Source organism: Salvelinus namaycush, chromosome 15 (assembly GCF_016432855.1).
Source record: "Salvelinus namaycush isolate Seneca chromosome 15, SaNama_1.0, whole genome shotgun sequence".
NCBI lineage: Eukaryota > Metazoa > Chordata > Actinopteri > Salmoniformes > Salmonidae > Salvelinus > Salvelinus namaycush.
In genome coordinates this window covers 20,416,791-20,527,113 of record NC_052321.1, presented here as the reverse complement: position 1 = coordinate 20,527,113, position 110,323 = coordinate 20,416,791, and the positions used below count along the sequence as shown (strand labels likewise).

General features: G+C 42.5%; 2 protein-coding genes and 1 pseudogene across 4 annotated transcripts; 2 read left to right on the top strand and 1 right to left on the bottom strand.

The window, feature by feature from the left end:
- Positions 1–8,736: 8,736 nt before the first annotated feature.
- Positions 8,737–15,792, bottom strand: LOC120059981 (annotated as a pseudogene).
- A 2,838-nt stretch (positions 15,793–18,630) lies between these two features.
- LOC120060287 (adenylyltransferase and sulfurtransferase MOCS3-like) lies at positions 18,631–24,477 on the top strand. The gene is made up of 13 exons (XM_039009474.1): positions 18,631–18,818; positions 19,146–19,278; positions 19,351–19,443; positions 19,700–19,820; positions 20,490–20,564; positions 20,745–20,862; positions 21,012–21,120; positions 21,204–21,266; positions 21,565–21,728; positions 22,104–22,151; positions 22,696–22,792; positions 23,003–23,110; positions 23,792–24,477. Exons 1-13 carry the CDS (start codon positions 18,729–18,731, stop codon positions 23,947–23,949), a joined length of 1,377 nt encoding a protein of 458 aa, XP_038865402.1. The 5' UTR covers positions 18,631–18,728; the 3' UTR covers positions 23,950–24,477.
- Positions 24,478–25,068: 591 nt separating this feature from the next.
- Positions 25,069–94,091, top strand: LOC120060285 (serine/threonine-protein kinase D3-like). Of its 3 annotated transcripts, none has more exons than XM_039009473.1 (18): positions 25,069–25,443; positions 26,018–26,781; positions 63,851–63,989; positions 71,214–71,345; positions 73,632–73,795; positions 74,620–74,809; positions 74,927–75,004; positions 75,105–75,285; positions 75,521–75,722; positions 78,151–78,427; positions 80,107–80,162; positions 80,573–80,645; positions 81,944–82,050; positions 89,903–90,064; positions 90,782–90,880; positions 90,985–91,252; positions 91,831–91,916; positions 92,066–94,091. In XM_039009473.1, exons 2-18 carry the CDS (start codon positions 26,473–26,475, stop codon positions 92,237–92,239), a joined length of 2,697 nt encoding a protein of 898 aa, XP_038865401.1. In that variant the 5' UTR covers positions 25,069–25,443; positions 26,018–26,472; the 3' UTR covers positions 92,240–94,091. The 3 variants fall into 3 exon arrangements, with proteins under 3 accessions (XP_038865401.1, XP_038865400.1, XP_038865399.1); XM_039009472.1 differs by having other exon boundaries at positions 25,069–25,454; XM_039009471.1 differs by having other exon boundaries at positions 25,069–26,781.
- The last annotated feature ends 16,232 nt before the right edge of the window (positions 94,092–110,323 follow it).

The window sequence follows — 110,323 nt, the reverse complement described above, 5'->3', positions numbered from 1 at the left end:
AATACTGGAAACCACAATCAGTACTATGCTACTATTACCTCTGCTTTTTCTCCTCCTCCCTGGTTGAACATGCTGCTCTTTATGCCCCCTAAACTGAACGACAGGGCCAATCCACTTCCCTCAGGTTACCCACATGAAAAAATACTATAGTGTACTATGATATAACTACTATAGTATTATATGTTTTTGCAGACTTTGCTGTAGTATTCACTGTAGCGTTTTTGCAGACTTAAGTTAACTATAGTTTAAATACTGTAGTGAAAGAAAACCGTACTATGGGGCAGCAGGTAGCCTAGTGGTTAAGTGTTGGGCCAGTAACCGAAAAGTTACTGGTTAAAATCTCCAAGCTGAATAAGTGAAACATCTGGAGATGTGCCCCTGAGCAAGACACTAATTGCTCTGGATAAGAGGATAAGCTAAATGATGTAGATAATGGTTTGTTTTTGCAGATTGTAGTATTTACTGTGGCGTTTAGGTAGGGCTGGAGTCTGTACAGATAGTTCAGTGCTTCTGCTCTTTTACATAACTTGTAGGGAGCATAATACAGTACATGCTGTACACTTGGCATGTAGGTTTTTCATTCATGGGTGGCGCAAATTGGGATATGGGGGATGGGAATAGTGGAGTATATGCAAATTAAATACTGTAGCATTACTATAGTAAAAAAACTGTAGTGTTTTTGTGGACTGTAGTGTTTTGGACATTACTGTAGCATTTACTCGTGTTTTTTTTCAGATAATACTGTTGTATTTACTAAAGTATTCTACAGTGTACTACAAAATTCTGTAGTAAGTACTACACAATTGAGGGATACTACAGTGTGTAGTATACTATTCTACAGTATACTATAGTTTACCACATAATTCTATAGTAAGTACTATAGTGTTCTAGAGTAAACTGTAGTATTTTTTTAATGAAGGGTAACCCCACCACCCACCACAAATACAGCTTCAACTCTTCAACAGGAATAATTCATGTAAATTAAGAAGGCTAGGCTATAATGACAGGGCCTAGAGTGACATGGTGCGTGTCAATGCTCTTCCCTCAAGTTAGAGGGAAAGAACAAAGGGCTGGATCAAATAGATTTAGACACAGTCTTCTGATCAATCACCTGCACAACGTACCATAAAATGCTTCCAGTCTATCACTAGGAGATACAGAATTCCAGAGACAGGATTTTGGAGGAATTTGAACGGTTATGCAGATCTAGTCTGGTGTCTTGACCTGTTCGACTGTGACTACATTTTTAAATGTTTTTATTTATTATTATTTTTTATTTATTTCACCTTTATTTAAGTCAGTTGAGAACAAGTTCTCATTTACAACTGCGACCTGGCCAAGATAAAGCAAAGCAGTGTGACACAAACAACAACAGAGGTACACATGGAATAAACAAACGTACATTCAATAACAAAATAGAAAAGTCTATATACAGTGTGTGCAAATGGCGTAAGGAGGTAAGGCAATAAATAGGCGATAGTAGCGAAGTAATTACAATTTAGCAAGTTAATACTGGGAGTGATAGATGTGCAGATGATGATGTGCAAGTAGAAATACTGGAAATACTGGTGTGCAAAAGAGCAAAAAGTAAATAAAACAATATGGGGATGAGGTGGGTATTTGGATGGGCTACTTACAGGTGGGCTGTGCACAGCTGCAGCGATCAGTAAGCTGCACAGATAGCAAATGCTTAAAGTTAGTGAGGGAGATATAAGTCTCCAACTTCAGCGATTTTTGAAATTCGTTCCAGTCATTGGCAGCAGGGAATTGGAAGGAAAGGCGGCCAAAGTAGGTGTTGATTTGGTGATGACCAGTGAGATATACCTGTTGGAGCGCGTGCTACGGTGGGTGTTGTTATGGTGACCAGTGAGCTGAGATAAGGCGGAGCTTTACCTAGCAGAGACTTATAGATGACCAGTGGTTCTGGCGACGAATATGTAGCGAGGGCCAGCCGACGAGAGCATACAGGTCGCAGTGGTGGGTGGTATATGGAGCTTTGGTGACAAAACGGATGGCACTGTGATAGACTGCATCCAGTTTGCTGAGTAGAGTGTTGGAGGCTATTTTGTAAATGACATCGCCGAAGTCGAGGATCGGTAGGATAGTCAGTTTTACCAGGGTATGTTTGGCAGTGTGAGTGAAGGGGCTTTGTTGCGAAATAGGAAGCTGATTCTAGATTTAATTTTGGATTGGAGATGTTTAATGTGAGTCTGGAAGGAGAGTTTACAGTCTAGCCAGACACCTAGGTATTTGTAGTTGTCCACATATTCTATGTCAGAACCGTCCAGAGTAGTGATGCTAGTCGGGCAGGCGGGTGCGGGCAGCGATCGGTTGAAGAGCATGCATTAAGTTTTACTAGCGTTTAAGAGCAGTTGGAGGCCACGGAAGGAGTGTTGTATGGCATTGAAGCTCGTTTGGAGGTTTGTAAACACAGTGTCCAAAGAAGGGCCAGATGTATACAGAATGGTGTCGTCTGCGTAGAGATGGATCAAGGAATCACCCGCAGCAAGAGCGACATCGTTGATATATACAGAGAAAAGAATCGGCCTGAGAATTGAACCCTGTGGTACCCCCATAGAGACTGCCAGAGGTCCCCCATAGAGACTGCCAGAGATCCCCCATAGAGACTGCCAGAGGTCCGGACAACAGGCCCTCCGATTAGACACACTGAACTCTATCTGAGAAGTAGTTGGTGAACCAGGCGAGGCAGTCATTTAAGAAACCAAGGCTGTTGAGTCTGCCGATAAGAATACGGCGATTGACAGAGTCGAAAGCCTTGGCCAGGTCAATGGACACAGCTGTACAGTACTGTCTTTTATCGATGACGGTTATGATATTGTTTAGTATCTTGAGCGTGGCTGAGGTGCACCCGTGACCAGCTCGGAAACCGGATTGCACAACGGAGAATGTACGGTGGAATTCGAAATGGTCAGTGATCTGTTTGTTAACTTGGCTTTTGAAGACTTTAGAAAGGCAGGGCAGGATGGATATAGGTCTGTAACAGTTTGGGTCTAGAGTGTCACCCCCTTTGAAGAGGGGGATGACTGCGGCACCTTTCCAATCTTTAGGAATATCGGACGATGCGAAGAGAGGTTGAACAGACTGGTAATAGGGGTTGCAACAATGGTAGCGGATAATTTTAGAAAGCGATGGTCCAGATTGTCTAGCCCAGCTGATTTGTACGGGTTCAGGTTTTGCAGCTCTTTCAGAACATCTGGTATCTGGATTTGGGTGACGGAGAAGCTGGGGAGGCTTGGGCAAGTAGCTGCAAGGCAAGTAGCTGCAGGGGATGCGGAGCAGTTGGCCCGTGGTTGGGGTAGCCAGGAGGAAAGCATGGCCAGCCGTAGAGAAATGCTTATTGAAATTCTCGATTATTGTGGATTTATCGGTGGTAACAGTGTTTCCTAGCTTCAGTGCGGTGGGCAGCTGGGAGGAGGTGCTCTTATTCTCCATGGACTTTACAGTGTCCCAAAACTTTTGGAGTTAGAGCTACAGGATGCAAATTTCTGTTTGAAAAAGCTAGCCTTTGTTTTCCTAACTGACTGCGTGTATTGGTTCCTGACTTCCTTGAGAAGTTGCATATTGCGGGGACTATTCGATGCTAGTGCAGTCCGCCACAGGATGTTTTTGTGCTGGTCGAGGGCAATCAGGTCTGGAGTGAACCAAGGGCTATATCTGTTCTTAGTTCTACATTTTTTGAAAGGGGCATGCTGATTTAAGATGGTGAGGAAATTACTTTTAAAGAACGACCAGGCATCCTCTACTGACGGGATGAGGTCAATATCCTTCCAGGATACCCGGGCGAGGTCGATTAGAAAGGCCTGCTCGCAGAAGTATTTTAGGGAGCGTTTGACAGTGATGAGGGGTGGTCTGACCGCGGAACCATTGCGGATGCAGGCAATGAGGCAGTGATCGCTGAGATCCTGATTGAAAACAGCAGAGGTGTATTTGGAGGGCAAGTTGGTCAGGATAATATCTATGAGGGTGCCCATGTTTACAGATTAGGGTTGTACCTGGTGGGTTCATTGATCATTTGTGTGAGATTGAGGGCATCTAGTTTAGATTGTAGGACTGCCGGGGTGTTAAGCATATCCCAGTTTAGGTCACCTAACAGAACAAACCTTGAAGATAGATAGGGGGCAATCAATTCACATATGGTGTCCAGGGCACAGCTGGGAGCTGAGGGAGGTTTATAACAGGCGGCGACAGTGAGAGACTTATTTCTGGAGAGATTCATTTTTAAAATTAGAAGCTCGAACTGTTTGGGCATAGACCTGGAAAGTATGACAGAACTTTGCAGGCTAACTCATCCCCTTTCGGCAGTTCTATCTTGACGGAAAATGTTGTAATTGGGGATGGAAATCTCAGAATGTTTGGTGGGATACCTAAGCCAGGATTCAGACACGGCAAGGACATCAGGGTTGGCGGAGTGTGCTAAAGCAGTGAGTAAAACAACCTTAGGGAGGAAGCTTCTGATGTTAACATGCATGAAACCAAGGCTTTTACAGTTACAGAAGACTTGTAGACTTACCTGTCATGGAGTTTCCTGTTTGATCAGTGGGCTAACAAGGATTTGAGAGGGGCAAATACAAAGAAAATATGACAAAATGGCAACCAGAAAAATTATCCTGAAGTGCGTATAGTTCCCTGTGCCTAACCCCACCACAAACAGAGCTTCAACTCTTCAACAACTGTAGGAATAATTCAGTAGGTATCGTTCAAAATAACAAGGCTAAATTGGGCTGTGATGAGTATGCGGATCAAGGAAGTCATCACTCACATCACTGTATGCCAGTTCAATTTGTGCACATCACACACACAGGTTAAACAAAGGCATTGTGGCGTATAACTTGCTGAGACATGATGGGAACAATTAGTGTGTGAGAAAACACAGGCACGAATCCCCCAGGGAGGCCAAGGAGAGAGAGTTCTGTAATATCACAGGAATATGATGAAGATCAAGAGATGCTGAAGAAGAGAGAACTCTTCATATGAGGCATCTGGGGCTCTGCACGAGTAGTAGCTCAAGTCAAAGCAAATTATATTCATCACATGCTTGTAAACAACAGGTGTAGAATAACAGGGAAATGCTTACTTTACCGGCCCTTCCCAACAATGCAGAGAGAAAAATAGTAAAATAATAGCAAAATCACACGAGGAATAAATACACAATGAGTAACGATAACTTGGCTATATACATTGGGTACTAGTACTGAGTTGATGTGTAGGGGTATGAGGTAAATGAAGTAGATATGTACATATAGGTAGCGGTAAAGTAACGAGGCAACAGGATAGATAAGAAACAGTTGCAGCAGTGTATGTGATGAGTCAAAATAGTTAGTGCAAAAAGGGTGAATGCAGATAGTCCGGGTAGCTATTTGGTTAACTACACTGAACAAAAATATAAACGTAAAGTGTTGGTCCCAAGTCTCATGAGCTGAAATAAAAGATCCCAAAAATGTTCCATATGCACAAAAAGCTTATTTCTATCAAATGTGCATCCCTGTTAGTGAGAATTTCTCCTTTGCCCAGATAATCCATCCACCTGACAGGTGTGGCATATCAAGAAGCTGATTAAACAGCATGATCATTACACAGGTGCACCTTGTGCTGGGGATAATAAAAGGCCACTCTAAAATGTGCAGTTTTGTCACTCAACACAATGCCACACGTCTCTAGTTTTGAGGGAGAGTTCAATTGGCATGCTGACTGCAGGAATGTCCACCAGAGCTGTTTCCAGATAAATTAATGTTAATTTCTCTACCATAACCCACCTCCAACATCGTTTTAGAGAGTTGGTCAGTATGTCCAAACAGCCTCACAACCGCAAACCACGTGTATGGTGTTGTGTGGGTGAGCAGTTTGCTGATATCAACGTTGTGAACAGAGTGCCCCATGATAGCGGTGGGGTAATGGTATGGCAGGCATAAGCATTTTAGAGATGGCAACTTGAATGCACAGAGATACCATGACGAGATCCTGAGGCCCATTGTCGTGCCATTCATTCACCGCCATCACCTCATGTTTCAGCATGATAATGCACTGCCTTATTCCCGCAAAGCACAGGCCACCTATGTTCACTGCTCTAACCCGCTGTCACACAAACAATGCCAACAGCTTTTCTTTCACTTGACGTCAAAAATACCGGCAACAACTACCAAAGTAAAAAACAAGATCTTCAAAGGTAAACAGTGCGTGAGGAGAGGTGTTATTTTTTTGGGATCAACATTTATTTCAGACTCAAATAAAGGTGTACATATTTGCAGTGTGTATTATCCCAAGACCAGCATCAATCAATGAAACAAATTTATTTATAAAGCCCTTTTTACATCAGCAGATACAGAGACCTAACCTAAAACCCCAAACAGCAAGCAATGCAGATGTAGAACATCAAAACGTAGCTAACATTGTCATAAAAACACAGCAGGCTTTTCACCTTATATTTCTATGTAACCTTGCAGGATATAAGGAGAACATAAAGATGATATATTAACAATACAAATATACATATTATGTAATGACCTCTGCAAGTTTTTCTATACTAATATGAACTGGACAGTGTACGGTCATGTACATTCAGACACAGATAGCAAGGCCACAGCAGATCTTTGTGTGATCGTATAGAATTACAAAGCTTCTGGGAATGACGTCAGGCTCTGCACGTTAATGCACCAACATGAGCCACTGTCTCCTGCCACAGCTCTTCCAAACCCTCCTCCAATTAATATTGAATTGATCTCCATCCCTCTGGAAAGCAAGGAATTGTCCTCTCTGTTACTGTGTATTATCAGCTTGGATAATCAGATAGAAGGCAGGCAGTAATGTACCAGTATAAACAACAGAAATAACACAATAGCAAGTCATACGCCACTACTTTAAAAATATACAGTTGAAGTCGGAAGTTTACATACACTTAGGTTGGAGTCATTAAAACTCGTTTTCAACCACTCCACAAATTTCTTGTTAACAAACTATAGTTTTGGCAAGTCGGCTAGGACATCTACTTTGTGCATGACACAAGTAATTTTCCAACAATTGTTTACAGACAGATTATTTAACTTACAATTCACTGTATCACAATTCCAGTAGGTCAGAAGTTTACATACACTAAGTTGACTGTGCCTTTAAACAGCTTGGAAAATTCCAGAAAATTATGTCATGGCTTTAGAAGCTTCTGATAGGCTAATTAATTTACATAATTTGAGTCAATTGGAGGTGTACCTGTGGATGTATTTCAAGGCCTACCTTCAAACTCAGTGCCTCTTGCTTGACATCATGGGGAAATCAAAAGAAATCAGCCAAAATCTCAGAAAAAAATTTGTAAATCTCCACAAGTCTGGTTCATCCTTGGGAGCAATTTCCAAATGCCTGAAGGCACCACGTTCATCTGTACAAACAATAGTACGCAAGTATAAACACCATGGGACCACGCAGCCGTCATACCACTCAGGAAGGAGACGTGTTCTGTCTCCTAGAGATCAATGTACTTTGGTGTGAAAAGTGCAAATCAATCCCAGAACAACAGCAAAGGACCTTGTGAAAATGCTGGAGGAAACAGGTATAAAAGTATCTATATCCACAGTAAAACGAGTCCTATATCAACATAACCTGAAAGGCCGCTCAGCAAAGAAGAAGCCACTGCTTCAAAACCGCCATAAAAAAGCCAGACTATGGTTTGCAACTACACATGGGGAAGTTTTAAAGCTTGGTCGCAAATGGGTCTTCCAAATGGACGTTGACCCCAAGCATACTTCCAAAGTTGTGGCAAAATGGCTTAAGGACAACACAGTCAAGGTATTGGAGTGGCCATCACAAAGCCCTGACCTCAAACTTATCGAAAATTTGTGGGCAGAACTGAAAAAGCATGTGAGCAAGGAGGCCTACAAACCTGACTCAGTTACCCCAGCTCTGTCAGGAGGAATGGGCCAAAATTCACCCAACTTATTGTGGGAAGCTTGTGGAAGGCTACCCGAAACGTTTTAAGTTAAACAATTTAAAGGCAATGCTACCAAATACTAATTGAGTGTACGTAAACTTCTGACCCACTGGGAATGTGATGAAAGAAATAAAAGCTGAAAGAAATCATTCTCTCTACTATTATTCTGACATTTCACATTTTTAAAATAAAGTGGGGAACCTAACTGACCTAAGACAGGGATATTTTACTAGGATTAAATGTCAGGAATTGTGAAAAAATTTGTTTAAATGTATTTGGCTAAGGTGTATGTAAACTTCTGACTTGAACTGTATATTTAACCAGGCAATCAGTTAAGAACAAATTCTTATTTTACAATGACGGCCTACCCAATTCAAACCCTCCCCTAACCCGGACGACGCTTGGCCAATTGTGTGCCGCCCTATGGGACTACCGATCACGGCCGGTTGTGATACAGCCCGGGATCGACCCAGGGTCTGTAGTGACACCTCTAGTGCTGAGATGTAGTGCCTTAGACCGCTGAGTCACTTGGGAGCCCCAATGTTTATCTTGTTAGTCTATCTGCATGTCTATCTTTTCTTCCTTTGGGCTAGTGGGGCACAGGCATAGCTCCTCAGAAAGAGAAGGGGATGTGGGGACATAAAGAGAGACCTGTGGAAGCAGACACACAGAAGATCCTGTGTGGTAGTCTGGAGGCTAGGGACAGAGCATCGATAGGGCTTTGTGTGTGTGTGTGTGTGTGTGTGTGTGTGTGTGTGTGTGTGTGTGTGTGTGTGTGTGTGTGTGTGTGTGTGTGTGTGTGTGTGTGTGTGTGTGTGTGTGTGTGTGTGTGTGTTGGCCCTGGCTGTGAAGACAGGGTGCTGAAAGGAGGGTGTGAGAGCGAGGAGAGCTCCGTGGATAGGGATCTTATGATAGCTGCCCTGCTTTCCACAGGATCCCACTTCACTGGGCTTGGTATTTTCATCGTTTTGGGATTTTAGGAGGATTGCAAATGTTTATCCAAATGTAGACATTACTAAACAACATCAAGAATGTTTACCTTTACACAGCTTCATGTTTCCAAAACAACAGACACATCCTAAACCCTGTCATACTTGATGTGTGTAGAGAGAGCTGTGGTCCCACTAGAACCAGACAAGCCCTGACATTTAGGGGGCGCTTTGGGGGTTCAGGGATTGAGGCTTTATATTGAGGTACTCCAGCACAAACACCTGCAGGATCTTGTTGAGGTTCTCGATGGTGGAGCGGTCCAGGTTCTGCTCGTTGTCATCAAATGTGTGCCACACAGAGGGGAAGGGGGTGGGGATGAGATAAAGGATGTGCACACCTGAGATGAAACCACAATACAAAGTTCATTTGTACACTACAGAACACATCCAAGCCGGTGTCAGACCCAGTGTGTTGTGTGATAGTTTACCTCTGTTGAGGAATGGCATGTGGTCATCCTGCACCGGACCCACAGGCATACCAGGCCAGAAGTAATGTCATTTGGATGGTCCTTCAGCTGGCCAATGTGATGCAAACGACGCTCTGAAAAGAGAGGGAACATTCAAGACAGACGGACAGACGGACGGACGGACGGACGGACGGACGGACGGACGGACAGACAGACAGACAGACAGACAGGCAGAGTTTGTGAGCTCTCACCAATGTTCTGCATTCTGGTGACCAACCGGGCAGTGTTGGGGAACTGGTTGCCAAAGCGAGGGCTAGGGCCTCCAATCAGGTCTAAGAGCACAAACAGGTCATGGAGGAGAGGGAGAAAGAAGGGAAGAAGAAGAGGAGAAGAGGAAGAAATAGGATCCCCTTAGGTCAGTGTGTGAGAGGGTCCACCAGCCAGGTCTCATGGGAAAGTAACTCTCCACAGCCTGGAGATAACTCCCTAAAAGCCCACTGCCTGGAAGCTTTGAGGTTAAGGATGACATCATGTGTTCTTCCGTGTGTTACATTAGCACCATGCCCAATGCATGGCTCCTCTCTAAAACACACACATACCTCACTGCAGGACTATGAGCCTCTCAGAGATAGTCTCCTTTATCTCTCTTCCCTGATAGAAAATGTCTATTTGTTTAAACAACAGTAGTACTATATCTCCATAGCTTGGATATAGCTCGGATACAGAATAACACATCTTACATTTATTTGAGATATTGTTATTGTAGATGACATGATGAAGGTTCAAATATATCCCACGACTCACACCTCCTTAATGGTTGCTTGTCAAGGCTGTAAGATATGTTTATAAATCAAACATATGAGTCTTAAGATAGATTTTAAGATAGCCCGTCCCTGCTGCACTGCAACAAGGTGAATCTTAGGTCCTGATAAGCACTGAATTGGCTGAATTGGCTGAATTTGTGCTTGGGTGTTTAAATATGTGCCTGTAATGCCTGACATACAATGCAGCTCGTTGGTGTCTGTGGCTCCAGGTGGGTGTGCTGTGTTCTCCATCTCCTGAGCTGATGGGAGCCGTACAGGGAGTCTGTAGCGGTCCACTGGAACAGAGCCTCCTCACCATCAAAGAACAATAGCTGGAGAGACAGGTTGGGATTGGATTCCTGAGAGAGAATGAGAGCGAGAGAGTGAGAGAGAGAGTGAAACGGAGAGAAAAAGAAGGGGGGGTGAAAAATATGTATTACACACAGTACTTTGGGAACTACTGGTGTGAACTTTTAACTTTGCTGCCACCTATTGGTTTAAACAAAACACTGCTATATGAAGAAATCAGTATTCATGGTGGCCTTAGGCACTATCTGCACAGTCAGATAAACATGTACCCTGGCCAGGCCATATGGCAGTCCCTGTTACTCGGGACCCATCCCCTCAGACTGAGGTCAGCTGACCCATGGAGAAGGGCAGCAGAGACAGCAATGTGAGGGGGCTCTGTGACTGACTGCTAAGTGAATTCCATCTCTTTTCTTTTCTCAACATCCTGCAATTCTTTGTTGATCTTGGCTACAGCTGCGTAAAAACTTTGAGTGGGTTTTACAAACTTTTCTGATTTAATATTGCTCAGAAAACTATTCTACATTATATAAATTATTCTACAGACTAAAGTGGACATATGAGAAAATTCTCAACCTTTCCCCACCTTTAGAGTCTTTAGCTCGTGGTCCAGAGCCTGTACAAGCTCCAGCATCATGGCACAGGGCACAACTGAGTCCGTGGCACCCAGGAACTCACGCCCATGCAACTGGGGAGGGTAGTACTTGGAGTCATAGTGGCACGCCAGCACCAGACGGCGCTTGGCGGAGGGGTTGAGGGTAGCAATGATGTTGTTGAAAGTTACGGGACCGTAAGGGGTGTGTGACTCAAACGTGTCCTCCTTAACATCCCAGCCTGCCCTCAGAGAACCCAGAGTGCTCTTGATGTGCTATTGGGAGACACACGTTGCACAATTAAATAGACAAAGCATTGGGAAACACTTATCAGACGTCATCCTGGTAACTGACTGATAAAAACGGACTAAAACCCCTCTCCTACATTGATTGACTAGTCTAATCATCTCTATGATGTTATAAGTAGACCACACACAGCCGATTGTTCATGCCATGGGGATACCGACCTCATGCACTGCCAGGCTACCTGTAGAGTTGGGGTACCGTGACACTTGCAGAGGCCTGAGGTCCCTCTGCCACATCTGGTTCAAGTCTGTGTGTGACAAGACCCTGGTGATGTCACTGGAGCTGAGGGTGCTGGGCTTGTGGCCAATCTAGGCAGAAAAGACGAGAGGAGACGAGAGGGACAAGATAAGACAAGAGAATCAGAATTATGGCTGCTTTTCTGATATCCATGAGGATCAGCCTGTGGGTTTCCTTACCAGCTGTTATAGTTGAGAGAAGCCCTGGCAGAGACTCTGTCATTGAAAAAAGGCATCACAAATGCAATAAATCTCCTCATTAATCGCAGTTAATTCAACCAAGGAGGTAGATTAGTTTAAACATTTGACGTTTTAGTAGACGCTCTTATCCAGAGCGACTTACAGGAGCAATTAAACCAGCAACCTTTCGGTTACTGGCCCAACGCTCTTAACCGCTAGGCTTCAACCTTTCACAAAGCTATCAATATAGACATCCATACAGGGAAACTAATACCATTGCTAATCATTACCATCTTGTTCCAATATCTACAGTGTGTAGAAGGAAATATACAGTTTAGAAACTGTGAAAGAACATTGTGCTACAGTTGCAACGTGCAGACCTTCAAAGTAGAAAAGGGAAATCTCCTCTAGTGATACATTCAAATTGAGGAACAGGCAGGAAATACACATGATGCATAGATCATCACGGTCTCTTAATACTGTAGCTTTGTGGGATATCTATCAGTACATGATGTACTGTAGGATTCCAAACTCTCGGTTCATTTGCCATTATGAATTGCTACAATATGTTACTTTGATGTCTGTTGTTTACAACACCTTGCTATATGATCATCTGTATATTCTGTCTGGCTGATGTGCATCAAGACAAGCTACACATCATCCGACAGGGTTACCCAATCATCAAATCAAAGACTATAGTTGGTCCTGTATGGCTCAGTTGATAGAGCATGGCGCTTGCAAAGCCAGGGTTATGAGTTTGATTCCCACGGGGACCAGTATGAAAGAGAAGGTATACACTCACTACTGTAAATTACTTCAATGTAATATAGGAGATAATAAGGGAGAAAACAAACAGGTCCTGAATCTGTCTATAACAAACTCAGCTTAAATATCATTCTGGAAAGACACACATGGACATTAAATAGGGTATTGATCGTATTCCACTGACCCAGATCGTTTTCCTTTGGTCTCTAAGTTCACCTGCCTCTTGTGCAGTGATCATCTGTTGTCCTGGTAACCGGGACTGAGTGCCAGCACAGTGATAAAAAAGATGGTGAATGAGAGAATAACAGCACCCTTCCCCTGTAGCCTACACTGTGCTCTGAAGATCAGTAGCTCTATATTGTTTCAGGGTATAATTGGCATGTGGTGATCTGGCTGAGGAGATGATTATGATTCTCGTGTGGATTCTCTGGGACTTGACCTGAAAGGTCAACATCAATATGAACAGAGCATGGTTTTTCTTCTCTCTCCATTCAGCAGCCTCCATTACATTTACATGTTAGTCATTTAGCAGACACTATTATCCAGAGCGACTTACGGGAGCAATTAGGGTTAAGTGCCTTGCTCAAGAGCACATCAACATATTTTTCACCTAGTCAGCTCAGGGATTCGAACCAGCAACTTTTTGGTTACTGTCCCAACCTCTTAACCGCTAGGCTACCTGCTGCCCTTTACAGAAGGTAATAACACAGTGGGCTAATAACATAGTAACGCATGGGCTATTAACCAACGCAATAGAGTAGTAAACTGGTTATGATCACAGAGACTTAAAACCAATACTGTGGGGATCTTGTATTAGAATATCTATTTCCTAGATATACGCTGCAGTGAATGGGCTCACACCATGGGTCACACATGAGGTTGGTGGCACCTTAATTGGGGAAGACGGGCTCATGGTAATGGCTGCAGGGGAATTGATTCTATGTGTTCGATGCTATTCCATTTGCTCCGTTCCAGACATTATTATGAGCCATCCTCCCCTCAGCAGCCTCCTGTGGTAAAAGGGGTTTGACTTAAGATCTATAAATATCAAGATCTGCAATTGGTGGATCAATGATGATGACTGTGCTGCCATAGCAATGAGACAAAGAGAAGAGAGGATGAACAACATGGGACCTGCATGGCCAAGCGCCTTGCATCACAAAGAAATTACACAACATCTACACTCTTAGAAAATAAGGTGCTATCTAGAACCTAAAATGGTTATTCGGCTGTCTCCATAGGAGAACCCTTTGAATTACCTTTTTGGTTCCAGGTAGAACCCCTTTGGGTTCCATGACGAAACCTGCCACAGAGGGTTCTACATGGAACCCAAAAGGCTTCTACCTGAAACGCAAAAGGCCTCTACCTGGAACCTAAAAGGGTTATCCTATGGGGACAGCCGAAAAACCCTTTAGGAACCCTTTTTTCTAAGAGTTTATTGCAAGTGAACAGCTAATAAAATACCATTTGAGATTAGAGTTGTAAAAACAGACTGTGCTTTATTGTTACTTTGCTAGGATTATACTATTTTACGTAGCTAGGCTACAACCCCACTTTGAAAATAAATGGCTTGCAATATTATGAATTTGTCACGTTCCTGACCTGTTGTCGGTTATTTTTGTATGTGTTTAGTTGGTCAGGGCGTGAGTTGGGGTGGGCATTCTATGGTTTGTGTTTCTATGTTTAGGCCATTGGTAATTAGCCTTATATGGTTCTCAATCAGAGACAGGTGTTTGTCGTTTCCTCTGATTGGGAACCATATAAAGGTAGGGTGTTCACACTGTTTGTTTGTGGGTGGTTGTCTTCCGTGTCTGTATTGTATGTTCGTACCACACGGGACTGTAGCGTTTTGTTTGTAGTCTATTCCTGTTCGTGAGTTCTTCGTGTTATATGTAAGTTCTCTATTTCAGGTCTGTCTTCGTTCGTTTTGTTATTTTGTAATTATTCCAAGTGTTTCGTGTTCGTCTTCGTGGTTGAATAAATTCATTATGTTCTCAAAACCCGCTGCATTTTGGTCTGATCCCTACTCCTCCTCTTCGGACGAAGAGGAGGAGAACAAGCGTTACAGAACCACCCACCACCGAAGGATCAAGCAGCGGGTTAACGGACAGCAGCAGGTGTACAAGGAGGAATGGACATGGGAGGAAATCCTAGACGGAGAAGGACCCTGGGCAGAACCAGAGGAGTGTCGCCGCCCCAAAGCGGAGCTGGAGGCAGCGAAAGCGGAGAGGCGGCGATATGAGGAGGCAGCACGGAAACAAGGCTGGAAGCCCGCAAGTCAAACCCAAAAATTTCTTGGGGGGGGGGGGGGGGGGGGCTCTCGGGGTATATAGTTGGGTCAGTCAGGGGACTTGAGCCAACTCCTCCTGCTTTACATAAGGAGCCGGTGAGGGCGGATTTGGAGGTGAGTAACGCAGAGACAGTAAAGGAGCTAATGGAGAAATTGAAGGAGAAAGATATGAGGGATGTACTGGTTTGGTGCATGAGGCACGGCATCCGTCCGAATGAACGTATTGGTGAGTTAATGTCACTGGGAACAGCTCTCCATACTCGTCCTGAGGTGCGTGCTAGCCGTCTGGTTAAGACAGTGCCTACACCACGCACCAAGCCTCCTGTGCGTCTCCAGAGTCCTGTGCGTCCTGTTACTGCTCCCCGCACTAGCCCTGAGATACGTGTTCCCAGCCCAATACCACCAGTGCTGGCACCACGCACCAAGCCTCCTGTGCGTCTTCAGAGCCCTGGTTCTCCTCCATGCACTCTCCCTGGGGTGCGTGTCTCCAGCCTAGTACCACCAGTGCTGGCACCACGCACCAAGCCTCATGTGCGTCTCCAGAGCCCTGTACGCACTGTTCCTTCTCCCCGTACTCGCCATGATGTGCGTGCCCTCAGCCCGGTACCACCAGTGCCGGTATCAGGCACCAGGCCTATAGTACGCCTTGAGAGTCCAGTGTGCCCTGTTGTTGTTCCCCGCACTAGCCTGAAGGTGCGTGTCCTTAGCCCGGTGCCTCCAGTTCCGGCACCACGCACCAGGCCTACAGTGCGTCTCAGCCGGCCAGAGTCTGCCGTCTGCCCAACGGCGCCTGAACTGCCCGTCTGCCCAACGGCGCCTGAACTGCCCGTCTGCCCAACGGCGCCTGAACTGCCCGTCTGCCCAACGGCGCCTGAACTGCCCGTCTGCCCAACGGCGCCTGAACTGCCCGTCTGCCCAACGGTGCCTGAACTGCCCGTCTGCCCAACGCCGCCTGACCTGTTCGTCTGCAAAGCGCCGCATGAACTGCCCGTCTGTACTGAGCCTGCAAAGCCGCCCGTCTGTACTGAGCCTGCAAAGCCGCCCGTCTGCCATGAGCCTTCAGAGCCGCCCGTCTGCCATGAGCCTTCAGAGCCGTCCGCCAGACAGGAGCCGCTAGAGCCTTCCGCCAGACAGGATCAGCCAGAGCCTTCCGCCAGACAGGATCAGCCAGAGCCTTCCGCCAGACAGGATCAGCCAGAGCCTTCCGCCAGACAGGATCAGCCAGAGCCTTCCGCCAGACAGGATCAGCCAGAGCCTTCCGCCAGACAGGATCAGCCAGATCCGTCAGCCAGCCATGAGCAGCCAGATCCGTCAGCCAGCCATGAGCAGCCAGATCCGTCAGCCAGCCATGAGCAGCCAGATCCGTCAGCCAGCCATGAGCAGCCAGATCCGTCAGCCAGCCATGAGCAGCCAGATCCGTCAGCCAGCCATGAGCAGCCAGATCCGTCAGCCAGCCATGAGCAGCCCGATCCGTCAGCCAGCCATGAGCAGCCCGATCCGTCAGCCAGCCATGAGCAGCCCGATCCGTCAGCCAGCCATGAGCAGCCCGATCCGTCAGCCAGCCATGAGCAGCAAGATCCGTCAGCCAGCCATGAGCAGCAAGAGCCCGCCGGCCAGGATCCGCCAGAGCCCGCCGGCCAGGATCCGCCAGAGTCGCCTTCCAGTCATGAGTCGCCTTCCAGTCATGAGTCGCCTTCCAGTCATGAGTCGCCTTCCAGTCATGAGTCGCCTTCCAGTCATGAGTCGCCCTCCAGTCATGAGTCGCCCTCCAGTCATGAGTCGCCCTCCAGTCATGAGTCGCCCTCCAGTCATGAGTCGCCCTCCAGTCATGAGTCGCCCTCCAGTCATGAGTCGCCCTCCAGTCATGAGTCGCCCTCCAGTCATGAGTCGCCCTCCAGTCATGAGTCGCCCTCCAGTCATGAGCCGCCCTCCAGTCATGAGCCGCCCTCCAGTCATGAGCCGCCCTCCAGTCATGAGCTGCCCTCCAGTCATGAGCTGCCCTCCAGTCATGAGCTGCCCCTCTGTCCTGAGCTGCCCCTCTGTCCTGAGCTGCCCCTCTGTCCTGAGCTGCCCCTCTGTCCTGAGCTGCCCCTCTGTCCTGAGCTGCCCCTCTGTCCTGAGCTGCCCCTCTGTCCTGAGCTGCCCCTCTGTCCTGAGCTGCCCCTCTGTCCTGAGCTACCTCTCTGTCCTGAGCTATCTAGGGGGGACCGGTGTGAAGGTTCCTAGACCAGGGTTGGGGGCGAGGATCGCCACTCGGAGGACGCTAAGGAGGGGGACAAAGACAATGATGGAGTGGTGTCCTCGTCCTGCGCCGGAGCCGCCACCGCGGACAGATGCCCACCCAGACCCTCCCCTTGAGTTTTAGGGGTGCGCCCGGAGTTCGCACCTTGAGGGGGGGGTTCTGTCATGTTCCTGACCTGTTGTCGGTTATTTTTGTATGTGTTTAGTTGGTCAGGGCGTGAGTTGGGGTGGGCATTCTATGTTTTGTGTTTCTATGTTTAGGCCATTGGTAATTAGCCTTATATGGTTCTCAATCAGAGACAGGTGTTTGTCGTTTCCTCTGATTGGGAACCATATAAAGGTAGGGTGTTCACACTGTTTGTTTGTGGGTGGTTGTCTTCCGTGTCTGTATTGTATGTTCGTACCACACGGGACTGTAGCGTTTTGTTTGTAGTCTATTCCTGTTCGTGAGTTCTTCGTGTTATATGTAAGTTCTCTATTTCAGGTCTGTCTTCGTTCGTTTTGTTATTTTGTAATTATTCCAAGTGTTTCGTGTTCGTCTTCGTGGTTGAATAAATTCATTATGTTCTCAAAACCCGCTGCATTTTGGTCTGATCCCTACTCCTCCTCTTCGGACGAAGAGGAGGAGAACAAGCGTTACAGAATTATAAATATGAAATGTCAATATGTGTAAAATATTCTAGATACTGCCTGTGTGTTTATCTCATTGCTCATCTATCTATTCATTGCATTTTTCCCCTTGGGAATTTTGCCCAGGCAGCCCAGCAATCTTGTTACAATAGAAAAATAACATTTTTTATTAATTTAAGCTATAACAATCACACATGCAATAGAAAACGGTAATCTAGAAAATGAAAACTGGTAACTTAAAAAAAAAAAAAAAAGCAACAAGAACATGCTCACATAATCATTGAACAATATAATGTAGTGTTTTTATAGCCTGCCTTCTCTTGTGTCCATGGGATGTGTGCCTTCTGTCCATTGATATTATCAACAAATGTTGCACAAATTCCTACTACATAAAACAAATGCATAAACGGACTGGGGCGACGTTCAACCATCGCCGCGGTTTCTCTCACTGAACATTCCCGAGGCTCTCCTCCGTGTAATCTACAGTGCGTCACTCTTTTTATTTATCCCAAGGGGCCAGAGAGAGCAGATGGTCTATTTATGAATTATTGGTTTGTAAAATGTTCCCTTTGGTTTAATGTTAGATTTTTTTAATGAAGGCTTCAATTCAATTTATGATTTTACTGATTATAACATTTGAACAAAGCTTGCATCTCTAAATGTATCTGCATTTTAGGTATGGCAATCATGTAATAAAAGTAAACTAATGTCAGTAAAAATGTAAGTATAGCCTTTCAAAGTGATTTCAAAACTTACATTTCCCATTTTTAAATTACCTTAGCGGCTTATAGACCTACTAGTAAAGTAATCAAACTGTGGGAACGAAACTGCGCAGTGACAGCAGCGCATGTAGTGCCTTGATCAACCCGCTAGATTCAACCTGGCGCTGGAACGCACCTCCAATTGGCACGTGGTCACGTGGGCCTCTTCTGTAGACCAGGAAGTACCGAGTGCTACAAATCCCCACAAACATCACTGAAACTGTAACAGCCAGCAACGTTGTGACAGTTTTCTATATCGCACGTGTTTTCTATTGTATTGTAACAATGACGGAAGAGGTTTCCTGCTTGAAGGCACGGCTTAAGGAGAAAGAAAAAGAGATAGTTGCATTGAAGAATAAACTGGCATTAGAAAAGGTAGGCCTATGACTCTTTTTAGCCTTTACATTGAATATCAAGAGGTAGCTGTAGCCTCGTGCTTGCAGTGGCTGTTTAGCAGCAGCGCACGTTATAATGTAGCTATATGATTCAGAGTTTGAGCAACGATGCTTTGGTATGAGCAGTGAGGAAGACCTCTTTAGTTTTGAGTCAACAAGAGGAGATTTGGATGGATAGATTCGCGAGGCTAACTAGCCTACAAATCAATTGACTTTATATCCCTTGACATGTTATATTTGGTTATTGTCTAAAATAATAACAACTTTAACGTATTCTGAACCACCACCATTTCTCCACTGAAATCAGAACCGTTTGATAGATCTGCAGCTGCAGGAGAAAGTGACAACACTTCCACCTCTGAAACTCAAGGCAGCCCTGTCCAATGAAGACATCATGCGCTACAGCAGACAGCTTATACTGCCAGAGTTTGGTGTACAAGGTAATAATGGCAGCTTTCACCCAATCTCTGATTGAGTTAAACACTATTGAACCCATCATTTGATCTCTGCAGGTCAGCTAAACCTCTCCCAAACATCAGTGCTGGTTGTGGGGTGTGGAGGACTAGGCTGTCCCCTGGCACAGTATCTAGCTGCAGCAGGAATCGGTAGGTAACAATGTGGGGAAAGAGAATTTCAGTAAGTTATACCCTCAGTAATGGTCAATGATTCATATGCTGTACATCCAAATAGATGAACCACTCCCTTGAATCAATACAAATCAATAAAGCATTTGAGGATGGCATAACTTCACAAAGTATTAGGTAGGCCTACTACATGTAATAGACCTGTGAACCTTTAGGGATATGCAATACTTATGTGTGTGTACACTGTTATAACGTGTCCATCCCTCTATAACCCCAGGGCGTGTGGGTCTTCTGGACTATGACGAGGTGGAACTGAGTAACCTGCACAGACAGGTGCTCCATGGAGAAGACAGCCAGGGCCAGGCCAAGGCCCAGTCTGCTGCCCATGCTGTCAGAAGGTACAGGAGGCTACTGGGGCCTGCACAGGCTGATATATGGACTGTAATCATGCCAGTCACTGGCATGTAGGCCTACCATAAGTTGGTGCATTCACTGCCATCTCACTACATTGTCACAGGTTGTATTACACTGTTGTTTTGACTGTCCACGAATACTGAACTATCTTTCTCTGTTTATTTATTTTCGAAAGCACTTATTCTGGTCTTTCACTCACTGATGCTGCAGTACTGTGATGAATTTCCACAGCATAGCTATAGCCACTTGGTGGTGCCATTTACTCAAACAGCAATAGCTTGCTTTCAGATAACTGTATAGATATAGTCACCACTCTTATTTGTTAGTGTACATACAGTACATTAATGGCATTGCAATTGAATGTTAAAGTCCTGCTCTCGTTTTCACCTCATTTAACATCTGATTTACTTAAAAGGCACATCTCAATAAGTGATCCAGATGTCTCATGACATGGCAGAAGTGGGGGTATTCATACGTGGGAAATCCTTTTTTCAACAGGAAAAGTAAAACAAATCACTGGTCTTTAAGGTTTTGGCATTCAGAGAAAAAGAGAATTAGCGAGCCTATATTTTGTGCAGTAATTCTTGCTCTCCAAAATAAGTATGAGGGGTTGAATGTGAATGGCCTTGTCTGTCCTTTTTATGTGTCTACAGGCTGAACTCCACAGTAGAATGCATTCCCTACCACCTCCAGCTGTCTCCAGAAAATGCCTTACAGCTCATCCAACAGTATCCACCCTCTCAGTCTTGTGCCTTCTATTATCTTCCAGGGGGTAAAGAAGAGGTTTTACTGTTTGTCATAAAGGATTTCCATGTCATCAAACCCAAGAGTCAAACATTTACCATAACACTGACTTTTTGAGGGAAGAAAATCACTGCATTTTTACTCCTTGACATTATCCACCTCATGTACGACATTGTGGCTGACTGTTCGGACAACGTTCCCACCCGGTATCTGGTGAATGATGCCTGTGTCCTCAGTGGCAAGCCCCTAGTATCTGCCAGTGCCCTGAAAATGGAGGGCCAGGTAAGGATGTAGTTACATTTTAGTCTCTATATTTAAGTCCCCACATGCTAACTGGATTTACATCAATGTCTGACAAATGACTGACTAGTAAATGGAATATATTTATTGGTTCTCCTTTGTGCAAAGTAACCCCTCTTGTCTGTGTCTAGCTGACAGTGTATAACTACCGTGGAGGCCCCTGCTACAGGTGCCTGTACCCAAAGCCTCCACCCCCAGAGATGGTGACCAACTGTTCTGACGGAGGGATCTTAGGAGTAGGTGAGTCCTCTTCTAATTTGTGTCTTCACTGTTAGGTAGAGAGAGGAATTGATTGTTGATGTTTCACTCTTTTTTTCCCTCAGTGCCAGGGATCATGGGATGCTTCCAAGCGTTGGAGGTCCTGAAGATCGCCTCAGGACAGGGCTGTATCCTTCCCAGTGAAAGCTCCCTGACTCACTCCACTGCCCCACTGCTTAGCTACTGTACAATGAAACAACACTTTCTGCGTAGTCATGGTGCTGACTAGATGAACTAAAGCCTGAATGAGTTAGTGTAGCATGGGAAGGAAGGGGTGTTTTTCTTCATGCCCATCTGATAACACGTGACTAAAAGAGGAAATTCTGTCAAATTTCAGGACCTTTGAGGTTTGTTTCTGAATATACAAAGAACATTGTGATGTTTGTCAAGTCAGACAGGAGCCTTTTCCTTGACCGAGTGTGACAGCTTCCTGTGGCCAACAGCTGTTGATGTTTGACGCCCAGGATGCCAAGTTCCGGTCCATCAGGCTGCGGTCCAAGCAGGCCAGCTGTGCTGTGTGTGGAGAGAACCCCACTGTCACACACCTTGTGGACTATGAGAAGTTCTGTGGGTCTGCTGCCACAGATAAGGTCAGGGGTCACTGAGAAGAGGGCCAAGTGGGCAAACATCTTGCATATTGAGTTGCAATTTAATACAGTTCAAGGGGTTAAGTTACCATTTTAAAGTAAGAGGAGGTGGTATGTCCCAATCTAAAATGACCAGAGTGAGTGTCATCACTACACCTTTGACGGCTTAGAACTACACGTAGCACATGGAATGTTGTGCCAGGAAAATGTGTTAATTATCCATCATTTAGATACATAGCAGAGATATGCACTGTATGTCAAAAGGAGTTTTCTGTACTTAGCTCAACTAAAAAAAATATTTTCCATCAATTATAGGACCATTTTAGTTTCAATGTTTGCTTTGAATATTTACCTAATATTTTCTGGGTTTTCTTTCAGTGTCGAAGACTAAACCTTCTCTCCAAAGACCAGAGGGTAACAGTGCAGGTAGAGTATAGTTGATTACTTTCTGTTTTATAATTATGATTACACTTGATTTTCTGTGATTCGTGTGCATTCATAAACCCAGATTAAATCTAAAAGCTGACCCAACCCTAAATGGGAAATGACTAAAACTCGAATGTACGTTTTTCTACGGAAAATAACAATGTATTTGTTTGTTGGCACTGACAGAAATGGTGGTGGTTTAGGAGTTGTTTGGGGTTCTGCTAAATTACAGTTTTCAAAAGAATTGAGCCATTAAGATGAAGATCATGATTGATTAGGCCTAAAATAGAGATTATTTAAGGCATGGAGTCGGAAACAGTTTTATTTCCTATAATTGAAATAATGTGACAAAGTTAAACTTACTCCACCCTACTCCACTCAAAGAAGGCAGCCAGTTGTGTCATGCATATCTTTGTGTCATCTCACAAAATACCAGCAACTTTAATTCAGATGTGGCAGACCTTTTAAACACTACACTGTCTAACAAAGTGAGCGTTGTAGGTGACCACTGACAACCATTGTAATTTCTCTTTTCTATTGCCAGGAGTATAAATCTATAGTGGACAACACAGCTGCTCATCTCCTGCTGGATGTTCGCCCTCTAGTGGAGGTGGATATATGTCACCTTCCCACCTCCCTCAGTATCTTTATGCTGGCTGAATGCCCTCCTGTCATTGTACTCCACTAGCTATATAGTTACCATTTTCAAGATATGGAGTTAGTGAGGAGGATATAAATACTGCTATTAATGACGTCAGTCATCCCTGTGCTTTCATAAGTGTTCTGAGCTGCGTTAATTAATTGTACTCAATTCAATGGTAAAATGTTTAATTTCCTTATATCATTGCTAGACATTCCTCTATCCAGTTTAGAGGACAGGAAAAGTGAACATATCCGAGTGCTGAAGGAGAGAATTGGCAGAGTGAAAGAGCAGATGTCGAATGAATCCCAGGTCCCAGGTAATATGACTGACAATAAGTCTTCATCTAGCTACACAGGTCACAACACACAGTGGCTCTTCAGTAGCTAGCTAGGTGTATGGAGCAGCCCCATATTCACTGAACAAAAAAGGGGTAAGTTGAGTGCTAATTAAGTCTGTGTAGACTTGTCCTGTGAGAGTATTCACCTATTTTGGACAGCCAATGATGGGAGGTGGAGTTGCTAGGTAATTATTTTTCCAACACAAAAATATACCGTCATCGTGAACAGCTGGCCTCTTTTTATTGAATAGTCATCATGGTCTTTTTTTCTGCAGTGTATTTCAAGCAAGCCTGTGTATATTTTGTTATTATCTATTTTAATTGGTAATTCTGGGAACGACAGTGTAAACAGTCAACACAGACCTTTAGTTGAACTAGTACACCTGACACCCTTGAAAGTTTCAAATCGATTCAGGTTTCAAGAGTGAAAGAAGGGACCTGAGTTTACAAGTCATATGTCCATAACACATCCAATAGTGAATTAGAATACCATCCCATAACTCTGCTTCTAGCTGAGCATCATACAAGGAATATTTCTTGCCCATTTTATATATTCAACTCACCTAGTCTCACGTAGTCAACCAGACGTGGTAATCTTGTGAGATGCCAGGAAATTGAAGCTACCCATCAATTTGATCTGTTTGTGTTTCCATACTGCAGTATATGTGATCTGTAAGCTGGGTAATGACTCCCAGAAGGCAGTTCAGGTCTTGGAGAAGATGTCAGGCTCTGAAGTGGACTTTGTCACTGTTAAAGACATCTGTGGAGGGCTGATGGCCTGGGCCCAGAAGATAGACCCCTCTTTCCCACAGTATTGACTCAACGTCACAGGTTCTGCACTGTGGATTCATGACTTTGTTAATAAACATGTTCATAAATGTCATCATAGCGACCATTTTTCTACCTTGTTTTATGTATGCTGGTTGCATTGGACATGGCAAATATGACTGACAGATTAAATTGCAGTTACATCTTAAAGGTGAAAAGTGAAAGAAATAGTCACATATCTGCTGTTCATGTTTTCTGGATTGTATTATATATATATATATATATATATAATATATATATATATAATAAAACCTTGTTCCAGATTGTAGAATTTGTATAACCCCAATTCATTGTGAAGGGGATGCAGGGTAGTGTGTGTGTGTGTATATATGTTACTTCATTATGAATTTTTAGTTATTCGGGAACATTGATAAAAGTTAACGAATGTGTTATTGTGGAGTTATTACACATCTATTGTCACTTTCTGACCTTAGTTCTTTTGTATTTTCTTTGTTTTAGTATGGTCAGGGTGTGAGTTGGGTGGGTTATCTATGTTTTGTGTTTCTATGTGGGGTTTTTCGTTTGGCCTGATATGGTTCTCAATCAGAGGCAGGTGTTAGTCATTGTCTCTGATTGGGAACCATATTTAGGTAGCCTGTTTTCTGTTGTGTTTTGTGGGTGGTTGTCTTCCGTGTCTGTGTGTTTCACGTTACGGGACTGTTTCGGTTTTCATTTTGTTTCACTTTGTTAGTTTTGCATTTTGTGTATTCATTCTCATTAAAAGACATTATGGATACGTACCACGCGGCGCATTGGTCCGACATTTCTTACTCCTCGTCAGATGAGGAGGACGAATTCCGTTACATCTATACATTCATAATGTGTTGCCAGTTCCATATTTGGACATGAAACAATAAGTAGCTGATTGATGCATGTCACCATCCTCTCCAAAACAATATTAGAAGCAACACTGCGACAGTGTAAAGAATGATGACATGTTTCTCCTTTGTCGGCAACTTATTTTCAGAACTGAACCAATCGAGGTCGTGTAACTTGTTTTTTTCCTGCATCAGCCCGAATAACGGAAAAGATGTAGATGAAAGAGGCATGCGCAATGTAAAGTGAACCTTTTAGAGACGCCATTGCGTTTGTGAGATTGTAGTTAGAATATTTCTCTTCGCCGATGGAAACCCAATAAAGCAAATAGGTGATCGAACTCCAAGCCCCAGGAACCTTTCTCCTGTTTTTTTTCTGTCAGAATAGGGGGAGAAGTCACAGCTGGGACGATAATAAAATGCACATGAATTTACTATCTGGCAACAACGAATAGACTACAAGAGAAAGTTTCAAAAAGCGGAGAACTCGGTAATGTGAGTCTTAGCGCGCGTTTAAACATTTGTACAAATGCATGTGGTTACATTGTTGCGCATTTGTATGATTTAACGATAAGGCAACTTGAATCTTCGTTTTCTTCGATTGTTGGAGTTTTTGGAGAAGTTTTTGCTGTCCACTGTCCATGGATCCAATGTTGCCTTTTTCAGAAGGTGAAGATAATGTAGGTCTATGTTGTTTTAGACATGTATATACGATTGGAATAGTTAATTCATAGTGACTAATATTTCAAGAAGCTTTCACTGCAAAACCAGGTGTTGTATAACTTGTTTGGTTGGCGTTCGTGGACATGTCGTTTTCTGCCAGCAGTTCAATCGAAAGCGGGAGGATGTTGAGAAGCCTTGATTCCAGATGTTGGTTCTGCATGAGAATAGATAAACAGATAACATGCCCTAATGTATGGTTCTAAAACGCGATGCATTGTTTGTAGTTGCGCACCTACATTGTAAGTGTTGCTAACAATATAATCGAAGTTTAAAATTAGGTCAATTATTTAATTTGTTTATTGTATGCAAACCTTAGCCCACAATGTTTATTTCCCGTAAATTGCAGCTCGTATTGTTATTGCATAGCCTTCTCAGCTTTGACGTCATGATTTGTTTTGCTGAATTTGTTCAGTTAGGTTGAATAATGTAAAATTACGACTTTTATAGCCTACTTCCATTTCCACAAATCCCAAACATATTATATTCTACCATTACATTTACTGCATCTGTTTTGTGATAGGTTTTCTGTGGTCAGGGCAGATTTCTGACTCCAGTACTGTGAGGGGACACCATTCAAGAACATGACGTTTGGAATGGTGACCGCCTCTTGCAGTGAGCGTTGGGGAATCGATCTACCACGTCCAGAGCATCCACAGTACATACTGCACACATCTCTTGCCTTGAAGAGTGAGCGGAGGCCATTTAGTGCAATCAATAGGCTTTGCCCATGAATTGATTGCCAGGTATCGGTCTGAGAAGTCAATGGGGAGGAAAGTTTGACTATTGCTGTTGACTAACACTGCTCATGATACTTTGAAGACCTTGCATTTCATGTCTCCTAGAATGAGTATTGAGTGTTTCTTCAACGTAGTGTCTGTGCTTAGTGTTTCAGTGGTGCCTCATTTAACAAGGCATCACTGACAGTTCCATTACTTTACATTTTGCATCATCATCTCTGCCATTGGAAGAAACCCAATGTCTGCCTGCAGCAGCTCAGCTCCTCCGTCCTTTCCTAAAGCCTACCTCCACTCACAACTCCCAGTCCTGCCTCCGACCCCCTCACCATCGCCAAGCCCCCCAGCACCCCTCTACAGCCGCCTGTCCAACGGGAGTCACAGAAGTCACACTCACAGCGCTCCCAGCCCAACCAACTCCCGCAGCTCTTTCCATGGAGTGTCCTTTCTCCTCCAGATTGGCCTGACCAGAGAGATGGTGAACCTGGAGAACCATGACCTGTCGCTGTCTGCTGTCAAAGACCTGGTCTGCTCTATAGTCGACCAAAAGGTAATTACACAACCCTTACTTGTTTTAACACGTGACCTACTGCAGCTAATGCATAATGACAGAGTGAAAAATTGTTGACTTATACGGATATTTATAGAATGAAATGCAATCGATAGGCCTGAGCAAGAGAAAGCAAAGTCACTGTAAATTCTAAAAACTTAGTTGTCTTTTTGTGGCTCAATTTCAAGTTTCAAGAAAGTTTGGAAAGTCTTCCATCAAGCATACTGCTAAGTAAATCAGGGGCATATTTCCTTAACACTGCTCTTTGGAATGTTGTTCTGTATTCTTTGCTGTGGTTGCAAGTTGAAAGAACACATTTTAAATGAACAGTGAGACAGTTATATTGCAGACAGTGTTGCCCTGCAATGCATAGCATCTGTGGTTTGCCATTTCTGTGCCATACTCCTCTGTTTACGCTTTGTTTTTGTGAAGCAGACATGTGTGTCTCGTGCACAGAGTAAGTTTTATGTACCGCAGCAGCATGCTCGGCAGCAGTGAAGCCTCTCCGGTTGCCGTGCACGATCTAGTAGCATAGCTATTTACATTGTGGTGTACTCTCACTGGAGACACTAACACTGAACCAGTCAGTGGTTTATTCCTCTCAGTCATCCATGATGTAATGTTCAAGCCAGGTTATTTTCCATGACAATGGTGGCTCTTAGTAATGACTTTGGGTTATGGCCCCTGCATAAGACAAGTCTTTGAACATATAGGCTGTATCAACAAACAGTGGTTGCCCATGTACCACTGACTAGAAAGAGGGAAAATCAAGGGTAAACCAATGGAACCAAAGGTAGTTTGCTGATTCCATTTGTTTGGAGTGGCCTTGGCTCAGAATACAGATTTCAGATTCACATTCAGATGTTCCTATCCAACTGATACCATACATTAGACTGCTTATTAGACCATGACCGTTTATATATGTATATATATATATATATATATATATATATTACAGTACCAGTCAAAAGTTTGGACACCTACTCATTCCAGGGTTTTTCTTTAGTTTGACTATTTTCTACACTGTAGAATAATAGTGAAGACATCAAAACTATGAAATAACAAATATGGAATCATGTAGTAACCAAAAAAGTGTTAAACAAATTAAAATATGTTATATTTGAGATTCTTCAAATATACACCCTTTGCCTTGATGACAGCTTTGCACTCTCTTGACATTCTTTCAACCAGCTTCATCAGGTAGTCACCTGGAATGCATTTCAATTAACAAGTGCGCCTTATTAAAAGTTAATTTGTGGAATTTCTTTCCTTTTTAATGCGTTTGAGCCAGTTAGTTGTGTTGTGACAAGGTAGGGGTGTATACAGAAGATAGCCCTATTTGGTAAAAGACCAAATCCATATTATGTCAAGAACAGCTCAAATAAGCAATGAGAAACAACAGTCCATCATTACTTTAAGACATGAAGATCAGTCAATACGGAAAATTTCAAGAACTTTGAAAGTTTCTTCAAGTGCAGTCGCAAAACCATCAAGTGCTATGATGAAGCTGGCACTTATGAGGACCGCCACAGGAAAGGAAGACCCAGAGTTACCTCTGCTGCAGAGGGTAAGTTCATTAGATTTAACAGTCTCAGAAATTGCAGCCCAAATAAATGCTTCACAGAGTTCAAGTAACAGACACATCTCAACATCAACTGTTCAGAGGAGACTGCATGAGTCAGGCCTTCATGGTCGAATTGCTGCAAAGAAACCGCTACTAAAGGACACCAATAATAATAAGAGACTTGCTTGGTCCAGGAAACACGAGCAATTAACATTTGACCAGTGTAAATCTATCCTTTGGTCTGTTGAGTCCAAATTTGAGATGTCTGGTTGCAACCGCCGTGTCTTTGTGAGACACAGAGTAGGTGAACGGATGATGCCAGGAGTGTGCAAAGCTGTCAAGGCAAAGGGTGGCTACTTTGAAGAATCTCAAATATAAAATATATTTTATTTGTTTAACACTTTTTTGGTTACTACATGATTTCATATGTGTTATTTCATAGTTTTGATGTCTTCACTATTATTCTACAATGTAGAAAATAGTTAAAAAATAAAGAGAAACCCTTGAATGAGTAGGTGTTTCCAAACTTTTGACTGGTACTATATATATTTTTAATTGACTTTTTTAACCCTTATTTTACCAGGTATGTTGAATGAGGACACATTCTCATTTACAGCAACAACCTGGGGAATAGTTAGAGTGGATGGCTAGTCAGCTTATAAAACATACCATTTGTTCTAAGGTCATGTATGGTATAAGTCTTACTCACTCTTTTGATATTTGTTACTCAATGACATTTTGTGCTTTTCTCTCTCCATTTTGTGTGTTTGGATTCCTATCTGATGGATGGGGCCCTGCTGTTCTTATATGTGGATGTTCTTATCACAGACACCTGTGTTAATGAAATGGCATTCACACATTCACCTATTGTATTATCGTCTTACACCCATAACGAAGATTACTCTATTTGTGTCTGTAGTTAATCGGAGACTAAGTGAGTGAGAGATGAGATTATAGAACTCATTCCATCAGGTCTAATGGGTAAAGAAAATGAAGGGGTGGAGTCACAGGGATCAGGTATTTTGGAGAAATGGGGGCATGAGGGTTGTAGTTAGAAAGAGGAGGTAAAAGGTGATATTTTTCTCTGTGCTTCCTAGCTGCCCATACAGTCACATTTATAGATACTTTGTTTACTTCACACCTCCCCTTACTCGTCACCTCTAGAATGCAAATACTCTGTAACCTTTTCCTCTCCAGAGATTCATTGTTCTCAGAAAATGGAGCCGCTTTGAGCTACAGATGTAGGATCTTCATTTGATCACTCTGTTGCATGAGAATTTTCCTGCAATGCGGGAAATGTAAAACTTGTAGTGTATTTGAGGTTTAAAACGGCTTCTGAAGCTTGTAATTTCCACATTGAAATTTCAGACTTGATTTTCCCTTATGAAAAATGTATCAACTGCTGCAAAATGTCAGTTTAATTGTAATTCACATAATAATTCACATTTCCTTTTCCCGCTGTAGCAAACTGGCTCCAATTAAGATTCTGCATTGAGCTGACACGTCCCATTCAGTACACCTGAGCTAGCTGGTCATCGCTATCTTATTCTTATCCGTATTTTTTTTAAACTGCATTGTTTGTTAGGGACTCGTAAGTAAGCATTTCACTCTACACCTGTTGTATTCGGCGCATGTGACTAATAAAATTTGATTTGATAAAATTTGATTTGATAAAATTTGATTTGATAAAAGGAACATACTGAGAACCATTCAACATTGCTAAAGCCCATATAACCACCAGTGCTAATTGTACAACTAAGTGGAAATTGAATGAATCATTGAGTGTCTCGCTTATGTTCTGTAACGGAATGTAGTTTACATTCACATTCCCCCAGGCCAGTGTAATGTTGTTGTTGTTTATGGGTTTTGATGATACTCACTAACTAGTTCTAGGGATTTCTGGTCTGCAGAGCAGAACATCTGATTACTGCTGATATTTGCATAGATCTGGTAATGTATTGGCAAGTTTGCAAAGGTTTGTTACAAGAGCTAAAGAAAAAGGTCATAAATACGATATGAAGAAAATGCTTTAAAAAATCAAAACTATCTGTTTGCATTAACCTTAAAGGTGTTATTACTTTAAAATATGCTGCTTACATTAAAATCCGCTAAATAGGCACTGTACTTTGTGTTACCCATCAACAAGATGGCGCCGACAGACATGGCAGCTCTGTTTCTGGCTCCTAAGAAACTTTACAGTATACTGTATCAGTCAAAAGTTTGGACACACCTAATCATTCCAGGGTTTTTCTTTAGTTTTACTGTTTTCTAATCTACATTGTAGAATAATAGTGAAGTTATCAAAACTATTAAATATCACATATGGAATCATGTAGTAATAGAAAAAAGTGTTCAACAAATCAAAATGTATTTTATATTTGAGATTGTTCAAATTAGCCACCCTTTGCCTTGATGACAGCTTTGCATACTCTTGGCATTCTCTCAACCAGCTTCATGAGGTAGTCACCTGGAATGCATTTCAATTAACAGGTGTGCCTTGTTAAAAGTCAATTTGTGGAATTTCTTTCCTTCTTAATGCGTTTAAGCCAATCAGTTCTATTGTGACAAGGTAGGGTTGGTATACAGAAGATAGCCCCATTTTGTAAAAGACCAAGTCCACATTATGGCAAGAGCAGCTCAAATATGCAAAGTGAAACGACAGTCCATCATTACTTTTAAAACATGAAGGTTAGTCAATCCGGAACATTTCAAGAACTTTGAAAGTTTCTTCAAGTGCAGTGACAAAAACCATCAAGCGCTATGATGAAACTGGCTCTCATGAGGACCGCCACAGGAAAGGAAGAGCTAGAGTTACCTCTGCTGCAGAGGATAAGTTCATTAGAGTTACCAGCCTCACAAATTACAGCCTAAAAAAATGCTTCACAGAGTTCAAGTAACAGACACATCTCAACATCAACTGTTCAGAGGAGACTGCATGAATCAGGCCTTCATGGTCGAATTGCTGCAAAGAAACCACTTCTAAAGGACACCAATAAGAAGAAGAGACTTGCTTGGGCCAAGAAACACGAGCAATGGGCATTAGACCGATAGAAATATGTCCTTTGGTCTGATGAGTCCAAATTTGAGATGTTTGGTTCCAACCGCAGTATCTTTGTGAGACGCAGAGTAGGTGAACGGATGATCTCCGCATGTGTGGTTCCCACCGTCAAGCATGGAGGAGGAGGTGTGATGGTGTGGGGGTGCTTTGCTGGTGACACTGTCTGGGATTTATTTAGAATTCAAGGCACACTTAACCAGCATGACTACCACAACATTCTGCAGTGATACACCATCCCATCTTGTTTGCAGTTAGTGGGACTATCATTTGTTTTTCAACAGGACAATGACCCAAAACACACGTCCAGGCTGTGTAAGGGCTATTTGACCAAGAAGGAGAGTAATGGAGTGCTGCATCCGATGACCTGGCCTCCACAATCACCCGACATCAACCCATTTGAGATGGTTTGGGATGAGTTGGACCACAAAATGAAGGGAAAGCAGCCAACAAGTGCTCAGCATATGTGGGACTCCTTCAAGACTGTTGGAAAAGCATTCCAGGTGACTACCTCATGAAGCTGGTTGAGAGAATGCAAAGCTGTCATCAAGGCAAAGGGTGGCTTCTTTGAAGAATCTAAAATCTAAAATATATTTTGATTTGTTCAAACACTTTCTTGGTTACTACATGATTCCATGTGTGTTATTTCATAGTTCTGATGTCTTCACTATTATTCTATAATGTAGAAAATAGTAAAATAAAGAGAAACCCTTGAATGAGTAGGTGTGTCCAAGCTTTTGACTGGTACTGTATATATATTTATACTCTGAAATTGCTCGTACTAAAATATATACACCACCGTTCAAAAGTTTGGGGTCCCTTAGAAATGTCCTTGTTCATTAAAATAACATCAAATTGATCAGAAATACAGTGTATACATTGTTAATGTTGTAAACGACTACCATAGCTGGAAACGGCAGATTTTTCTTATGGAATATCTACATAGGTGTACAGAGGCCCATTATCAGCAACCATCACTCCTGTGTTCCAATGGCACATTGTGTTAGCTAATCAAAATGTATCATTTTAAAAGGTTAATTGATCATTAGAAAACCCTTTTGCAATTGTTAGCACAGCTGAAAACTGTTGTGCTAATTAAAAAAGCATTAAAACTGGCCTTCTTTAACTGGCAGCTTCATTAAAAAGTACCTGCAAAACACCAGTCTCAACGTCAACAGTGAAGAGGCGACCCCGGGATGCTGGCCTTCTATTAACATCTACGGAACCGGTGTCCCTAAACCGGGACAGTTGTTGCTTAATATGCGGAAATGTAACTTGAATGACGTTGTAAACAACAGCCAATTCCGGGACATAGACATGTTGTATATGGGCAGAGAGTTTATATTCTTGTTAATCTAACTGCAGTGTCCAATTTACAGTAGCTATTAGAGCAAAAAAAGACCATGCTATCGTTTGTCACTTGCTTCTGATGCCAAGCAGGGTTGGTCCTGGTTGGTCCCAGGATGGGAGACTAGATGCTGCTGGAAGTGGTGTTGGAGGGCTAGTAGGAGGCACTCTTTCCTCTGGTCTAATACAATATCCCAATGCCCCAGGGCAGGGATTTTGGACATTGCCCTGTGTAGGTGCTGTCTTTTGGATAGGACGTTAAACGGGTGTCCTGACTCTCTGTGGTCACTAAAGATCCCATGGCTCTTATCATAAGAGTAGGGGTGTTAACCCCGGTGTCCTGGCTAAATTCCCAATCTGGCATTCATACCATGTTTGTATTATCTTTTACCAGATCTATATATATTACCAGATCTTATATTCTCCTACATTCATTTCACATTTCCACAAACTTAAAAGTGTTCACTTTCAAATGATATCAAGAATATGCATATCCTTGCTTCAGGTACTGAGCTACAGGCAGTTAGATTACTGACGGTCTGAAAGGTATGAAGTTGAACCCATGATTTCAGTGTCACCGGGGAGCGGACAGGGAAAGTGTTTTATGTTCTAATATCTCAGTAGATAGAGTCTTGACAGAACTGTGCCCCACTGAGGGACAGTTTAATGGATAGGTGATCCACCAGTAAGTCACTGAGCCAGGCAACAAACATGGAGCAACATCAGTCAGGAGTATACACTGTCGGAGAAGTTGATTTCCTTCAAATTTATAAAAACAGATTAGTATTAGACTTTAATTTGCTTTGTCCTTGGCCTAGTCCTAGATTGACAATGTCGTTGCTCTCCCTTGTTTCCACTGAATACACACATTGACTTGCGTTGTTAACTTTACAGATGCGTATACTCAGCATTGACCATTTATCTCTTGGCTGAACCCTCATTTTGAATCAGACTAGTTAGAGAATGCAATCAGTTATAATAGCTGTGTATTCTATGGACTCCATGCAGCTCATTTATCATCCAACTGACTGCCAAACCACAGGGCCCCCATGGGATGTGCAATGAAGTTGCCCTTATTCACTGATCCAAGGTCTGTTTTGGCTCTCTATGGTTAAGATAGGTAACCGACCGTTAAGGGAACTTTTACAATACCTCGTAATGATTAAGATTGACCTTGGGATAACCTGATCCTAGAGCTTATCGTAGATTATAACTTCTTCCTGAAGCCCTCTGCATAGCTGTTGCCCTCTCTGCTCCACTTCAGTCAATGAGATGATGGGGGTGCTGACCCTTTTTGAGAGTATCATCAGTTGGCGTGAGAGCACCACCCCTCACCCACTCAGACCATGCTCCTCTGGGACTGTGAGGAGACACAGCAGAGGGAGTGAGTGACATGACCCACTCTGAGGGGCACCAGGGGGCCCAGGCTTGGCTCTCTATCTGTGACTGCCTGCCACCAGACTCTGGGTCTGTCTCCCTGGCCCTGGCTATTTGGTTGGAGTGTCTGGGGGTGATGAATGCGGGGATAAACAGCGATAGTGTCCGCTTGTGGAGCCGCTTCCTGTTTGGTGTCGCTCAAGTCCTCTCGTGCAGCCAGAGAGGGAGCAACCACGGAACAAAGGTTCACGACTCCCTGAGAATGACTTGTCTCCAGCAGCCTGCCAGGCCAGCCAACAAGCATTCCTCCGCTTCCCATTCAGGCATACTTGGAGGATGATGTGATGTTGTTGGGATGGGATGCCATGAAATTAAAATATTTTCAGCTATAGCACTGGGTTTTTGTATCACTTCTGCCAAATTGTAGAGGATTGTGTAATGGTTATGGCATGCTCGACATAGCTTAATATCCTATGTTTATAGTGTGCTTGACATGCCTTAATATCCTATAACTGCAGGATTAAATAACAGGTGGGGGTGTTTGGAGGCGAAGGTTGGGAAACGTTGCCTCGTCAGTTGAAACGTTGAAAGTGTTGGATGTAAAATGGAGGGTTTACAGTGTACCTTGGCCTTCAAGTTATCGGTCCTCTCTAACTGTCAGAGGGGATGATTAAGCTTGCAAAGAGGAAGGACATTTTAAGTCCTTTTGGCAAAGGCAATGGAAAAAAAATACAACTTTTCCTCAAAAGGCAGTTTTATGAACATCTCTACCTTACCCATAGGATATTCCTCCTCTGTTCTGAACATATTCGCTACAGCTGGAAATACTGTACTGTGAAATGTTGCTGTCTCGCACAGTACACACTTGCTTTCCTACTGGTTTGTTAGTGCAGTACAGTAACTCCCAGTTTCTGGTTGAGAGTAGCACAGCTGCTTGTGTAATTATCTGAACAAAGCCCTTTTGAGAAGCAAACACTCCATGAGTCAAGTTTTATTTATTAACCTTTATTTAACTAGGTAAGTCAGTTAAGAACAAATTCTTATTTACAATGATGGACTACCCCGGCCAACCCCTAACCCGGATGATGCTGGGCCAATTGTGTGCCGCCCTATGGGACTCCCAATCACAGCCGGTTGTGAGACAGCCTGGAATTGAACCAGGTTCTGTAGTGACGCCTCTAGCCCTGAGATGCAGTGCCTTAGACCGCAGCGCCACTCAGGAGCACCCAAGTTGAACAACATAAAACAGCATAGTGAAAACAGTAGGATTTGGGTAATATTGAACCTTTGAGTAATAGCAAGCTGCTCTCGATATAGTTTGCTGTAAAAAAACAACAACAACCAGACAACACAATAACCGATTATAATCAAGGGATTTGCACAGCCTTGATGTATGGAACAGTACACACCCTAGTGTTGTAGTTTGATTTGCCACGTACAACATTTGTTTGGGATGATTTACACTCAACAAAAATATAAACGCTACATGCAACAATTTCAAAGATTTTACTAAGTTACAGTTCATATAAGGGCTCCCGAGTGGCGCAGCGGTCTAAGGCACTGCATCTCAGGGCTAGAGGCGTCACTACAGAACCTGGTTCAATTCCAGGCTGTCTCACAACCGGCTGTGATTGGGAGTCCCATAGGGCGGCGCACAATTGTTCCAGCATCGTCCGGGTTAGGGTTTGGCAGGGGTAGGCCGGCATTGTAAATGAGAATTTGCTCTTAACTGACTTGCCTAGTTAAATAAAGGTTCAATAAAAAATGAATGAATAAGGAAACCAGTCAATTGAAGTAAATTAATTAGGCCCTAATCTATGGATTTAACATGACTGGGAATACAGATATGCATCTGTTGGTCACAGATACCTTTAAAAAAAGGTAGGGGTGGGGATCAGAAAACCAGTCAGTGTCTGGTGTGACCACCATTTGCCTCATGCAGCGTGACACATCTCCTTCGCATAGAGTTGATCAGGCGGTTGATTGTGGCCTGTGGATTGTTGTCCCACTCCTCTTCAATGGCTGTGCGAAGTTGCTGGATATTGGTGGGAACTAGAAGATGCTTTCGTATAGATCGATCCAGAGCATCCAAACATGCTCAATGGGTGACATGTCTGGTGAGTATGCAGGCCATGGAAGAACTGGGACATTTTCAGCTTCCAGGAATTTTGTACAGGTCCTTGCAACATTGGGCCGTGCATTATCACGCTAAAACATGAGGTGATGGCGGCGGATGAATGGCATGACAATGTGCCTCAGGATCTCGTCACAGTATCTCTGTTCATTCAAATTGCCATCGATAAAATGCAATTGTGTTCGTTGTCCGTAGCTGTTGCCTGCCCATACCATAACCCCACCGCCACCATGGGGCACTCTGTTCACAACGTTGACATCAGCAAACCGCTTGTCCACACGACCGAGATTCATCCGTGAAGAGCACACTTCTCCAATGTGCCGGTGGTCATCGAAGGTGAGCATTTGCCCACTGAAGTCAGTTACGACTTCAGGTGAAGATGCAGGATGTGGAGGTCCTGGGCTGGCATAGTTACATGTGGTCTGCGGTTGTGAGGCCGGTTGGACATACTTCCAAATTCTCTCAAACGACGTTGGAGGCCACTAATGATAGAGAAATTAACATAAAATTATCTGGCAACAGCTCTGGTAGACATGCCTGCAGTCAGCATGCCAATTGCACACTCCCTCAAAACATGAGACATCTGTGACATTGTGTTGTGTGACAAAACTGCATATTTTAGAGTGGCCTTTTATTGTCCCCAGCACAAGGTGTACCTGTGTAATAATCATGCTGTTTAATCAACTTCTTGATATGCCTCACCTGTCAGGTGGATGGATCATCTTGGCAAAGGAGAAATGCTCAACATTTTTGAGAAATTAGCTTTTTGTGCATATGGAACAATTCTGGGATATTTTATTTCAGCTCATGAAACATGGAACCAACACTTTACATGTTGCGTTTATATTTTTAGTACCTCATTAGCTTATGACACTTAAGTCGCACAACGCACACTCATATTGTTATGTACTATACTGTACTGTGTACTCTATAGCTGTTGTGGTTAAAGACAGTGTGGTGCTTAACGTAAGTATGGTGGTCAGAATGAGTGGCACATCATTAAACGTCAGAGGGATGTACAATGTGAAACCGTGCAGACATGTTCTTCTATAGCTAAGCTAACACCTAATATTGACCACATATTCGATTAAGGATTAAAGGATTTGTCCGAGTGACAGGAGCAGAACTGCTTTCTGCTTAGTAACACAGTTTCTCTGCTTTATCATTCTCCTGTTAGGGTCATATGGAGGAGAGATGTCAACATGGTCAATTGTTGCCAAGGTAATAGAGGCCTGTGTAAATCCCAGAGAGAGAGAGGGAGAGACAGAGAGGTGAACTCAGAACATGGGTAAAAGAAAAGGGGTAAAACAGAAAGAGAGAGAGTGCAGATGGAAACTGGAGAGTGCTCCTCTCCCAATGGCCAAAACTAACTGGAACTCACAGGAAATAAATCACGTCCACCCTCTCCCCCGTAGTCCTGAACTGCTCAGCCCAGCTCTGCTTAGCACACATCTGCATGTTCCTATGGAACAACCAGATTTCATCTTGAGGATGGTTGGGCTCAGCTATGTGTTATATACATGGGGCAAGCCACTTCCTGGAAATCACATTCGGCAGCTTCTCAGAAAATAAAATTCACATTTGAGTCAACCTTCACATTTCAGTCAACCTGTCAGTGTTGTAAGTTAGGGGAATTGCTTCTGGATGGAGACTGATTTTAGGGTTCATTTTATCAGCTTAAATGTTTATTTCAATTTAAAATATTTTTAGGCTAGTGCAGACTAAATGATGGTTATATATGAATGCTGCAACTGAGGGATACCTGTATCACCAAAAGCCTTCACTTATGTCTGGGAAAAACCATGTTGTGCAAGCAATCTATCAATTTGTCCAGTCCTGAGTCATTTGCAAAAGAAGAGAGGAAGGGAGAAAAAACCCTCTATAGTAAAGTGAACTGAGTCATTTCTCTAGTCTCCATCTCCCCAAATGCAGTGGCATGGTAGAGCAGAACACTCACCCACAGCAGTCACGAATGACAGACTGGGGCAGCATGACTGGTGAAGAGAGGTCCTCCCTTGGGAGAGAGGGGAGGATGGCTAGGCAGGCAGGCCTGCATTGGTGCCTGGTTTGTGGCCTGCTATTTGCCCACTGGTGCCCTGCTGTGTGGTAGGAGCCAGACCCAGCCATGGAATTCACAGATGTCCTTCACCATCCTCTGACTGTACTCTGTCTGTACAATGGTAGCTAGTGATAAAATATTTCTCTAGTCCCCAAAGTCGGGGTTCAAACGGTGATTATAATAAATACGCATGTCTATAGATTTTCAAGCACTTACTGTACAGCACGGTTATTATAGTTTTGTTTTTCTATTCGTTTTTATTTCTATTCGTTTTTACATTTTCATTTGAAATTCAGTTTAGTTTCAGTTAGTTTTCCAGACCTGATTTGCTAGGTTTTTTTAGTTGAAGTTTTAGTTTTTAGTTTTTATTTGATTGAAAACGCCATTTTTGCCCAATGTTTAGAAAAAAGGATAGAACTGAACTTAATTCATAATAGTTTTTATTTTATTTAGTTTTGGAGTCAAAGATAGTTTTAGTTTTTCAAACGGTTTTGTTAATTATTTTATTTCCGTGTACCCCCCAAAAAATCACGGTTAGTTTTGATTTTAATTTCAGTTTTAGTTTACTATAATAACCTTGCTGTAAAGTAATCATCCTCAAACTACCTTATATTTATAATTGTGCTGATCTATTCCTTTAGTACAGCTAATGTGAAATTATTGGGGACAGATATAGAATGAGAAATTAAAGTAACGTCCCCTCATAAATTTTATACCGGTGTTAAGTATATTCCTGTTTATAGAAGGATGTCACATTTCCCTCATTGATTTGTCTGAAGGCTGCTCACTCAGTCTTGGAGTTACAGGATACTTCCCCTTCTGCACGGACAGGCATTCCACCTTGTCTGCACTCTCTAGCCTGGCCACCTCAGCAGCACACTTAATGGATTAAAGCCATCACCAATGCTGAGGGCACTTGCAGGTTGGTCCATTGCCAAGTTCACTCCTTTTCATGTCCACAGAGAGAGAGGAGTCAGGAGTCGGCCCTAGGTAGGTTAAGTTGTCGTGTCTCTTTACAGTTAAACCATCATTTACTGGTCTCGGCAGAAGAATGGAGGTCAGTGTCCACAGATGTCATGGAGACACTGTAACAATGGGGGAACTGTTGGTGCTCAGAAACAATATGATCGATCCCAGAGGGGGTGGGGGCAAGTTGGAAATGCTGCACTCTGAGGTGTTTTCCTTTCCTGTTTGTCAGATCAGTGAGTGATCTACCAGGCAGATAACAAGGTGGCAGAGGAAGTGCAACAGGGCCTCGATACCAGGCAGCACTAAACCCATAACCCATTGAGAACATAAAGGACATGTATGACACTTTAATGGTGACATTGAGCAACAATAGACATGATCTGATCTCACAGAGGTTTAAAAAGCAAATGAAACCAAAAAAATAATGTCTTTCAACATCTCTGATCCTGTGTGTGTTTAACTTATGTTGTGTTTACTTTTGTCTCGACCACAAGTGATCTAGCCAGTCAGTCAGTCAGTTGGCTTGATCTGTCACAATGTCTCCACAGCCTGTATGCTCTTAACTAAAGTCCCTCTCCAGAGCCTCTCCCTGTTTCCACAGCAGGCTCTGTTTTCTCCTGCTCCTCAATCAGCTGCCTGCGGTTAGTGGAAGAGTACAGTGTGTTCAGTGGCTTATTTAGTCGTCTGTGTGGCTCTGGCTCTGTCCAAATGGATTTTCTGTCCACTGCAGTTGCTTTTATTCCTGTCTGTCTCTGTGAATGAAAGTGATCATGAACAAAATAGATTTTTACAAAATGTTGACCATTTTACTCACGTCTGCATGTATTCTGTGTTTTGTTTAGACTCCTGTTTTTTTTTCAGCATTTAAACTGATAAACAGTGAAGATGGTCAGAATAACCCTTTGATATGGAGTTATGGTCACCTCGTCTCCTGTCATACCCTAACAGAGCACAGAGATAAGCTATGGATCACCGTCAATATAATTTTGCCTAAAGAAAAATCTTCATACGATTATTTACACTGTGTTCAGAATCAGATCCACCTGGCCGGCACTAGCCCCCTGTCATCCCCAGAGAGGTCAGAGTGTTCATAGTATATCTTCAAGGCTCACTGGGCTGCAGAAGCATCACCATGGGTCCATAACTCGGAGCTCAGGGCCTAGCAGAGCTGCTTAGATCACACTGCTCTCTTCCTCTCTTCCTGAGAGGGCTCAGATCCTGTGACTCAGCCTTCCTCCTCTCCTCTCCTCCTCCCAGACCCCGGACACACTCACTCGCTCATACACTCACGAGACGACCAGGGGAAGGGAGCCAGTCTCTCTCTGTCATCTGTAAAGAATGGACCGTAGCTCTCAGCTCTCAGAAAGCTCTCGTTAAAGACTCGTTAAGGAGCTGGCCACCAAGTAGTGACTATCTCCTCTCCACTGAGGACTGGACTGGAGCACTTGTTGCTCTTGAGGCAACATCAAATTGTATTAGTCACACACATGTTTAGCAGATGTTATTGCGAGTGTAGCGAAATGCTTGTGCTTCTAGTTCCGATAATATCTAACAAGTAATCTAACAATTCCACAACAACTACCTAATACACACAAATCTAAGTAAAGGGATGGAATAAGAATATATACATAGAAATATATGGAGGAGCGATGACCGGGCAGCATAGGCAAGATGCAATAGATGGTATAAAATACAGTATATACATATGGGATGAATAATGCAAGATATGTAAACATTAAAGTGGCATTATTAAAGTGACTAGTGATCTATTTATTAATGTGGCCAATGATTTCAAGTCTGAATGTAGGCAGCAGCCTCTCTGTGTTAGTGACGGCTGTTTAACAGTCTGATGGCCTTGAGATGGAAGCTATTTTTCAGTCTCTCTGAATATTCCCCAAAATGTGCAAGCCTAGGTGGAGGTGATATGATCCTTGACAAGTCTCTCAAAGCACTTCATGATGACAGAAGTGAGTGCCATGGTATCGATAGTCATTTAGTTCAGTTACCTTTGCCTTCTTGGGTACAGGAACAATGGTGGCCATCTTGAAGCATGTGGGGATAGCAGACTGGGATAGGGAGAGATTGAATATGTCCGTAAACATACCAGCCAGCTGGTCTGCTCATGCTCTGAGGACACGGTTAGGGATGCCGTCTGGGCCGGCAGCCTTGCGAGGGTTAACACGTTTAAATGTCTTACTCACGTCGACCACAGAGAAGGAGAGGGAGACCACCGCAGTGCTTGGTAGTGGGCCACGTCGGTGGCACTGTATTATCCTCAAAGCGGGCAAAGAAGATGTTTAGTTTGTCTGGAAGCGTGACGTCAGTGTCCGTGACGTGGCTGGTTTTCTTTTTGTAATCCGTGATTGCCTGTAGACCCTGCCACGCACGTCTCGTGTCTGAGCCGTTGAATTGCGACTCCACTTTGTCCCTATACCGACATTTTGCTTGTTTGATTGCCTTGCGGAGGGAATAACTACACTGTTTGTATTCGGCCATATTCCCCGTCATCTTTCCATGGTTAAATGCGGTGGTTCGCACTTTCAGTTTTGCGCGAATGCCGCCATCTATCCACGGTTTCTGGTTAGGGTAGCTTTTAATAGACACAGTGGGTACAACATCTCTAATGCACTTCCTTAGTGTTGAGTAGTTTTGAGTCTAAATCCACACTGCTGAAAGGGCAGTAATAGAGCACAATGTTGGCTAAAGGTCCATGAGTTTTAGTTGGAAGAGTCTCAAATTAAAGCAGTAAGACCGCCGTGAACAGGAAGAGAGGAGTATCATTATCCAAATGTAAATGAAGTAATGGGAGTAGCTCCTACGGTTTGTCATGCTAGTGGAAGCAGGTCCATGCTGACAGGTGTATGGCCTCTCTTCATGACAGCACTGCTCTGGGGTTCTTGAGAGAGGCCTAGACCTAAGCTCCCTGGTTTGCACTGTAATTTCATCTTGTCAGCACTTGGTATGTACAGGGCTCTCGAGGTAAGGGCGCCACACCAGCCCTGAATTAGTTACATATGAAGGTTTGGCATGTTTTCAATCTCTGTTTTTCTCATCTCACAGAGTGGGCTGAACCTATAAGGTTGTGGTGTTCACACTTTTCTTGAAATATTGTGAACATTTGTAGAAGAAGGAGCTAGTGCAGTATAGCACTCTGAAAAGTTGCTCAGACAATAAGTTACTCTGTCATTATGGTGACCTTTGCCCACAGACAGAGTGGAATGTGCAAGTTCTGCCTTTTTTATTTTAAATCCTGTCCTGAACAGATACATGGGAAATGTTAGAAAAGTGTGGCTTTTAGTTCCATGGTCTTCTCACTAATACAAACTACCTTATGGTGCACTGATTCATTCAAAACTATTAACATTCACTTTTTCCATAGGACTACACTATCATTCATTTTCAGATGTATCTCAATTGTCATACCACGTGGAACTGCCGTTATGGTCATAACCTCGAGCAAGAAGAACGTCTAAAAAAACATCAACACTCCCCCGCCACATGCATTTCCTTTCCATCGCATCTCTTTGCACTGGGCTCAGTTTGTTACCAAGATGGATTTTCTTCTTGTTTATTTTTCCTGCTGTGGAAAGTAGCTGCTATGGCCTGCAGAAAAGTAAATATGAGAATGTGTGAGAGTAATGGATAAACAAAGGGAAAGAGAGAGAGAGAGATGGATGGAGGGAGGGAGATGCAGAGAGGGAGGCTGATAGTTACAGGACCAACCAACTCTCTAAAACAGCAGTATGTGTGAAACGTGAACCATATGAAGACTATAGTGCTATTGCAGATGGACTGTGCAGTTGGCTGCTCGCTGTCTCTCTGCCTCTCTGCCCCTCTGTTCCAGTAGTGTGTTTTCTTTGGCTCCAGCCTGCAAAATGGGGAGCGAATAGTTTTATGTAATGCACTGTAGAAAGGAAGCATGACCCCCCCCCCCCTCGCTCTCTCTCCATCCACTGGCTACTGGGCTTGGTGTAAGGAAAGGCACATACTCGTCAGACACCTGGCCTCAGAGATTATGGGAGCAGTGCATTATATATCGGTCTGACTCGGCATGTACACTATACAAGATGTACTGTATATAGGAAGATGGACAGATGCATTTTCTATAGATGATCAACACATTCAAGGTCCAGGGAAGCAGCAGGCATCTACTCTAGGCTACTGTGCTTTACGTGTCCCAAGATTCCCCTTGGCTTAGTGTGGCCAACTCATTAGCTTTTCAAATGGACATAAATCTCCTAAAGCATCAAAGGATTGTGGACGCTTGACCTTTTCGTACACTATTGACTAGAGGTCGACCGATTAATCTGAATGGCCGATTAATCGGGGCCGATTTCAAGTTTTCATAACAATCGGAAATCGGTATTTTTGGGCGCCGATTTGCCGATTTTTTTTTATTTTTATTTTTATTTTTATTTTTTTTATTTTTTTTATAAAATAAAAAATAGAAATAATATTTAACTAGGCAAGTCATTTAAGAACACATTCTTATTTTCAATGACGGCCTAGGAACGTTCTGCCTCGTTCAGGGGCAGAACGACAGATTTTTAACCTTGTCAGCTCGGGGGATCCAATCTTGCAACCTTACAGTTAACTAGTCCAACGCTCTAACACCTGATTACATTGCACTCCACGAAGTAAAGTTGCTAGCTAGCATTAAACTTATCTTATAAACAACAATCAATCAATGACTGTCATTGCTCCATTGTGTACTTAACCATAAACATCAATGCCTTTCTTAAAATCAATACACAAGTATATATTTTTAAACCTGCATATTTAGCTAAAAGAAATCCAGGTTAGCAGGCAATATTAACCAGGTGAAATTGTGTCATTTCTCTTGCGTTCATTGCACGCAGAGTCAGGGTATATGCAACAGTTTGGGCCGCCTGGCTCTTTGCGAACTAATTTGCCAGAATTTTACGTAATTATGACAACATTGAAGGTTGTGCGATTTACAGGAATATTTAGACTCATGGATGCCACCTGTTAGATAAAATACGGAACGGAATAAACGTTTTGTTTTCGAGGTGATAGTTTCCGGATTAGTCAAAGGTATATGGTTTAGAGAGAAATAGTCGACGCGTTATAATTCCTGAAATAACTTGCGGCTGAACTTGAAAGGGGTTCCTTCGTTATTTTACCATTCATGTCTTCCATAGAGAATGTCTTGATCTACTTCAAATAAGGTCTGTGTTTCGTGCAGGCTTAAACCGCCTCGACGTTTTGATACCCGTGTAAATCTCACTAGGATAAGGTAACGTTTGTCAACATATTTTCATAAATCCACTCTACAAAAAAAATGATCTTCGCTTATATTTAGCCAATATTGATCAGAGTTACCTTGTCCTATGGATATCTACACAGTTATAAAATTGGCACGGTGGTGTAAGCCTACACGAAACACAGACCTTATTTTAAGTGAATCTAAAAATATCCTATGGAATAAATGAAGAAACCGCTTTTCAGATTTTGCTAGAAGGTGTCATGGGAATTATGACTCGCACTTTGGTCGTCAATTCTTACCGTGCCCATTATTAAAATAGGATTTCCTGCATATAGAAATTACAGTTTTTTGTTTTCAACATTCATCACAGGTAACTTAAACTCTATTTTTATTCAAACAGTTGAGAGTATTTGTCTCCTAAGCAGACTTTTCAGTATCATTGTCACATCAGAGCTGTGTGTGTGTGTGTGTGTGTGTGTGTGTGTGTGTGTATTTATGTATTATATTAAGTTAAAATAAAAGTGTTCATTGTTCATTCAGTATTGTTGCAATTGTCATTATTACAAAAATGTGTGTGTGTATGATATATATATAAAAAAAAAAAAAAAAAAATCGGCCGATTTAATCGGTATCGGCTTTTTTTGTCCTCCAATAATCGGTATCGGTATCGGCGTTGAAAAATCATAATCGGTCGACCTCTACTATTGACACTGTCCTCAGGGCTTGTAGCATCCAGCTAGCAGTCGAGTGTGTTGTATGGATCAGTCATGAATACCACTATCCTTTCTGAACAATGGCTACTGCCCTATTGTGGGTGGGGGGCTCACTGATCAACAACGTTGTCGAGAGAGGGATGAATTTTGCGCTTGTTTTCATGAAAGCTCAATGAGATGGTGTTTGTGTTGTTATTTTTTAACACGATCAAGAGGACTGTTCTAGTGAAATTAGACAAGCAAATGACATGGTAAATGACCAGTCATGGGTAGCACTGAAAAGCACATTATGGTCAACAAAACACTCCAAACACATTGAAATTTCAAGTGGTTTGTAATGAACATCAAATATCTGAACTAAGATGCTTAAAACCAGTAGTCTGCCAACAGAAATGTTATATTTTCACTTGTGTACTAGTCTGTCTTGTAATTTTGGTGCTCGTGGATAGCCATGTTTATGCTCCAAAATGAGCAGCTTGTTCGTATTCCTTCCAGCCTCTTTGCCTGCTCAAATTCCTCCTGAAATTCTTTGTATAATGTGTCCAGTAGGCTTGGGCGATATCCAGATTTTCATACCGTCATTCCGTTCTTCTGCCATCCCGGGATTTACGGTATTACCAGCATAGCACACAAGGGGGGCGCTAAAGACGCCAAAAAAAGCCCATTGGGCATCTATTACCAGAATGCTAACAAAATGAGCACAGATAATAGCGAATTCTCATGGATGCCTTTAGCTAAATGCTAACAAGCGCAAACAAACTAATTGGCCACCAAGTAGTGACTATCTCCTCTCCACTGAGGACTGGACAGACAGTCCACACTAATTGCAGACAGGCAAATCCAGCTCATAAAGTTATACAAGTATATATAGTAGCCATTTTCGGTGAGTGTGGAAATTTACAAGTGAAAATTAAGGAGAGAAATTATGCAAATGTAGAAAGTTGTGATGCATGCTTGTCTGAAGAAAGAACAGCATGTGTACATGGAGCAGAAGGGAGAATTAAAGAGAGGAGATAAAAAATGCTAGTGGGAACCACATGGAAAAATGGGCGCAGTACAGAACATATCCAGAGGTCTTTGTCTTCTCAAACATGGCAGAAAGCTAACATCCCGTCTCCTTATTAACTTCTACTTCCTCCCAATCCCGGGTCCGGGAGCACCCCCACCAGTAAAAAAGCTGACTAGCATAGCCTAGCATAGCGTCACAAGTAAATAGTAGCATCTAAATATCATTAAATCACAAGTCCAAGACACCAGATGAAAGATACACATCTTGTGAATCCAGCCATCATTTCTGATTTTTAACATGTTTTACAGGGAAGACACAATATGTAAATCTATTAGCTAACCACGTTAGCAAAAGACACCACTTTTTTTACTCCACCATTTTTTTCCTGCATAGGTAGCTATCACAAATTCGACCAAATAAAGATATAAATAGCCACTAACCAAGAAACAACTTCCTCAGATGACAGTCTGATAACATATGCTATACAATAAATATGTTTTGTTAGAAAAATGTGCATATTTCAGGTATAAATCATAGTTTACCATTGCAGCCACCATCACAACTCTCACCAAAGCAACTAGAATAACTACAGAGACCATCGTGTATTACCTAATTACTCATCATAAAACATTTCTTAAAAATACACAGCGTACAGCAAATGAGACACAGATCTTGTGAATCCAGCCAATATTTCAGATTTTCTAAGTGTTTTACAGCGAAAACACAATATAGCATTATATTAGCTTACCACAATAGCCAGAAACACAACACCATTTACCAGCAGCAAAGGTTAGCGATCGTAACAAACAGGCAAAAGATATATAATTTTTGACTAACCTTGATATTCTTCATCAGATGACAGTCCTGTAACATCATATTACACAATGCATATAGGGTTTGTTCGAAAATGTGCATATTTAGCGGCACAAATCGTGGTTATACAATGTGATTAGTGGCCAAAACTTCAAGCAATCTGTCCGGCGCCATCTTGGAGAGGCACCTATTCTAATCAATAAGTAATCATAAACTTGACTAAAAAAATACAGGTTGGACAGCAAATGAAAGATAAATTAGTTCTTAATGCAACCGCTGTGTTAGATTTTTAAAATTAACGTTACTGCGCAATACAGCGTGCGCTAAAGCGAGACCGCACCGAAATTCATGGCGGAATTATTATTTGACATTTGTCAACATAAATACGAATTAACAGCATAAAGACTGCTTACTATTTGCTGAGCTTCCATCAGAATCTTGGGCAAGGTGTCCTTTCTCCAGAACAATCATCTTTTGGTTGAAAGATGTCCTCTTCTCCTGTAGAAATAGCAGCTAACGATAGCCACCCACTGGAGAGGTGTCCAACTCGTGAAAGCGCGTCACAAAGAAATCCCAGAAAATCGCAATAAACTGATATAAACTGCTATAAGTCGGTTTAAATTAACTACCTTATGATGTCTTTAACACCTATAACGAATAAAAACATGACCGGAGATATAGAACTGCTAAAACGAAAGCTTTTGCAGGACGCCATTGTGATGTCCCTCTTGCGCCAGGCGCCCCGTTGAAAAGAACGGTACTTCCGTTCCATGAGCCTTTATAGTCCCCCAGATGGTGCAATCCACTCCATTCAAATTCTCACCGCTTACTGACATCTAGAGGAAGGCGTATGCAGTGCATGTAGCCCCATAGCTTACATGGGGACTTATAAACTGACCTCAGAACAGGGACCTCGATTTCAGAAATCTCACTTCCTGACAGGAAATGTGCTGCAGAATGAGTTCTGTTTCACTCAGAGAAATAATTCAAACGGTTTTAGAAACTAGAGAGTGTTTTCTATCCAATAGTAATAATAATATGCATATTGTACGAGCAAGAATGGAGTACGAGGCAGTTTAATTTGGGAACGAAATTATTACAAAGTGCAAATAGCACCCCCTATTGACAAAAGGTTAATTCAGCCATTTAATTATCAAACTAACAAGTCACAAATACGCAGCTGGAGAGTATAGCACATCTTAGACAGTTGTAAGATGGCAAACATTTAGTAGTACATTTCATACCAATGTAACTTCATCACCTCATGTGCGTCGCACAACAGAGAGATACTCACCGATAGATATAGAACGATATGGACTCACCAGTTCCCGCTTTCTCCTGTTGTGCTCTTTACAACGTACACATACGTGACTGGTTGCTGTTCTGGGGAACTACGGTAAGCTTCATATTGAAAAATTATGTGACAGGCGAAATTAAGAAAGCGATCTGCTTTTTCTCCTAACGCAGTGGTTCCCAAACTTTTTATAGTCCCGTATCCCTTCAAACATTCAACCTCCAGCTGCGTACCCCCTCTAGCACCAGGGTCAGAGCACTCTCAAATGTTGTTGTTTTTGCCATCATTGTAAGCCTGCCACACACACACTATACGATACATTTATTAAACATAAGAATGAGTGTGAGGTTTTGTCACAAGCCTGCTCGTGGGAAGTGACAAAGAGCTCTTAGGACCAGGGCACAAATAATAATCAATAAGTTAGCTCTTTATTTACACATCTTACATATAAAACCTTATTTGTTCATCAAAAATTGTGAATAATGAGAAGGGTATGCTTTAGAGTATGCATGTGTTGGGATGTATTGGAGAGAGTCTCAGTCTTAAATCATTTCCCACACACAGTCTGTGCCTGTATTTAGTTTTCAGGCTAGTGAGGGCCGAGAATCCATTCTCACATAGGTACGTGGTTGCAAAGGGCATCAGTGTCTTAACAGCGCGATTTGCCAAGGCAGGATACTCTGAGCGCAGCCCAATCCAGAAATCTGGCAGTGGCTTCTGATTAAATTACATTTTTACAGAACCACTTGTTGCAATTTCGATGAGGCTCTCTTGTTCAGATATCGGTAAGTGGACTGGAGGCAGGGCATGAAAGGGATAATGAATCCAGTTGTTTGTGTCATCCGTTTTCTGTAAAGTACCTGCGTAATTGCGCACCCAGCTCACTCAGGTGCTTCGCTATATCACATTTGACATTTTCCGTAAGCTTGAGTTCGTTTGCACACAAAAATCATACAATGATGGAATACCTGTGTGTTGTCCTTGTTAATGCAGACAGAGAAGAGCTCCATCTTCTTAATCGTAGCCTCAATTTTGTCCCGCACATTGAATATAGTTGCGGAGAGTCCCTGTAATCCTAGATTCAGATCATTCACACAGATAAGCCAGTCGTGTGAGAAACTCGTCATCATGCAAGCGGTCAGACAAGTGAAAATTATGGTCAGTAAAGACTTTAAGCTAGTCTTTCAATTTAAAAAAAAGTGTCAATACTTTGCTCCTTGATAACCAGCGCACTTCTGTATGTTGTAAAAGCGTTACATGGTCGTTGCCCATATCATTGCATAATGCAGAAAATACACGAGAGTTCAGGTGCCTTGCTTTAGCAAAGTTAACTATTTTCACTGTAGTGTCCAAAATGTCTTTCAAGCTGTTAGGCATACCCTTGGCAGCAAGAGCCTCTCGGTGGATGCTGCAGTGTACCCAAGTGGCATCGGGAGCAACTGCTTGCACGTGTGTTACCACTCCACTATGTCTCCCTGTCATGGCTTTTGCGCCATCAGTACAGATACCAACACATCTTGACCACCAAAGTCCATTTGATGTCACAAAGCTGTCCAGTACTTTAAAAATATCCTCTCCTGTTGTCCTGGTTTCCAGTGGTTGCAGGCGAGGATGTCTTCCTTAATTGACCCCCCATAAACGTACCGGACATATACCAGGAGCTGTGCCAGGCCCGCCACGTCTGTCGACTCATCCAGCTGTAACGCATAGAATTCACTGACTTGTATGTGAAGCAATAATTGTTTCAAAACATCTCCTGCCATGTCACTGATGCGTCGTGAAACAGTATTGTTTGATGTAGACATTGTCTGTATAGTTTTTTTGTCCTTTTCCGCCAGCATTGTTCCAGCCATATCTGCGGCAGCAGGAAGAATTAAGTCCTCATAATAGTATGGGGCTTGCCTGTCCAGCCACTCGGTAGCTCACCAAATAAGATGCTTCTAGCCCCTTCTTATTAATGGTATCTGTTGCTTTTATACATGTCTAACTACTCAAAATTCATCTTAATTCTCGCTCAAAAAACGCCCATGGCTTATTTTTCATATTAGAATGTATTGTTTCTAAATGTCTGTGCAAGAGTGAAGGTTTCATTGAGTTGTGTGAGAGTACTTTTGCACATATAACACACTGTGGCTGAGGAAAGGCACTACTCCCAATATATGTAAACCCCAAGTGGAATTCCCGTGAGAGAGTAACGGTTAACTTCTTATCGCTACATCCCGCTACCGGGATCGATATGACAACAGCCAGTGAAAGTGCAGGGCGCCAAATTCAAACAACAGAAATCTCATAATTAAAATTCCTCAAACATACATGGGTCTTGTATCATTTTAAAGGTAATCTTGTTGTTAATCCCACCAAAGTGTCCGATTTCAAATATGCTTTTCAGCGAAAGCACTACAAAACATTATGTTAGGTCACCACCAAACCACAATAAGCACAGCCATTTTTTCAGCGAAAAGATAGCAGTCAGAAAAAGCAGAAATAGAGATAAAAGGAATCACTAACCTTTGATTATCTTCATCAGATGACACTCATAGGACTTCATGTTACACAGTACATGCATGTTTTGTTTGATAAAAATCTGAGTTTACATTTGCGCATTACATTCACTAGTTCCAAAAACATCAAGTGATTTTGCATAGCCACATCGTTTCAACAGAAATACTCATCATAAATGTAGATGATAATACAAGTGGAATGATAATACACATGGAATTATAGATATACCTCTCCTTAATGCAACCGTTGTCTGATTTCAAAAAAACTTTACGGAAAAAGCAAATCATGCAATAATCTGAGACGGAGCTCAGAACAATAGCCAAATTAGCCGCCATGTTGGGGTCAACAGAAACCAGAAAATACATGATAAATGTTTCCTTACCTTTGATGAACTTCATCAGAATGCAGTCCTAGGAATCCCAGGTCCACAATAAATGCTTGATTTGTTCGATAATGTCCGTTATTTATGTCCAATTAGCTACTTTGGTTAGCACATTTGGTAAACAATTCCAAAGTCACAAAGCGCGTCCACTATAACGTGACGAAATGTCCAAAAGTTCCGTAACAGTCAGTAGAAACATGTCAAACGATGTACTGAATCAATCTTTAGAATGTTGTTAACATACATCTTGAATAACGTTCCAACCGGAGAATTAGATTGACTTCAGAAGAGCGGTGGAACGGAGGTCCTCCTCATGTGAACGCGCATATGAAAGCATGGTCAGCTCGTGGCAGACCTGACTAATTCCTGTCTCCTTCGGCCCCCCTTCACATTAGAGTCATTAGACAAAGTTCTATTGACTGTTGACATCTAGTGGAAGCTGTAGGAAGTGAAAACTCATCAATATCTCGCTGTAATTTCAATGAGAGCTTGGTTGAAAATCTGCCACCTCAGAAAAAATTCAAACAGGAAGTGGAACTTCTCAGGTTTTTGCCTGCCATATGAGTTCTGTTATACTCACAGACATAATTCAAACAGTTTTAGAAACTTCCGAGTGTTTTCTATCCAATACGAATAATAATATGCATATATTAGCAACTGGGACTGAGGAGCAGGCAGTTTACTATGGGCACCTCTGTGCACCTTTCATCCAAGCTACTCAATACTGCCCCTGCAGCCATAAGTTAATGTGATTGGATGTTAATTATTTGACTAGGCTACCTGTATTTGACATTGTGTTGTTATTTCGCTAGATGGTTGAATTTTATTTTTGGTAGTGAAACGAGGCTACTCAACCAAATCTATAGCCCCGTTGGAAAATCTAAATGGACTGTTTAGGGGTACGCGTACCCCAGTTTGAGAATACCTGTCCTAACGTATTGCAGAAGTTGACTGCAGGTATTTACTTAAAAATAGCTATAAATATTCAAAAACTTCAAAGATATACACTACCGTTCAACATTTTGGGGTCACTTAGTAATGTCCTTGTTTTCCATGAAATCATACATGAAATGAGTTTCAAAATGAATAGGAAATATAGTCAAGATGTTGACAAGGTTATAAATAATGATTTTTAATTGAAATAATAATTGTGTCCTTCAAACTTTGCTTTTGTCAAAGAATCCTCCATTTGCAGAAATTACAGCCTTGCAGACCTTTGGCATTCTAGTTGTCAATTTGTTGAGGTAATCTGAAGAGATTTCAACCCATGTTTCCTGAAGCACCTCCCACAAGTTGGATTGGCTTGATGGGCACTTCTTACGTACCATACGGTCAAGGTGCTCCCACAAGAGCTCAATAGGGTTGAGATCCGGTGAATGTACTGGCCACTCCATTATAGACAGAATACCAGCTGACTGCTCTTCCCTAAATAGTTCTTGCATAGTTTGGAGCGTTGCTTTGGATCATTGTCCTGTTGTAGGAGGAAATTGGCTCCAGTTAAGCGCCTTCCACAGGGTATGGCATGGCATTGCAAAATGGAGTGATAGCCTTCCTTCTTCAAGATCCCTTTTACCCTGTACAAATCTTCCACCACCAAAGCACCCCCAGACCATCACATTGCCTCCACCATGCTTGGCAGATGGCGTCAAGCACTCCTCCAGCATCTTTTCATTTTTTCGGCGTCTCACAAATGTTCTTATTTGTGATCCGAACACGTCAAACTAAGATTCGTCTGTCCATAACACTTTTTTCCAATCTTCCTCTGTCCAGTGTCTGTGTTCTTTTGCCCATCTTAATATTTTATTTTTATTGGCCAATCTGAGATATGGCTTTTTCTTTGTAACTCTGCCTAGAAGGCCAGCATCTGGAGTCGCCTCTTCACTGTTGACGTTGAAACTGGTGTTTTGCGGGTACTATTTCATGAAGCTGCCAGTTGAGGACTTGTGAGGCGTCTGTTTCTCAAACTAGACACTCTAATGTACTTGTCCTCTTGCTCATGTAACGAATGTGAAATGGCTAGCTAGTTAGCGGGTACGCGCTAATAGCGTTTCAATCAGTTACGTCACTTGCTCTGAAACCTAGAAGTAGTGTTTCCCCTTGCTCTGCAAGGGCCGCGGCCTTTGTGGAGCGATGGGTAACGATGCTTCGTGGACGACCGTTGTTGATGTGTGCAGAAGGTTCCTGGTTCGCGCCCGTGTCGGGGCGAGGGGACGGTCTAAAGTTAAACTGTTACATTGATGCTGTTGACCCGGAGTACTGGTTGCTGCGGAAAAAGGAGGAGGTTGAAAGGGGGGTGAGTGTAACGGATATGAAATGGCTAGCTAGTTAGCGGGTACGCGCTAATAGCGTTTCAATCAGTTACGTCACTTGCTCTGAAACCTAGAAGTAGTGTTTCCCCTTGCTGTGCAAGGGCCGCGGCCTTTGTGGAGCGATGGGTAACGATGCTTTGTGGGCGACCGTTGTTGATGTGTGCAGAAGGTCCCTGGTTCGCGCCCGTGTCGGGGCGAGGGGACGGTCTAAAGTTAAACTGTTACACTCAGTTGTGCACCGGGGCCTCCCACTCCTCTTTCTATTCTGGTTAGAGCCAGTTTGCGCTGTTCTGTGAAGGGAGTAGTACACAGCGTTTTACGAGATCTTCAGTTTCTTGGCAATTTCTCGCATGGAATAGCCTTAATTTCTCAGAACAAGAATAGACTGATGAGTATCAGAAGAAAGTTATTTGTTTCTGACCATTTTGAGCCTGTATTCGAACCCACAAATGCTGATGCTCCAGATACTCAACTAGTCTAAAGAAGGCCAGTTTTATTGCTTCTTTAATCAGAACAACAGTTTTCAGCTGTGCTAACATAATTGCAAAAGGGTTTTCTAATGATCAATTAGCCTTTTAAAATGATAAACTTGGATTAGCTAACACAATTTGCCATTGGAACACAGGAGTGATGTTTGCTGATAATGGGCCTCTGTATGCCTATGTAGATATTCCATTAAGAATCAGCCGTTTCCAGCTACAATAGTCATTTACAACATTAACTAAGTCTACACTGTACAAAGTCTACACTGTATTTCTGATCAATTTGATGTTATTTTAATGGACAAAAAATGTGCCTTTCTTTCAAAAACAATGACATTTCTAAGTGACCCCAAACTTTTGAACGGTAGTATAGTTTGACGGTATATGAAAATCATCCCATGGGTATTTCCCAATACCCTGGTGTACGGTATATACGGTATAACGTCCAACCAATAATATTAAGTAGAACCAAGTGTCAAATGTTTCATTGCCAGGAGGTGGGTTTCAATATGAATACTGTTGTTTCCACATGTGGTTTATGTTAGTGCTTTCTTGGCTATGTGTGCTATAATATGACCAATTATATGAATCATCTAATATAAGACCAATGCAATCATTTCACTGGAAACAGCAGGAAACTTCATTTAATAATTAACACAGTTTGCCATTTCCACTAAATGTGCTTGATGTGACTCTTACACTCCAATTACTGTCCCCAATGCCACATAGAGCACAATTAGCTTTTCCTATGTGCAGATTTTGGACTGCGTATTCAGCACATTTTCCACTGATGTGGTCCGTGACGTGCCACAAAGTTAAACAACAGTTTTGCATTTGACATCAAAACAATTTTCCTCTTTGTCGTAGACTTTCAGTCTCACTTGGATTCATAGTTTTGTTCCTTTGCACTTAAACCACACAGTACATGCAGCTCTGCTCCTCTCCACATTTTGCATTCAAGCCACTGAGTCACATTTGGAATTGAACCTTTAACCTGTAGCGGATCCTTCTCTGACCAATCGCTCCATCTATAATGCCTTACCACCACAACATGACAACAGTGACACAGCCACAATCAATATTCTAAGGTCTGCTTCCTCTATGGCTTCATCAAGACACCTTAGTTCACCAGGCCACGAAAACAACTGAATAACATCTTGTGCTTCCCGGTCGGTCGGTTTGGGGTTGAAGGGCCAGGCTGTTCTTTGTGCTGATAAACAATGTCATACACAGCTATGAATGGCTGCATTATGGCAGATAAAACACCTCGTTTCATACTCCAGTCTTGTGATGGACTTTATCGTGGCCAGGGCTTACTTGAAAAAGAGATGTAAATCTCAATGTGACTTTTCTGGTTAAATAAAGGATACATTTAAATGGTCTCACCTCTGGCGATCAGTACCTTGGTGAACCTACAACACTGCACTCAATGTGATTTGAGTGTTTGCTAAAAGTAATAGAGGACATTTTTGGCCTATTCATGAATTAGCATTACAAATTCTGCAGGAGACCATTCCATTTCGTATGTCCAAGTCTGGCATGAAATATTTAGGGCTCAATATCACCCGTACCTTGTCTTCTCTCCTGGATGATAACTTTACTTTATTCCCCTGATTAACAAACTTAAACTAGAATTTCAGAGATGGAGTATTCTCTATCGTACTTTATCTGGTAAAGGGAAATTCCATTAAGATGGATGTATTGCCCAGATTTCTGTATTTGTTTCAATGTCTCCTTTTTATACGTCTTTTTTCATTTCAGTAGATAAACATATTTGTTTGTTTTTATGTGGCGAAGGCAGTTCAAGAATACGTAAAGCATTCCACCAGAGAGAGAGAACACACCGAGGATTAGCCTTTCCTAACTTGATGTATTATTACTGGGCAGCAAATATACAAAATATTGTTTACTGGCTTTACACTCCAGAAACTGACTGGTGTCAAACAGAAACCAACTCCTGTTTCTCTTCCTCTTTGTTAGCATTAATCACCTCCATTCTTCCTCTCTTAGCTTCGCGCTACTCATCCAATCCAATTCTTATCAGTGCTCTTAAAATGTGGACTCAATTTCTTCAACACTTTAAACTCTGATTTCTCTATTCAAGGTCCTAAATGTAATAATCACCTATTCCTTCCAGCTAAACTAGATTCAGCTTTTAGGCTTTTGGCCTACTTTTGCCCTTAGAACAGCCTCAATTCCTCTGGGCATGGACTCTACAAGGTGTTGAAAGCATTCCACAGGGATGCTGGCCCTTGTTGACTCCAATGCTTCCCACAGTTGTGTCAAGTTGACTGGATGCCCTTTGGGTGGCGTTTAAACACGCTTTTAAAATTCAATATTGGTGCACAATTTCTACTTAAAATATCAAATGGACACAAACTGTGCTCTTTTCCCAAAACAACCCAATAATATTCTACTAAAGGTTAACTGTAAGTCTTCTGTGGTTCTGAAATGATTGTGGCCCTAACATATTGGTAGCCTAGTGGTTAGAGCATTGGGCCAGTAACTGAAAGGTTGCTAGATCGAATCCCCAAGCTGACAAGGTAAAAATCTGTCATTCTGCCCCTGTACAAGGCAGTTCACCCACTGTTCCTAGGCCGTCATTGAAAATAAGAATTTGTTCTTAACCACTTGGCTACCTGCCACCACTGGAGAGAGTGCCAATAAAATAAGAGGATTGACCATAACAGGGTTGAGGTTTTCATCTTGAATCAGCCATATATAGCTAATTTGATTTAATGTTCTCCTTGAGTATCATCCTTCATATCACACAGCCAAATAGCAGTACCAGTTGCTTGTTGAAACATGGGTTTGGTTAAACAAAGCCTGTGCTGTAGCTGTCCATCACTGTAGACTGGCCCAGGGCCAGCCTCATAAAGGTGTCAGGCAGCCCGGGTCAGACAGCACACCTTCCTCAGTGTAATCATGTGTCCATCTGTCAGACCCTGCCAGCTCCCCTCTCTCCTCTGACAGGGTTTCCCTGTTACCACCCTCCTCTCACCCTGATCACTGATACCCTTTGGACCCCCACACGCTAACACACACACACATATAGACGCACACACATACACACACACCAGCATAGAGCATGCACTACACATCCCATTTCCTTCCCTGAGTTAGAAAATATTTGAGCTTTTAACACATTGAAAGAATGTTTTACATTGGTGCCACTGATCACTATACATGTTAAGATACACCAATCATGATGGGTGATTCATGACAACATCAATTCTCAAATTCAGTAGCATCTTAAATTCAGTGTTCTTTTGAAATTTGTTTGCAGTTAAGCAATAAGTAAATCTGGTTTCTCAGAGACTAACTACAGCCTGACGGGTTTGTTCATTCAAACCAGAACAGTTGTCAGACTCGATTTGTCTGTTCTGAGGCTATTTGTTTTTGGAACTCATTGAAATGTATCATATTTCTCGTCTGCCCCATCCATCCCTCCCTTCCCTCTCTTTCTGCCTCTAACGGGATTTAGCATATCAATGGCAGATCAGTTAGTTTAACAAAGGCTTATCGTGGTGAAGCTCTTTTCCACTCTGCTTTCCAGTGTGCCGCACGGACCTCACACATTGATTCGTCATGTTGGTGTCTTTGGTGTGTGTGTGGTCGCCTGCGTCTCTTTGTGCAGAGTAGGGCTGAATGGGGGTGTGCTGTTAGCCCTACAGTGTGTGTTGATTACAAAGGCCATGCTTAGTCACTATGGGACATGACCCAAGATGTGTGTGCCATTTCTCTAACCAGCCTGGATGCCACTCTGTTACGTTAGTCATCTTTATTGCCTAACAACAACACAGCTACGATAGAGCTTGCCAATGCAAGTGCCTCAGTGCAACCAATCAATATGATCAATATACTGTGTGTGTGTATATATATATATTTATAATCAATATATTTACAGTACTAGTCAAAAGTTTGGACACCTACTCATTCCAGTTTTTTTGCTTTATTTTTACTTTTTTCTACATTGTAGAATAATCATTAAAGTCATTAAAACTTTGAAATAACACATGGAATCATGTAGTAACCAAATAAGTGTTAAACAAATCAAAATATATTATATTTGAGATTCTTCAAAGTTGCCACCATTTGCCTTGATGACAGAGTAGGTGAACGGATGATCTCTGCATGTGTGGTTCCCACTGTGAAGCATGGAGGAAGTGTGATGGTGCTTTGCTGGTGACACTGTCTGTGATTTATTTAGAATTCAAGGCACACTTAACCAGCATGGCTACCACAGCATTCTGCAGCGATATGCCATCTCATCTGGTTTGCACTTAGTTGGACTATCATTTGTTTTTCAACAGGACAATGACACAGCAGACCTCCAGGCCGTGTAAGGGCTATTTGCTCAGCATATGTGGGAACTCCTTCAAGACTGTTGGAAAATCATTCCAGGTGAAGCTGGTTGAGAGAATGCCAATAGTGTGCAAAGCTGTCATCAAGGCAAAGGGTGGCTACTTTGAAGAATCTAAAATCTATATTTTGATATATATATATCTATATCTATATAACACTTTTATGGTTACTACATGATTCCATATGTGTTATTTCATAATTTTGATTCCCCATTTTGGATCTATTAAGTACAGTAAACTTGCACAGCATATTCTCTTCCCTCCTCTGTTCTCATGCCCCCATGATCTTTCCTAACATGGGCTGCATGGTACCAAAAATGGAGACGTACAGCCCTCTCCACAGCCCCTACCCAGCCCTCTATAGGGTCAATGGAGATAGTCCAGGTAGCTATTTGGTTGACTATTCAGCAGTCTTATGGCTTGGGGGTAAAAACGGTACAGGATCCTGTTGGTTCCAGACTTGGTGCATCAGTACCGCTTACCATGTGGTAGCTGAGAGAACAGTCTATGACTTGGTAGGCTGGAGTCTTTGACCATTTTTAGGCCCTTTCTCTGACACTGCCTGATATAGAGGTCCTGGATGTCAGGAAGCTGGGCCCCAGTGATGCACTGGGCCGTACGCACTACCCTCTGTAGCGGCTTACGGTTAGATGCCAAAGAGTTGCCATACCAGGTGGTGATGCAGCCAGTCAAGATGCTCCCAATGGTGCAGCTGTAGAACTTTTTGAGGACCTGAGGGCCCATGACAAATCTTTTCAGCCTCTGGGGGGGAGAGGTGTTGTCGTGCCTTCTTCATGACTGTGTTGGTGTTAATTCCTTCATGATGTGGACACCGACCCGATCCACTACTCTCCAGAGCCCTCTACCCAGCCCTCTCCAGAGCCCCCTACCCAGCCCTCTCCAGAGCCCTCTACCCAGCCCTCTCCAGAGCCCCCTACCCAGCCCTCTCTAGAGTCCTCTACCCAGCCCTCTCCAGAGCCCTCTACCCAGCCCTCTCCAGAGCCCTCTACCCAGCCCTCTCCAGAGCCCTCTACCCAGCCCTCTCCAGAGCCCTCTACCCAGCCCTCTCCAGAGCCCCCTACCCAGCCCTCTCCAGAGCCCCCTACCCAGCCCTCTCCAGAGCCCCCTACCCAGCCCTCTCCAGAGCCCCCTACCCAGCCCTCTCCAGAGCCCCCTACCCAGCCCTCTCCAGAGCCCCCTACCCAGCCCTCTCCAGAGCCCCCTACCCAGCCCTCTCCAGAGCCCCCTACACAGCCCTCTCCAGAGCCCCCTACCCAGCCCTCTCCAGAGCCCCCTACCCAGCCCTCTACCCAGCCCTCTCCAGAGCCCCCTACCCAGCCCTCTACCTTTCCCTCTCCAGAGCCCTCTACCCAGCCCTCTACCTTTCCCTCTCCAGAGCCCTCTACCCAGCCCTCTCCAGAGCCCTCTACCCAGCCCTCTACCTTTCCCTCTCCAGAGCCCTCTACCCAGCCCTCTACCTTTCCCTCACCAGAGCCCTCTACCCAGCCCTCTACCCAGCCCTCTACCCAGCCCTCTACCCAGCCCTCTCCCCAGCCCTCTACCCAGCCCTCTACCCAGCCCTCTACCCAGCCCTCTACCCAGCCCTCTCCAGAGCCCTCTACCCAGCCCTCTACCCAGCCCTCTCCAGAGCCCTCTACCCAGCCCTCTCCAGAGCCCTCTACCCAGCCCTCTACCTTTCCCTCTCCAGAGCCCTCTACCCATCCCTCTCCATAGCCCTCTCCAGAGCCCTCTACCTTTCCCTCTCCAGAGCCCTCTACCCAGCCCTCTACCCAGTCCTCTCCAGAGCCCTCTACCCAGCCCTCTCCAGAGCCCTCTCCACAGCCCTCTACCCAGCCCTCTCCACAGGCCTCTACCCAGCTCTCTCCACCCAGCTCGCTCCATAGCTCTCTACCCAGCTCTCTCCACCCAGCTCTCTCCACAGCGCTCTACCCAGCTCTCTCCACAGCCCTCTACCCAGCCCTTTCCCCAATACAGAACTGTACCAACCTGTAGACCTGAGCTGCATGCAGCTGGAATGGGAACTACGTGCAGTGGAAAGTGTTGCAGTAAATGCCAACAGGAGGTGAATCCAGCTGGCCAGGTCTCAGAGCAGGGCAAGAGGGGGAGTGGAGGGGGATGGTCCCGGGGCCCCGGGTCTGGAGATTAGGAATGTCAGGCGTATGGAGGAAAACCTCACCCTGACAAGGCACTCTGGACACCGGAAGGATGTGACAACGCTAGAGCCATGCAATGAATCACTTTAAAGTATGACAGGGTTTAGGATGTCTCTTGTTTTGGAAACATGAAGCTGTGTAAAGGTAAACATTCTTGATGTTGTTTAGTAATGTCTACATTTGGATAAACACCAAGCCCAGTGAAGTGGGATCCTGTGGAAAGCAGGGCAGCTATCATAAGATCCCTATCCACGGAGCTCTCCTCGCTCTCACACCCTCCTTTCAGCACCCTGTCTTCACAGCCAGGGCCAACACACACACGCACGCACGCACGCACGCACGCCACGCACGCACGCCACGCACGCACGCCACGCACGCACGCGCACGCACACACAGGCTTTGCGGTCCCTTCTCCCCACCGGGGAATCTTATCTCTTTGTTCCCTGCTCTCCACAGGACCCCAGCTTATCTCAGCTACATTAAAGCCAGAGGCAGTAGCCCTAACACTGGGGTCATTGTTATGGTGTGTGTGAGCACCCTCCCTCTCCCTTTTCCCAGCCTTCTCAGCTCTCCTTCCCACTAGACACATCTAGAAGCCTAGTACTGGCCATGGGTGGATTAGGCTAGACAGACCAAAAGCATAGCGACGCTTCAGTCTATGAACCTTCATCAGACTGAATCAGGCCTACAGGAGGAGATGCAGACTGGTCTGCTGTGTATAAAGGCAGACTAGATGCAAGGGCTACCCCCTCAGATTAGAGCCAGAGCCTAGGCCAGCCAGGAGCGCTGGTTGATCACGCAGTTATGTAAGGCAGCTGCTAACAGACAGAGGCTTTCATGTTCCATATGCATTAGGCATAAAGGAGGCCTTTTAAACACAGGAGTTTCAGTGTTTACATAACTGGGCCATTTAATGGCCTTTCAGCAAGGCTCTGCTCTGGGAACTAGGCACATTGAATGTGCTGTTTAGGGGGTGGTAATATAATGAGTATGTAAGGGTTAATACAGTACAGTAATTCTGGTGTATGCTCATTTAAAAGCAGTTTGCATAGTTTGTCAGTGTAGCCCCTAACACTGTCCTCTTTCCTGGTGTCAGCCTGCAGCCGTGGCTCCACCACCCTGGAGAGAAGCATTTTAGGAGCTCCAGCTGTTCCCCTCTCTGCTGTATCGTGTGCCAACCCTGGTGCCCGTGGGCCTCGTTGGCCGTTGTGTTACTGCTCACATTGTTCCGTGGGCCTCGTTGGCCGTTGTGTTACTGCTCACATTGTTCCGTGGGCATTGTGTGTGACCCTGACAGGGAAGCAGCTGTGTTAGGTGAGCCTGCCAGAGCAGCCATGTTGGCAGGGAGAAGCAGCTCTGTAGGGGGCCTCCACCAGGGGCCCGCTTTGATGAGTGCCACACAGGATGGCCCCCTACATCCATCCATCCATTCTCTGGCTCTCTTCCTCCCTGACAGCCCCTATCGACCCTTATATCTGAATATGACACACTGCTGATGAAAGCAGGCTTCTCTTGACTGGCTGGCTGGCTGACTGGCTGGCAGAAGGTTTTGGGGAAACAAACTTTATCATTTCATGAAGGGAGAGATGAGAGGAGTGAAAAAAGGCATTGCTGCCCTTCACAGAAACTGGGCATCGTTTTCCTGCCAGGCAGAGGACATGACCTCCCCTGCGAGGGAAGACGGTGAGTGAGAGATCCATGGTTACAGTGTCATACAGTGTAGTCAGGCATAGCAAGAGACAGGCTACTTTTCTTGTACAGAACTCCATGTCCAGTGGAAATGTTGGACTGATAAACCTCAGGGAGGTTGTGAAATGTCCACTTTGCTACATGACACCACAATGGATTTGTGTGTATGAAAAGAAGATATGCTGTAGCCAGGTGTGTGGGTGTGCGCACGCCAGTGAGTTAGTGAGTGTGTGCATGTATGTGTGTATAACCTGTGTGTGTTTAACCTTTGTGTCTTGACACGAGCAGCGGAAGTTGTGTGGAAACTGTGGGTCTGGGACCAGGAAGTGACTCAGTATTGACTTGGCTTACTTCCTGGCTGGGTTGCAGGACGCTGCTGCTCCTCTGTCACTCCTCTCAGGATGTTAACCCCTCCTCCCCTCCCCTCACCTCTCCTCTCCTGTTTCCCTCACTGCTTGCTGTCTGATGGCATGGGCCATTATCTGAGTCCAGAGCATTACCTGGCCCAGCCCTGACGGACTGCCAAGCTGGAGGTTACATCACAGCTACTGGAGAGCATTGTTGAAGTGAGCTCACCTCAGACTGCCTGCTGAGAACCAAGGCTAGCAAGACGAGCAAGACAGTTCTGTCTTTTCTAGCAGATGCTTAGATGTCATTTTGCTCCTAATGCTGCTGGATAGAATTTCTGCAATAGTTAAATGATTACTGACAGTAACTATTCCACATCGTCGACTAGAAAAGTTATTACAATGTTATTACAATGGCTATGTCAGTGTGGTTTTGATATATATTTTTCATTATCAATAGCCTACCCCTAATGGCACTCTGCCTACTTGTATTGCTGTATGGAGAAGAGTGGCATGCTATATTGAATAGCTATTTGATTGTTTTTTCCTTCCGCTGTAATCAGTGCATTCCACTGTTTCACTGTTTCAGGGGATAAAGGTGTTTGAATGTGAGCTCTCTTCCTGAGCCAGTGTGTTTTCAATTCTCCTCCATCCTCCACGTTGACTGCTGACGTGAGCCACAGAAAGTAGTTAATGGGAGCAGGAGTGTGTGTGTGTGTGTGTGTGTGTGTGTGTGTGTGTGACTCATTGTAGCTTGGGTGGATTAAACAGCTGTGTTTCCCTCTCTCTCTCTCTGTGGTGATATTCAGCCTAATGTTAATTCCACACACACACACACACACACACGTTCCATTCCTACACCACAGGCTTGCTGGCTCTGGCTATGATGACTGGAAAAAGGTAGCCATTACTCCGTGAGTCAGAGAAGGAGCTTTATACAGTACTGTATACAATATAAATTTATATTTATCAGATGGGGGCCAACCATAAATTAGTAGCACTTGTCCAGTAAATATGACAAACCGCATTGAACATAATCATAAATGTCCCCAAACCAAATGAGAAGGGAAAAGAAAGAGTAAACAACTGTTGAATGAATATTAAGACAGGGTCTTGATCAGCTGATGCCAATTTCAAAAAGTGTATATGAGTTATTGTGTGTATATTGTTGGTCGAGCCAGTAGATTATAAGTGTTCCAGCCATTGCGTTCTGGATATAGTGGATACTCACAAGCGTTTTTCTGTTTCTTCCTCGTCAGTTCCCGGAGTGTGGCTTCTTTGGCATGTATGACAAGATCCTGCTCTTCCGCCATGATCTGACCTCTGAGAACATCCTCCAGAGGCTGACGTCAGCAGAAGATATACATGAGGGAGATCTGATAGAGGTGGTGCTCTCTGGTGAGTAGTTCTGATCTGGGTTTAACCCTAACGGCTTTTATTAACTTTTTGACTTTAGGCTATATGTACTAATTTAGTACACAACATTTTCTGTAATTCAAACCTGTGTGTTGTACAGTGCTGTTTCACGCCTCTCTAAAGCTCACCTCCAGAGACACAGGTGGCTAGTTTCCCCTCTCTTTTCCTGTCACAGATGATTTCAGTTTCCTGCTGACTATTGAGTCTAACAAACACTGGCTCGTAAAGGCATTATTTTCTCTTCCATCTGTCTCCATTGGGAAGCACCTCACAGTCCCACCACCTGGACTGGACATCCCCTCCTCCCTCTCTCTCTCTCCGGGGTAGAACTAGAAGCATTGTCTGCATGGATCCAGACATGAAATAACTCTGCGACCGGATGGATCTGATCTGCTGGTGTTTAGCAGTGAGCCCCAAATGAGTGTATCCAGGAGACCTCTGGTTTCCTCTGTCTCCTTCCCTCTGGTTTGAGACGGTTGACAGGTTTCAGCCTCAGTGTTGCACCTGGATGGCTGTGTGAGGTCAGAGTATTGTCACATCCACAAGCTCTACACCCACACTGCTTCCTCGTCTTAGCCTTGTAGTTGGTCTGCATATGCTGAGGAGATCTACATGTGTCAAACTGGTGCAATGCAAGCTCCGATATGCTTCGCTGTTCTAGTCTGGTACACTGAAAATAGGATTTTTAAAAATCATACTATTTATCCTTCCCTTAGTTGCTTCTAATTTACATGAATTAAATATTTTAAAGACACCATTGATTCCTATAAATTCTTTGAGACCTGTTGTTCTGTGGCTGTGAGAGACAAACAGCTCAGGGTTCTCTTGGCGCTGGACTCAAAGGGCCTGGCTTGTTTTCTCTGCAGTAAGTGATTGTAGTGGACCCACTGAGTATAAACATGCTGGGCTGTGCACGGCGGCACTGGAAAGTGGACAGGCCATCCCTAACCAGGGGGTTGGACATGGAGAGAGGGCTGTTTGGTCCAAGAATCCCACTCACTGTTTGTTTCTCACTCAGCATCCCTCTTATTTGACAGGATATGGCATACAAAATGGATGTACATATTTGTTTTATAGCTCTTTTAGTCGCCGATGAATGTTAGACTATAACTTCTGAATTATGTCTGATGGACACTTGTGTTGCCTGATTAGTCAAAAATGAAAACAAACAGACATCACATTGATGTCAGGCCTGCTGCTCGTGAAAAACCCTTTATTGGCTCAATCTTCTATAGTGTTTGATGCAAAACATCTCAACAACCATTTCATAAAGTTGAGGCCGTTAATAGGCTGTGCGTTTCTTTTCCTCGATGTGTTTGAAAAGCCCATGAATGCCTTCTTTCATGTCTTTTTGCCAGGGAGCTATTACCAGTGTGGTGGCATGTGACTTTCTTAAGTTCTTTTTACGCTTTGAAGTTCGACTCAAAATGTGCCCGAGTTCATTGGCAACTAAATTAATCTATATAGCTAGTTAATGAAATAGATATTATTCATATGGAGGTGCTGTGTGTTCATATGTATAATTTTAACATGGAAATCAACAGTGCTGCTTTTTAAGCTTGGACCTTTAGATTTGACAGGGACCTGCAGTAGAAAGTGAAGTCATAAGGTGATCTGTGGAGGCCTATCAAATCTGGTATGTCTACCCCACTATCGCCCATCTGTGTTCCTCGCCGCAGCCATCGGTTCTGCTCTCCCTTTCTTCCTGGTGTCTCTTTCTCTCTATTTTATCTTCCAAAGAATGTTCTCTCTTCCAGGTATTTGGAGATTGTCAGTAACGTGAATTTTATTCCCTAAGTGGATAGATGTCACATTTGTTGTTCAGAGCTGCATCTCGTCACGGCAACAGCTACTGAGAATGTCCCTGGTGCATCCTTCATTGGATACTGGTATGTGAACTTGGTCTTATTGTAAAACTGGATCAGAGAAAACACCTACTGAAACACAAAAACACACACAAATAGTTAGTGACATTACGCAGGGTTTTCCACCTAAATTCTGGCGTAAAAGATTATGATTCCCTTGTTGGTCAATGGGAAAACCACAACAGCATAAATGATTGCAAAAGAACTGTGAGAAAGAGATTTCTCTCTTTTCTCTCCGGTGCTGGGGGGGATGCAATCACACAGGTTTGGTAGCGAATAGCGATCTCTTATTCACATCTTGGATGAGTCACTCCTGTGAACTAACTGTCCCTTCCAAGAATGACCTCACTCATATCCCTCCAACACAAACCACAGCAGCAGATGGAGAAAAGTCCCCTGGGTAATGGCTGGGCCTACCTTGTTTCAGTCCAGATAGGAAACAAACCAAACCATACTATGAGCTCGCTGATTAAAGAGCATCATTATCATGGGATGTGGTCTTCTCTGGTCCTGTTCTGTTGAATGAGACTGTCTGTCTCAGTGGTCTTTAGTGTGCTCTGTAATGCCATACCACTCTGAAACAGGTGATGTTGTAGACAACCTTGTAGCCTGTTGTTAGTTTCTGCTGTACCGCCTCCTACTGTAAGTAGCTGTTATAGCACTGAGCTGTTAATGGGATGTTATACTACTGAGCTGTTAATGGGCTGTTATAGCACTGAGCTGTTAATGGGCTGTTATAGCACTGAGCTGTTAATGGGATGTTATAGCACTGAGCTGTTAATGGGATGTTATAGCACTGAGCTGTTAATGGGCTGTTATAGCACTGAGCTGTTAATGGGATGTTATAGCACTGAGCTGTTAATGGGCTGTTATAGCACTGAGCTGTTAATGGGATGTTATAGCACTGAGCTGTTAATGGGATGTTATAGCACTGAGCTGTTAATGGGCTGTTATAGCACTGAGCTGTTAATGGGATGTTATAGCACTGAGCTGTTAATGGGATGTTATAGCACTGAGCTGTTAATGGGATGTTATAGCACTGAGCTGTTAATGGGATGTTATAGCACTGAGCTGTTAATGGGATGTTATAGCACTGAGCTGTTAATGGGCTGTTATAGCACTGAGCTGTTAATGGGCTGTTATAGCACTGAGCTGTTAATGGGATGTTATAGCACTGAGCTGTTAATGGGATGTTATAGCACTGAGCTGTTAATGGGATGTTATAGCACTGAGCTGTTAATGGGATGTTATAGCACTGAGCTGTTAATGGGCTGTTATAGCACTGAGCTGTTAATGGGCTGTTATAGCACTGAGCTGTTAATGGGATGTTATAGCACTGAGCTGTTAATTGGATGTTATAGCACTGAGCTGTTAATTGGATGTTATAGCACTGAGCTGTTAATGGGATGTTATAGCACTGAGCTGTTAATTGGATGTTATAGCACTGAGCTGTTAATGGGCTGTTATAGCACTGAGCTGTTAATGGGCTGTTATAGCACTGAGCTGTTAATGGGCTGTTATAGCACTGAGCTGTTAATGGGATGTTATAGCACTGAGCTGTTAATGGGGTGTTATAGCACTGAGCTGTTAATGGGATGTTATAGCACTGAGCTGTTAATGGGGTGTTATAGCACTGAGCTGTTAATGGGATGTTATAGCACTGAGCTGTTAATGGGATGTTATAGCACTGAGCTGTTAATGGGATGTTATAGCACTGAGCTGTTAATGGGATGTTATAGCACTGAGCTGTTAATGGGATGTTATAGCACTGAGCTGTTAATGGGCTGTTATAGCACTGAGCTGTTAATGGGATGTTATAGCACTGAGCTGTTAATGGGATGTTATAGCACTGAGCTGTTAATGGGATGTTATAGCACTGAGCTGTTAATGGGATGTTATAGCACTGAGCTGTTAATGGGATGTTATAGCACTGAGCTGTTAATGGGATGTTATAGCACTGAGCTGTTAATGGGATGTTATAGCACTGAGCTGTTAATGGGATGTTATAGCACTGAGCTGTTAATGGGATGTTATAGCACTGAGCTGTTAATGGGATGTTATAGCACTGAGCTGTTAATGGGATGTTATAGCACTGAGCTGTTAATGGGATGTTATAGCACTGAGCTGTTAATGGGATGTTATAGCACTGAGCTGTTAATGGGATGTTATAGCACTGAGCTGTTATGGGATGTTATAGCACTGAGCTGTTAATGGGATGTTATAGCACTGAGCTTTTAATGGGATGTTATAGCACTGAGCTGTTAATGGGATGTTATAGCACTGAGCTGTTAATGGGATGTTATAGCACTGAGCTGTTATTGGGATGTTATAGCACTGAGCTGTTATTGGGATGTTATAGCACTGAGCTGTTAATGGGATGTTATAGCACTGAGCTGTTATTGGGATGTTATAGCACTGAGCTGTTATTGGGATGTTATAGCACTGAGCTGTTAATGGGATGTTATAGCACTGAGCCCTAGTGAGAGAAACCACGACCTCGGAACAGAACAGCTTTCCCCTCCAGCATCTCTTACTGTACATAACTGCCTGTTCTAAGTTACTTCCCAGGTCAGACTCTCTGATATGGATGCATTCACTCCATTATGTGAACAGTTTGTTCCCTAGATCTGAGTTATAAGTTTGTTTTATGCACACAGACATACCAATAACACAAGTGCCGATGGTCCAGTAAATCATCTGACTATTACCGGCTGACAAAACAGCATAAAATGCCTTTACATTACAGTGTACACTCGGGGCTCTTTTTTAACAAACTAACGCAGTGGTACATTTTTGCGGTAGCGTTATAGGTCCAGGGCTGTCGGAAATATTTTTGCTGTTTTGACTTCAGGAATTATGGGCGCAGTAGCTGGCGGTGGCGCGAAAAGGCTGGATTTTAATGAATTAACAAGTTGGAGGCTTGTCTCCTCACTGGCCAATCCGAACGTGCTCCATGGCTACATATGTGGTTGCTTCAAGTTGCGTATTTATGGTATTTTATGTACTGCGTTGTCATCAATTCCAGTGTAGTCCATAATAGCCTAGTTTGGTAAATAAAATAAATAAAAGCATACAGAAACAAAATAACAAAATGTAGGCCTATCCCATCTTTGCTAAATATGTTGAACATGTTTTCAGTCCACATTGTTCTAAGTAATTGCTTGGTTTCAATATGGAAATATATTGTTAAACATAGCATTTACACTGATATAGGGGCTAGCCTACTGTAAATTGCATTATGGTTGAGCCATGGATATGCCAAACATTGTCAATAAGCAAGATTAAATTCACTATTGATAAAGCCTAAAATGAGAGTGAATAATTCTAATCGAAATGACTTGTTTAAAATAGGCTATGTCTAAATACAGTTACAGGCTCCATCATTTCTCCCTGTAGGCATATAATATTAAGGCAACGCAGACAATGGAGGGTTTTACGCACATCCAAACTTTTCACAGAAGCTGAAAAAGAGAATATGAAGAGAATGTCACAAATACAGTATAATGTTTAAAAAACGTAATGGAACCATCTTACAGATCACATTCACACTTCTCCAGAAACAGCAGACGGCTCCTAAATTCCATTGCATGCAAGCTGGTTTTTAATCAAATTAAACAAAAAATAAGCAATACATTTTTTTTAAACAACAATAATATTTGTAAATAGCTTAGTCAGAAGACACAGCGGATTGCTGTTGAACCAGCCTTCGTTATGAATCTAATCAAATTTTATTGGTTACATACACATGGTTAGCAGATGTTAATGCGAGTGTAGCGAAATGCTTGTGCTTCAAGTTCCAACAGTGCAGTAATATCTAACAAGTAATCTAACAATTCCACAACAACTACCTTCCTATAGGCCTAGAGTAAGGGCTTGGTTTTTAATCATATGAAATGGAAAAGAAGTAATTGTTACAGGAAGATAAGTTCTAAATACAAGGGTCAACAGCATCATCTCATCTCTCTGTTAATGATGGGCATATGGACACATGTAGCCTACATGGAGGGTTTTTTACACACGTCCAAAACAGGAACTGGCTAAAAGAATGTACTGTAGGCCTACACAACACATAGATAAACAGGACATGTCCAGTCACTGCGTTGCTGCTCCCAAACTTGATCTTTTAATGAAGCTTTGGTGATTAAGATTTATTTCAAAGCAGTCTCACGAGCCAAAACCTTCATTGATAGGCTTGGCTACTTGGCGAACGCATTGGGCAGGACAAAAAAATAGCCTTCATTGAGGCAGGGGAGGCTATAGGTCTATACTTGGTTGATTTTTAATTAAATGAGACCCAAATGAGAAAAAGCTTTTGTTTTTTATGTTTATAAATACGAGGGTTACAGGTACAAAAAACACATCTCTCTTGTTCCATGAGCTGTTTATTTTTTAAATTTTTTATTTAATCTTTATTTAACTAGCTCAAGGGCACTGTGCGTCACGGCTGGATAGGTTGTGCTCCCGCTCACAAAATCCATGCAATTACCAACCGTGTTACCGCTAAGACCTGCTTTTCGTTGTTCTTAAAGGACACACCTCAAATATTGCCACTCCGCAAGCGAGCTGATATTAGACAGGTAAATTGCTGAACCTGGTGAATGGGGTGGAAAACACAAGAGCGCCAGTTTTTACATGCTGAAATGGAAAACAAGTGTGTTTAGTACTTGTGCAGCTGTAGCGCCAACCGAAAATGGAGCCCTAAACCTCTTAACTTTACTGACAATACAAGGCCACTCTAAAATGTGCAGTTTTGTTACACAACACAATGCCACAGACGTCTCAAGTTGAGGGAGCTTGCAATTGGCATGCTGACTGCAGGAATGTCCACCAAAGCTGTTGCCAGATAATTTACTGTTAATTTCTCTACCATAAGCCACCAATGTCATTATAGAGAATTTGGCAGTATGTCCAACCGGCCTCACAGCCGCAGACCAAGTGTAACCACGCCAGCCCTGGACCTCCACATCCGGCTTCTTCACCTGCAGGATTGCCTGGGGGGGTATTTCTGTCTGTAATAAAGCCCTTTTGTGGGGAAAACCTATTCTGATTGGCTGGGCCTGGCTCCCCATCCATGGCTGCACCCCTGCCCAGTCATGTTGAATCCATATATTAGGGCCTGATGAATGTATTTCAAGTGACTGATTTCCGTATATGAACTGTAACTCAGCAAAATCTCTGAAGTTGATGCATGTTGCTTTTATATTTTTGTTTAGTTTAATTGTTATTTAATTTTTTTGTAATTTTCATTATTTGGTTTCAGGGTTATGGTGTTTGAAGTTTATTTGTTTTGCTTTAGTTTTGTTTGCCATGTTTTTTATTTTAAGTTGTGTCTGAATTGCAGCTTTAGCCACAGTAGAGGACTTCCAGATCCGGCCCCATGCCCTCTATGTCCACTCATACAAAGCCCCCACCTTCTGTGACTACTGTGGGGAGATGCTATGGGGACTCGTCCGGCAGGGGCTCAAATGTGAAGGTAAACACACACGCATACACACACACACACACACACACATCAAGCTCTCTCTCACATCAAGGCTGGGGTGCACTGTGAACCGAAAGCCAAGGTGTCAAATGTTTACCCGACTCGTACACTCATACACACACAAATCAAGCATGCCCTTCTCTTGGTCCAATCTGAGAGGTACATTAAGGCTGGTAGCGCCGTGCAGCAGGAAGCCTCAGTGGAGTGTGACTTCCTCCCATTACTAAAGAAGGTCTTTGAAGAGATGGCCGGCCTGGCCTGTTTGAATGGAGCTCAGTGTGCTGATGCCAAGCGTTGGACTCAGCCTTCAAAGGCTCTTTAGAAAGCATGTGCTGCTGCTCTACTCTAACCCTCTTTGATGGATCCAGCCTGTCCCTCAGTATAACACAAGCTGCCCCAGGGCCAGCCGGTACAGGAATGCAACAGGCGCTCCAATAGGATGAAAGATTTTGACTGGTATACCTAGTCAAATTGCAATTAAATGTGGAATTGTGATTATTGGATCAGATCTATTTTATTCCCTGCTATGTCTTTGAAAAGCATTTGAAGCTTTCTATGAGGAAGGATGAGATCAAATGACTGCATGTAGAGCCCTCATGTGGATGTTTAAGAGAATGAAGCTGGTGGGTAGAATCAAAGTAGTGCTTTCCTACCGTATTCATTTACTTAGTTTCCTTCTTAAGATGTGTTAATATATCTCAAGATGTCATCACAAATATGTCTTAAGATGTCTCAAGATGGCTGGGTATGAAATGTTGCTGAGTATCAAGCCCAATGCTGACATCCAAAGTCTGTTTGTTACATACAGTCGTGGCCAAAGGTTTTGAGAATGACACATTAATTTCCACAAAGTTTGCTGCTTCAGTGTCTTTAGATATTTTTGTCAGATGTTACTATGGAATACTGAAGTACAATTACAAGCATTTCATAAGTGTCAAAGGCTTTTATTGACAATTACATGAGGTTGATGCAGTCAATATTTGCAGTGTTGACCCTTCTTTTTCAAGACCTCTGCAATCCGCCCTGGCATGCTGTCAATTAACTTCTTGGCCACATTCTGACTGATGGCAGCCCATTCTTGCATAATCAATGCTTGGAGTTTGTCAGAATTCTTGTGTTTTTGTTTGTCCACCCGCCTCTTGAGGATTGCCCACAAGTTCTCAATGGGATTAAGGTCTGGGGAGTTTCCTGGCCATGGACCCAAAATATCGATGTTTTGTTCCCCGAGCCACTTTTGGCTTATGGCAAGGTGCTCCATCATGCTGGAAAAGGCATTGTTCGTCACCAAACTGTTCCTGGATGGTTGGGAGAAGTTGCTCTCGGAGGATGTGTTGGTACCATTCTTTATTCATGGCTGTGTTCTCGGGAAAAAGTGTAAGTGAGCCCACTCCCTTGGCTGAGAAGCAACCCCACACATGAATGGTCTCAGGATGCTTTACTATTGGCATGACACAGGACTGATGGTAGCGCTCACCTTATCTTCAAGCTTTTTTCCGGATGCCCCAAAAAATCGGAAAGGGGATTAATCAGAGAAAATGAAAATTTTCCTGGAGAGAAGTGGCTTCTTTGCTGCCCTTCTTGACACCAGGCCATCCTCCAAAAGTCTTCGCCTCACTGTGCGTGCAGATGCACGCACACCTGCCTGCTGCCATTCCTGAGCAAGCTCTGTACTGGTGGTGCCCCGATCCCGCAGCTGAATCACCTTTAGGAGACGGTCCTGGCGCTTGCTGGACTTTCTTGGGCGCCCTGAAGCCTTCTTCATAACAATTGAACCGCTCTCCTTGAAGTTATTTTTGTGCAAAGCAATGATGACGGCACGTGTTTCCTTGCAGGTAACCATGAATGACAGAGGAAGAACAATGATTCCAAACACCCCCCTCCTTTTGAAGCTTCCAGTCTGTTATTTGAACTCAATCAGCATGACAGTGATCTCCAGCCTTGTCCTCGTCAACACTCACACCTATGTTAACGAGAGAATCACTGGCATGATGCCAGCTGGTCCTTTTGTGGCAGGGCTGAAATGCAGTGGAAATGTTATTTTGGGATTCAGTTCCTTTGCATGGCAAAGAGGGACTTTGCAATTAATCTGATCACTCTTCATAACATTCTGGAGTATATGCAAATTGCCATCATACAATCTGAGGCAGCAGAGTTTGTGAAAATTAATATTTGTGTCATTCTCAAAACTTTTGGCCACGACTGTATAGCCTGTACTGTACAATATGTGTTTTGTTCTTCATGTGTAATTAGTGACCACTGTGTCCTGTGTACTTCCAGGTTGTGGGCTGAACTACCACAAGCGCTGCGCCTTTAAGATCCCCAACAACTGCAGTGGGGTGAAGAAGAGACGTCTGTCCAATGTGTCCCTGCCGGGCCCTTCGCTCTCAGTCCCCCGGCCCCTCCCCGGTCCCACTGAACATGCGGTGGTAGTCCCGGAGGAGGTAAGACCTGTGCTTCCATTGGTGTAGAGAGATGTCCTGTGGTAAAGATATATTCTGCACAATACAAAGAGCTTTAAGACCCAGTGAAAGTGGCTATGTAAACAGAATCCCTTATAAAGTTACACCCAAGCACAGTTCATTGCTTGCAAGGCGGCAACGTTGTCCGTCTACGCCCCTTGTGAAAGTACCGTAGGATTTTTATCTACAGTACAGTTACTAACCAGTTCTAGCCACATACTTTCTCATAGGTTCCATGTGATTGGCTGAAAATTTTGTTCACTTTTGACGTAATCTAACTGTTATTCCGATTGAGACATATTTGTCAGTTGGGAATAAATGAACTACAAGGTCATGCCTTGTTGTTTCTTATCAATTGTCTGTTTGTCAGCCAAATCTATTGGACTATCTTGATGTGAAACACCACAAAGACACAGCAAATTGAATTTGATTAACTGGATGGTATGATGGCCTTCCCTAAGCGTATGAAACGTGTTTGATTGAGGCTAGCTGGATGGAATATTCTCCTTGGTGACGAACGCTTATGAAAGGTCCATGAAAATACAATTAGGCCAATTAAATTAAACCCTTGTAAATTCTAGCCCATGTTTGTGTATTTGGTCCTTTTTGGTCCCTCCATCCCTCATCTTCTTCTCTCTTTCGCTATCTCCTTCCTTTCCTGGTTTATTTTATCTCTCCCTCACTCCCACTGGCTACAAATCTCTCCATCCCTACATGCTGTGGTTACCACACTTGCTCCATCTGCCTCTCCCTCTCTCCTTTATTTCTTTCACTCCCTGCCTCCTTCCCATCTCTCCCTGCAACAGCGCTGCCACCAGGAGGCAGGGAAGAGGATCCTGTCGTGGAGTGGCCGGCCCATCTGGATGGAGAAGATGGTGCTGGGGCGAGTCAAAGTGCCTCACACCTTCGCCATCCACACCTACACGCGACCAACCATCTGCCAGTACTGCAAACGCCTGCTCAAGGGCCTCTTCCGCCAGGGCATGCAGTGCAAAGGTGAGGTGCCACCACCCTGTATGTCTCTATGTCCATATCTGCCTAGACCTCTTTACCTTTCTCCCTCTAGAGCTCCATGTTGTTATTAAATCCATGTTTTCTGTACTTTTTTTTCAGATTGTAAATTCAATTGCCATAAGCGGTGTGCATCAAAGGTACCAAGAGACTGCTTGGGCGAGGTTTCCTTCAATGGAGGTAATTTCTGCTGTTCTATTTTCACATTCCATGTCCATTTATCATGGTAAGATGTAACTGAGGGACATACTCATATTTGTGTGATCGTGTGTGTCCACAGAGCCTGCCAGCCCAGGGCCTGACTCTGACAGTACCATGGAGGTGGACAGTAGTGATGTGGAGAGCACTAGAGGACTACTGGATGACTCTGACGAACCTTCAACCCCAGACGACAAGATGTTCTATATGGACTCTCCTTTTCTGGACCGCGAGAAGGATGAGGAGACCATCAAGACCATCAGGTATTATATAGCAAGACACCTTACATTACTGGGACATATTTGAGCTAACTTGGAGTTTGACTTATGTAATAGTTGTGTAAACATAGACCATATAGTTATCAAACAGGTCTGTGTCAATGGACCTTCTTCCTTGCCATTGTTGCTTCTGCTTGCTCTTCTCACGCTCAGGTCCGGGTTTCTGCTAAGCACTTTGTGACAAATGTTTTCATAAAAAGTGCTGTGTGTGTGTCCCCAGCCCATCCACCAGCAGCAACATCCCTCTGATGCGGGTGGTCCAGTCCATCAAACAGACCAAGAGGAGGAGCTCCACCATGGTGAGGGAGGGCTGGATGGTCCACTACACCAGCAGAGACAACCTGAGGAAGAGACACTACTGGAGGTTGGACACCAAGAGCCTCAGCCTGTTTCAGAACGACACTGGAGCCAAGTTCTATAAGGTGAGAGAGCAACACCACATATAATCTATTACCTGACAGAGGCAGAGGCATGGCAGAATGAAATGCGCACCAGAGTGTGCATTTACATTGATGTCACAGAACAACGTAAACAGATCAGTAATTCTCTGAATCTATACACTGTCTAAAAGCAAATGGTTTCAACCAAACGCTGAATTGATCCTAAATAAATCGACCAGATTTTTTTAACATATATATATATATATATATAAAAATGTGTTTTAATGTCTTGGTGTATGTGTATGTAATGGTGTGACTAAGACTGGGGGCTGCTGTGTCGCAACTGTAAAGTACAGTGGGCCATTAATACACAGAGAAAATCCCCCAGCCTGCCTTCTGTGGTTTCACAGGCAGTACACTGACATTTCTCCATGGTCGCAGAGTGAAAGTTTTTTTCTAGAGCCACGTTGTCATCAGCAGTATTTGTATCTGAAAATGTTATGGGTTTTTGCTGGGGAAAATGCCTGAAAGGGACGTCCAACACATTGTAACAAGTTGCATCACTCATAACAGATATGCTCTTTCAAATGTCTTACCAAACCTTCACCATAAACTTTTGTTGTCAAGTTCGAATACATTTGATTTATGCATTTTGACACTGATTTCCAAATGCTAGAACTCCAGCTTCAGAGAGTGTGTGACAGTTCCATGGTGACACCAGTGGCGTAGGCAGTCTTTACCATGCCACAGGATCTTAATAGCTGTGTAATTAGACACTTGGCACTAAGGCAGCCAGGCAGTCCTTGTTCCCTCTGTGTAAAGGCTTCCACATGTTCAGTACAGTCTTGCCACTGTGAGCCTGTCCCAGCCTCTGTACGGCCAGCCTCTGTACGGTGTGGGTGTGTTACTTTGACGCCTCCCCTGATTGTGGCGAGAGATGTGACGCAGTGGGATGGTGTTTATGGTGCTATGGTTTCTAACGACTTTTGTTTTGTGAGATGTAGCACATTCAGTGTGTGTGAGAGAGAGAAAGTGTGTGTATGTGTAGGTAGACACCTAATTGCCAGGCTGTCGTCTAATATTATTCTGTTTTAAAGCTCCACTCTCCGAGTGTTACGGCTGTGACGGACACACCCTCCATCTTCCCAGCAGTGAAACAGTGGAGAGGAAACCCCAGTCTTTTATACAGCTGGGATTGAGAGGTTCAGGGTGTGTTTAGAGGCAGCTTTATATGGTCGTTTATTATAAACTTGCCACTTAGCATAGCACTCAGGAGACTAATTGAAGACTAGCTGTTCGCCAATGTGTTCTTTCTTATTCTCCCAAATCTCGTCATATGGGTCGTTCTGTTTTATTTGTTGCTAGTGTGTGCTCCATAGATTGAGCCAGTGGTCACATTTAAGTTATCTACCGTAGCCTCTGAGTCTCTTGGGTGTTTTCCCCCACTGTCTCTATCTCTCCTGTTCTCCTGTCGTGTGGCTGTCCTCTTCTCTCTCTACCTCCATTCATCTGATCAGCGGTGGTGGTTGTGTGTCGATATATCAGATGACTGCCATTTTCTACATTTGGAACTCATATAGGCTTCTCTTTTGAAGATGAGACCCCTGTACTTGTGGTTTCCAAAACCCTTTTATAGGGGTAAGGGGGCTTCACTCTGTCTCTAGCTCCCCCGCCCCTCTCCCCAACCCCCCCCCCCCCCCCCCCGCACCGGGTTTTTGTTGTCCGATAGTCTGTGGAACAGTAGTCACCGTGTCTCGCGTCTCAGTGGCTGGCAGCGCGGCCTTGCTCAGATGGGGCTCTCGTGTCCTGCCTTGTAATCATGGGGCCTCTTCTCTTCAACGGCCCCAGGCCTGGTTCACGTGGGCCAGCCCTACTAACCACTTCATCTGATACTCTGTGGTGAGCCGCCCTCAGGGGACCCAGAGGAGACGGGGGGTGGGACAATGGGGGCGAGGCACTGCAGGGGCTCCTATTGGCTAGGGACTTCCTTCTTCTTCTTTGATTTGCATTTGACAGTGAGGCTGGAGGGAAAGAGGACTTTTAAAGTGTGCTCAAACTGCCCCTCGCGCCACTTCTGTAAGGGTCTGTCAGACAGAGGCTGTGCACTAGGCAGGGGCTGTGGATACACTACACTGTGGGAAGGGACTTGGTCTAACTCTGGGTTACTCTTTCTGGTACGCATGCTAAGCGGAAGAGCATTTTTCAGCGGTTACCTCTGAAATCTGCAAAGGATTTGGTGTCTGCTTCCATCTGATCTGACTTTCTGTCTTGTTAGTGATTGATTCAGTGACTTGTCTTTCTCAGTGTGACTGTTCACTAGGCTGTGGTATTTTCTATGTCTATCATGGTTGTATTTGTCTTCTGTGTCTCTCTCTCCCCAATCACTAACGGTGATGGCATGGCTCTCTTTGTTTGTGTCTGTTATGACCCTGGTGTCTCTCTCTCTCCCTCCTTCCCTCATGGCCCACAGGAGATCCCTCTCTCAGAGATCCTGCAGGTGGAACAGTCAAGCGACTTCAGCAGCCTAGCCCAGAGCAGCAACCCACACTGCTTTGAAATCATCACCTCCACCATGGTCTACTATGTAGGGGAGAACCACGGGGTCCACTACAACAGCCCCGCTTTGGCAGCTTCAGGCGTGGGCATGGAGGTGGCCGAGGGCTGGGAGAAGGCCATCCGGCAGGCCCTGATGCCTGCCACGCCCCAGCCCAGTGTGGCCACCGCAGCCGGGCAGAGCAAGGACCACAGTGAGTACAGTACCATTCTCTACTGTTAACATGGTAGACATCGCTTTAGGCTACTGATCATGCGTGTATACATTAGTTATTTCTATTGGAAGTAGCATTGGCATATATTTGACATATTGTAGATAATGGCACTAGCACTGGAAAGGTGATATGAAATTTGATATGTGAGTGATGGAAATAGTACTATTTATGCACATAAAATGGCTAATCCCATATTGTGGTCATTTAGCTGTTTGATTTTTATATGTGTGCAGTGGGTCAAAAGAGTCCCCATTAAATGCTTGAATCCTGAGTTAAGGTCAAGTAAGGTGAGGTGATGTTCTGAAGTGATTAAGCAGTCAGTCTTGTTTTGAGATAACAACAATGGCATTTTACATTTTTGTCATTTAGCAGACGCTCTTATCCAGAGAGATTTACAGTAGTGAGTGCATTATTGTTTTCATACTGGTCCCCCGTGGGATTCGAACCCACAACCTGGCGTTGCAAGCACCATTCTCCACCAACTGAGCCACAAGGGAACATCACCAGAAATGACTACCTACAGACACAGCAGAGCCTTGAATTGAGAAGCCATGATTTACCTCTTCCCTCCTATGATGATAATGAATTTGATTATAATAATTATGATGATCTTAGAGGCTATAGAGTCAAGGTGGCACATTCAACCTGTTGCTCACCTGTGGGCACATGGCGCGACACCTGAAACCTGACATAGATTCAGGGGATTATATGTGTGTGTTAAAATGCACCTTCCTCTTCCATCACATCCAATACAGTAATGCACCTTAATCTAATAATGAAGATGGCCGAAATCAGATTAGTGGTATTTTTTTACCTTTAGGGTATTTAATAAACACACTTGTGGTTCAGTGCCCACAATCACCAGGGCAGGTTTTAACGTTTTAAAGTGCAGATGAGATGAGCGCCCCTAAATCAGATAGATGGCGAGGGTGATAATGCCAAACAGATGAGGCCCACCACTTTATTACCCCTCGCTATCCAACCACCCTGAAATAACAACAAGCTGCAGAGACTCAGCCTCGTGCCCAATAGTACTATACTATGCTTCTTACTCAATGACAAATACAGGAGGACACACATTGTTGATCAGAAGATTAGTTTTCGTTCATTATTACTATTACTATGTTTTAATTTCTTTTATTTAACCTTTATTTAACTAAGCAAGTCTGTTTAGAACAAATTCTTATTTACAATGACGGCCTACACCGGCCAAACCCGGACGGCGCTGGGCCAATTGTGTGCCGCACTATGGGACTCCCAATCACGGCCGGTTGTGATACAGCCTTGATTCAAACCAGGGTGTCTGTAGTGACGCCTCAAGCACTGAGATGCAGTGCCTTAGACCGTTGCGCCACTGTGTGGTAAAACATGATTTTGAAACCCCATGACTGCATGACTGAATATTGGCCTCAGGGAGGCTCCCATAACACTTACAATGAAATGCAACACATAGTTATGCTGTTCAATAACACACATCCTTCCTAATCAATTTGAAAGGGTCATTATTGTATCTGCTGTGTCTAGTCCAAGCAGCTGTGATAGGCTTTAAGGACGTGAAAACGTGAGAAATGTATCTCTGTTTTTGATAAGTTAGGGATACATTGAGTACTTTCTGCATGTGTACTGTTTAAAGTGAAAACTTTTGTTTCCTCCACCAGAACAGGAGTTGTCTGTCAGCATATCTGTGTCGAACTGCCAGATAAAGGAGAATGTGGTGAGTATGGTAACTTTTACGTACGATCTTGCACAATTTCTCTGTATGTGCGTGTGTGCAGTCATACATTTTCCTCTTTTACTTCTGCATTCTTCATTGACCATTAAACATTGCATGTCAACTGTATGAAAAAAATATATATATTTAAAAAGACATTAAGGAAGTCACAGATACCCTTGTTATGGGAAATTGTGATATTCATGTGTGCTATACTTCTGCATTGAGTGAAAGTGACCCATTTGGCATCTCAAAGACCATACCAATACAACGGCATCTATTCAATTGATGATATAGCAGTGTAAACATATAGCAGTGTAAACCCACAGTTAAATGTGTATTAGCACTAGCATTACCCTTTACTAATAGATGTAATAAACTTTAGTAATACTAAAGCATTTTCCACTCTGTAGGACATCAGCTCGGTGTACCAGATCTTCTCTGACGAGGTTCTAGGATCTGGTCAGTTTGGGATTGTGTATGGAGGTATGTGCCTGGGTATCCATGTTTTGATTAATTGTATTCTCTCAACCCAAACCAAAACATATCTATCTTTATGATACTGTATATACATTACATGACCAAAAGTATGTGGACACCTGCTCGTCGAACATCTCATTCCAAAATCATGGCCATTAATATGGAGTTAGTCCCCCTTTGCTGCTATAACAGCCTCCACTGTTCTGGGAAGGCTATCAATTAAACATTGCATTTGGGACATGCATCCATTCAGCCACAAGAGCATTAGTGAGGTCAGGCACTGATGTTGGGCGATTAGGCCTGGCTGACAGTCTGCGTTCCAATTCATCGCAAAGGTGTTCGATGGGGTTGAGGTCAGGGCTCTGTGCAGGCCAGTCAAGTTCTTCCACACCGATCTCAACAAACTATTTCTGTATGGACCTCGATTTGTGCACGGAGGCATTGTCATGCTGAAACAGGAAAGGGACTTCCCAAAACTTTTGCCACAACGTTGGAAGCACAGAAAAGCCTACAATGTAATTGTATGCTGTAGCGTTAAGATTTCCCTTCACTGGAACTAAGTGGGCTAACCCGAACCATGAAAAACAGCCCTAGACCATTATCCCTCTTCTATCAAACTTTACAGTTGGCACTATGCATTCGGGCAGGTAGCGTTCTCCTGGCATCCGCCAAACCCAGATTCGTCCGTCGGACTGCCAGATGGTGAACCGTGATTCATCACTCCAGAGAGCGTGTTTCCACTGCTCCAGAGTCCAATGGCGGTGAGCTTTACACCACTCCAGCTGACACTTAGCATTGCACATGGTGATCTTAGGCTTGCGCTCAGCCATGGAAACCCATTTCATGAAGCTCCTGACAAATAGTTATTGTGCTGACGTTGCTTCCAGAGGCAGTTTGGAACTCAGTAATGAGTGGTGCAACTGAGGACAGACGATTTTTAAGTGCTTCAGCACTCGGCGGTCCCGTTCTGTGAGCTTGTGTGGCCTACCACTTCGTGGATGAGCCGTTGTTGCTCCTAGACGTTTCCACTTCATAATAACAGCACTTACAGTTGACCGAGGCAGCTCTAGCAGGGCAGAAATTTGACGAACTGACTTGTTGAACAGGTGGCATCCTATGATGGTGCCACGTTTAAAGTCACTGAGCTGTTCAGTAATGCCATTTTATTGCCAGTGTTTGTCTATGGAGATTTTTGCATGGCTGTGTGCTTGATTTTTTTACACCTGTCAGCAATGGGTGTCCAAATACTTTTTTTATATATAGTGTATGTACACGGTTACACACTTATTTATTTCTGTTGGCAGGGAAACACAGAAAGACTGGAAGAGATGTTGCCATCAAGGTGATTGACAAAATGAGGTTCCCTACCAAGCAGGAGAGCCAACTGAGGAATGAAGTGGCCATTCTCCAGGTAACACATAGAACATGTTGTACCAGTCAGATGTATTATAGCCCGACTGTAGTAGGGATTGATTGAAGCTACCAAGAACCACATACCGGATTTTTAACACAGTCGTTAGCATTAGGAAAAAATAAAATGTCTTGCCCAAACCTAGCTCAATATCTAGGCGTCTGATTACAGCGTCCATAAAGAGAACATTAGACTTGACACCTTTCAGACTGAATGCGTTTGTAGGGCAAAAGTTTTAATTAAATGTGTAATTTATCGCTCTCACATGCCAATAGAGAACAAACGATGTGCTACCTTTCTGTAGCATTTCTGACACTGCTAATATATTTTCCGAATCTCCGATTTCTAAAACCGGGACCAGCAACTCGGTTGCAGCGCAACAGCAGCAGCTAGCTGGTAGCAGCTGTAGCTCGCTAGCTAGCGAACACCAGTCGGATGAGAAGCAAGCTACAAGCAAAGGAAGCTAGCTAGCTAGGTATATTTAAACTAAATCAGAGCACAAACAAGTAAGCTAGCAAACGTCCCCGCTGCTATAGCCAGTTAGCTAGCCAACTAGCCAGTAGCTACAGGTACACGCCAACGAGACTGTAACATAGCTTTATAGATCGTAGACCATAACGCAATGTTGATAATATATCATAGCTAGCTACATTCTTCCATAAAGCAAAGCTGGCTGGCTAGCTAAGTAAAGTTTGTCAACATCAAACTTTTTGAACTTTGGTTAACTGCCACGCTACTCAGGCATGTTACTGTCAAACTGTCTGGCTAGCATCATGTGCAGCCAGATATCAGTTTCAGCACAAACAACTGCTAGCTAAGCTACATTTCCTCAACCAAGACCAGCCTCTCACAACACAAACTGTAGTTGATAAAACAAATGTTCTTGCTAGCTGTTGTATCTAAACCCAGCCAATGCACATGCAAGTAGCGCATCGGCTGTGCATTGTAGTAAGTGAACACAATTAGCTAGATCAACACACCAGACCGAGACGTCGCTGTTAGAGCATCCAGAACAAAGCTCTTACCTTATGATGCATTAATTCAGTACACTGCCTCCTTTGTCATCGATCAACATTTTTTCATGCCATTTTAATCAAAATTTGAGCTGACTGATCAACAGTGTCATGTTACTTTTCAGTATGTTACCAAAAATGTGAACCCAGTAAGCAAATTTACGTTTAAAATATGTATTTTTCAGACATTGCAGTTAGGTTAATTTTAGGTTCTGAATGAAAGGTGAATATATGTACCATTCAAAAGTTTTGACACACCTTTCATTCCAGTGTTTTTCTTTATTTTTACTATTTTCTACATTGTAGAATAATAGTGAAGACATCAAAACTATGAAATAACACACATGGAATCATTCTTCACAAAATAACACATATGGATTCTTCAAAGTAGCCACCATTTGCCTTGATGACAGCTTTGCACACTCTTGGCATTCTCTCAACCAGCTTCATGAGGAATGCTTTTCCAACAGTCTTGAAGGACATATGTAATTGGCAGTCACAGAGAGACAACTTGATTCTATGTTTAGCGGAGATCTTCTGTTTATAAAGTGATGAGGAAGGGCAACAAAACATCTAAAGACCCGGTTAGCTGTTCTATAAGTGGTCTGAGGCAGTCGGTAAATAACGAGTGTTTTCTAGTGCAACTGTAGTAATGATGGTTTTTGGAAACAGCTCGGAGATTTAACGATGTGCCTACGAAGGTTCTAACGATGAAGTTAGCCTTAAGATGCTTTTGGAAAACTGGGCCCTATTAAAATAATATATACAGTTGAAGTCGGAAGTTTACATACACCTTAGCCAAATACATTTAAACTCAGTTTTTCACAATTCCTGACATTTAATCCAAGTAAAAATTCCTCGTCTTAGGTCAGTTAGGATCACCACTTTATTTTAAGAATCTGAAATGTCAGAATAATACTAGAGAGAATGATTTCTTTCAGCTTTTATTTCTTTCATCACATTCCCAGTGGGTCAGAAGTGTACATACACTCAATTAGTATTTGGTAGCATTGACTTGAAATTATTTAACTTTGGTCAAAGTTTTCAGGTAGCCTTTTACAAGCTTCCCACAATAAGTTGGGTGAATTTTGGCCCATTCCTCCTGACAGAGCTGGTGTAACTGAGTCATGTTTGTAGGCCTCCTTGCTCGCACACGCTTTTTCAGTTCTGTCCAACAATTGTCAATAGGATTGAGGTCAGGGCTTTGTGATGGCCACGCCAATACCTTGACTTTGTTGTCCTTAAGCCATTTTGCCACAGCTTTGGAAGTATGCATGCGGTCATTGTGGGCAGAAGACCCATTTGCGACCAAGCTTTAACTTCCTGCCTGATGTCTTGAGATGTTGCTTCAATTTATCGACATAATTTTGATGCCATCTATTTTGTAAAGTGCACCAGTCCCTCCTGCAGCAAAGCACCCCCACAACATGATGCTGCCACCCCCATGCTTCACAGTTGGGATGGTGTTCTAAGGCTTAAAAGCCTCCCTCTTTTTCCTCCAAACATAATGATGGTCATTATGGCCAAACAGTTCTATTTTCATCAGACCAGAGGACATTTCTCCAAAAAGTACGATCTTTGTCCCCATGTGCAGTTGCAAACCGTAGTCTGGCTTTTTTATGGCGGTTTTGGAGCAGTGGCTTCTTCCTTGCTGAGCGGCCTTTCAGGTTATGTGGATATAGGACTCGTTTTACTGTGGATATAGATACTTCTGTACCTGTTTCCTCCAGCATCTTCACAAGGTCCTTTGCTGTTGTTCTGGGATTGATTTGCACTTTTCACACCAAAGTACGTTCATCTCTAGGAGACAGAATGCGTCTCCTTCCTGAGTGGTTTGACGGGTGTGTGGTCCCATGGTATTTATACTTGCGTACTATTGTTTGTACAGATGAACGTGGTACCTTCAGGCGTTTGTAAATTGCTCCCGAGGATGAACCAGACTTGTGGAGGTATACAATTTTTTTCTGAGGTCTTGGCTGATTTGTTTTGATTTTCCCATGTAGTCAAGCAATGAGGCACTGAGTTTGAAGGTAGGCCTTGAAATACATCCACAGGTATACCTCCAATTGACTCAAATTATGTCAATTAGCCTATCAGAAGCTTCTAAAGCCATGACATAATTTTCTGGAATTTCCCAAGCTGTTTAAAGGCACAGTCAATTTAGTGTATGTAAACTTCTGACCCACTGGAATTGTGATACAGTGAAATAATCTGTCTGTAAACAATTGTTGGAAAAATTACTTGTGTCATGCACAAAGTAGATGTCCTGACTGACTTGCCAAAACTATAGTTTGTTAACAAGAAATTTGTGGAGTGGTTGAAAAACGAGTTTTAATGACTAACCTAAGTGTATATAAACTTTCAACTTCAACTAATATATATATATATATATATATATATATATATATATATATACACACACACAGTATATATATTTTTTTAATACATTTGCAAAAATTTATAAAAACTTGTTTTCGCTATGTCATTATAGAGTATTGTGTGTAGATTGATGAGGAAAAAAATATTTGATCCATTTTAGAATAAGTCTGTAAAGTAACAAAATGTGGAAAAAGGGAAGGGGTCTGAATACTCTCCGAAAGCACTGTCTATACTATATACTGCACAAAAATATAAACGCAACATGTAAAGTGTTGGATTTCCATACACACAAAAAGCTAATTGCTCTATAATTTTGTGCACAAATTTGTTTACATCATTGTTAGTGAGAATTTCTCCTTTTCCAAGATAATCCACCCACTTGACAGGTGTGGCATATCATGAATCTGATTAAACAGCAGGATAATTACACAGGTGCACCTTGTGCTGGGGACAATAAATGGCCACTCTAAAATGTGCAGTTTTGTCAGACAGCACAATGTGTCATGCACATTGCATGCACAGATGGCTCAAGTTTTGAGGGAGCATGCAATTGGCATGCTGACTGCAAGAATGTCCACCAGAGCTGTTCCCAGATAATTTTATCTTAATTTCTCTCTCATAAGTCGCTTCCAACGTTGTTTTAGAGAGTATGGCAGCACTTCCAACCGGCCTCACAGCTGCAGACCACGTGAAACCACACCAGCCCAGGACCTCCACATCCTGCTTCTTTACCTGCGGGATTGTCTGAGGTGGTACTGAGGAGTATTTCTGTCTGTAATCAAGCCATTTTGTGGGGAAAACTTCAATCTGATTGGCCCACCCATGGCTGCGTCCTTGCCCAGTCATTTGAAATCCATAGATAAGGTCCCAATTCATTTATTTCAATTGACTGATTTCCTTATATACAGGGCCTTCGGAAAGTATTCAGACCCCTTGACTTTTTCAAAATTTTGTTACGTTACAGCCTTATTCTGAAATTGATTAAATAAAACAATTTCCTCAGCAATCTACACAATAACCCATAATGACAAGTCAAAAACAGGTTTTATAAAATTGTAGCAAATTTATTAAAACTAAAAAAAATACCTGATTTACATAAATATACATACCTTTTGCTATGAGGCTCGAAATTGAGCTCAGGTGCATCCTGTTTCCATTGATCATCCTCGAGATGTTTATACAACTTTTTTGGAGTAGTCCACCTGTGGTAAATTCAATTGATTGGACATGATTTGGAAAGGCTCACACCTGTCTATAAAAGGTCCCACAGTTGACAGTGCATGTGAGAGCAAAAACTAAGCTGCGAGGTCAAAGGAATTGTCCGTAGAGCTCCGAAACAAGATTGTGTCGAGACACAGATCTGGGGAAGGGTACCAAAACATTTATGCAGCATTGGTGGTCCCCAAGAACACAGTAGCTTCCATCATTCTTAAATATAAGAAGTTTGGATCCACCAAGACTCTTCCTAGAGCTGGCCGCCTGACCAAACTGAGTAATCGGGGAAGAAGGGCCTTGGTCAGGGAGGTGAGCAAGCACCCGATGGTGACTCTGACAGAGCTCTAGAGTTCCTCTGTGGAGATGGGAGAACCTTCCAGAAGGACAACCATATCTGCAGCACTCCACTAATTAGGCCTTTATGGTAGAGTGGCCAGACGGAAGCACACGACAGTCCACTTGGAGTTTTCCAAAAGGCACCTAAAGACTCTCAGACCATGAGAAACAAGATTCTCTGGTCTGATGAAACCAAGATTGAACTCTTTGGCCCGAAGTAGCCACGCTTTTCCTTGATTTGTAGCTTTGCAAACTCTTGGCATTCTCTCAACCAGCTTCACCTGGAATGCTTTTCCAACAGTCTTGAAGGAGTTCCCACATATGCTGAGTACTTGTTGGCTGCTTTTCCTTCACTCTGCGGTCCAACTCATCCCAAACTGTCTCAATTGGGTTGACGTCAGGTGATTGTGGAAGCCAGGTCATCTGATGCAGCACTCCATCACTCTCCTTGGTCAAATAGCCCTTACACAATCTGGAGGTGGGTTTTAGGTCATTGTCCTGTTGAAAAAGAAATGATAGTCCCCCTAAGCGCAAACCAGATGGGATGGCGTATCGCTACAGAATGCTGTGGTAGCCATGCTGGTTAAGTGTGCCTTGAATTCTAAATAAATCCCAGACAGTGTCACCAGCAAAGCACCATCACACCTCCTCCTCCATGCTTCACGGTGGGAACCACACATGTGGAGATCATCCGTTCACCTACTCTGCTTTTCACGATGACACTGCGGTTGGAACCAAAAATCTCAAAGGACAGATTTCCACCAGTCTAATGTCCATTGCTTGTGTTTCTTTGCCCAAGCAAGTGTCTTCTTCTTATTGGTGTCCTTTAGCAGTGGTTTCTTGGCAGCAATTTGACCATGAAGGCCTGATTCACGCAGTCTCCTTTGAACAGTGTATGTTGAGATGTGTCTGTTACTTGAATTCTGTGAAGATTTTTTTGGGGCTGCAATCTGAGGTGCAGTTAACTCTAATGAACTTATCCTCTGCAGCAGAGGTAACTCTGGGTCTTCCTTTCCTGTGGTGGTCCTCATGAGAGCCAGTTTCATCATGGCGCTTGACGTTTTTTGTGACTGAACTTGAAGAAACTTTAAAAGTTCTTGAAATGTTCCGTATTTACTGACCTCCATGTCTTAAAGTAATGATGGACTGTTGTTTCTCTTTGCTTATTTGAGCTGTTCTTGCCATAATGTGGACTTGGTCTTTTACCCAATAGGGCTATCTTCTGTATACCACCCCTACCTTGTCACAACACAACTGATTGGCTCAAATGCATTAAGAAGGAAAGAAATTCCACAAATGGACTTTTAACAAGGCACACCAGTTAATTGAAATCCATTCCAGGTGACTACCTCATGAAATTGGCTGAGAGAATGCCAAGAGTGTGCAAAGCTGTCATCAAGTGAAAGGGTGTTTACTTTGAAGAATCTCAAATATAAAATATACGTTGATTTGTTTAACACTTTTTTGGTTACTACATGATTCCATGTGTGTTATTTCATAATTTTGATGTCTTCACTATTATTCTACAATGTGGAAAATAGTAAAAATAACAAAAACACTGTAATGAGTAGGTGTGTCCAAACTTTTGACTGGTACTGTATGTGGACACCCCTTCAAATTAGTGGATTCTGCTATTTCAGCCACACCTGTTGCTGACAGTTGTATAAAATCAAGCACACAGCCATGCAATCTCCATAGACAAACATATGCAGTAGAGTGGCCTTACTGAGAGCTCAGTGATAGCATGCCACCTTTCCAACAAGTCAGTTCATCCAATTTCTTCCCTGCTAAAGCTGCCCCGGTCAACTATAAGTGCTGTAATTGTGACGTGGAAACGTCTAGGAGCAAGAACAGGACAAGCTCACAGAACGGGACAGTACTAAGTAAAAGGTCTGAATACTTATGTAAATGTTTCTGTATTTCGGTTTTTTATTTCTAATACATTTGCAAACATTTTTTGCTTTGTTATTATTGGGTATAGTGTGTAGGTTGATGAAGGGAAAAAACTATTTTATCAATTTTAGAATAAGGCTGTAACGTAACAAAATGTGGAAAAAGTCAAGGGGTCTGAATACTTTCCGAATGCACTGTATCTCATTAGGCTGTATGTATATTTAGAAATTGGCCTATTGTAAATGTGTATTATTGTAGCGTCACCATCTTTATTGCAAAAAATAAATACAAATACATACAACTTTAAGGTACATAGTCATTTGACAGAGGTAATAACCTGCTCATTGATGAGCACGGAAATGGATAAAACTGAACCATGTTTGCAAAGCAAGTGTTTCTGAGCTTATGTAAATATTACACAGGTAAGCTAATGGTTACAGAAATCAGGAATGCAGACAGGCTCTATAGACCTCTATATATGAGTGACTGCTCAACACACTACAACTGTTGTGATAAAATAAAGGTTTAAGGAAATACAGGCAGGCATCACATTACTACAAACATAACAACTTGCTCAAAGTATGCTTTCATATAATTTTAAAACGATTGAAAAGGTAGCGGACTGGGTGTGTGAAGAATCCAATACTTTAAATTGTATATGGTACAAATCACATTATTGGGGGAGCACCTCCTCTAAGAGTATGAATTAGGCTGTTTGAGAAGGTTTGAATCCTAAGCAACCTGCCTACACATAGTTTGAAGTACAATAGACCAACGTATCTACTGTAGTAGGTCAAAGCTGTGTGCTGGAAAACCTTGGTAGAGCTTGGGTGGAGTAGGCATTGTGGTGCTCATGTGTATTTCCTTGCTTTTTCGGCTTCAGACAAATCCCTACTTCTCACTTAACACTGTTTTTTGTTTTAAATACAGTAGTCATTCTTGCTGAGTTTCAAACGGTGACACTGAAATATGCTACAGTATAGAATGTTGACTCTGAGGTTTGCTCCCTCGTTTAGAACCTTCACCATCCTGGCATCGTCAACCTGGAGTGTATGTTCGAGACGCCAGAGAGAGTGTTTGTTGTCATGGAGAAGCTCCATGGAGACATGTTGGAGATGATCCTGTCCAGTGAGAAGAGCAAGCTCCCAGAACGCATCACCAAGTTCCTGGTCACACAGGTCTGTCTCTTTCTCCCATTCTTCCTTGCTCTACTTTTCTCTTATCTCATCTCTAACACCCCCTCCCCCCTCTATCTCTCTGTCCTTGCTCACTTTCTTTCTCCCTCTTTTCCTCCCTCTCCCTTTCTCTATATAATCTGTAGTAGACTCAACCCCGGGCCTATTTATTCTTGCGGTGTGTGGATATGGGGGGGATTGTTTACGGGGCGCGCTGGTCTGGATGGCATCATCGCCGTGTCCCTCCCGGTGGATTACAGCCTGCGGTGGCGTAGTGGTGCGCTGCTCTGCTCTGGTCTTGTGGGCTAATTACAATAGAGGGACCCCGGGGCCAAACATGAGCTGGTCCATTAGGCATGGAGCTGCACATGACAATTAGCAGCAGGCCTGGCTCTGATGTGGTTTATCAGGACTTTGTCAAAGTCAGGAGTCAGGCAGCAGTGTGGAGTGGTTAGAGGACCACAGATAAACATGCGTGCAGCGGTAGCAACTACAGTTTATGCTTACACTACAGCAGAGATGAGATCATGTCTCCATATGGAACCTAAGAAAGTGACCAACCTAGAAATAGCTTAGTTAACTACTAAAATACTAATGCAACTCCCATTATTTACACATATTTTATGAGTGAGTCCATAAGGTTATATGAATGGGTCATTGTGTGGTATGATGTGGTTTGATATAACTAACCCATGGGCTTTGGGCTATGTTCTGTAACAGATCCTGGTGGCTTTGAGACATCTGCATTTCAAGAACATCGTCCACTGTGACCTGAAGCCTGAGAACGTGCTGCTGGCCTCAGCAGAACCCTTCCCTCAGGTAACAACCAGTAGTCTTTCTAGTAAAATATGTATTGTATGTGTATAAAATGTGTGGAGGAGACAATGTAGCATTCTCATGTGTGTGTTTGTTTGTCCTGGCAGGTTAAACTGTGTGACTTTGGCTTTGCCCGTATCATTGGTGAGAAGTCGTTCAGGCGTTCGGTGGTGGGTACCCCAGCCTACCTGGCCCCAGAGGTGCTGCGTAGTAAGGGCTACAACCGCTCCTTGGACATGTGGTCAGTGGGGGTCATCATTTACGTCAGCCTTAGTGGCACCTTCCCCTTCAACGAGGACGAGGACATTAACGATCAGATCCAGAACGCTGCCTTCATGTACCCACCCCAGCCATGGAAGGAGATCTCTGCAGAAGGTAGGAAGGCAGGCTGTTTAATAATATTTAAATGCATGAATGCTAAGTGATGACACACATCTCTGTAAAGTGTGTAATGTAACTACAGATGTAGGATCTTAATTTAATCGCCCTGTTGCAGGAGAACCTTCCTGCAATGCATGAAATTTAAAACTAGTAGTGTATTTGAGGTTTAAAATGGCTTCTAGAGTTTGTATTTTCCACTTTGACATTTCTGACTTGATTTTCCCTTACAAAAAATGTATCAACCACTATAAAATGTCCATTAATTATAATCCACATAATAATTCACATTTCCTGTTGCTGCAGGACAAGGGTTTTGCAAACTCGGCCCTGGGCCCACCCCACCAAGTTGAACTATGATTTCTAATATACAGTAGTGTAGGCCTATGTGGGGGATATGTAGATGGGGCTGCAGGGAGATTTGTCAGTGAATCATGTAAACCACACAGGTGAAAGAGCCACAGGGTCTGAAACCCACGCTGGTAGATCCAGACGTGTGGGTAGAGAGACAGCACTGATGTTTCATGTCTACCTCTCACTTTGAGACTAACATTACATCTCTATTCCTCTCACAGCTACAGATCTCATTAACAACCTCCTACAAGTGAAGATGAGGAAGCGGTACAGTGTGGACAAGTCCCTCAGCCATCCTTGGCTACAGGTAATAAATATTAGCCTAATTATACTGTAAGCAGTGCATAGGCACATCTAACAAAACATTCCCACACGTTTCATAATGTGACTTAGAAAAGGGCAGACATTGTATTGGATCCCTGCTATAACTCCTGTTCCCCTCTCTCTCTCTCTCAGGACTACCAGACATGGCTGGACCTCAGGGAGTTTGAAACACGGCGTGGCGAGCGTTACATCACTCACGAGAGTGATGATGTGCGTTGGGAGGAGCATGCAGACGAGCACAGCCTGATCCACCCAAAACACTTCATCATGGCACCCAACCTGGACGATATGGAAGAAGACCCCTAGTGGCCTGGAGGACATGTTACAGGCTACAGGTGTCGTCAAGAGGAAATCCACAGGAACCTCTGCAGGTTATGGACCTTTGGAAGCATTCCCTTTAAAAATGGTTGGGAAAGGATCAGACACCCATGTGCAGGGGCTGTGTGACAGGGAGACATTCTGACCCAAGACTCTATGGTTAGACACTGCCACAGGGAACAGACAGGTGGCACTGTGGAGGCGCCTGATTCTCTTTGACACGGCAGTGTAACCAAAAACGTTGGGTGAAGGACTTTTTTACATTACATTTTTTGTTTTTTATGTTGTAGAATCATTCTATGATGAAGCTTAATTTCATTGCTCCTTTAAGGAAATGCATCATTATTGCAAGGCAAATGACAATTAAGAAATACAATTTCCTCAACATAGGGAGTGAAAGTAAGGGTATGCTATTCTACCTGTGAAGGGCTTACAGAGTGAGCTTAAAAGGCACTTTTTACAAGGGATTTGTATCCACAGAAAGATTGGAATGCTTAGGTATTTGCAAACATAACTTTGTGCTTATACCAATATTGTTTTTAAAGTCCTTTGACGGTATGAAACTGGAACTCTCATTTGTATGTATATGTTATGTTTTACTAATGGGGGTACATTTTTTGCACTATACTACCATCCACCCTAACAATTTGAAGTTGAAAAGTTAGCGCTGCTACATCAGGTTCCCTGGAGAAAATTACCAAAGGACAGAAATGGTTAACTGCATCACAACTTGACGTTTGTGGTAAGAGCTTGATACAGTAATTCCTACAGTAGGTGAGTAGTATAAAGTTTGTGAAAAGGGCTGCAATACAAAGCCTTTAGTAGAGCACCTATCAAATAAGCAAGTAAATTTAAAATCTGAGAGACAAAAGACTGCCTCCAACTCGTTGATATTATTGATGTTCCATTTTCCTGTTTTTTCACAGTCCATGACCAATAACTAATCGTTTTTTATAATGACAGTCATCATTGTGGCTCACTCTACTTCATTGACTAAATGGATTTACTACGTACATTCCAAGCAGGGTTGAAAGCAAAACTGGTGATGGGACTACCACACCTTCAAGGTATTACAGTAGCTGTCTACTGTATGTGAAAGAGGCTTGGTTGAACCAAGGCCACTCCAGGTCCTTGTATCAGAATATGCCAGCTGAACAGGAGGGACTGAGAAATGGGCTTACTACGTGGTTTATCATGAGGGGCCAAGCCTTCATTACAAGGGCTCCATCATGCCAATACCACGCATGGGTGCAAGGTATACAACATTGTTCTATCTGTTCATTTGAATTTGTGAAGCAAACGGAGAGATGAGAAACACATTTTACTCATTGGTGAGTGTTTGGAAAGAATAGCCTATTGTGAGCATCTTTTGTGTTTTTCAATAAAATGTCAATTTTCCTTATCTTCTACTTTCATGGAGTTGATCTTGAATATCACAGTGAATACAGCCCTAATTCTGGAATATGTCAGTGCAGTGCACTGTTGGTTTCTCAATGAACATTCCTGTACTGCTTTATGTCTCCTCCAAGGTTACCAAAGTATGTTTCACCCATAATTACATTTTGATTTGACGACCGTTAACTACATTTCAACGCCTGTGTCCATCTCAATCAATCCCTATGCCCAGAGGAAGCTGTAGCCGAAAGCCTATGGTGTTAGTGGGCTATTAACTGGGAGCATATATCCTGGTTCAGGCTCTACTGGTCGTTATTCTGGGAGAATGGAGGTGGATCTATTTGTATTTTCCTGTTCTTGTCTGTGTTGCCGCTGGATTGGCAGGTGTCAGTGTTTTGTATATTTTAGTACATACACATTTAATAAAACTCTACTTCTTTACATACCTATTGATTCTCAGTTTGTGTGTGTCATAAAACTAGATTTCTCCAACCTTCAAATCTAATTTCTTAGTTTAATCAACAATTATTTATTTATTTTTTCCTTTTTGCAAACAAAGAAGAAAAAAAAAAACATTGTACACCATTAAAACATTGTGCATGAAATCCAGACAACTTGTTTCTATCAGTAATCCTATCAAGCATTTGTTCATAAGATGCTACAGTTGAAGTTTACATACACTTAGGTTGGAGTCATTAAAACTCGTTTGTCAACCACTCTACAAATTTCTTGTTAACAAACTGTAGTTTTTGCAAGTTGGTTAGGACATCTACTTTGTGCTTGACACAAGTAATTTTTCCAACAATTGTTTACAGACAGATTATTTCACTTAATTCACTGTATCACAATTCCAGTGGGTCAGAAGTTTACATACACAAAGTTGACTGTGCCTTTAAACAGCTTGGAAAATTCCAGAAAACTATGTCATGGTTTTAAAGCTTCTGATAGGCTAATTGACATCATTTGAGTCAATTGGAGGTGTACCTGTGGATGTATTTCAAGGCCTACCTTCAAACACAGTGCCTCTTTGCTTGACATCATGGGAAAAGACCTCAGCCAAGACCTCAGGAAAAAATGGTGGACCTCCACAAGTCTGGTTCATCCTTGGGAGCAATTTACAAACGCCTGAAGGTACCACGTTCATCTGTACAAGCAATAGTACGCAAGTATAAACACCATGGAACCACGCAGCCATCATACCGCTCAGGAAGGAGACTCGTTCTGTCTCCTAGAGATGAAGTACTTTGGTGCGAAAAGTGCAAATCAATCCCAGAACAACAGCAAAGGAACTTGTGAAGATGCTGGAGGAAACAGGTACAAAAGTATCTATATCCACAGTAAAACGAGACCTATATCGACATAAGCTGAAAGGCCGCTCAGCAAGGAAGAAGCCACTGCTCCAAAACCGCCATAAAAAAGCCAGACTACGGTTTGCAACTGCACATGAGGACAAAGATCGTACTTTTTGGAGAAATGTCGTCTGGTCTGATGAAACAAAAATAGAACTGTTTGGCCATAATGACCATCGTTATGTTTGGAGGAAAAAGGGGGATGCTTGCAAGCCGAAGAACACCATCCCAACTGTGTAGCACGGGGGTGGCAGCATCATGTTGTGGGGGTGCTTTGCTGCAGGAGGGACTGGTGCGCTTCACAAAATAGATGGCATCATGAGGGAGGAAAATGATGTGGATATATTGAAGCAACATCTCAAGACATCAGTCAGGAAGTTAAAGTTTGGTCGCAAATGGGTCTTCCAAATGGACAATGACCCCAAGCATACTTCCAAAGTTGTGGCAAAATGGCTTAAGGACAACAAAGTCAAGGTATTGGAGTGGCCATTACAAAGCCCTGACCTCAATCTTATAGAAAATGTGTGGGCAGAACTGAAAAAGCGTGTGTGAGCAAGGAGGCCTACAAACCTGACTCAGTTACCACAGCTCTGTCAGGAGGAATGGGCCAAAATTCACCCAACTTTTTGTGGGAAGCTTGTGGAAGGCTACCCACAACGTTTGACCCAAGTTAAACAATTTAAAGGCAATGCTACCTAATACTAATTGAGTGTATGTAAACTTCTGACCCACTGGAAATGTGATGAAAGAAATAAAAGCTGAAATAAATAATTCTCTTTACTATTATTCTGACATTTCACATTCTTAAAATAAAATGGTGATCCTAACTGACCTAAGACTGGGATTTTTTACTAGGATTAAATGTCAGGAATTGTGAAAAATTGAGTTTAAATGTATTTGGCTAAGGTGTATGTAAACTTCCGACTTCAACTGTACCTCCAACATTGACTATATTCACTGTTTCAGAGTAGGAGTGGAATGACCCTTCTAAATTCTAAGGATTACTCTAGCTGCTGTAACCATACCGACAGTCATCAGTGCAAATTCCTACTTTGTTACATTAGGTAACTCTGTTCTATCGCCCAAGAGTTATTCTCGGTGAAACTGGAATTGTTAAGCCCAACCATTCCTCCAGACATTTCAAAACATCCTTCCAGAAAGGTAGCAGTAAAGTACATTACCATATTGCGTGTACAAATGTCCCAGTGTCTTTTTGGCATTTCCAACACAGAGAACTGTTGGTCAGCCACATAAAAGCCTTGTTGGGGTCCAATAAAACCTATGTAGTATCTTATATTGAGTAAGTTTCCCCCTGGCTTCCCTTATGTTCCTCCTTGAGCTGGACAAGATCTTCAACCAGGTATCATCCTCAATTTCATACTTAAGGTCAATTTGCCATATTGTTCTGAGGTTTTTAGTCTTTACTCTGCAGATGACTAAATATTGAGTAAAAAATGACTGCTTATTGTTTGGGTTTTTCCAAATACTCAGCTATTGGGTTCTTTGCTGGATTTTGTTGATAGCCGGTTAATAAATATTTCCAGAAATGTCCCTTGTCTCCCACATATTTTTGTAGCATATGAGTATGACATTAAAACTTCATTGTACAGATCACCTATAGTATGAATTCCTTTCAATAGCCACTGTTTCCAGTACACAGACTTCTTTCCTATCTGTAGCCTAGGATTGTGCCACGATGAGTGTCCTTGTTTTAGATGTGAAAATCCACATATCTTATGTCCTGGTCTCCACACCTCTTTTGAGTGTAACAAAATTGGGTTGGGAGTTTCAACAGACCTCTCCCCTGCAAGACTATGTAACAGAGTATCAACAGGGGTGGAAGGATAACTTAGTTCCCGTCTATTGTTATCCAATCCAAGCTAGCACCCATTTTGCCCCAATGCTTCACCAATTTAGCCATTTCAAATGGTAAATTGGACAATTTAACATCTGGTAAAGCCAAGCCTCCTACATCCCTTGTTGAGCACATGTTCTTCATATTAATCCTGTTTTTTTCCTATCCCACAAAAAGTACTTACCAGTTTAATCACTTTGACCTTAATTGCCATATTGTAAGCTATAGCAAGTGCAAGCAGGGTCCAGATATGCAGCCTTGGTACAGTCTTGGAGATAAAGCATTATTCACCTTTCATATAGTAAGGATTCATTCCTTTGGGGAGACTACCAGAGTTCCCCTGATATCCATACATCCGCATCGGTGGAGGTGGTGGTGCAAGCTTGTTTTTAAATGATTAATACCATTCTCACAGTTGAAATACAACAGTCATTCACTGCTTTAAATTGAATTGAAGTGTATACCTCAGACACGGGCTCAGTTTTGTCGACCCATCTGTGCAGAGTTGGATCCCAGTCAATCTAAGGAAGAAGACAATAACAATGTAAATCAAGCTGCATATCAAAATATTAATCCACTCAATTGTTTCTATAAATAATATAAATAACAGCTTCAAGACAGATTTGCCTCTATCCTCAGGTAGATGAACCTCATGAACCTTTCCAATCCCAAAGACCCAGCTGAGCCAGCAGGTATCTCAGGCTAAGACACTGGACAACTGCAAGTCTGGCTCTGAGGGTTGGCCTCTGGTGCCACCATGGGGATGATGGGAGGATTTTATTTAACCAGGCTAGTCAATTAACAACAAATTCTTATTTACAATGACGGCCTGCGATGAGGCAAATAGCCTCCTGTGGGGATTGGGGCTGGGATTTAAAAAACAAAACTAAAAACTATGTAAGACAAAACAGACAAAAGACACTGGCAACAGCACAAATATTTGGCCACTCTTTTGCGTCCCAAGTTACAGTGAACATGGGGTAAAATAGAATACAGTAGAATAGAACAGAACACAGTATAATAGAACATAATACAGTAGAATAGAACAGAACACAGTATAATAGAACATAATACAGTATAATAGAACAGAATACAGTATAATAGAACAGAATAGAATACAGTATAATAGAACAGAATACAGTAGAATATAATACAGTATAATAGAACAGAATATAATACAGTATAATAGAACAGAATAGAATACAGTATAATAGAACAGAACACAGTATAATAGAACATAATACAGTAGAATAGAACAGAACACAGTATAATAGAACATAATACAGTAGAATAGAACAGAACACAGTATAATAGAACATAATACAGTATAATAGAACAGAATACAGTATAATAGAACAGAATAGAATACAGTATAATAGAACAGAATACAGTAGAATAGAATACAGTATAATAGAACAGAATAGAATACAGTATAATAGAACAGAATACAGTAGAGTAGAACAGAATAGAATACAGTATAATAGAACACAGTAGAATAGAACAGAATAGAATACAGTAGAGTAGAACAGAATACAGTATAATAGAACAGAATAGAACACAGTATAATAGAACAGAATAGAATACAGTATAATAAAACAGAATAGAACACAGTATAATAGAACAGAATAGAATACAGTATAATAGAACAGAATAGAACACAGTATAATAGAACAGAATAGAATACAGTATAATAGAACAGAATAGAACACAGTATAATAGAACAGAATAGAATACAGTATAATAGAACAGAATAGAACACAGTATAATAGAACAGAATACAGTATAATAGAACAGAATAGAACACAGTATAATAGAACAGAATAGAATACAGTACTGTGCGTTGGGGTCTCAAATGTCTCTGATGGTTCCAAAATTATGCTCATCAGCAAGATCGTTGGCTGAGTTTGCAATCACGACAGGCTCAATGTAATTCAATCATCCAATAGCAACTGGTGAGCAGTAGCCTGAGCCTTCCCTCCTATCCTTGGCCCGAGGAGCTCTTTGATAGAGCTCTTGGCTATCAGCTCCACTGAAATTGCTTCAAGATGAGGGCAGCAACACAAGGCTCACTGGCCCCATTCACCCAGAGTTACACACGCCACTCAACAAAGCTAAGAGATTTCATAACATTTCATAACATTTAATCCTAGTAAAAATTCCCTGTCTTAGGTCAGTTAGGATCACCACTTTATTTTAAGAATGTGAAATGTCAGAATAATAGTAGAGAGAATGATTTATTTCAGCTTTTATTTCTTTCATCACATTCCAAGTGGGTCAGAAGTTTACATACACTCAATTAGTATTTGGTAGTATTGCCTTTAAATTGTTTAACTTGTATCAAACATTTTGGGTAGCCTTCCACAAGCTTCCCACAAAAAGTTGGGTGAATTTTGGCCCATTCCTCCTGACGGAGCTGGTGTAACTGAGTCAGGTTTGTAGGCCTCCTTGCTCACACACGCTTTTTCAGTTCTGCCCACAAATTTTCTATAGGATTGAGGTCAGGGCTTTGTGATGGCCACTCCAATACCTTGGCTTTGTTGTCCTTAAGCCATTTTGCTACAACTTTGGAAGTATGCTTGGGGTCATTGTCAATCTTTTGTCCCCATGTGCAGTTGCAAACCGTAATCTGGCTTTTTTTATGGCGGTTTTGGAGCAGTGGCTTCTTCCTTGCTGAGCAGCCTTTCAGGTTATGTCAATATAGGACTTGTTTTACTGTGGATATAGATACTTTTGCACCCATTTCCTCCAGCATCTTCACAAAGTCCTTCGCTGTTGTTCTGGGATTGATTTGCACTTTTCGCAGCAAAGTACTTCATCTCTAGGAGACAGAACACATCTCCTTCCTGAGCGGTATGATGGCTGCGTGGTCCCATGGTGTTTATACTTGTGTACTATTGTTTGTATAGATGAATGTGGTACCTTCAGGCGTTTGGAAATTACTCCCAAGGATGAAACAAACTTGTGGAGGTCTACAACTTTTTTCTGAGGTCTTGGCTGATTTCTTTTGATTTTCCCATGATGTCAAGGAAAGAGGCACTGAGTTTGAAGGTAGGCCTTGAAATACATCCACAGCTACACCTCCAATTGACTCAAATAATGTAAATTAGCCTATCAGAAGCTTCTAAAGCCATGACATAATTTTCTGGAATTTTCCAAGTTATTTAAAGGCACAGTTAACTTAGTGTATGTAAACTTCTGACCCAGTGGAATTGTGATACAGCGAATTATAAGTGAAATAATCTGTCTGTAAACAATTGTTGGAAAAATTACTTGTGTCATGCACAAAGTAGATGTCCTAACCGACTTGCCAAAACTATAGTTTGTTAACAAGAAATTTGTGGAGTGGTTAAAAAATTAGTTTTAATGACTTCAACGTAAGTGTATGTAAACTTCCGACTTCAACTGTATTTAACCTGAACAGTATACATCATCCCACTAGGCACTGACGTCAGTTCGTCTAGTTTTGATTTACATTTGGTTGACTTGTCAACTAACGTAAATTCAATGTGAAATCAACAAAACATTTCACCATGTCATTGGATTTAGGTGCAAAAAATACAAAATGTTGATACTTTTTGCAAATCCAGTCAGTTTTCCACGTTGATTCAATGTCATCACAGATTTTGGGGGTAGAAATTACATGAAAACAACTTTGATTCAACCAGTTTTTGCCCAGTGAGATGAGAGTCAACTAAACACTAAAGCACCAGCTCCACAAAGAGATCATGTGTAATTCGGCTCAGTTAGGAGCGTGATGTTGTGATTCAATTTCTTGGCTTCTCTCATCAGCCACCACTCATACCCTCTAAAGAAGTTCTTGTCGTTCTTAATGAATCCTCTTTAGGATCGGACCCTTTTTTTCAATTTTCGCCTAAAATGACATACCGAAATCGAACTACTTTTAGCTCAGAAGCTGAAGCAAGGATATGCATATTCTTGATACCATTTGAAAGGAAACACTTTGAAGTGTGTGGGAATGTGAAATTAATGTAGGAGAATTTAACACATTTGTCACACCCTGGCCTTAGTTTTCTTTGTTTTCTGTATTATTTTAGTTAGGTCAGGGTGTGACATGGGGGATGTATGTGTTTTGTATTGTCTAGTTTTTTTTTGTATGTTTATGGGTGCTGTGGTTTAGTTGGTTTAAGTGTCTAGTCTAGGTGTATGCATGTCTATGGTTGCCTGGATTGGTTCTCAATTAGAGACAGCTGTCTATCGTTGTCTCTGATTGGGAACCATATTTAGGCAGCCATATTCATTAGGTAGTTCGTGGGTGATTGTCTATGTGTAAGTTGCTTGTGTCTGCACTTATTGTTTATATAGCTTCACGGTCGTCGGTTTGTTGAGTGTGTAAAGTGTTCGTTTCGTTTCGTCTTCAAATAAAGAAGATGTATTGCTATCACGCTGCGCCTTGGTCCTCCTCTCTTCCACGTTACGACGATCGTGACAACATTAGGTCTGGTATAAGATAATACAAACAAAAAAAACATGCGTTTTCAATTATTGTTTTTTCCCCCCATCATCTTTGAAATGCAAGAGAAAGGTAAAAAAATAAATATTGCAGTTTAGGCGCAATTTTGATTTTGGCCACTAGATGAAAGCAGTGTGTGTGCAAAATTTAGATTGATCAAGTGAAGCGTTGCAATACAGGACAATATTTTGTATCAAGTCTGCCAAAATGTGCCGAATTGGTCAATTGATACATTTAAGTACATAACTATAGAGAACATACAAAAATTATATGGTAATACAAAATGTAAGTTAACACACTCCCAGGAATGTCTTACATGATGGATCATTAGCTTATACACTAACTTTCACACATCTAGATGACCAGGCGGGGTGGTGTGGAGCCAGAGACAGCAGGGGTTCAAACTGTAGAACCCAGTTCCTATATTTGTATGTAGATTTTATCAAACAAAACTATGCTACATTTTATCTCTGGGACCCTCAGGATGACAAATCAGAGCAAGATTACTGAATGCAAGTACTTTATTTACCTTCAGAGGTGAATGTATCAAACCAGTTGCCGTGATAAGTTTTTGTTGTTGTTGTGCACTCTCCTCAAACAATAGCATTGTATTTGTTGCACTGTGATAGCTACTGTAAATTGGAGAGTGCAGTTAGATTAACAAGAATTTAAGTTTTCTGCCCATATAAGACATGTCTATGTCCTGGAAAGTTTGCTGTTACTTACAACGTAATGCTAATCACATTAGCGCACGTTGGCTCAACCGTTTCATCTGTAACCGTTCCACATGTTATGTCATAATTGATAAACACATTTGTCCAAAATGGCACCCCTATTCCCTATATAGTGCAATACTTTTAACAGGGCCCTGGTCAAAAGTAGTGCACTATAAAGGAAATAGGGTGCTATTTGGGAACCAAACAAAGGGATGAAGGGAACATCTTCCATGTTTACCTGTGGTCTGTCTGGGTGTCACCTCCAATCTGTCCTTTGTAGAGGAGCCCCAAAGTTTGGCTGGAGACAGCAAATAAAAGTTACATAAGCCTACTTTTTTTTTTTTTTTTCTTTTTGGGGTGGATCAGCTTAATATTGCGGAAAGAATGTTGCTTCCAATGTAATTGTCTGCATCATTTCCAATCCCCCATATTTTTTTGGGTAAATATATATATCCATACACGCATGCATACATATATACATATATACATACACATACCTATATAGACATACATACTTTTTTAAAGAATATACCTTTATTATTATTCCCCGCAACCCTACCACCGCTCCCCCAATTGGAGTAAACTAATAAACACTTCTGCTTTTACCTTCAATTTATACATCTTATACCTATTTTACAGACACAGACTACTTTATAATAGTTCTCTCTTGTTTGTTCTTAGTCCTTCCTCTATTTCTGTTGTCCATCCAATTTTATTTCCACTTGTAACTGTGCTATTTCACAAAAGCTCCGCACCTATACACATTTCACAGATCCCGTATGCCCTACATTGTTTATCTTGTTATTAGTCCCACCCTTCAGTTCCACTCAACCCTTCCCATCTATCTTCCAACATCATCCATTTCGGATTTTTATTTGCCATATATTTTTCAACTGTGCTGTGACGCTTCACAAAAGATTTGAACCTTCCTATTCTCATAGCTTCTACAGATTGTAAATTAAAAATAAACATTTTTGCTAAAATAATTATTATATTATTGATTGATTGACTATGGCTTTTCAAATCCCCCAGTATTGCTATCTGTAGCGTTAGTTCTAGGCAAATGTTGCAATTCTTCAGCCATTCCTGGACCTGTGACCAAAAACGAGCTACATATGGACAATACCAAAATAAATGATCTAATGACTCTGCCTCCTCACAACAGAATCTGCAGAGCTGGGAAGATTGTATACCCCATATATATAACATTCTATTAGTTGCAAGAATTTTGTACAGTAATTTAAATTGAAAAATTCGAAGTTTTGAATCCGGCGTTGTTTTGCGTATCAATTCATAAACCATGTGCCATGGAATGGGTACATCGAAAATCTCTTCCCAACTATTTTGCAATTTATATGGCACAGCTGTCAGTTTTTTGGTCCTTAAATGAAATTGGTATATGTTTTTATTTATCACACTTTTCTTTAACCATTTATGTTCTTTAATACAGGGCCGACATACAAGTTCCTTACTTTTTTCCCCTTCTACTTGCCTCTTCCATTTTTGTGGTAATGCTGCAATTAATTGGTTGTAATTTTGGGTAGAGCAGACATTTCCATATGTCTGTGTTAGCTGCATGTGTGACATAACTCCACCAGTCCTATTTATGATATCATTCACAAAAATTATACCTTTTTTAAACATTTCTTCGATAAATACAGTTTTTTTATCAATTACTATATTTGAATTTAACCACAATATTTGTTGTACTATTTGTTCCGTCCTTTCAGGTGGATTAAACTGAAATTGCAACCAACTTTCTAAGGCTTGTTTAAAAAATAAGGATATTTTGGAGATTATTTCCTTTTCAAACAACCGAAAGTGAGCAGGTGTAATCTGAATAAAGGGAAAAAGGCCCTTCTTGAACATAGGATGAGACATTCGTACCAATTTACTAGAGAACCAGTTTGGATTTAAGTATAACTTTTGTATGACTGATGCCTTTAGTGAGAGGTCTAATGCTTTAATATTTAATAATTTCTGCCCTCCGAATTCATATTCGTTATATAAATAGGCTCTTTTAATTTTATCTGGCTTGCCGTTCCAAATAAAATGGAATATTTTTTGTTCATATAATTTAAAAAGCAGGTCACTAGGTGTAGGCAAAACCATAAGCAAATAGGTAAACTGTGATATGACTAAAGAGTTAATCAGGGTGATTTTTCCACAAATAGACAAGTATTTTCCTTTCCATGGTAGCAAGATCTTATCTATTTTTGCTAACTTTCTATAAAAATTTATTGGAGTGAGATCATTTCTTTCTTTTGGGATTTTTATACCGAGTATGTCCACATCTCCGTCAGACCATTTAATTGGTAAACTACATGGCAATATAAAATGTGTATTTTTTAGTGATCCAATACGTAATATGGTACATTTATCATAATTTGGTTTTAATCCAGAGAGGATAGCAAAGGTATCTAGATCCTCTATGAGGCCGTGGAGAGACTCTAGTTGTGGTTTTAAAAGAAAACATGAATCATCAGCGTACAATGACACCTTAGTTTTTAAGCCACGGATTTCTAATCCATTAATATTAATGTTTGATCTAATTTTAACAGCTAACATTTCGATGGCAATAATAAATAGATATGCCGATAGTGGACAACCTTGTTTTACTCCTCTAGATAGTTTAAAACTTTCTGAGATGTAGCCATTATTTACTATTTTACACCTAGGGTTACTATACATAATTTTAACCCATTTTATAAGAGATTCCCCAAAATTGAAATATTCTAGGCATTTATATATAAACTCCAGTCGTACTTTATCAAAAGCCTTTTCAAAATCAGCTATGAAAACCAGACCTGGTGTCCCCGATATTTCATAGTGTTCTATTGTTTCCAGTACTTGCCTTATATTATCTCCAATGTATCGTCCATGTAAAAAACCTGTCTGATTAGGATGAATAATATCTGACAAAACTTTTTTTATTCTATGCGCCAAGCATTTTGCTAGGATTTTTGCATCACAACACTGAAGTGTAAGAGGTCTCCAATTTTTTAATTGGACTGGATCTTTATATATACCACTTGGGTCCTGTTTCAGTAATAACGATATCAGACCTTCTTGTTGCGTGTCTGATAATCTACCATTTATATAGGAGTGGTTAAAACAAGCTAATAATGGTCCTTTGAGTATATCAAAAAAAGTTTTGTATACTTCCACTGGTATGCCATCCAGCCCTGGAGTTTTCCCATCCTTAAAGGCCCCAATTGCATCAAGCAGTTCCTCCTCTGTAATTTGGCCTTCACATGAGTCTTTCTGTACAGATGTTAATTTTACATTATTAATAGGAAAAAAATCCATACAATTAGTTTCAGTTAGTGGAGATGGAGGAGCCTGAAACGAAAACATATTCTTAAAGTACTTTACTTCCTCTTTCAAAATATCATTTGGTGAATCATGCGTGACTCCATCATTTGTAACAAGTTTTAATACATTTTTTTTGGTAGCATTTCTATATTGAAGATTGAAAAAGAATTTGGTGCATTTTTCCCCATATTCCATCCAGTTCGCTTTATTTTTATAATATATTACACTGGATCTTTCTTGAATAAGTTCCTCCATTTCTTTTTGTTTTTCCTCTAACTTATTCTGTGCCTCTATGGTACCGTTTTTATTGCTATCTAACTGTACTGTTAGTCCTTCAATTTCCTTTGTTAATATGGACTCTTTTGATCTAAATTCCCTTTGTTTTATAGATGAGTACTGAATTGCATGGCCTCTAAAGGCACACTTAAAAGTGTCCCATACAATAAGGGGATCTGCTGTACCTATGTTATGTCTGAAAAAGTCAGTTATAAAATCTTCTGTCCTAGTTCTAAACAATTTATCATCTAGTAGACTTTGATTAAATTTCCAATATCCTCGCCCACGTGGAAATTCTGTAAGAGAAATATATATGCCAATTATGTGATGATCCGACCGCATTCTGTCCCCTATCAACACTTTTTTAACTTTTGGTGCCAGAGAGAATGGTATAAGAAAGTAGTCAAGACGACTAGCTTGATTCAGCCTCCGCCATGTATATCTCACTAAATCAGGGTATTTAAGTCTCCATATATCCACTAATTCCAATATATCCATGACATTCATGATTTCCTTAAGTGCCTGAGGGTGATAGTTTGTAGGCCTACTTTTAGACTACATCACACCAAGACAAGGGTAGTGCATGGTTATCCATGAAATGAGATTAGAAGTCAGATATAACAATGAATGTAAACCTCCGTAGACCTTGCAGAAATTGTCCAATATCAGGCTGCGGTAGGGTTCAGCATAGCACTCAAAACCCCTTCTCTACGTAGGGTTTTCAGGGGTTAGCTTTAGCCACGGCTGTCCATATTTTTAACATCAGAGAGAAAGATTATTTAAAATAAAGATACTTACTGTAGCAGATTTGCAGATCCATACGCTGTGGGCCTCCACGTTGATGAACTACAATTCCTCCCCAGTTACGCTTACGCACAGGTGTTCGCAGCACGCTAGATAGCTAATTCACCAACAGGGAAAGGTGGCAGAAATGTTTTTTGTATAAATGCACCCGAGTATAAATGGAGGGATTTATTCTAATGAAATCTAAAATCTCTAATGAAGTGTTTTGTCCAAAGAATGGTCCAAAATGAACACATTTTTCCCCTCCAGTCTCCATAACCTGATGCCAATGAGGTAGGGTTAAACTAGGTCATATGCCAACTGGGAACTTGGAAATCTCTGACTTCAGAGCATTCAAGACAACTGGGAACTCTGAAAAAACAAGCTCCGACTGAGAAAATTGTTTTGAATGTCCAAAACTCTGTCATGTTTCTAGAACGACTTTCCGACCTGAAGATCACTGACCTCATGAATTGACCTAGTTTCTTCTCAACCTCCCAGTTGCCTTGAAAGCACCCCAAATCAATATTTTTTGGAAAGCACTCCCTCCCCTGCAATGATTGCGTGCCCTGTCATCGACTGTGCCGTCTGACACCAGATTACTATAACTTAAACTCAGCAAAAAAAGAAACGTCCCCTTTTCAGGAAGCTGTCTTTCAAACATAATTCGTAAAAATCCAAATAACTTCACAGATCTTCATTGTAAAGGGTTTAAACACTGTTTCCCATGCTCGTTCAATGAACCATAAACAATTAATGAACATGCACCTGTGGAACGGTCGTTAAGACACTAACAGCTTACAGACAGTAGGCAATTAATGTCACAGTTATGAAAACTTAGGACACTAAAGAGGCCTTTCTACTGACTCTGAAAAACACCAAAACAAAGAGGCCCAGGGTCCCTGCTCATCTGCGTGAACGTGTCTTAGTTATGCTGCAAGGAGGCATGAGGACTGCAGATGTGGCCAGGGCAATAAATTGCAATGCCCGTACTGGGAGACGACTAAGACAGCGCTACAGGGAGACAGGACGGACAGCTGATCGTCCTCGCAGTGGCAGACCACGTGTAACAACACCTGCACAGGATCAGTACATCCGAACATCACACCTGCGGGGGGACAGGTACAGGATGGCAACAACAACTGCCTTAGTTACACCAGGAACGCACAATCCCTCAATCAGTGCTCAGACTGCAATAGGCTGAGAGAGGCTGGACTGAGGGCTTGTAGGCCTGTTGTAAGGCAGGTCCTCACCAGACATCACCGGCAACAACGTCACCTATGGGCACAAACCCACCGTCGCTGGACCAGACAGGACTGGCAAAAAGTGCTCTTCTCTGACGAGTCACGGTTTTGTCTCACCAGGGGTGATGGTCGGATTCTCGTTTATCGTTGAAGGAATGAGCTTTACACCGAGGCCTGTACTCTGGAGCGGGATCGATTTAGAGGTGGAGGGTCCGTCATGGTCTGGGGCGGACTGAGCATGTTGATAAATCAAATCAAATCAAATGTTATTGGTCACATACACATGGTTAGCAGATGTTAATGCGAATGTAGCGAAATGCTTGTGCTTCTAGTTCCGACCATGCAGTAATGTCTAACAAGTCATCTAACAATTTCACAACATCTACCTTATACACACAAGTGTAAAGGAATGAATAGAATACGTACACATAAATATATGGATGAGCGATGGCCGAACGGCATAGGCAAGATGCAGTAGATGGTATAGAGTACACTATATACATATGAGATGAGTAATGTAGGGTATGTAAACATTATATAAAGTGGCATTGTTTAAAATGACTAGTGATACATACACAAGTTTTAATTATTAAGTGGCTAGAGATTTGAGTCAGTATGTTGGCAGCAGCCACTCAATGTTAGTGATGGCTGTTTAACAGTCTGATGGCCTTGAGATAGAAGCTGTTTTTCAGTCTCTTGGTCCCAGCTTTGATGCACCTATACTGACCTCGCCTTCTGGGCAATAGCGGGGTGAACAGGCAGAGGCTCGGGTGGTTGTTGTCCTTGATGATCTTTTTGGCCTTCCTGTGACATCGGGTGGTGTAGGTGTCCTGGAGGACAGGTAGTTTGCCCCCAGTGATGCGTTGTGCAGACCTCACTACCCTCTGGAGAGCCTTACGGTTGTGTGTGGAGCAGTTGCCGTACCAGGCGGTGATACAGCCCGACAGGATGCTCTCGATTGTGCATCTGCGTTACAGGGAAGACATCCTCCTCCCTCATGTGGTACCCTTCCTGCAGGCTCATCCTGACATGACCCTCCAGCATGACAATGCCACCAGCCATACTGCTCGTTCTGTGCGTGGTTTCCTGCAAGACAGAAATGCCAGTGTTCTGCCATGGCCAGCGAAGAGCCCGGATCTCAATCCCATTGAGCATGTCTGGGTCCTGTTGGATCGGAGGGTGAGGGCTAGGGTGGGGTAACATCTCACAGCAAGAACTGGCAAATCTGGTGCAGTCCATGAGGAGGAGATGCACTGCAGTACTTAATGCAGCTGGTGGCCACACCAGACTTTGTTCAGGGACACATTATTCCATTTCTGTTAGTCACATGTCTGTGGAACTTGTTCAGTTTATGTCTCAGTTGTTGAATCTTATGTTCATACAAATATTTACACATGTTAAGTTTGTTGAAAATAAAAGCAGTTGACAGTGAAAGGACGTTTCTTTTTTTGCTGAGTTTGTGGTTAGCCGATATGTAAAATACCAGTGGTGGAAAAAGTACCCAAAAGCCATAACTTGAGTAAAAGTAAAGATACCTTACTTGAAAATTACTCAAGTAAAAGTCACCCATTAGAATACTACTTGAGTAAAAGTCTTAAAGTAACTGATATTAAATGTACTTAAGTATAAAAAGTTAAAGAATGAAACGTAACAGCCGTAAAGCAAAACAGCCAGACCTTTTATTTGGTTTGAACTTTTCTGAAAGGTAACAGTCTTACGGATGCAAGAGGCTCAGATTTTTTTTAATTATGAGGATTCTCAAATAGGCAACACTTCAAAATATATTTTACATACAAAATAGAATGATGCCTTAATGAAGGAATATAGCCAGTAAACGTAAGCACTTACAATCAGTCACTTTGCTTTAGAAAAAACATGCTATAATAGAACCCTATACATAAAAAATAAAAAAAAGTACATGTACAGAACTACACACAACCTTACTATAGCAATAAGGACATCACCACTGACGGAACTGTATTAGAAATCAGTGTGTCAGGTCATGCCTTTGTAACAAGGACATCTATAACTGGTGAATTTTAAACATAAATGAACAAAACACATAAGCGTGTCCTTGCTAGCGTTAAGCTGTCATTATTTGAAGTTGAAGGATTTATGGTTCATCTTCAGTAAAAGCTGGTTTTCAAAGTTTATGGAATCTACGCTTGCTCTCCTGGGGCTGAAAACAAGTCCTGCAATGCTGAACAGCCTTTCAAAGCCAGTTGATGCAGGTAAGGGTGTGTTTAGCCTCAGAGACAGCTTACAGACTGCCGGGAAGGACTTGAGCAACTCCATATGATCAGCTGAACAGGCCAGGTATCCGTCCAGCTGTTTGGAGCTTTCTTGTGCTTGAGACGTCTTAATTTATTTTATTTAACTAGGCAAGTCAGTTAAGAACAAATTCTTATTTACAATGACAGCCTACCCCGACCAAACCCTAACCTGGACGACACCGCCCTATGGGACTCCCAATCACGGGCGGTTGTGATACAGCCTGGAATCGAACCAGGGTCTGTAGTGACACTTCTAGCACTGAGATGCAGTGCCTTAGACCGCTGCGCCACTCGGGAGAGAAGAAGTCCTCATCTGATGAACTGGTGCCATCACCTAGCTGCAGCAAGGGTTCTTCCAGGTGGTCCTTGATGTAGTCCATTCCTGAAATACAAGG

Bases quoted from the DNA above. Each gene is read 5' to 3' on its own strand.
- LOC120060287 (XM_039009474.1), top strand. From the start codon at position 18,729: ATGACGGAAGAGGTTTCCTGCTTGAAGGCACGGCTTAAGGAGAAAGAA. The intron at 21,729-22,103 runs GTCAGGGGTCAC...GTTTTCTTTCAG, and splicing joins GGTCTGCTGCCACAGATAAG to TGTCGAAGACTAAACCTTCT. The intron at 23,111-23,791 runs GTAATATGACTG...TCCATACTGCAG, and splicing joins GAATGAATCCCAGGTCCCAG to TATATGTGATCTGTAAGCTG.
- LOC120060285 (XM_039009473.1), top strand. From the start codon at position 26,473: ATGTCTGCCTGCAGCAGCTCAGCTCCTCCGTCCTTTCCTAAAGCCTAC. The intron at 75,286-75,520 runs GTATTATATAGC...GTGTGTCCCCAG, and splicing joins GAGACCATCAAGACCATCAG to CCCATCCACCAGCAGCAACA. The intron at 90,065-90,781 runs GTCTGTCTCTTT...GTTCTGTAACAG, and splicing joins CCAAGTTCCTGGTCACACAG to ATCCTGGTGGCTTTGAGACA.